Below are 144,179 nucleotides of genomic sequence, written 5' to 3'. Positions count from 1 at the left end.
AAACCACGCAGCACAAAGCAAATGGAGCTGACACTAAATAAGTTCATAAATAAAGGAAATGTGCTTAATTAAAATTTCATCAATATAATTACTTTGTAAATAGAAGAGTAACATTAATATGTTTCTTAGAATGTTACATTATCAGAATGACTTCCACTTTAGTTTTGGTACGTAGTTACATAGTGGGGTTTTGTGTGTGGTGTTTTTTGGTTTGGTGTTTTGTTTTTTTTTTTGTTGTTGTTGGTTTGGTGTTTTCTTTGTTTTTAAGAAAAAAGGGAAGGGGGGAAAAAAATAAAAAAGGAAGGACCTATTTCCTCAAACACTGGTGTGGGAAAAAAAAACCCCAATATTTTGCCAGTCAGAAACAGTGTGAAAGGAAGGCATTTGTAATCTAACAATGCAGCTCACATTGCAACATGTTGCCATTTGTGGGTATACTACCAGCTCCTTTACAGAACTATCATCTTCAGCGTTACGGAACTCTTTTGCCAGGTACTGCTGCACCTCCACAATTACAAGTAAACCCAACCAAACTTGTCTGGATGGGTCCTGAAAATTATATAACTGCCTCTGTTACGAACCTCATTTTAGATGCTCTTCCCTCATCAAAAGTTTTCTTTGAAGCTGAAGTTTATTATGGAGTTCCTATCCAAAGGAGATTTGAATACAAAAAAATAGATAAGGTAGTCAGAATTCTTATTTTAATTGAAAATGAAGAATTTTTTTAGTTAAATTCTGCTGATTATTTACAAAAGTATATTAAAATGGCATTACATTATTACTGTAAAATAATTCATGCAAAGGACTGCTCTCTGTCCTTGGAGGAATGCTGCAAAATGCACAAGCTCTCCAGATAACCTAGAAGAACTTGTAAGCTGTACTGCTACATAACACTAGGTCCAGGGGGGGAGGGGGCAGGGGGAATTATGAGCATAATTAGGAAAATCTTTACATTCCAAGAACATAACTGTTTCTTTACTAGAGTCTGCAAATAATTAGCTACACAGAATAAAGGTCAATAGCAGAGTATATAGAAATACACATATACAATATGCTCAAATATGTTCAAGTTACTAAAGAAAAATATTTATCCAATAAATACCACATTGGTAATAAAATCTGGATCAATAAACTACTAATATAATAATGATTAATTATAACAAAAATCCATAACAGGTTAGTTGGGAATAAAAATTAAATTAAGGAAAACTTAATAACTAAATTAAGGAAAACTACTAATACAAGTATTATTATTGTAAGTAATAACAATATCTTTGTGTTAGTTCAAAGACTGCCAGACAAGACTTTTAGATACAAATTTCTTAAATGTTGACTCTCTATATACCAGAAACCTCTGTGTCCCTTACAAGTCCCCATCAATATTTTTTAATTGTGCTACAGAGGTCAGTCAGCCTTCTGACCTGTATGCCACTAGAAGCCTAAATCCTCTCTTCCATCGTGGAGGAACTCCCCAGTATTCGCCGGTTGCAAAGTCAGTCTTTCAGACTATTTTCTGAGATTAAACACATTGCCTATGATAACATCAAGGGACAGTATTTTCAGTGATGTAATAATGGATAATAACCAGTCAATTCTGGTACCCTCTGCTCTATATGTACAGAACTAAAAATCTTAGGGAAATTACCTACCACTTGTTCTCTAATATAGAACAAATCTCCATCCTGTTGATAAAAAGCAAGATGCCTCCCCCTTCTTCCCCCCCAAAAAAAAGCTTAGCTTTTGGGCTACAGAACACTTGTATATCACTTGAGTGGCTTATTGGGAACAAAGTCAGACTACATGAAGAACTTTTAACTGTTTTGCAAAGCTAATGAATTTGTTTGCTAAATTTACCTTTCCCTTCAATCTCAGGCTAGTGGACACAAAGGATAGAGTTGAGAACACAGGATAACTCTCTTCTGCAACAGGACTCAGAAGGCCTTAAAAACCATGACCATTAAGGTGTCAAAGCAGCTCCTATGCAGCAATAGTATACAAAGCTGGGCAATTCTGATTCTGAGAATTGCAGTTACCTACCTTGAAGTGGCTTTGCTCTTCCATGAAGTGAGGTTTTCCATTAAGGATTTTTAAGGAAAAAGAAATTTCAGACAGCTTTTTTTCAGAGTACTCATAAACCTAGCCACAAAGTCACATACAATAGATCTTTATACCATGTGAACATTAAGTAACAACCAACTTGTTTTATAGGGAATCTTGGAAGACCACTGGCTGATGAAAACATTGTGCGCACAGTAATTGAATTTTTGACTTACTTGCATCTTAAAGGTTCGTGAATACCTTTGTAATCTTTCACTTTCTGGTGTGAAATTTACCGGGAAGATAGGACTATCCCTGAATGTACAGGTCTGCTGCGTATTTGAATGTGCAAGACTTTGAACAGCATCTCTGGTGGGGGGAGGAAATGTCAATTCCCTTTTAGTGCACTTAGGAATAGGCCTGATTTAGAGAGTGCAGGTAGTCCTGCCAAACTGCAGGTCAATGAATATCCAACATATCAGGGTTCTAATACGATTCCAATTCTCTGGGCACTGTGAAAATAATAACAGCTACTAATAAAACTGTATGGACCCAGCTTTTAGCAGAGTTGAAAACAAACTAAATACAGTCTGATTACATGGGAGTTAGTATAAAACAATTCACTAATAAATTAAATAAGACCTCAGTTTAATGCCAAGAACAATTGGTTGAAATTCTGACAAAAGAAATACATCTCCCTTTCTGCATGTATTCTACAATAAAGTCACATTATAAAATTACAACAACACTAAGCTGAATATTGGCAAACAACTCAAAATGCTGCTAGTAAAAACTCTGTGGAGTCTCAAAATTGTGACAAGAGTTGTAAAATTGAGCTTACAGCTGATTCTATAAGAATGGTAACTTTATTATAGCATTAGGTGAAGAAGAAGTCTGGCTGCTTCTGAGTTTTCATTAGTTTTGCTTTTTAAAAAAACCCCCACAATTCTGAGCTTTTAAAAACCTCTTCAGCCCTTCTAAAATGTCTACAAAATGTTCAAAACCATAATATATACTTGCAAAGAAAACAACAGGAAGGAAAAAAGTTATCTTTACTGCAAATGTTTCAGGAATTCTCTGTCTCAGAAAGCAGACAATTCAATAAATCTGTAACTTCTATATTCTTACCTTTGTATACAACAAATTATAAGCAATTTTGTGGTAATTGTATGCTGTGGAAGAGTAACAAAGAACTGTGTGTTACACAGTTGTGTATTTTAATTTTATTATTAAATGAGACTTTCAAGAGATCTGTTCATTTTCTGCGTATCTAGGAAACAAAATTCTAGACTTCTTTGGCATCATTTTCTAAATTATTTGCATCCACCCAAGTGAAATAATTCTCACTACTAAAAATATCAACCCAGTGTTTATTGAATCAACTTTGCATTTGAAGCAAAAACTCTTCATGGTTAATGCTAAGGGCCTGAGATAATTCAAATATATATTTAAAGTAGATTATTAGCATGTATATTTGCTGTGGACAAAGTAGTATCTTGTTTGTTGTGCGACTGTGAGGAAGAAGGAGCCCTAAACACTCCTTTACCCTGCTATGTGAGCCTAGGAAGTATAACCAATAACTGGACACAACAGAAAGGATGTGAAACATGTTGAGATCAAGCATGAACTCTCTGATGAGTAGGCTAAGAGCTGCTAAATTGGGCAAGAAAATAAAATGCATCTCATAGAAATACAAATTACTTGTTCCCTGGGATAAATGAGCAAAAAAGGCTGTAACTCTAAGTAACAATTCCTTGTTTAGGATAGTGATGACAAACAGCTGTTTTTATTCAGAAAAGAAGGTATTATCTGTCCTCACAAAAAAAAGAATCTCCAGATCATATAAAATGGCTTTTCCCTGAGATAGTATTCCCAGGTTTCAGAAGAATGTTATCATATTCTCTCTTAACAATATTTATTGGCAAGACCTAGTACAAACTCTTACACAAAATCAGAACTGTAGATTTAGGAGGTGAAAAATACACTTAATACGGTAGAGACACTTTTAACATTTTTGCTGAAATGAAGCTTTACTACATTAAATATATTGGTTTAGATATGTTGCTTTGGGGGGAGCTGAAAAACTCCCACTCAAGGGATTCAGATTCAGGGAATGGTTATTCAGATTAGACAAACATTTTGATATGCAAGATAAAGTGAATATTTTAACTGCTAAGAAGTATCTTGGCGATAACTAAAAGTGGTGTTCAGCTCTTTCTCTTGAAAACTGCTCCCTCCAGCTTTAAAGGCTTCCCATATAGAGCAGGTTGTAGGATGGCAGCCATAACTGGATAACATTAAAACTTTTGAGATGCTGGGATCCAGCAATATCAATTGACATAATAAAATTGATATAATTTCATTGTCATTCTGTCACTGCTGTTTCTTAAAATGTGAAATTATAGCAGGAAGATATTATTAATATTCAAAAGAAAAACCCAACAGTTTATAAATTAATATGAAAAGTTCAAGGATTTGACTCTTACAGTTGAGAGAAAACTATAAAAATGAATACTACTGAAATTTGATTTCATTATTATTTGCTAAGATTAATACGCATACTTACATATGTGTTAATTCTCTCTCTCTTTTTTTTTTTTTTCTTTTTTCCTTTTTGCAGAGGTGGGAGCACTTGACAAACTACCTTCACCAGAGGAAACAAACCAGTCTTGAAGAAGAATGCATTTTTATTTTGTTGTAGTGTAGATTTAGATTGAATTCTCAACAAAAGATCCAAATGAGTTGAAGATGAGAAGTATTGTTTGCATTTATCTGATAAATGGTAAACAGCATTCTTCCCTCTGGATTTTTTGTTTGTTTGTTTGGGGGTTTTTTGTCTGCTTTTTTTTTTTTCCTCTCCTGTGATGTTATAGTGTAAAATTTTGCCTTGGTAAAATTTTTCTGTAGGTAAATGATAAAATAAAAATAAAGAGCAACTACATTGTTTCATTTTTAAAATTAAATACATACCAGTACACAATACATCATATGCAAAGCCCAGGTTAAATTGTAAGGTTACACTGCATTTATACTCTGCAAAATTACATTAAATTAAAACATAAATACTACATATTGGGAACCTTAGCTAACTGAGAAAAAGAACAGTGACTTCAACCTGCTGCCATACAGAGTCTTTTTATGTCACAGATCTGTCTGAACTTCAACGCTTCATGGAAGCCTTACTTCCTGTTCATATTTTCGTAGACATGAAATAAACTCACGTTCATTTTAAATTTTGTATTATTTGCCTGTAATACACCAGCCCATTGACCAAAGCATACCTTCATGCAATGCAAATTTAATTGTTCTGTACAGGTAATAGGTTTACACAAATCCTATGTGTAGGATTCCTATTCCTATGTTGTCAAGAATACTGGATCTGTATTCTTTAATGAAGAAAATTTCCTGTCCACTCCAAGATGAAAAAAAAAAATTATTTTATGAGATGCTTTAGTCCGAGTCCAGCAAAGTACTTGAATACATGCTTAATCCCTATGAAAGAGCTTTGATGTACTGGGACCAGAATGCTAGGCCCATACACAATAAATGTCATATCAAGAATGAGGAAAGGTTTGAGAAGATAGAGAGTCTTAGAAAGATTTTTTGCATTCAGATGACTTTCACTCTGCATACTGCAATGAAATATCATCCTTGCAAAATGCTGCTGTACACTAGAGTGCACAGACTGGCAGAAATTTTGCAGAACATTATTACATGAGCTGTTTTTCACTTTTAGCATAGCAGAATACATTTTAGATGCCAAGCCACTAGTGTCTAATTAGAACGCACATGGTTATCTCACCTTGTCAATCAGCCTGTGCTCTTCCTCTGATAATCCCTCAGCCTCTGATCTGATGTTTGATGTTCACTTTCCAAAGTGTACAAAGTACACTTTTTATCAGATCCAAGGAGTTTCTGAGCAAGCTCTTCAGACAATGTTTTACTGTTGGTTTTTTTTTGAAAGAGTAATAAAAAAGTATACACTGCTAGTATACATGCTGCTAGTTCAACGTTATTCGGTAAATTTATGGATTTCCAAAAACGTGAAAAAAGAGTAGAGTAAAATTTGACTTCTGTATATTAGTGTAGTTCAGTAATTCCGAACTCTCATTTTCACCAGTAATGTCCACGTTTCCCGTCATAAACTTGAAGCAGAGCTCACTAAAATCAAGAGGCATTCTTTTCATTGTCTTCCATAACTTGGTTCATTGACTGCTAAGAACCGGTATCCATTTGCAGAACTCAATAACAAGCCATCTTTCTATGGCAAAGCAGCTGAATCTATGATCAAATAAAAAGAACACAATCTTAGCATTTGAAATAGGATAAGAAATTTAGTTTAAAATTAGAAAACAGTTATTACTTAAATCAAATTAGCATACTGTCAGCTCGTTAAAGTTGGAATGGTCTTGTTAGTATGTTTATTTGAAATTCTGAAATTTGAGATTGTTTGAAATACTGAAAGACTCATAGGATCAAGTTCCTTGGAAGATTTACATCACTGTCTAAGTGGGGAGGCCCACAAATTTTTACTCATTGTGCTGCACTGCATGTATTGCATACATATGCAATGTATTATATTGCAATGTATTATGCATGTATTATAAAAACCACAAAGGATAATTATAATCTAATTACCAAAAGCAGTCCACATACTTTCACTTAATAATTACTGCATTCAAACACATACTGGTAATATTCCAAAATACAGAGAGAGGTAAAATTTTCAGACTGTTTCTTCACCCTCTACAGCTCTTATCTTTGCAAAAACAAAGGGGCAAAAAACAATAAAGGGGCATTTTTCTGGATCAATTTCAGTAACATTATTATTTTATTAAGATTCTTATTTTATTTAAGGCATGTCTTACGTCACTACACCTCAGACCTAAATTCTGCAAATATTTGGAATGACATCTCCATAATCAGCCTCTCAGACAAACACCTGATAAAAGATGGCCCTTAAACCATAATTTGAAAGCGATTAGTTTCAACAGGGCAGAGACAATAAAAAGATGTGACAAGTTTCAGTAGAAAAAAAAAATCCCTAACCATTTCCTCTTCATTTCATTTATCTGCTCATTTGCATACATTGTATCCCACTTTTGTGTAGGATTAAACACATATCTGCGCTAAAGACAAAAACCAAAGTCTAAAAAAATGAGTAAAACTTTGTTGTAATGTTTGCCAGTGATATGAAATTACCCAGCATGCAAATTTAACTCTGACAATGAACAGAAGGCTTGCATGATGGACAATAAAATGGCAGATGAAACTAAATGCTGATGCAAGCAAAGTAATATACGCAGAGAAAAACAACTCTAATTTTGCATGCACATAATGATGGTCTAAATTATCTCCCAAAAAATAGCTTAGACTCATTGTACATGGTCCTCTAAAAAAAGTCATTTTAAACCTCAGAAGCAGTTAGAAAGGCAAATAGAATGTTAGGAATTATAATGAAAGTAACCAAAACCAAACCAGAAAACATCATTATGCCATCATTCCCAACTTCGACACCAGCTGCAGTTCTGGTGAGCTCATGGCAAAAAAAAGCACTGTAGAACCAAAAAAGCTATAGAGAAAAGTGGTGAATATGTTCAGCAACAGGGAACAACTTTTATACCAGAGAGATTAAATAGATTGTGACTTTAGCTAGAGAAAGAAACTAGTAAGGAGAGAGGTGACAGAGTCTTAAGTGTCATGGTAAAAGTGCTTAGCGAATTCTCTACTTCTTGTAACAGGATTTAATGATTACCTGATAAAATGATCAAGTGACATTTTTAATCCCCACCCCCAGAAAAAGGAGTCCTTTTCCATACATCTCATGATGAAATTGTGGCACTGACAGGCACAGGACATTGTGGAGGCCCTAGGTTCTGAAAGGAAACAGTTATATTCACAGAAGAAAAGTCCTTCAAAGTCCAAATGAAACCACTACCTCAAAAAGTCTAATTAAATTGTTTCTTAGAACACATTACAGACATGTGTGCAGAGAGCTATAAAACAACCCTTAGCACCTGATCTATAATTCAGGGATTAATTAAACAGGGCTTCTTCATCTGCACAGCATCTGATGCCAGCTTACAAAAGAAACTTGGAAATTACACATTTTTGGCTAAAAATTCTGCAGAAATGATTACTACCTATATCCAAAGAGGTATAATTTTATACAGTGCTTCACCTGTCAGGTAGTCTCACTTGTTTAAATGCAGATCAGTTCAGCATAAAAGAGGGAATTTCTGGTGGCACAGCTGACATAAAACAGTCTATTCAGATTAGAAAGTCATTAGGCAGCTGACAGGATACATGTATTTTCCCACCTGTCTACTCATGTAAAGGTCAGACTGCAAAATTAGCATGGAAAAATTAGATAGGACGCAGAATACTGAGGACGTTTGAGGGGGCTTGATACTGGGGTTGACATAATTCTGCTTTCAAGTTTAATGTTACCATAGTTAAAACCAAACTACAGCTCTTTTTGCCTGACTAGTGCACTAACTTCCTAAGATAACAGAGAAGCTTGGTGTGAGTTAGTTTACAGAAGATTCTGACAATTTTTTTTGCCTTTCAAAACAAGATGAGGAGCTATGATATGAGATAGTATGTAAAGCACACATTAATAACTCACAGAAAAAGCAATGGAAGTATTTTCATGATTTCAGAATACATGATACAAAAAAGCAACCAGTTAGAAATGGACACCAGGAAATACTTTGTAATTTGTCCAGGATATAAATTGCCTTAGGCGATTTCTAAGGCAGATATGAGGATTAAAAGAAAATTTAGAGCTGAGTGTTATAAGTAGAACAAATGATTTTTCACCAATTAACAAAGTACATTAACAGAGTGCAGTACTTCTGTCACTACTTTGTGTTCTATTATTTATTTTTCAATAAATGCAAATAATAATTCTGATAATTTTGTGAGGACTGAGCATGACATGGACCAACCATAGAAAACTGCAACTCACAGATTGCCCTACTACTCAGATTCAGTAGTTGGGTATACAAATGTCAGTTGCTAAGATTTTTAATACCTCAAAGCATAGGGTATTTGTGAATTCATGTGCAACACTCAGCACCTCCGAGAAACAAACTTTGAAAAGCCAGAGTTGAGCTGCAGATGAGAATTATTTTATCTCCTTACTTGTAAAGCACTACATTATTCCCAAATACTTCATCAAATTCCCTTAGATTCAACTCGTGTATGTTCCGTCATCTGTGCTATTTCTAGTTGAATTGATCTCCACAGATTTTCCACTAATTAAATACATATAAATCATACAGCCTTTCTGAGTGCTGGGAGACATGAGTCTCATATTGAATGTCTGTCTGAGAGGAAATTCTAAAATACCAAAATACAATCTATCCCAAATCAGGATAAAATGTTACCATTCCATTTGCAATTTTTTTCCCCCTTTGGTACAGTTTCTAATATAAAAGTTGACTATTTATCACTTACAAACACTTAAATAATTAATTCAGAATGGATTGCTTTTATAATTTCCCCTCCAGAATGTTTATGAGGTCATATGTTTCCCTGAAATGATTCTATTTCATTAAAAATCATTCTATCAGAAAATAATTGATCTGATTTATGAACATTATGGCTATTTTTTACATTTATCAATATTAAAGGTGGTATTTCTTGACAAGATTTAAAACTGAGGCTCTGATCATTTATGTCAATATAAGGTCCTATTTGTAGAACGAGTATCCTTTGCTTATTATTTATACAGAGGTCAGTGTAGGGGAATCACACCTTGCTTCCCTAAGCTCTTTCTGCAATTTCATAGCTTTGTCCAATTCTTCTTGAAGTCCTCTAAAAGATAGTAAATTCAGGAATCATTAGCTTTCTGGTGGTTTTCACATCTACTGTTCTCTGCAGCTATTAAAACCCTACTCAAAACGGTCTTCAAAGATTTGTGTGAGAATTTTATGCATCTCCGCTGCAAATCAGTGTTTGGGGACACTATTCTATTGGGTAACTTCTTTTAGGACTCTTCACAGGAGCTTTAGGCACTTGAACTAAAGAGGGCAGTTCTGCTAAGTGAAGATCTGAATCACCTTCTGCTCTCTGCTAGCCAGAGAGTGAGCCCTGGCTCTGAATCCAGAGTAACCTTTTAAATTAGGCATTTTGGTTTGCTTCTTCAAGTGAAGCAGAATGAATCCAGGCCCTAAGACTCAGATAACCAGTAGGAGCAGACAGGAAAAATAACCATGTTTTTACAGCTAAAAGTGTTACATTTTTGCACCACTTTTCAAAACACAATTTTGCAAATTGTGCCTGCTTGGCTTTCATGCTGGTCACCTACTTAGTCACTGTTTAAAAATACAGCTTTTCAAAGACAACATATGAGGGCCAAATCCTGACTTATGAAACTCAGTATAGTGGTACTGATGACCTTGAAAGTAAGTTTATTTATATCAGTTAAGATCTGACCTTATCCAGTGGAGCAACATTATAAAAAAAACGCATTTTAATAGAACTCAAATCTTATGCTGATGTGGTGGTGCATTTCCCCCCCCTTCTCCTTGGCCACTTGTTGATCTCAGAAATTTCCATGAAACCTCGGCCTTGGTGTACTGAGTCCGGCGGTTGAGGGCTCTTTGACTTCAAGCCACTCTCCATCATATACCAGCAGTCCTGGTTAACAGGGGAGGTCCCGGATGACCGGAGGCTCATCTACAAGATGGGCCAAAAGGAGAATCCAGGGAACTACAGGCCAGTGAGCCTGACCTCGGTGCCAGGGAAGATTATGGAGCGGTTCGTTTTGAGGGCACTCACAAGCCATGTGCAGGTCAACCGGGGGATCAGGCCCAGCCAGCACGGGTTCATGGAAGGCAGGTCCTGCTTGACCAACCTGATCTCCTTCTATGACCAGATGACCTGCTAGTGGATGAGGGAAAGGCTGTGGATGTGGTCTACTTGGACTTCAGTAAAGCCTTTGACATTGTCTCCCACAGCATTCTCCTAGAGAAGCTAGCGGCTCACGGTTTAGACAGGTGCACTCTTCGCTGGGTAAAAAACTGGCTGGACGGCCGAGCCCAGAGAGTTGTGGTGAAGGGAGTTAAATCCAGTTGGCAGCCGGTCACGAGCGGTGTTTCCCAGGGCTCAGTGCTGGGGCCGGTCCTGTTCAATATCTTTATCAACGATCTGGACGAGGGGATTGAGTGCTCCCTCAGTCAGTTTGCAGATGGGTGGGAGTGTTGATCTGCTGGAGGGTAGGAAGGCTCTGCAGAGGGACCTGGACAGGCTGGATCGATGGGCCGAGGCCAATGTATGAGGTTCAACAGGGCCAAGTGCCGGGTCCTGCACTTGGGCCACAACAACCCCAGGCAACGCTGCAGGCTTGGGGAAGAGCGGCTGGAAAGCTGCCCGGAGGAAAAGGACCTGGGGGTGCTGGTCGACAGTGGCTGAACATGAGCCGGCAGTGTGCCCAGGTGGCCAAGGAGGCCAAGGGCATCCTGGCCTGTATCAGAACTAGTGTGGCCAGCAGGAGCAGGGAGGTGGTCGTGCCCCTGTACTGGGCACTGGTGAGGCCGCACCTCGAATCCTGTGTTCAGTTCTGGGCCCCTCACGACAAGAAGGACATGGAGGTGCTGGAGCATGTCCAGAGAAGGGCAACGAAGCTGGTGAAGGGCCTGGAGCACAAGTCTGATGAGGAGCTGCTGAGGGAGCTGGGGGTGTTCAGCCTGGAGAAGAGGAGGCTGAGGGGAGACCTCATTGCGCTCTACAACTACCTGAAAGGAGGTTGTAGCGAGGTGGGGGTCGGTCTCTTCTCCCAAGTAACAGCGATAGGACGAGAGGAAATGGCCTCAAGTTGCACCAAGGGAGGTTTAGATTGGACATGAGGAGAAATTTCTTTACTGAAGAGTGGTCAGGCCTTGGAACAGGCTGCCCAGGGAAGTGGTGGAGTCCCCATCCCTGGAAGTATTTAAAAGATGTGTAGATGAGGCGCTTAGGGACATGGTGTAGTGGGCATGGGGGTGTTGGGTTGACGGTTGGACTCGATGATCTTAAAGGTCTTTTCCAACCTTAATGATTCTATGATTCTATGACTATCAGAAACTCTGCATAGCTGAGGCTGGGAACATCCTCCTACTGCTTGGCCCAGGTGTCCAGTAGAACAACACCGAAACCTTGAGAATTTTTTAGTAATCACCACCTGGGACTGTGGCCAGGATGGAAATTTATGGATGACTAAAGCCAATCATCTTGCGAACCTATAAATGGTGGTCCTAAGTGAGAGCCTTTCAGCTCTCCTGGACCGCAGCGGGCTGCACCCAGCATCTCCCTCTGAGTGGGACGCTCCTCAGAGCTCACGACCTCTCTGGTCTGCAATATTCAGAGGACCGTTGACAAAAGCTGACGACGGGACCCAGGCTGAATCCCTTCACTCCTTGACACTCAACCCTCACCCTCACTCATGAGAGAAATGCTGAGACATTTCACGTGAATATTTCTTCACTGAACTCGAGGGGAATTTTTAACAGGTATACCTTTTGTACATTTATCTATATATATTTCTGTCTGTGTGTGTGAAATAATAGTAAGCATAATCTGTAATTAAGTCGTGATTGTAGTAGACTCTACTAACACTTACTTTGTAAATATTAAATTAGTTAATGATTAAGTGCTGCTAAAACTGTGAATGAACCCTAGACTGCTGCTAAACACATATAGTCCCTAGGATATAAACCCTTAGACATAAGGGTTTTTTAATATGTTTCATCTGTGTAGTAAGTAATAGAGTGAACCTTGCCATTGAACTCTGTTAAGTTTCACCTTTATAAATCTCTATTAAAATCACTTTCTGCTAATACCTTTGATGGTGATTGTTCGGGCAGTCTCTAAGCCACTCATTCACGACAGCTGAGTATAATTTCAGAAATAAAAGCTATAGTCACCCTCATTCCACAAACAATACTCCTCCTTCCCACCTGCTGCAAAGTACATTGTTCATTAAATCCTTCTGTCACTTTGGGCCTTCAGAACCATCTACTGATTCTAGCCATTAAAGAAATGATACTGTGTCTGTGTATTATTTAGAAACATCCCCACATCTGTGAAATCTTAATTAATTTTATGTAGTTCAAACTATATAACTTCTTTTTTCAAAATATTTATGTTTTTCTCTGCCTTTTGGTCCATTTTTGTTTGAACTCCTTTTTCAGTGCACATTATAGACAGTATTTTATCTCTCACCGCAGCCCTCAAACATCTGTTTCTAAAACTCAGTTTGATTAAACATAATAGTTTTGTTGTGTTAATCGTTATTTTGGTAATTCTTCTCCCCACTCTAGCTATCTATTAGCTTAAAACACAGTAATTACCAATAATTCATATTTGTGGCAGTGTTGACAAGCCAGATATTCTTGGCTGGGTAAAGGAAAACATTTTTTCCTTCTATGATCTCTAGTGGCTATTACGCATGTGCGTTATTCTTTGCCTCAGCCAGATAGAAAGGATGCTTTCCTTTGTGGGGAAAAAAAATTTTAAAAAATCCTTTCACCATACTACCTTTTGTGAATTCACAGTGGAATCACATCTGTGGTCAAACCTGAGATACATTTTTCAGAAGAATCAAAGCAAAAAAGAATTCTAATCCCCTATTTTCAAAAGTGATTTAAGGACAGGTTTTTTGGAGGCCTTAATTTATTTTGAGATGCAGAAACACACTTGACTGGATTTATGGGAGCATGCAAGGAAGTCAGGTGTTGAACTACCCACAAGATTTGAAATTTTGATTATTTATATGCAGTCTGAACCATTATTAAAGCAAGAACTTGTGTGCACTTATAAATCCAACTTGATACTAATCTGAATCTTAGGATGCCAAAATACATTCAAAAACCTGATCCTTTATAGGTGAAAGCCTGGAGAACACTACTAACTTGTGCTAGCAAAAGCTGGTCTTTGTTACTATTGTTATATATATATCTAAGCACAAATGTGATGTTAGCCAGCAAATAAAATGATCTCACCAACATCTCAAGGCCAAAAAACTGCTAGCAAAATGTCAAGGTAAATACATTAGCAATGTTGTAATTACAAGCTCTGGGCCCATATGTAACATGGGCCATATCTTTTGCTTACACAACACAGAACGCCCTGCACTGGCAAATACCGTCAGTCGAGTGTGCATATGCTATGACAGTGCCTGAGTCTCCGCAGCTGAAACCTGACCGAGGCTTGGCCGGCTGGAGTTTATGACACAGACATCACCTAAGTTTCCTCTGAAAGATTATAAGACTTTGGCACCATAATGCTTAAAATTTTGCTGGAAATTGGGACTTGCATCTCCTTGTGAAAACTGTACCCTTATGCTATGCAATCTGGGAAAAATTTTTGCAGAACCTCCAATTCAGTTTAGAATTAATAATACTAAAATCACATAAAAACTTAAAACTATGGCTTGCAGCAGGAAAGACCTTTCTTTAGAAGAAGGAAAAAATAAATATAGAAGTGAACACTGAATATACATTCATGTTCTGACAAAAGCCAGAAAGCCCTGTATACAGAACCTTATATATATGAACTGCTATCACGGCACTTCCCTTCTCCCTAGTGCCACTTCCCAGCAAAATCACAATCAGAGGGGACATGTACCATATTTTCCTGGGATCATTTTCTGTTCAGTTGTGCCAGCCCTGAAGCAATATTAACAATTATGTTTCTCATTCAGCCATGAGTTGTTCACATCTCAATAGCATTGCACTGTACAGAGCTTTAAAAGTTTCAACGGCTGCACATTTTTTGTTGACTTCCTAAGTTTGGAAATATTAATGGTAAAAGAGCTTGGTAGAATAGAATTATAGAATCATAGAATATCTTGAGTTGGAAGGGATCCATAAGGATCATCACGTCCACCTCCCTGCTCCTCACAGGACTAAGTAAACCTAAACCATATGACTAAGAGCATCGTCCAGATGCTCATTGAACTCTGACAGGCTTGGTGCCCTGACACTTCCCTGGGGAGCCTGTTCCAGTGATTGACCACCCTCTCAGTGAAGAACCTTTTCCTAATGTCCAATCTGAACTTCCCCTGATGCAGCTTCACTCCATTTTCTCGTGTCACCAGAGAGGAGATCAGCCTCCTCCTCCTCCGCTGCCCCTCTTGAGGAAGTTGTAGACTGGGATGAGGTCACCCCTCAGCCTTCTCTTCTCTAAGCTGAACAAACCAAGTGACCTCAGCCACTCCTCATAAGTCTTGCCCTCTGCAGGGCTGCTCTCCAGCCTCTTGTGCCCCAGTTTGTATGTATAACGAGGATTACCCTGTCCCCCGGCACTTGCTCTTGTTAAGTTTCATACGGTTAGTGATTGCTCAGCTCTCTAGTCTAGCCAGATCTCTCTACCCTTGAGGGAGTCCACAGCACATCCTAATTTAGTATCACCAGCCAACTTACTTAATGTACACTCAAGTCCTGTGTCCAGATCCTTTATAGAAACATTAAAGAGCACTGGCCCCAAAATTGAGCCCTGGGGAGCCCCACTGGTGACTGGCTGCCAGCCTGATGTAACCCCGTTTATTATAAATCTTTGATCCTGACCTGTCAGCCAGTTGTTCACCCAACATATTATGGGCTTGTCTAGCTGTATGCTGGCCATTTTGTCCAGAAGGATGCTGTGAGAGCATCAAAAGCTTTGCTAAAATCCAAAAAAACCCACAGCTACTGGTTTCCCTTGGTCACCACTAGATGGGTGTCCTTGTCATAAAATGAAACTAAGTTAGTTTAAATAGGACTTTCCCCTCATGAACCTGTGTTGGCTGTGACCAACGACTACATTGTCTCTCAATTATTTTTCAATAACTCCTGGAATGATTGTGTTCATAATTTTACCACTGAATTGAGACTGACAGGCCTGTAATTACCAGGGTCTTCCTTCTTACCCTTCCTGAAAATTGGGACAACATTTGCCAGCTTCCAGTTGACTGGGACCTCTCCAGGTTCCCAAGACCATTGAAAAATAGTGGAGAGAGGTCCCACGATAACATCGGCCAGCTCTTTCAGTACCCTGGGATGAATCCCACTGGGCCCCATAGACTTATGTGCCTCCATCTGGAGCAGCAAGTCTCAAAGAAGTGCCGAGTTGGCTGGGAGTTTATCCCCGCCCGACACAGTCTTCCGACACAGGGTTCCGTGGATCCCAGGGCCATTCATCAGTGTTAAGGGCAGAGGTGAAGAAGGCATTGAACATCTCTGCTTTGTCTATTTCCCTATTTGTGAGGTGACCAACCTCATCAAGTAACAGACCGATGTTATCATCTCTGATCCTCCTCCTTTTGCTGTTAACGTATTTTAAAAAGCCCTTTTTGTTGTCCTTCACAGTACTGGCCAGCTTGAACTCTAATCATGCTTTGGCTGCACAAATTTTCTCCCTGCAGAGGCAAACAGCATCTCTGTAGTCCTCCTGTGTCACCTGTCCTTGCTTCCAATGTCCGTACCCTTTCCTTTTCCACCTAAGTTCTAGAAGAAGAACCCTGCTCAGCCAAGCAGGCCTTTGGCCCCGCTTGCTTGGTAGCTTACTGCTGCTGAGCTAGAATGCCAAAGGCTGGAATGGTACCAACTGAAATAATTTGTTGATTTCTGGGAAACAACATGGATTTATACCAGTTGAAAAGCCAGTCTTAAGAGGTAATGTAAGAGCAGACGTTTGTTCAAACAATTGTTAAGCAGGATGACTTCATGTTGCTACCTGGATTATTTGTCTCTTTTGGGCTTTATTCTCAACAGAGGCAAGCTGCTATAGCTGACATTGGAAGCTACACTGTGCTGCAAGGATTTTGGGAATCAACAGCAGTAGGTGGCCATGCCTGTGGTTTCTGGATATTTTTTTCAGTGACAAAGCTACATATAGTCTTTAAACTGCAATATTTGGAAGTAAGTGTATATCAGCAGGGACTTAATTTTGTGCTGACCTTGGGGCTGACAATCTTTTTTTAAGTGAGCAAAGGAGAAATCTTGAAGATTGATGCTGGTATTGGAGAGAGATACATAGTGCAGCTACTGAAGTTGTGTAAAGAGATTATTTCTATGACTCTACACAAGCAAGAAGATGGTTTCTGGTAACATTTTCTGGTAGTTTTGGTAGTTGTAGCTTTATTAATCTGTATAAGAAAAAAGACAGAAGAAATCTATGGAGATATTCTAGAAAAATTTTTTTTTATTCAGAAGCCAGTTCTTACATGACAAGAAATTATTCTGCCATCATATCCTTTCCTAACGTAAATAAATAAACAATTAAGCCAACCAATCTACCATGGAAATGCCAGGAATTCCTCACAGATGGACTTCTTTTCCCACTTGCAAGTCCAATAATTCTTCAGCTCGTAAAGTTGCTGGGCAGGAAAGAAATGCAAGAGGTCATTTAAATTATTCTCTAGTTCAAAGCAAGATCAGCTGCTCATAAACCATACCTGAAGACTGCTTGCTTTTAAGACCTCCAGTGTTAAAGTCTCCACAGTCCCTCCAACAAACTAATCAGTGAGTGCTTCGCTGTCCTTTACTATTAGAAAGCATTTCCTGATACAGAACTGAAATTTTCTTTCTGCCTTTTCTACCAAGCACTTATTTTATTGACCACGGACATGGGAATAATTTCTCCCTTTGCTGTTACTAAACCAGTATGTTTCAACACAGTTACTATACCCTCTCTCACAACCCTTTTGGATTCTTTTCCTAAAGGTGAACAACCACAACTTGCTAAACTTTGAGGGAAACATGGTAAGGGTTTCCAGAAGAAAAGGTTCAAGTGTTTGCAGGATCAAGGTTTATAGCTTTTTTTTTTCTTTTAAAGAAATGGTTTTGATTTTAAAATAATACGCAGAACATGTTAAGGTTGTTTGTTCTTAATGTTTTAGTTCTCTAAGTTTTGTGCATCCAGGTGAAAGCAAAGGACAACTATAAAGCAGAGAAGGCTGGCAATTTAGAAGACTGCAGTATAGGCAAGTCCTGTTCTTCTGAGTGTAATAATAGATGGCCTAAATGGCCACAAGGTGGTAATAGTGCTCTACATGAAAAAGCGCAAGCGTGTTTAACAGAACAGGTTTAAATCAATACAAACGTCTGATTTACCTAGAATTGTAATTACAAAGAAGAGTAGAAACGAGGAAGTGAAAACAACTAATGAAACACTGTGTGCTGGCTAACAGAGAGAAATGCAGCGGCTAAGTGATACATACCTACTGTAAATTGTTATTAAAAAAATGTTCTTGTATTAGCATGACAAAAATTAACAACATCATTGGAGTAAAGTCAGGTAATAAAACCCACAAGAGTCTTGTGCAGTGGTTGTCTGGATGCTTTACCAATGTTTTAGTGAGAAATAATGGGGAACGAACACTCCTAAGTTTTATACTATGAATAGGGAAGGTTACAGTATAGTGCTCTCTTTGGAAAACAATCTTGTCAAGAAGTAATAGGGCAGCTTCTGAAGTATATCTTTCTGTTAGTGCAAATCTCACATTGCAAATAAGCTTTCTTGTAAATCTGCCATCAAGTGACTACAGAGAATATTTCCTTTATCTTAGTTATTTGAGGGAGCTATTATTTGGTGCTCGTTAGAGCATCAGCTTAAATACAGAAGAAGAAACTACATAGAGAAAATAAAAAATATTCCTTTTCTGAATTTGAGTAGAATCACCCTATGTGACTGTGATCGTTATTAATGTTGAGATGGTTGCAACAGCCTGGAGCTGTAAATGCCAATATCACTTTGAAGGTAATTGCCCGTTTAGAGGTTGGCTCCTTTGAAAGGTCAGTGTAAAATCTTACATGTGGAGCTTTGGGGGGTCGCTGTCACAGATGTTATGAGGGAAAAATAACTGCTCAGGGATATGCAACTCCCACGACTGTGCTGAAGCAAAATTTCAACAGAGAAATTCCAACACTGAAAATGTATTTGTATTTCATTAAAAAAAAAAAAAGTGTAGTACATGGCAGAGAGCAGTCACAACCCTCCAAAGTGATCAGTGAGCATTGCCTGGGAAGGAAAGTGAAAACATGCAGCTGCTTTCGTGTTTCTCATGACTTGGCCAGCTACATGCAACCAAATCTTATTTAGAGCCAAACAGCATCCTATAAACTACTGTGCCAACTCATCTGAACAGCTCTGAGGGCCCTCTCTTTCTGAAAACATTGTGAGCACAGCCAACAATCCCAGGCTGCATCTGAACAGGACAGTCTATCAGCAGCAGAATGTGGGTTTGGTGATTTGGATGAGATAGAGAACCTCTGGATTTAGGTATAACTTTTTATGACATATCTTTGGCACTTTTTCTCTGGATTCTGTGCTTACTGTTCTCCACACTGAGGATTCCCAGATTTACTTTTGTGGACTAACAACACAGACTGACAAAAGTTCAAAGCTGAGCGTTTGAAATAAAAGGCTTCAGTTTCAGGGACCCAGTTTGCACATATCACACTCTGGCAACCACTGATCTGCAAGAAGATTTGAGGGTGGGGATAGACTTCAAAAGGGAATTATTATAGCAATGGCCAAAGCATACTGAGCTCAATAAAATAAAACAAGAACGTGGTTTTTGCAGGTACGAAAACCAGGCACGTCTGCAAGAGAGGATATCCCAGTATGGACAGACTTGACTTGTATTGCTCTGGAGTGTTACGAGTTCAGGAGCAGGACTGATGAAATGAGATAGGACAGATGTGATGTCCCTGTAGACTCCCACACTGCAGTTCTGTCCCAACTGAACCTAGCATTACTTTCCTATCTGCACAAAGTGCTTCCAACTCATTATCTAGGAAAAAGGAGGGATGAAAGAATTTGATCTCTAAAAGTGCCTTTAAATCCTTTCTCAAAAATTAGTTACATATAACAGTAACATGACACTTGTAACTGTAAACAAGATAGTCACAGTGTGAACGCCACTTTGGGTATGATAGGTAATTGTACTTAAAAAGGAATTATGAGCTTTGAAAATGAAGACACAGAAATAATACGGGCCACTGTATGATTAACTTAAATAGCTAATGAAAATAAGCAGAAAATGTGCAGCTGCCAACCTGAAATTTCATTCAAGCTATGGATCATTGATCACTTAAGTGCAAATCTAGACCTAAATTTACCCACTAGCCAGAAGCAGAAACTGCTGTTTGACTTAGAGCTTAACAACCCTTTCTCTATTACCCCACTGATTGCCGTGGGCTATTTGATGTCTGTAAAACAAGTTAGGACTACTCATTGAATGTAAAGAATCATAGCCACTACTGTCATAAATAGGTCTCAGAAAAGGCAATCTCAGCACAGAATCCAACAAAGAAGTGGGGATTAAGAGGTCCTGTCTGACTCTAACAGATGATCCTGCAGGTCCCATTTGTGAATGTGGAAGCTGCGTGATTGCAGTCAGTGCCAGGAAATTATAGGGCGAACATGCCAGGCTTTAGCATTTGTGTTTAAGTCCGACCTTTTCTGGCTGTGTCTCGAGGTGTTATAAATCCTCTAATTTAGTGATTAAGACATGATGTGACTGTAGGATTCAGACAGCACACAGGTCATAACTAAACAGAGTGAAGAGACAAAGGCCATCCTGTCTGATTACTCACTACAGCCTAATGCCTTACGGACATACTGGTGTCTCTGAGTTACCTAACCTGGAACAAGTACACTCCACTTTGAGAGGCCTCAAACCTGAAATGCAGGGTATCAGACCTTGGTCATCCAAAAACCTGATGGACATAAAGGAGGCAAAGGCTTCTGAAGAGTCATTTTTCTGTGCTTCAAATCACACAAGGGTACTGACCCCCAAAGCTGTGGGGGAAGAGTGGAGTGAATGACAATCAGACATTCATCAAGAGCAAATTAAGCCAATCACAATCAGAGTTACTGGTAAAAGAGACAGACAGGGTTAGGTACTACTGTGATTTTTTACCTGTAAGAAAAGAACCATCTAGAACAAACACTGTTCCTGACTAAGATTTCATCCGAGTTGCTAGTGCAACTCATCTAAAGAAAAGATAAATTAATTAATTGTCATTGAGATCATTAACACAGAGTTACTTTCTCTCATCTGAGGGAGAACCAACCCGTCAGTTTTACGCCTGCTATACTTACCTATCCTAGCAAGGTAACACTAAGGTAATACTTCGATGCGCTGCTGCTGCTTATGTCACCCACCAAGTGAAAGGACAAAGGAAAGCAAAGCCTGAACAGTCATTTCATTCTGAAAAAATAGGCACTCTTTGGAATTGTATTGCCATATCTTGAGGGAACACCAGTTTTCCAAATCTTTGGGATGTTACCATTAGTTTTGTTGTCTCTAGAGTTCTGTTTAAAATTCTGGGTCTTGAAGTCATATGACAATGTGAGGATTTCATCTTCTGATAATACAAAATGCTAAACTTGTGTAATCTTAGTGGTCACAAGAAAAAAAAAGCATACTTTCCATGCTCAAAAACACTGGGAAAAAATCCAATATATGTATTTTTTTATTTTAAGGCAAGTGTATTAATTTAAAGAGTCATAAATTTGGATACTTGGGTTTGGAGACAGCCCAGGAATCCCAGGAATAAGTCAATTGTCTGATCATTCAGATAAATCAGCAGAAACATGTTTCTAAAACTGTGTATGGCTGTGGACTCCATAGAACATATTGGTGTTAAGGCTGCATGGAAAAAAAAGAATTTCCAGGGGATGGAGGTGTGTTGTATTCATGCAGGATAAAGGCTATGACACATGCAAAGTGACACTTCATTTCTAATCATGCAGCTTAGCAATTATTATGTGGGAAAACACTTTTATTATTAAGTTTCACTGACTATAAGCTGATACTTGAAAAACAGTATTGCAATTTAAAATTTATTTCAGATCAATGGAAGCAATCATGTGGGAATTTGGATCTGTAATTCTCCTCCCATTCCACTCAAACACTGCTAGCCACACAGACTTTATAGCATATAGTGTTCTACATAGGTTCTGTGTGAAACAAAAGGAAAATTATTAATTTAAATTTTACCAGAGTGAATCATCCATCACTTCCAAGTGACTTTCTCCGCTGACCTGTAAAGTCAAGGCACTATTTGCACAATTAGAGATTACCTCAACTAAAAGTATCAGAATCAGGCCTTTCATCCTTGACCAAATGAAGTAGAATGATTGCATCAATTGTCTGTGATAATTAGATGATTGAATCATGTGAGTAATAGTTCACTCATCTAGCTATATCTAATTCATGGTTAATGAATGCTCTTCACACACTCTTCACCATAAGGACTCAACTCATAAATCACTCCCTATTCATGTGGGAGTTCACTTCAGTCTCCAGAAACAGACTATGTAATGATGTGATTTTGATGCTTGTCATCTCTTCAGAAGGTAGCAGGTCAGTGGAAAAAAAAAAAATAATCACACTATCTTGCCCCACAGCAATTTCCTTTTGTATTGGTACAAAGAGATTCTCACTTAAGCATACAACAGGAGAGCAGCTAGTCCACTTTTTCACAAGGCTTTCTTTTTTTTCCCTCTTCTCCTTAAAAAGAGCTCACACATGCTGCTTCTTTTCAATCATATTTTTCTCATTCTGTAACTTCGTTGTTTCTCTTCTCCTGACCCCATTGACCCATTTAAAGATATTAGTTTTAACCACTCTAAGGTTTACAATACTTCTTCCTGTAAAAGAGGTAATAATGCAGCGGCCTTTAAGCAGTTGAACAGGGAGAAACTAGATTACTTATGGGGTACCCAACACTTGGATTTGAACTCCATGACTGATTCTCAGAACAGCAGCCTGTAGTTCTCACCAGAGCCAGTTGCAGCAAGAATAAACAGCTTTTAGATAGGTCAAGGCAGAGTGAGACATTAGTACTGGGCAATGACCATGCAGAATTGCACAGCAAAGTTAAAGGATTTAATTTCAGGGATGGTAGAAAACACAAACCTCTTGGCCCACCAAGTTTGCTATTGTTGGCAACCAGTTTATATAAACTTTTTCCCACATAGCAAAGTATCAGATGCTTGTTAATAACATGGATTTTTTCCTAGCATATAGAGACACTGTCAGGGTAGGTAAAATCTTCAGTCTTGTCATGTTTATTCAAAACTATTTACTTTCCAACAGCTCTGTGACAGCGCAAGGGCAGGCTAAGCCTCAGGGGAAACCAATTGGGAGCTGAGGGTGACAGGAAGGCAGGCAGAGGCAGTGTCCACACTGAAAAGGGCACAGTCTCACAGTACCTGAGCAAGAAGGGCAGAGCAGGTACAGTGATGGTAACCAGGTTCCGCCAAGTTGCCAGACAACGTCAGAGCAATGAAGCAGGTCTGAGATCAAGCCAGGAAGTCAAGATCATGCGTCAAAGTCAGGGTCTGTATCAGCCAGGCACAGGAATGGCTCACAAACAGATTAGGCAAGGACCGTGTATCAGAGCCTCAGCTGAAAAGCTACTTCTGAGCAAAGAGTATCTGCACCATATTTAAGCTGCCAAACAGCCAAATCCACAGGAGGGGTTGGGGGTGTGCACTCTCACCCTGACACTCTGAATGGGTCTTGACCTCCTGTTGTGCTACAGATTTGCTGCACTATACAGGGAAGTACTGTACAGAGATATCTGTTACTCGCAGTGAATTGGCCCTGCTTCTCAGCCCAAGGATTTCAACATGCTAAGGAACAATAAGTAGAATCAGCTATGCCCCCAGGAATCAGTGCTGTACACAGATGAATGCAGAACCTAAATGGATAGAGCTGCCTACATATTATTCCTCACTTTGGCTATACATACTCAAGATGTATAGCCATGGAAAAGGTTAAATCAAACAACAGCTCTGCAGAGTTCATTCAAGATGTGACATTTCTGAGAGAGATTAAAGGGGATGTAGGTGCCTTCAGCTCTTTCCTTATAAAAGCATATGCTGAATAGGCAAATGCCACATCTTTCTTCTGCACAGTGAATACATTTGGTATTGTGTTACATTATGCCATTAGAGTTCTTATTGTCCTGAATGGTCATCACAATACAGATGTTCTGAAATAGCTAGTTCACAGAAACCAAACTAAAAAGTTACATCTTCCTTTGTCATAACTCATTTGATGTTCCTTTTGTATTCATCATAGAAAGATAATCAAAATCCTTTCAATCCAGCATTAAGAGTATCAAAAGAAGACTAAACTCAACAAGGCAGAAAAGAATTTATGAGTGGCTACCAGGGAAAAACCTGCCAATTCCCTTTAACAATTAGGCTAGTATTAGTGCATGGGATGGATGTGGATGGGATTAAATTTTTAATAAACAATCAAAGCTATGACTGAAATGACATTACAGGAGCTTGCTTGGGCAAATTGTTACAGATCGCTACAGTTTGCTTAGGAAAAGATAGGAAAGAAAAAAAAGGAGGAGTTTTTGGATTGTTTGTAACCACAGTGTATATCTATTCCATCCTGAAACTCAGAAGAAGGTGAGTGGAAAATCTCTTTAAAAGATGCACAGGAAGATAAAAGGAGCAGTGATATAACAGGATACCTATTCAAAAACTCTTGCTCAGGGAGAAGCGGCATTCTGCAGTACCACACTGTGGTGGGTTGACCTTGGCTGGCTACCAGGTGCCCACCAAGCTGCTCTATCCTTCCCCCTTTTCATAGGGCAGGGGGAGAAAAACAGGACGAAAAGCTTGTGGGTGGAGATAAAGACAGGGACATCCCTTACCAATTACCATCACAGGCAAAACAGACTTGATTTAGGGAAATTAATTTAATTTATTGACAGTTAATCAGAGTAGGATAATAAGAAATAAGAACAAATCTAAAACCACCTTCCCCCCACCCTTCCCTTCTTCCCAGACTTTACTTCACTCTCAATTCTTCTACCTCATCCTCCTACCAGCAGTGCAGGTGGATGGGGAGTGGGGGTTGTGGACAGTTCATAATGCTTTGTCTCTGCTGCTCCTTCCTCCTCACACTCTTCAGCATAGGGCTTTTACATGGGTGCAGTCCTTCAGGAATGGACTGCTCCACCAAGGGTCCCCCATGGAGTCACAGTTCCTGCCAGGAGCCTGCTCCAGCATGGGCTCTCCACAGGATGCAGCTTTCTTCAGGGCACAGCTACCTGCTCTGGAGTGGGGTCCTCCATGGGCTGCAAGGTGGATATGTGCTCCACCATGGACCTCCATGGGCTGCAGGGGACAACCTGCATCACCATAGTCTTCACCATGGGCTGCAGGGGAATCTCTGCTCCAGCACCTGGAGCACCTCCTCCTTCTCCTTCTTCACTGACTTCGGTGTCTGCAGGATTGTTTCTCTCAATTTTCTCACTCCTCTCTCCCAACTGCTGTTGTGCAGCATTTTTTACCTTTTCTTAAATATGTTATCACAGTACATTAAGTAAGTTTGCTGATGATACTAATTTAGGAGGAGCTGTGGACTCCTTCAAGGGTAGAGAGGCCTTAAAGAGGCATCTGGATAGACTAGAGAGCTGGGCAATCATGAACCATATGAATTTTAACAAGAGCAAGTGCTGGATTCTGCATCTGGGATGTGGTAATCCTGGTTATACGTACAAACTGGGGGACGAGAGCCTGGAAAGCAGCCCTGCAGAAAGAGATCTGGGGGTTGGGTCAATAGCAAGTTGAATATGAGTCAACAGTGTGCCCTGACAGCCAAAAGGGCCAACCGTGTCCTGGGTGCATCAAGCACAGCATAGCTAGCCAGTCAAGGGAGGTGATTGTCCCACTCTGCACTCCCACCTCGAGCACTGTGTGCAGTTTTGGGTGCCTCAATATAAGAAGGACATCAAACTAGTAGAGTGTGTCCAGAGGAGGGTGACGAAGATGGTGAAAGATCTCAAGGGCAAGACTTACGAGGAGTGGCTGACGTCACTTCGTTTGTTCAGCTTAGAGAAGAGAAGGCTGAGGGGTGACCTCATCCCAGTCTACAACTTCCTCAAGAGGGGCAGCAGAGGAAGAGGTGCTGATCTCCTCTTTCTGGTGACGAGTAATAGGACACGAAGAAATGGAATGAAGCTGCATCACGGGGAAGTTCAGATTGGACATTAGGAAAAGGTTCTTCACTGAGAGGGTGGTCAATCACTGGAACAGGCTCCCCAGGGAAGTGGTCAGGGCACCAAGCCTGTCAGAGTTCAATGAGCATCTGGATGACGCTCTTAGTCATATGGTTTAGGTTTACTTAGTCCTGTGAGGAGCAGGGAGGTGGACTTGATGATCCTTATGGATCCCTTCCAACTCAAAACATTCTATGATTCCATGATTCTAGAAGTGCCACCAATGTCTCTGATTGCCTCAGCTTTGGCCAGTGGCAGGTCTGTCTTGGAGCTGGCTGGAAATGGCTCTGTCTGACATGGGGGTATCTTCTGGTGTCTTCTTACAGAAGCCACCTCTGCAGCCCACCCCTGCCCCCAAAAAAACTTGCCATGAAAACCCAATACACACACTGAAGCATTTAAAGAATTGAACACTATAGCAGTGAGGCCTTTACCTGTCCATACATGGGAAAACAAGCATGACAATCCATCAGACAGCTAGAGTGCACTGAGGACATCTTTAATTTCAAAAGGGGGGAAAAATGATTTGAGGAGCAGATGGTTTAGATTTGTACAGCTGGAGAGGAACTGTTAGAATGTAATAAGGGTAAAAACAATCAGAGAGTTCACTCTTCTGATGAAAGGAAGCCAAAGACCAAGCAGAACAGTGTAGTTACTCACGAATATTATCTAAGGCAAAAAGGGCATAAAGTAGCAAGCAAGCAGCATTAAATATTCAAGGGCAAATTAGCTCAAGATAAGGTAAAGTTATTCATTCAGTGAAAGACCATTCTTGCTATTTCAGTAGTTCCTTAAGTGCCCAAAATTTTAAAAAGAATTGTTCAAGAAGCGAGGAAAAGGCCATGTAATTCAAGTGAAGTACAGATAAATAACACCAGCATTTACAGCTGCAGTGAAAAAGAGTTCACAACTAGCAAAAACCACAAGAGCCAAAACCAGAAAGTACTTCTTTGTTTACAGAGAAGGACAAAGAAGAGTATAGTCCATGGCTAAATGGAAGAGACAGCTACTGCAGAGTGAACCAAAACCTTCCAGGATTTGGCAGCCTAGAAATAAAAAAAAAAAAAAAAAGATTTATTGCCAATCCTAATCAAAAGTTATTGTTGAGAGAACACACAGAGTTACTTTTTTTTATCATTTTCTCCACAACCATGAAAGTTAAAAGCTTACTTTAAAAATACATATCAAAAGATTTTCCCCAATCATATGTTTCCAGTAGACAGGACTTCAAGAGAAATTATGAAAGCTGGCAAAACCAATACCGTTTGCAGATCAGATCAAAACTGAGGCCAGTGAAAAACTTACTGAATTCAATGGGGTCTGAGTCTGGACAGGATGAAGAGCAAATCTGATTTTGCCTAGCTTTGGTTCAACATTTAGCAAAGCAGAACAAAGCAGAACATGGACAGTTGAAGTATTTCATTGATTTGAGAAAGCTACTTGAGTTAATAGAGAATAAAAATCTCCATAGCTGTAAATTGACTGTAGTTTTAATGATCCAACTCACAGTAGATTTATGCAAAATATCTTCCTGTGTTTCTGGTTATCACATCACCTTATAACACAAGTAACAGCTGCTTCCAAACTGACATTATTTCTCTCTTAAGAAAGAGCTGAGTGCTTGACAAGCCACCTGTAAATCTTCATTTTATCACCCATAATACAGGAAAGACTTGTCAGAGGCCAGACTTCATCTCTTCAAGGACTGGTTCATGAAATGTCATCTCAGGTGTGTTCAATAAAGAAAGAACTGCTCAGCAGCCACAATTACCTTCTACACAATAGAACTGGGGTAGTCTGTTTATATTTATTGTCTATACCCCAACTCCTGGAACTCTGTAAATCATTCTAGTTAGTTAATATGAACCAAAGTTTTCCTCAGGGATATGACTTTTCTCTTACAGATTTTCTGAATTCATATTGCCACTAAGCCATAAAGCTATTAGATCTTTTCAAATGAAATCATTGGTTTGAAGTGGTAAATAGTTGTAAAACTCTACACATTTGTCTTGGAACAGTGGATAATAACTCTCTGAGACTGTAATTAAACACACTTAATAAATAAAGTAATTTGGTTAAAGCCTAAAAAGTACTGCAATCATTTGTACACAAAAATAACATCAGCTACAATTTGTTAAAATATTACCAGTTTGAGAACGAAAGAACACATGTATTGATACATTTAGTCTTTGAACAAATACAGATTTGAAGATAAGACTCCCCTGCCTCACCACAAGAAATTATATTTAAATCGGGTTTCTGCTGCATAGGGATGCATCTGCCTGTGTTTTCTGAACCTGGAGAATAGATGAGGAAGCCAGGAAAAGAAGAGGAACAGACAGCTAGCTCAACTCTACATTACAAGAGAGTCTCTTTGCAGGGGTTCAAGAACACTGTTGGTTGCTAAACACAAACTCTGGGGTAGTTGTCTGAGTTCTAGCCAGATCACGTGGACACAAAAGCCACTGACCCAGCTGCAGAGTAGGGGCACAGAGTAGGAGCTACTGAAGCTTTTGGGTTGTCACATCTCTGCATGCAACTGCAGTGGAACTCTACTTGCTGAACATGCTCACTTCACCTCTCTCTCCCTCCTTGTCCTGAATAATGGGATCCAATACAGGCGAAAGGCAGCTCTGAGCAGAGAAACGCCTAAATACCATGCACACTGAGACTTCACGTAATTTCTCTATCTGTATGTAGTCCCAAACACAGTGAATCTCTAAGTTCACTGGTTGATGAGCCACTGCTTGATAACACAGCTTCTGAGATCCTCGGGCTCTATTTCAGCATTGGTTTCCACAAGGTATAAAACTGTGGAAGTTAAAATTTAGAGCAAAAATTGGCCTGTTTCCCCTTTCAGGCCTTTCCTAAATTCCATTTAACTACAACAGGAAATTTCAACAGAGAAAAGAAACACAAAATCAGATTCTATCAGCTTCTTCATCTTATAATAAAAACAGGTCTTCAAACCATTCCAGTACCACAAAAAGTTAAAAAGAGGGAACTGAAACTTACATCCATTGGGAAGCCCTTTGTAAGATCAGAAAAGTAAGAAGTGGCCTTCCTTCAAATGCGGCATAGGCAATGGTGTTTAAGAGCTGGAGAACTGGAGAGAAAAACATGTTCATGCAATCATAACCAAATCTCATTCTTTCAGGCTGTGCTTCTAAATATACCGAACAGCAAAGCAGGAATCTTGGAAATACTATAACTTCCTTGTCCCTTAATTTTATTTTACTCTGGACAAAATATTTTGCTATAATCCATAGCTTCATTTTCATATATGGGTGTATAAAAAAGCAACCTTTCTTTTGTGGTTGAAACATTTTAATTTTGGAGAGTTCTTTAAGAATAAGATACTAAATAACTTTTTGCTTTTTTTTCATCTCATCATTAGTAAATCTGGAAATCATAACAATACCAGTACTGAAACGAAGAAGTCTCCGAAAAACTCTCTAAGACTCAATTTACAGTTTTAGAAAGCAGGTATTCTTTATTGCAGCGCTGGATGCACAGGGGATCGCTCCACCTAGTGTGTGTGCCAAATCACTTAACCATAGGGGTTAAATGCAAATAGAGTATACATATTCATTACATTTCTGAGAAATAATCTAAATATTCATATTATTTCCCAGAATTCATTAACATACGCAAATGTCCCGGACGCATGCGCCCTTGTGCTCTTTGGTGGTCTTTCGGGGTCCTCTGGTGGTCGTCGATAGTCTTCATCACGGTGCCTTCTGGTTGAACTCAGTCTTCATGCATGCTCCATCTGTCCCTTGGCTTGGTTTACATGTTTTTTGCTTGTAACAAGCTAGCTTATTCCAGTATACCTTCCCTATCAACCCTACAAGGTTAGCTTCTCCATCTAATTAACGTAAAGTACAAAGTTTCAAGGCTCTTTTATCTATTGAATGTCCGGCCTATCTATTCATGAAGGATTCCTAACCCATCTACATCATTCGAACCAAGAAATCTCACGTCTCTTCGCTGTTCCTTTCCTTCCTTATAAGGTTGTTCTGTTTCCGTGGTTACTGCTCACTGGAGCCTAACAAGGCTTTCAAGATACACAATTTATCTACGTACCTACAAACACAACACCTGTTAGTTACCTAACTTTTAAACAACAAATCTTAACAAATTATATCCACTACATCAATTTGAGACTCATGATATTACTCGTTATCACTACAATTATCATTATTGATCCTATGTGATCAACGGGGCCACTTTTAACAGGAACAAGCTACTTTCCTAATGAATCCTGCCATTATAATAGTCACTTAAATGTATACAGTCATTGCTTTTGCAATCAAATTATCAAAGGCCTGATTCAAAGGAATATCAAAAAAGTGAAATAAGAATGTATTTTTATATAACAAGCCAGGGAGCAATGTAAACATAAATAATGGCTGCAATGAATACATTGAAGAATACTTGAAAGTAAAATAAAATCTTTACAGATACAAGAATGCTAGACACTGCATAACTTATAAAAACTGAAAATAAGAATGTGACAGAAAAATGCACACGTAATAAACGGAGTCAGTTAAGAAAGGAGACTTTTTTTTCTAAATATTCTTGTTTGTTGTAGTAGAAGACAGGACTGAAGATGAAGATTACATGTATGCACCACCTACTGAGAATGCTTGACTTTTAGTCAACTTCTGTGTTGCGGTTTTTTTCTTTCAGGTACAGGTTGTTTCCAGATCTCCTGGGGCCAACTATCATTAACTACCCTGATATAAAAAAGCCTGACACATAACTTTCTACCTTTAATCACAAAAGAAGGTAAATACTTTATACCTAATTCTCACAAACTAATCTCCACGCAAACATTGTTGCCAGTAAGACAGATGGCTGGAAAGGACCACGACCAACTGAACTGAGATTTGTACATTTTATGATCTTCAGATACTTTAGCTCTTTACAGGTGAAAGGGTTGCAAAGCAAATCTTTGACAGTATTTGTATCATAGAAGGGAGTGACACCAGACATGATAGAATGGTAAGATTACAGTGTATGCATGCAGCTGATGATCATGATGACTGCTCCTTTTTGCTAACTGCATCAGGAAAAAAAAAATAGAATTATTGTTATTTTCTTTCAGGAAACTAAAACTGCTGTGCTTTGTGCCTGTGCCATCTTCATGGTTTTTCTTATCGTTGAAACCAAGTGTGCTCCAAAGGTAAACATTGTGTTAGAAATGTCTTTATCATATGAGAGGGTTCATTTCTGGTGAAATAATACCTGCTTTCTTTCTGTAACTTGCAGACTAAAGAGAAGCTGGGACCCACAATCAATGCTATACCTCAAAGGACGCTGCAAGTTATATTCAAAAACTTATCCTGTGAACAATGAAGATATATGCTTATTTGGGCTAAGACATTAAAAAACATTAATAGATATTTAAACTATCACAGAAATTCAATCATGTTAAAATTTTTTATGATATAACAGCTGTGCTAAATGAAGTTATGCAAATCAATATATTCTATTAGGAAAATTCTTGTAAGCATATTTATATTATGTATAAATTGTTTTTAGCAGAATTTTTTTTATGTTTATGCCATAATACTTTATTCAGATACATATTTATTTTACATGTGGCTCTCATGGAGAAACTGTCCAGCAGTATTTGCAGAATTACAGGATTCTTAATTCATGTGGTAGTTCGATGCCACATGGCTAAAAGATACCTCTTATCTTATATTTCTGCTTGTATTCAAGCTTTCAAAAATAAACAAACATAATGACCTGTCCTTCTACCTGCAAACTGAACTATGCATTTTATTGCAGGGTTTTAAACTCCAGTTCCAATGATTTTTCAGGCTAGCTAGTAAATATGTGGCATACTTTTTGCTGATACTTAAGGAATCTACATGGTATGCAATCATCTTATTATATTGAATAACTGAAAAAAGACAAGCACCTGTGAATAATGATTGAGTGGAATGAGAAGTTTGCTTCTGTTTGACAACAGAATGTCACTGAGTAGGCAGCCCCTCTACAAACATCTTTGAAAACAAGACATTTGAATTAATAAGGTACTTAAAGAACAGAGAATAGTACACCTGCTCAGTATCTTCAGACATTATTCAGGTGGCATTTGCTCTAGAGATTGTGGACTACATCTGACCTACTCTTGACTTTAAGGATTTATGTGCAATATCTCAGGAACAATTTAAAAGAGTGATTGATGACCCAGGAGTCATTGCTATAATACTATATGCCTTCTGGTATCTGATTTCTGAAGTCAGCCTTGCCTAAGAAGTTTTATTCTAGATTGAGACATTACTAGAATGATCTTGGAGGGGTTCAACTTGAAATCAAAATATTTTGGAGGTGCATAGACAATAGGCCTGAGATGAATTTAACCAGTCACAGGATTATTCTTCAAAGTAGGATAATCTTTGGCTAGCATAGAGATGTCATTAATGCCATATTCCAGTTGCCTCTCTCTCATTGGAACAGTGAAAGGCAAGATGAGTAGCAAATGATTCTTCCAGTTATTCCAGGTGTCAGAATACCTTTATGGAATTGCAGCAAATTATATCTTCTCCGTGCTTTTGAATCTGTGCTGGCAGAAAACTAGTGCAGGCCAACAGCAGGTAGTCTATAATCAAAGAAATAAGGAGAAGGATTTAAAACTACTTTTGCTTTCCTAGTCCATCTAGTTTGCATTAGATTTGCAGCTGAACCCCAGCATTGGGCCCACTGAAACAAAACAGTGAAGGCCCTAATGTAAAACCTTGTCACGCTGACATCTTGGATAAAAAGGACCATGCTTGAAGAAGTACAACCAGCAGTATTAGCACTACTACAAAACATATTTCTGTTAGGGTTCTAAATTTACCAAGCATACCACATTGATATTCTTTCAGAGTTTGCTATTACTTCAGTAACTTTTTTTCATGTTCCTCTGAAAAGTTTTCATATAGACTTGAAATTGTAAGTAGGGATCAGCAGTTAAAAAAACAGAAAAACCAAGGAGAATGTTGTTGCGATATTAAAAAAAAAAAAAAAAAATTCTGTAAGCTAAGTGTGTGTTAGTGCTTCAAAAATTGCGAAGAATTAAAGATTTCAGATGCAAGCCAACAATCTTACCTGCATCTTTTCCTGCCATCTAAGATCATGGGATATTTCTGAAGAACCATACCTTTTTTCTACAATCAAATAGCACCAGTAAATGGGCTATATTTACATATTAGTGTACAAACATTGATTATACAAGAGAACCCATTTGGCCACAAGTTTTGCTTCTCTTTACAAGCCTGATGATAATGAATTACTTCTCTATCGTCATAAAATAGCCATATGACAAAAGAAATCATATGCTCACTACCTTCCTCCAAAGAACCTGCAGCTTAGGATTTATATAAAGCTTATATAAATCTTACCTTGCATGAGATTATATAAACTGCAGACTTTCCTCTCATATATGCTTTCTAGCCAAAGAATCACATGTTTTCACACCTCTACCTGTAAACAGCTCATCGTGCCTCCCCTACAAGGAACTATGTCACGTATTCACAAAATTAAACCAACTCAGAGGAATGAAATCACAGCTAAAGCACCTGACCACTCATAGCTAGGTACCATAATCATGTGATTCCTTTCCCAACCTACATTAGTCATAAGATAAACTCATACAAATAGTTACCTTGACCTCATCTCCATTCTAAATACTGTCTGCAAACCAAGACTCTTCTCCAAAACACACCAGACAAAGAAGTGATGTGAACTATCATACATTGAAGATGAAAAGGAGCTGCCAATAATTGTGGTGGATCCTGTAATTGTTGCTCGTTTTATGATTTTGGGATATATATTCTGAGTTGTTCAATGTATCTCTACTGTACATATACAACTGAGGGTGGCACCTCAAGAGCAAGAAACTCCAAAACATAAGATAGACATCTTCTAGTTCTAATCACACCAAACCATGGAACTGACTTCAAGCTCCCAGAACTGATTTTTCAGAGTTCTCATGTTCTTCCCTATCTGTATCTATACTTTTATAGCCACTGTACAGAATGTGAACATGTTTGAAAACTACAGGATATCCTGACTTGGCTGAGTATATTATACAGAGAAACTGAAATGTGTGAGGTTTTATATGAAATATCCTCCTTTGACCTGTGCTATGCGCTTTTCACCCTCCAAAAGGTCCACATACATGGCTTAAGTAATTCCATCACATAGCCTAGTAAGGGTGTTATTTAACCATATTTCTGAGATGGCAGAGTTCAGGCAGGGCTGGAATTCATCTTCCCTAAGTTTAGCTAAATAGAAGTCAGTTATTTAGTCTAAGCCACTTGTCCAATTTTCCTCTCCAGGCAGAGGAAAAGAAGCACCTCCAGAGGATGCTGTATCCCATCCTAAGATGAGATCAAACCATCAATGAAGAGAGAGAGAGAGAGAGAGAAATATGTCCAGGAATCAGTTAATTGTCTTTGGAGGCCTCTCTATCTTGTTCTCCTTCTTCATTGATGGTGGAAAGAGCCTGTGCAACTAGTTTAATGTAAATGTCTAACTGTAGATATGTCTAAAGTCAGGCAGACTGAATCTCAATCTACGAGCACAAAAAGCTGTACAGGACTACAGTATCTTTTGTCCCACAGTGATAAGCAGAACCCAGGGGCCATGTAATTTCTTCGTTGAAAACATTACACGAGGAATTTGAACTTATTATTTAATCTAATTGCCTGGGCAATGCAAATCTCAACTCAGGGTGTCCTGGTTTCGGCTGGGATAGAGTTAAATTTCTTCCTAATGCTGTCTTTTGGATTTAGTATGAGAAGAATGTTGATAACACACTGATGTTTTTAGTTGTTGCTAAGTTCCCTGCTAGTCAAGGACACTCGGCTTCCATGCTCTGGAAGAGGCTGGGAGGGAGCATAGCCAGGACAGCTGGCCCACCTAGCCAACAGGGTATTCCATATCATGTGACGTCATGTTCAGTATATGAATGATAGGCGTGATCCAGGAAGTAGCGATCGCTACTTGATTATCGGTCAATGCGGGTGGTGAGCAACTGCATTGAGCATCACTCAGTTTGTATATTTTATCATTATCATTATTATTATTATTTTCCCTTTTCTATTCTAAGCTGTCTTTATCTCAACCCACGAGTTTTTCTCACTCTTACTCTTCCGATTCTCTCCCCGACCCACTGCAGGGGGGAGTGAGCAAGCAGCTGCGTGGTGTTTGGCTGCCTGCTGGGTTAAACCATGACACAGGGTTACTGCAATAACCTTCAGGTTAGCTGAGCAACGGCCAGAGCCCTGCCTTTTAAAGTCAGCGTTCATTCTGTAGCAAGCAGCTGCACAATTATTCCTCTGCCCAGATCCAGTTTCCCTCTTATACACACAGTACACTAATATCTGTTGCCTTAAACTGGATGCCATGTTGATGGAATGGTTTTGCTGAATTGTTTGTTTCTCTCTCTCATTTTTACCAGATGGCAGGAGATATGCCTCTGACAATGATGGACTGTATTACAAGCTTAATATGGAGGACTTCATATGGAGTAGTAATTTCTAAAGAAAAAATATACATAATTTACCAGAATACTAGCTACAGATAAGTATCTGTTGCTCTTTATCATATTAAAAACAAAATCCTTTTTTGCTAGTGTAAGTAAGCTCTAACTCCACGGGATTATTTACACTACAGAGGATCCATTCCTTGGTTTGGTACACCAACTGAAATCTAAGGGAAAACAGATGGAGGCCAGGATTTTTCAAAGTAGTCAAAATTACTCTGTCTCTGCTGCCTGTGACAATTTGAATTCTCTAAAAGCAGAATTCACTAAGCACACAGCACAGCTTTCCCTCCAAAACCAGTGGAATTCTAAGAATTCAATTATTTCTTGGAAGAAAAAAACACATCAGAATTTTGGTGATCTTTCTGTATATCTGGAGTTGAGAAATGCCAGCAGCAGTTTAGTGCATTTCCCACACCCAAAAGAACTGTGACTGCAACAGGATCACAGCAGGGAAAGGAGCAGCTCTGACAAGAGAAGGGTGCCATGAAGTAGTGCAAGTACCACATACAGACAGCATGAGATGATGCCAGGTGGCAGAAAGAAAGAGCAATTTCAGTGTTATGGCAAATAGAATTTCTTCAGTGCTTATGACACTACAATCCCTCTCTGTGAGTACAAAGCAGAGTTACACTGTTGGGAAGTGGCTGTTTGGAGATACAGTGCCACTGTCTCACAATGCAACAGCACAATCTGAAGATTCCACTTTTTCTGGAGTGGGGCCGCACAGATTACATTCCCCCTATTTTAATGGAGGCAAAAATGAATTTGGAGTAGTCCTAAGAAAGAGACCTGTGAGTCTTCAGCATAATCCCTAGTTCTTCAGTTGCTTCTGAGAAACATCAGAAATTGGCAGCATTATGAGATCAGTTTGCAGACTGGGTCAACAGTTTAGGGAAAACATTCTTGTACAAGAAAGGTGATTAAGCACATACATAGTAGAGATGGACTTTAAATATATGCTCCAGAAACTTCCTAGAATAGTTCCTGTAGAAGTAATCATTAGCAGAAGATTAATGGCAGAAACTAAACTTTAAATGGGAAAATAAAGGATGTTCACAACGCCAGTTCAGCCCGCCCTAGAAAATGAACACTTAGTTTTGGTTTCATTGACTTAGCCCATAGGGATGCTGCTGAAAGGTTGAAAGAAAATTGACCAAAGTAATGGAAAAGCAGTTCTCTCGCATGGGCAACCTCTCCCTTACACTTGGGTTGCTGTTGTGGAAAGAAAGGGCCACAGTTCAGTTGGGCCTAGGCAGAACATTCAAGGTTAAGCTTTCAACTCGTAGTATGGGATTAGCTAAGTACACCCTTTCAAGGCTGGATCAGCGAAAACAATATTCCAGGCTTGTAAGATACACAGATATACATCTGCAGGAGCTGCTGTACAGATGTCAGATCCAAATCCAACACCTGCATATGTCAGAGAAAAGATCTTGTCCTCAGTGCAGCTAGAATAGGTTATGAAAATTAATCAATTAATAAGCTTGGTAATAAGATACCAAGCACTGCTTTCTGCAGAATGTCCAGAGAATACATACATTTTTGGTTTTTTCTTTAACTTTAGGCTGAGTTCAACACCAATGGACTTTCTGAACATCAAAAGAAGATTTACAGCCCAAAACACAGCCATCAGCTGCTTTAAATTAAAAAATTCCTGCTGTTTGCTGCAAACATCTCCTCGTGCCGAAAAACAATAATAAAAAAAATGTTAACTGAACGTAACTACTCTAAATGTCACAGTGTAAGTCTCTTTAAAGACCAGAAAGTGTTAAATCAGCTTGTTCCAAGATGAATCTTCATTTTATCTCATTAAATTTACACCTGAAAGTTATGAAAGCTAAAGGCTTACTAATATGGCTCATCTTTTTTTTTTTCCTTACTTTAGACACAGGAGACAATGTAATTCCCCTTATAATTTTCATAATTGTCTGTGGGAAGCAGCAGTATTGAAAACATCAGACAAATATTTCTTTGCTGTCCTCAAAGAGCTTCTTTCCAAAACCTGTCATATGTGATGCTACAATATTCATTCAACTCCACGAATTATATTCAGCTTCTTTCTGTGCCTGGGCCTATCACTCTCACATGCTAGGTTGCTAAAGAGAATGCGGTGTCTCCACATAGACACAGTCTTTGTGATTCTCACAACACAGAAGATGCCAAATATCTTCTACAACACAACACGTGCAAGTGATCACATTATCTTTAAAAAGAAGTTAAACAATATAGTGTGTCTACCTCTCATTCAGGTAATTGCCAGAAACATTAATAAGCAGATACATGTCTCACCTGTTACTATTTCATATATTTTAATTCAATTAAACTTACAGTGTTTGCTTTCTTCTCCAACTTTGCTACAACAGAGCTCAGAAATCTGAACAGATATTTAATGGATGTTGTCACTGCCAATTTCATGAACCTTCCTAAAAAATATGCTGGATTCTTGCATAAGATCTAGAAAAAATAACAGCATCTCACAAGCAAGCTGCTTCTGATCTTTTCTGTGCAAATGTTAAATTTTGTTAATTACCCACTGAAAAGCTGCCTCAGCTGCTCACCCATCATACAGACACAGGACAGCTGCCACATTCACTTCCATAAAACAGATCAAATTATTTATATTGCTATGATCTGGCAAACAGTTGTGCTCTGTGTTTGGGTATGAAGATGATGTAAGTTTCAAAAAGTGACCTGAGCTCTGCTCTCTGTGACATCTTACCATTTCTCTACTGCAGCGCTGACACTAGTTTACAATGTTCTTTAATCACCTCTGTTTGGTTTAGTTTTTAATTTACCATGATGGGATTTTGATGGAATTTCTGCCATTGAAGAGTCCCAGTCCTACTCCAAGGGTCCTAGGCACAATGGTAACATGAAAACCAGGTGCCCTAGTCTAAGTCTAATATATTATAATTGTAATAAATTGTGATAATTTTCACCATCTCTGCATAATTTATAGTTGAAAGAATCATCTAGCGTAGATGATCGCATAGCCTGCTGTTGCTTCCTGATAAATACCAAATAGTGCCTTGGCTCTCAGTTCTGCATTCAGTGAAGTTTGTTGCCACTTTTGCCATACACCTGTTCTATCTTCTGTGCTCTAGCAGAGCAGGAAAAATTACTGGACTTGATTTTTCACTATTTCTTTTAGCAGAGCTAAAGGAAATAGTGAATGACACTGCACAAATACAACATTTTATCTCTAAAAGACACAGAGCTATGTGTGGGTGAGATGTAAAGGCACAAAGCAGGGTATAGGCAAGTCCATGTATAAGGCCTTTCATAACTGACTGAAGTCAAGGGAAAGACTTCTATTGATTTCACAGACTAGTCAATCCTGTCCCTTCATCAGAAAGGAAAATCTTTCCTTGTTGCCTGTCCCAGTACTATAATGCAGAAAAGAACATATTCAAGATGGCCTATTTGGCTATGAAAATCCCACTAGCAGCTCCAATTGCAAGGACACCTCCCAAGGAAGAAACGTTTTCAACACTCCATATCTCTTTTTCCAATAAAGAACACAGCTATTACATGTGCTTATATCCACTTGGAGCAAAGAAAAGGGATTTTTACGTTGTAAAACCAAAGAAAGAGATTCTACAAGACGGATTCTCAGGAAAACAGTGTAGACCTCCAAAAAAATAATTTCTTAAATGAAGCAAAAATGTTAAAACGTAGAAGTGACAAAAAAAAGATGAACGCCTACTCATTTCTACTGAAGTAAAAAAAAAAAGTGATGTGTGTATACACACATATTCACCTCCAGTGAAGAAGTCCATTCTGTATTCATCTGTCTATCTCAAATTTTCTCAGTAATTAGTAAGTGCATAATGAGAAAAGTGCAAAACTGGATTTCTCATGGTCACTCTGTGAAGCCACACACAGTCTGATACTTACGGCTCTAAACTGAAAAGTTGCTTGAAACTTCAAAACTTCCCAGTCTGAAAAAATAGATCTCATAACATTTGTTTTCACTTACTTCCCATATACTTCCCATTTACACCAGTGAGCTAGACCTTGCTCTCTACAGGGAGATTTTCTCTTGCTGCATTAGTACAATAGTCCCAATTTTGATGTGTGCTATTACTTAAACACTACTGTGATTGGAACAAACAATAGAAATGATCAATAACACAAACTTACTCCCAGAGACAGAGGAGCAGTACTGCATTCCACTTGATTAAAAACAAAAAAACAAACCAACCAACCAGATAAACTTAAATACTAATGTTTTTGTTGCTATTCTTCTAATTTTTCAAATAGTAGTGCCTAACCAAGCTCTATTAACAATTCAGATATGATTACTAGACTCTGACAATGTACCACTTATACTTTTTCCATAATTATATCTGCACTAGCATTGACAGCTTCCAAAGCATGGCAGACCTGCAGCAATCTCTGACAATTATTACTACTGTTATTATACTCACTGCATTCAGAATGTGTCGTGAGGACTGCCTGTACTGCTTTTGACAGTATGTACATCTTAATCGGCTTCTGAACAAGACACAAGAGAAAAGGTATGCAACGAAATGAGGCTGGATTAATTATATGAAAATGTGAAAAAAACCTGTAAATTTGGACAGTTTCCTACTGAAGTTGCTTTCCATTCCAGTCCCGTTGGTATGTGACAGAAAAATACAGAATTTTCTTCCATAATTTCTCTTCTTGCAAAAAAGATGTTTTTAAAGTTATTACTCTGATCCCACAAGATTTCTCATTTCTAGACATTTTAAAGGAGCCACTTCATTCACCATAAATATTATTAATAAATGGCAACTATACAGAACATTTGCTAAGATCCTTGCACCAAAGGAATTTAGCTTAACCTGATGACTTTCTCATATTCTGCTACGTTAATTGAATGATCCATACTCAGTTGCTGGGCTTTATCTTTGTAATCAAAGAAATTTGGAGCACCATGTTATTCAGTTTTGTATATCATATATTGCAAGAAATATTCCACAAGTGAACATTTCTTTTCTACACCAGGGCCATCAGCTTGCACTCAGCAATTCAAACATGGCACGTTAATGCAACAGAAAGTAAAACCTGCAAGGAGTACTCACATCATCCAACACACTTTCATCAGCCCACACCCAAACAGAAACTGCCACTCTCAAACAATCTAGTGGCACCCTCTGTCTACAAATTTTGACACTGCATAATATCTGTGATTGGCTTTTCAGTATCCCTTCTAGACTATTTAGGATTGAATTACTTAGCTAAGTTTACAGGGAATGGCCTGTCTGTTCTTCCTCAGCTGTTATATTAAACATCTAATATTGTATTAAAGAAAATGTGAAATGTCAGGTTTCCCTCAAAGACACAAAGAAAGGTGAAAATTAAAACACAAATTAAATTCTATAGCATGCAGACTAATTAGAAGCTGACCCTAGTATTCAGGAGGTTTTCCATATGAACAAATTAATACATATTTACTTCAGTATAAAAATAAATCCATACCAGCTTCTCTGGACAATCCAGTTCAAAGAAAAATGCACCTTTTTCATAATAAATATACTTCGAAGACAGACATCTACTACTTTCAAAGTACAGAATACAAATGTATTTCACGTATTTCAAATACATTTCCTCCATACTTGTTAAGGAACCTAAATCAAAAGATCATTTTTCCCCCTTTATGGACTAGGAATTTGTAGCTTCAAACTATGATTTTGTTTCCATGCTCCTTTCAGATATGAAAACTTCTCCTACGCCACATCAATAATATAATTATACCTTAATGTTTCTCTTGTTACAAAGAATTGAAGCATTACATTGCCTTTTACCAGCTTCCTTGCTAGGACAGAATACAGAGGGATGTGTTTCTAGTTACAGTAATTACCTTAATTTTGTAGGAGCGTAAGATTGCTGTGTAATCGGCTATTACTAATGCAATTACTCTGAAGAAATGGCTCACAAAGAGATGTGTCGGGGTGCTTCTACATCAGCACAGATTGAAGTAATTTAATAATGAGTCACATTTGGTCTCTGAAGTGGGTAATACTGAATGGCAAATATCCGCACCATAATGAAGATTTATGAAAGCATTATTTTGGGGTATGCTTATAGGTGAGCTACTGGGTTTTGCAAATTCACTATACACCTCTTCTTTTTCCAAACATACTAGCAGTATTTCTGTAATTTATGTTATAGTAGAGGCCCCAGCTGGGATCAGGGCCCCGTTCTGTTAGGTACCTGCCCAGGATCTGATATTCCTTATTCTTTCTAAAGGCCTAACTCAGAGCTTACGGGAGTAAACGGAGAGACTTTGGATAGGTTATGGACTGAGCCCTAAATAACTGGCAGACTAAAGGAAAACAAGGGGGAGAGAGGGGCCTGTCATGCCGCTTCCAAGAGTCCTAATTCAAGAAGGTCCTTGACAACATGCTTGACTTTATTATTCAGTATTCACTCAAACATTTTCCTGAATCAAGGCCATGGAAATTCAGTGAATCTCTCAAGACCAGCCAGGAAGCATGTAGCAGAGCTAAGAATTGAACTCAGGTCTTTAAAGTCCCTCTTTAGCGTCTTAGCCACAAACCACATCATTTCTGTAAACAGAGCTCTGTGATGTGTAATTAATTAGTAAATTTGTTAACTATTAGCACCTCTCAAAAGGCCTGTCTGACATAGCTTAACTAGTTATTTACTATGATTGTAAAAAAGAACTATAATGAATAAGCAACATAAAGTATGCCACAGCAGGTTGCCACACTGCAACAGTTGGAATGAAGACCGTTTGTGTACAGTTGCCCATGCACTCTGTTAATTGATCACAAGTAGCTCTACAGACTGAGCTGACTTACCATTGCTTTACTCCAGAAGCAGAAATACAGACATGCCCAAAGTACCAAACATACATAGAACTGTCACTACAACAGGTATAGTCATTCTTTTTTTGTCTCTTTTTTTTTTATTCCTGCAACTGGAAAATGTAAACGAAAATCACCTGAACACAGGGATTAAATGAAACTAGAGTTTTATCATCCAATAAGAAATGACTGTCAGTGCAGTAAATAGAATGCAATGAATATAATAATTTTATATCAGTACAAAATTCATCACTTTCAGTAATACTCACTAATTGTTAAGGTATGCATACAGAAGGCCAGACCTGCCCAGGGTTAATCCAACAGGGTGTGAGAAGTTGCCAGATACTGCAGACAATGGAAGGGGAAAAATAATCTAGCCAAACTTAACCTGGACTAAATTAATAGGACAGTAACAGGAGAAATTTCTAGTTATAAAATACTGAAAAGGGAGTATCTGGAACTCCCTTTGGGTGAAGACTGAAAAGATAGTGAACAGGCACGTGTTGACTTACTGGGGTCACTGACAAAGGCTGAAACTATCAAGCAAGGATGCACTCCCCCACTCCCCAAACAAAAAAACAAAACCAAACCCCAAACCCTAATAAAGCTGAGAACAATGGTAAAAGTGTAAAATGAAGACAAGCTGTTTATCTGAGAGGGAGAAAAAAGAGATATCTGTTTTATAGGTCTCTTTTAAACAGGGGAATTTAATATCTCTAGGAAGGTGAACACACACTGCCTGCATTTTGCGTCAGCATCTGTTAGTGTTCAGTACTTAGGGGTTCTAAGAATGACATACCAAGGAGAAGAATTATTTTTCTGGGTGCCATAGGTGACTGGCAAAAGCCCTGAAGTATAAGATTCATGCAAGGGAAATATGGTATAATCTACTGTCCCTCCTTTCAAAATCCCTTGAATATGCCAATATATAGACACTCAAAGCCTTGTACCACAGACATAATTTATTGTCTCCAGGAAATCTGTTTTAATTATGCAACCTTTGAAGTTCCATTTTTAAATAGTTCAGGTTCCTGGCTCACACTATCCTATCTGGAAGACCATTTCAGAACCTTATTCTTTGAATGATTAGGAAAACTTACTTTCCATTCCAAATTTAAGTGATATGTATCCTTTATCTTTAACAGCTTCTATCCCTCTTCGATATTTATCCCCGAATTTATTTATAAAGAGGAATCATATCTCCTCTCAGCCTTTACTTGCCCAGACTAAATCAAACTCCTTTGTTCTCTCCACCTAGAGACAGATATTTCATTCTCTCATTTTGTCCCAGGAGCCTTTCTGAGAACTGCATCTGTTCCAAATTAAGTTTATCTTTCTTGAGCACAGATGACCAGAACTGTACACAGTATTCCAAATGAAGATTTAGCAGCATTTTATAAAATAATACAAACATTTTCCTCTCTCTACTAAAAATATCTTTTCTAATTCTCCCTAGAACAGTATTAATCTTTTTCATAGCTGTATGAAATGAATGAATACTAGTAGCTTAGAGTCACCTTTTGATTAACCATAAAATTCACATCTTCCTTTTTTCCTCCCCTTGCCTAAAAATGATGCAAAGCAAATATAGAATTAGATTTTCTTACACCTTGCTACTTTGCTCCAACTGACATTCTTTCCAAGGTGTGTCTCTCATATCTCCATTTTCTCCTTTCATGTTCTTCTGCATCCTGCTCTCTATTAAAATTGGGGCTCTTTGGACATTTACCCATTTCTTCTTCTGTCCACATAGGTCAGCTTCTCAAATGGACCAAGTAGTCTAAAAAGAGACAGGGTCTCCTGTCAGAATGTGTTACAATTTTTTTAATCTGTAGATTGAAAGGGACATATTTAATCCCTAAGAGCCTCAAGAACAGTTGACTAAATTTGATGACACCTGCCCTAATCAAACAGGGACAAACTCCAAACCTAACTAATAGGGAAGGCATCAGATAGCAACTTAAAATATTTATGTAAAGATCTCATGGAGTGGATTGTATTGTGTTTCGCTTCTCTCATCCAATATATATATATATGAGAAATTCAGTTCCCCACGTAATTTTTATTCTGTACTAATCCATATCTCTACATAATATCTCACATACCACATTACAACATCCTTCAGCTGAACTGCATGGTTATAAGCCAAGAGATACCTGTTACAAGTGTCTGAACTTCTGAATTTCAGAGACCTCTCTGAAATAATTTTACTGTGCTGAGCCCTGGTCTCTGCACTGAAGATCTTGACAACAGTTTACCACGCCTTTAGAGTACTGTCTGATATACCCGTAGGTAAAAAATGAAATAGAAAAAAGACATTTGATGAGAATGTTTGCTTTAAGTAACTTTTCAATTGTACCCATCAAAATAATCTCTATCCTTACCTATTACTAAAAAATTAATATTTCTTATTATTTTCAGAGGAGGCTAACACATTGCCAGTTTCAAAAAGGTCTTTGTGTTTATCTGCAAGGTTAAAATGTAAGTGGAATTATGTAAAAGTAAATGGAATTATGAATCCATGGGCTTGCTTGTTTTTTAATTCCTGCTTGTTTCCTCAGAAACATGAATATTGTATCTTTCTGATATGTCATAATTTCATATTCAGAAATTGAACAAATTATAAAATAATGTAAAAAGAAAAGAAGTTCCATTACCAAGAACAGCACAATAGCTGCTATAAAGAGAGCTATCCATGCTTCATCTCTTAGCTAGCCTTTTCCTTTTTATTTATTTATTTGCTAGGGCCAGGGTTTCTTTTGCTAGACAAAGCAGCAGTGACTGAAGGCAATTCTGCTTAGTTCTCCTTGTTCACGTAAAGCCATTTGAAGAAGTTCCATTCATTAGTGTCTAATTTCCAAGACCCTTGTATGAAGCAGAAAGGCAAATTATCAACTTACTTGAAAAGCTGTTTTCCCCCTAATATAGTACCCATATGTTCTGATTCTATTCAGATAAAGATTCTCTTCTCAATCTTTTCTGTACAGCTATCAACCCCTCAACCTACTCAGGACTAGATTTCTGGTGCCCTTTTCCCCAAGACAGATTTCAACTTTGTTATGAAACCAAACCTTTCTTTAGTACAAAAGGGCTACACTTAGTTAAGAAAACTGATACATACTTCCTACCTGACTGTTTCAGGAAGAAATCTGTGGCTGTGTCAATGTTGTTCTCAAATAATTTCACCACTGACTGCAAAAAGCATTATTTTTAAGAGCACAAAGCTCGTTTTAGCTTTCTTTATTGAATATATAAACCTCTCTGACCGAGTTTTTCAGTTTGTTAACAATTACAGAAGTTGCTTCTGCTAGGCTTGCCTATTACATTAGATATTATCAACTACTGCTTTGTATTTATTTTTTGTTTTCAGAATATAATTACAATCCTAGTCAAAATTTATGCAGAAAATGCAGAAACCTTTCCTCAAGGCTTCTTAGCTGGCACCCTGTAGTGGTGCATTCCTATCCCCCTTCTTTTCCTTTCCTGGGTGAAAGTCTTAGCATTATATATATCACGTTTATCAGAGATGAGAGCCTAGGGATGTTGCTTAAAGTTGTAGCTCATGTCTTCTTCATTCATTTCCCTTACCATGCTATTCGTATCTCTGCTCTGTAGTCCTACCCTTTACTTTTGGTGGTAGAATTTTCTTATCTTTCCCACTCTAATTCCATTTTAATTCTCTGTATTATTTCTTCTAAATTTTCCCCATGATTTTTTCCTCTTTCTTTATTATTTTCCAACCTCTTGACTAGTCAAAATCTTACGATTTTTCTTCCTAATCGTTTTTTACTCATTTAAGCTCAGCTCTCTTTTGGGCTTAATAACTTGCCATTTTATATTATGGCATTGTCTCCTGCTGTGTGTATTCAAATTACGATGTATCTGAAGATGAGACTGTATTACATTAAATTCAGTTTTTCAAGGATTCTAACAGTTCCTCTTACAATTTATCTTTTTTCTACTTCTCCCAATAATTTTTAATTTTGTTTTGCATTCTATTCCTAATTGTTATTTTTAATCCATACTTACATCACTAGTCGTAACCCTAGTTTCTTGTTTACTAGTGTTAATCCTACTGCACCTCACCTCCACTGGAAATTTTAGTGAGTTGATTTCTGAGACTTGATACAGGCTGGTTTCTTCTTTTCTTCATGCTTTCCTTCCTTATGGAGTATCTATTGACTCTACAGCCCTTGTGTGCTCTTCTGATTTATGACCTCATAGTGACTCTATCTGGGGATACCTTTTAAGATGATGCCTTTAGGTAGGTATTAGTTCCAAAACCAAGAAAAATCATCTTAGGAATTGAAGGGCCCAGGAAGGGGTGAACGTACAGATGGTACCGTACCACTTATGGACATTTTGAGAATCCATTTTCTCCCGTGACCTTCAGCAATCTCCAGCAGCAGTTGTTAAAAACAAAGATATAAAATGCAATCCATTCACATATCAACTACCCCTAATAAAAAAGCCCTCCCTCTTATTAAACAAAATTTTAAAATAGCATGCAGTCTCACCTGCTGTCCTGGCAAGAATTTTTCATGAAACAACATAACACGAAGAATATCTTTATTCTTTTAAGAATAAATGCCAAAAATATTTAAGCATATATTACTAACTTAGCATAAAATGTCTAAAACCAAAGAGCATTAATTTTTATATAATCTGTCAATGCATTTAGACAACAATTTTTAAATTTTTTCTTTTTTCAAGAAACAAGGCAGCAAATAGCTTACTTCTGTTAGAGAAAATAAAATCTACTATTACCTCAACAGTGAGAATGAGAAGAGGAAGAAATGTCACAGAGAAAATGTCCACATAAGAAAAATGAATAATGGAATTGTTTCACAATTCATAAAATAACCATCTAAGATAGCAAATTCTTACTCAGTTTTTACTGCATCTCCACTCACATAAACACCCAATAAAGTTATTTTAAGTTAAACTTACTTTTAATAAGGTCTAGGTAAAGACTGAAAAATCGGCTCAGAAAGCCCTAAGTACAGAGAAAATCTGTTTTAGTAGAAAATATGATAAGCTACAGTATTAAGTTACTCGCAAAAATGCTGGATGTGGTGCTGTTTCACTTACACCAGCATAATTCAGAAAGAATTCAGCTGAAGTCAATGAAATTATTCCTATGAAAGATCAAAGTAAGATCATTACGTAGAAAAATTGTGGAGACTATGGCAACATATCAATATTAATACTTATTGGCCTTATAATACATTGAACATCATTCAACTTTCAGTCCTTGCATGTAGGATCTGGGATAAACATCTCCCAAATTCCTCCATGATCATCCGCTCAGCTAGACAGACAGAGTAACCTCTTTTTTCTGCCTCTTCAGCTTGCACCAGGAGACAAGCACATATTGTTTTCACTTCTTCCGAAGATATACATACAGCTGGTTGCCTGACAGGGGAAAAGAAACTAGTATGAAATATCTCCATTTTAAATACACATACAAAAAAAAGACAAACTGCAAAACTCAGTTAAGAGTTGGAATGCACAGAGCTGAATCAGAGTAGCTGCACTGTTACTGTAAGATACATCCTTGTAGGAATTTCACTGTCCTACACTGACTAGCTTCTGCTTCTAACAGATTGCTTCTGAGTTCTTCTAATTTATCACATGGAAGACTGTGTTCACACTACATAATTAATCTATGCAAATGCTGCCCAACAGGTGCAGGCAGAGAAAGCCTCTTCCTCCATCTGCATGCAATAGTCAGATCCTGCCTCATGTACAAGGAAATGTGTTAAAAAGGCTTAGTCAGGGTCTAGGAGGTACTAAATGTAAATTCAGTCTACTGCTGTTAAAGGAAACAGCAACAAGCCCCTCAAGGATTCCCTGAATGGCACCTTAGCAGCCTTGCTTTGAATAAACTCTTGAAATTACCAGTCATTAACATCATAACTCATTTTACTATATTAATAACATAACTCATCCTACTGTGCAATTCAAGCAAAGGCATAACTTAGCACCATCTACCCCAACAGCAGAAATTATTAATATATTTTAAAAATAGGTCATCAGAAAGTATTTTAAAAACGGAATTAAGATAAGAATTTCAAGGTAATGGTTGATGCAAAGAAGCAAAGAAAATGATGTATGCAAACTGAAAATTTTAGAGCCTGGAGTAAAGCTCCCTAAAATCAATTAAGAGGTAGTTTAATTAATTTTAGTTGTTATTAACAGGTGTTTCTATTTATTAGGCAAATGACTATACACCAACCAAAAATAGAGATTAGGCTACAACTATGTTAGAAAGCATAACAACATCAGGATAGTACGGCCGCCTTAGAATATTTTACAAACCAAACTGCCAACACAAATAAAATTGACAGGAGGTGGACCAAAGGAAGAAGAAATGGGAAAGAAGCAGTGATATAAACATGCTTATCAATTGAATATCACAAACATATTAATTACAGAATTTTCTCAATACTTCTTTGGTCAAGATGTTGTTAGAAATCAATGCTTGAACATAGAAAAATTTAAGAACAGAGAAACTGAAGGAAAAACATAAAGTAGCTAAGGAGGAAAAAAAGTTGAGAGAATGAAGTATGTGATCAATACACAAATAACTGCTGTTTTGTAAGCAGAACTAACACATATATCCCTGAACTCCGTATACTATATTCTTAAAAGATAGTTATAGCCTCTCCTTTAGATATTTTTTTTATTTATAGAAACAAGATGGCAAATGCTTTGTGAAGTGATTCCTTGTATATAAGCCATCTGTCATTTTAGTCACTATTTCTTAGATAATTATGATAATGGTTACACAAAAAGTTAATGAAGTCAGAGCAATGGATTATGCATTGCTATTCCCAAATATTCACCTGTCTGTCTTCAATTTTGGTAACATTTTGAATGTTGATGTTAAAACTGGGCTATTTCCTTCATTATTTCCAATGTCCATGTAGTCTAGCATATTCAACTGTTTTTTTTCATCTGGACTTTCTTCATAATTTTTGCAACCAATGCATTTGCAAATAGAGGAACACATAATTTTAGCCTGACAAATACAGAATACTTAGAATAAAAATTGTTGTTGTGGTTTAACCCCAGCCAGCAACTAAGCACCACACAGCCGCTCGCTCACTCCCCCCCGGAGAATTGGAAGTGAGAAAACTCATGGGTTGAGATAAAGACAGTTTAACAGGTAAAGCAAAAGCCACGCATGCAAGCAAAGCAAAACAAGGAATTCATTCACTACTTCCAATCAGCAGGCAGGTGTTCAGCCATCTCCATCATCAGCAGGGCTCCAATCACACGTAATGGTTACTTGGGAAGACAAACACCATCTCTCCAAACATCCCCCCTTTCCTTCTTCTTCCCCCGGCTTTATATGCTAAGCATGATGTCATATGGTATCCCTTTGGTCAGTAGGGGTCAGCTGTGCCAGCTGTGTCCCCTCCCAACTTCTTGCGCACCCCCAGCCTACTCGCTGGTGGGGTGGGGTGAGAAGCAGAAAAGGCCTTGACTCTGTGTAAGCACTGCTCAGCAATAACGAAAACATCTCTGTATTATCAACACTATTTTCTGCACAAATCCAAAACATAGTCCCATACTAGCTACTATGAAGAAAATTAACTCTATCCCAGCCAAAACCAGCACAATTGTATAAATCTTAACTTAAACATACATTCGAGCAAACAATGGAGCTATACCACGAGGGACTTATTCTAGATGTGCTGGTCTTGGATACTCCCAGAGCAAGACCATCAGTATCAATACAAGCAAGCAAGACAGGTTTTTTTCCACAGATTCTCTGTGGACATTGATGTTCTGTGCATGGACAAATCACTCCTCCCCTCAATTTGTGGATAAATTTGCAAGATAACCAAAATACCACGGATGCAAAGAAACTACCAGGATTAGCAGAAAACCATTTCTCATTTCTTCTGGAGTGAGGCATTGGCTGAGAGCTCCTGATACCAAAAATTTTAGCTGATCGACTTTAGCCAGATTCAGTTCTTTAAAGACATGACAAGAAAGAGACCATGCCTCCTTTGTTCAAAAAGTTTTATGATGAAAAATGCACAGAAAGATGAGAAGTGATTATTTTTAGCAACTACTAGTTACAGAATATAGTCAATGTTAAGGTAGTAACTGATGAGAGGAAAGTTCACCTGACTCACCTCAAAGCACTCACAATAATTCTTGAGGCATCCTGAGCGCTTGCAATTACATCCTTTGTTATGGTGAGGTTTAATTTCTCCTAGTTTCCTTTTCCCAATCTTTGGTAAGAAAGCTTCTGGGTTTCTATCAAGACAGGCCTAAACCAAAAATTGCTACATTATGAGAAATTCAAAGAAATGTTTTTAAACACCTGAATGACTGTGATCCAATGTTTAACACAGAAGTTCTTACTTTGCACTCTCATTATTGGTGGTATGAAGCCCATGGATAAAAGAGTCTTCCATGGCATGTGAGAGCAGGAATTCAAAGATTCCAGAACAATAAGCCAACTTTGCTCTACCATGGGAAGCAACTTCCTTGGTTTTATGGAATAACCTAAATGACCCATCTACTGTTCTCTTGGGGCTGGTTTTCTTTCACTGCTGACACTACTTTCACCAGAAATAAAAAGTTCTCAGTGAAGAAAGAACCCTTGCAAACACAGTAACATACGTCTCAGAAGTTTTAAACATATCTTGTTTTATTAATGGCCCAATACAAAGACACTGAAATCAGCATTGGATTGGAACAGCAGGTTTTAATTAGGTCCCAAGACCTCGCAATGCCATGGGCTACTAAAAGGCAGGTTTAAAAGGTTATATGCCCTTTATGTACAAGATTGATGGATGGCACAGGTATGCTTTTGTCAGTGACAAACAAGATCTATTATGCTCTACGAGATGCTATCCACAGCAGTGAATGGAGTGCTTAGACACCAACAACCCCATCAGCTGAACTACAGACGAGCATCTGATTTGAAAACTAGTTGTTGCATATCGACAGCAAGAACTGCTGTGGCTTTGACTGGTTGGATGTGGCAAAGCTCTAACTCTAATTAGATCAACATCTTGTACAATCCCGAAATGATGTGAATGATATAAAAAGAGTTCTGGAGAGTTGCATACAAGAAGCACAAAGCCATTAATATATCCTTAAAGAATCAGCAGTAGAGTAAGACTTTTCATTATCACTTCAAAACTTACAAAACATAACATATGTATTAGATTAAATTATTGCCCAGTTTGTGCAGTTTGATATACACACAAAAATTAGCCCACATATTATTCTTTATTCCACTAATAAAATCAGTCTCCAAATGTAGAATTAACCTGCTTCTCACTACTGCAGCGTTCAGTGTCACTGCTAGGAGAGCCAACTTTGCATTGCTGCGTGGGTCAAACAGAAAGACTAATACAGACCTGTCAATGAGAATAATAATTTGGATAGTAATAATTTGTCTTCCTTTAACTACTGTCTGACTTTGGCATACAATAAATTTTCCTTCAAGTGAAAAAATTTTCTGAAATTAAATTTGGGTTTGAATACTTCCTTCCAAGAATAAAAATTATCATTCAGTTAACACATCACTAGTTTTAACCCAAAATGTCAGAAGTTCTATAAAAGGAAGGAAAGAAATCCCTAAATTTCTTTATGTAAGAATAATACAGAGGCAACATTTAGCTTTATTTAGGTTACAAATAACATATTTCAAATACTGTAACTAGTGGAAAAAACAATACTGCTATATTTTTCATACATGAAGCTGATACCAATGTGTACCGTACTTTTTTTCCTTTTTGTTTTACCTTAATGGCTTTAAATCGCTCAGTTTCATGAAGTTGATTGTTGTAACAATTATTGCAGTTGCAGTTGTTGCAAAAATCACCATTGGCAAAGCAATCGCAATATCTATGATTAACATGTAAAATAACATAAGAAATGAAAAGATTAACTGGTTTAAGTGTAAATTTTTAAATATAAATTCTACTTCTGGACAGAATGTTCAGTTTCTACTCATGAAAAATATTCCTTCCTCTGTAATTTAATCATATGCAAACGTAGACAAAGAGCGTCTCTCTCTCTTCCAATTTTACATTTTGTAAAATACACCCAGTCCATCAATGAACTAAACTTTAATTATCATGTATACATCTCTGTGCACATTATTTATCTATGAGAGCATCAGCAAGACAGAGAAATTATATTTTAATATACAGCAATTACATTCTACATAGGATTTTCCAGATATGCTCTGAACAACTCTTCTAGCTCCTCTTTTTACTTTTCATACTTTGGATTATATACAGTCATCTACACCTCTGCACCAAATTCTGCGCTTGTGTGACACTAGTTTACATCAACTGTGGATCTTTCTAACTCAGTATCAGATGAGTAATTTTTGACACATATGTACTGTTCATTTTAAAGCACACATTTCTTGTATGTTTGCCCTCTCATCTATACACTGTTATTAGCATTTATTAAACGTTGATAAACTATTACTTACAATTTAAGGCACTGAGATTTTGTGCAGTTACATGGTTTCTTAGACTTTGTAACCCCTGAACCAAAAGGTAAGCTACACAGGTTGAAAAAAGAAAAAAAATTAGAAAAAATATACAAATACAACTACAATGAAAACTAATTATTCTATAGTTTCGAAACAATAAATACTGATTTTATTTTTTTACACCAATATTGGTGCTATTAACAAGTGTGACCTCACAGAGTGTGTGAGAAAAAGAGAATAAGCAAGCTACAATCTCTCTCTATCCACCAGCTGTCATTACTTGGGACAGGTCTGCCCTTTGGTCATACAGCCTGGTAATGGTTGTGCAACTGCAAAGCTCTCTCACCTTTCACAATGGGGTTGCATCTGTCTCTTATTTAAAAATGATCTGCAATTAAATAGTATTAAAAGAATTCCATTAGTGTTAGAAATACAGGCTAAGCATACGCTAATTAGATTTGAAAACATATCAATTAACTTAGAAAATTAAATGTTTCTCAGGCAAATGGACAGCACAATTGCACTGATTCCAAGAAAACCTGAAACCACGCTACATAGTCTTGACTGCCAGCAACTGGCATCATGACTACCAAGATATATACACAAAGCATTCTTACAGAACTGCATTTTTGTTTACAAGAGAGAAGCAGCTATGCAACATGAAAATGTCTCGGAGTCATTGCCAATTTAAAATTCAAAAGTCATCGTGGATGTAAGATGTTTCACGCATCTTACCCCTCTGAGGTAATTTTCACTGGCCCGTGCAGATTTGATTCTAGATGGAATGTGGCAGTGCTAGCTACTGGTTGTAAGGGTCCATTTTCAAACTGTTCAAGATAAAATGCACATATTCTGTTTATGTTAACTTTTTAAAAAAGACTCTTGTAAGTTAACAGAGAAAAAGTAACACAAAGAAAATGCTCCAGGGATAATGTGATTGCCAAGGTTACTGATAAAAACTCATAGAAGTAAAGACCATGAAAACAGCATGCATCTCCTCTTGGAAACCATTCAGTATGTTAGGAATCCCATTTATCCCGATGCAAAGAACCAAAAACAGCTCTCAGCGCTGCAGTGTTGGCACACTATTTTCAATTTACTGATAATTCTAGGTTCAGTTGCTTTTAATTCCAGTAGTCGATTGAAACTGACTAGTGACCTGATGATTTACATTATGTTCAGCTGCAGTATGACATCTAATTGGTTGAAGGCTAAGCAAAATTTAAAAAAAAGAATCATCTCACAGGCCAAGAAATACACTGCGGATCTGTTGTCTCTTCAGACATATGATTAATAAGGGCCTGGTTATGGAGGGAGACAAGGGGAGAACAATTAGGATTATGCTGGTATTACCGGTAATGGAGGGACAGTGAATAATTGTAAATCACTGGTATTTTAATAGGCGATTAATCTCGCTCACCATAAAGAAGAGGAAAATTAATATATTTAAAGCAAGAGAAGAAATCTAGGAAATAACTAATTTGGGATAAAGTTAAAGAAGAATTACAAGCCTGTCTACATCACTGCTCCAGAATGTTTAGGCACCATATTGCAGATATACTGCCTTTAGAGATGCACGACTCCCTAGGTCATTGTTCCATCTGACCCTTGGGTTTTTTCTTTTACAATAGTGGCTGCTATCCACAAACCATTTCCTGTGTTTGTACCAACATCACATATTCACTTCACACAAATGAAAAGTTAACAATTAAAAATTTGCAGTTATTTTTGCTACCACTTCTGTTGGAAGTAACACATGAGAAGCCAAACATCTGCAAGGATTTTCAGTCTTCTGTTCAATGTTCATCAACAACAACAAAAAAAAATCGACAAAAATTATAGATTTGATGACTGTTAAATCCTAATCAAGAGAAAAGAGTGTAAAAAATCCTACTGGAAGAAAATATTCCCCTTCTTCTGGTAAAAGTCAATGTGCTTTCCTTCACCCCAAGAGAGTCTTAAAATTGTTCTCAGAAATAACATTATATAATACCAAATTCAAGGTTTCAAGGCTGGAATAATTTTATTTTTCTTATGGAAAACTTTATTTTTAATTCTGGTATTACTTCTAGAAATTGTTGAAATCAGAAACCTTTATATGCAGAAAGTATACTGAGTGCAGAACTAATCTGTCCAAATCAGCTAAACTGTCTTTAGAAAATGCATACAATTGTTACTTCCTAACATAGACTTAAAAATCCATTTTAAGAAAAGGAAAAAGAGTGTACATTGTACTTAACAAGTTTAAAGGATAAAGCTTCCTTACCTCTTGTTCGTTCAGAACCAGTTCACCTGGGACAGGCAAAAACTGCCCCAGTACAGCTGTTACAGAGTTGTCCACATCTGAAAAGAAGACATTTACCTGAAGACAGCAGAACTACTCAAAGCATATAAAGTTTCACTTATGCATAAATATTTTTTGAATTAAGGATACAGGCAAATTGGTATCTTCAACTTCTTTTGTTAATAAAAAAAATTACCTGAGGCTGTCTGTCCTGTGTTAGCACTTTCTCCTACAATTTAGTTTTGAATCCAAACTTACCCTACAATAAATAGTGTCAATGAAGGACCTAGAAGTTTTCTCTCCAGAAATGTTTTTCTCATTGCAAAAAAACCAAGAATAAAAACCTGACCACACAAAGATACCCCTGATAGAAGAACCCACCACCAATTTGCTAGCTGGGAATTTGAGAATAGGATGTTTTTACTCTATGACATCCAGTACATTTTAATTCAAATGCCATAGACTTAAAATACTTCGACAAAATAAGAAAAATATCAGAAACAATTAAATATATATTTATATTTAATAAATATATCCTGAGTTCTTATTTTACAAATTTCTAGAGTTCTGAGAGAGCATCTAGAACAGAGGTCTTTAGCTTATTAAAAAAAATTACTAAAGACGCTTGGAGAAAACCATATATGTAAGAGTAAGTCTTTGTGAAGGTCCTGGTGAAGAACTGCATGTGAGTACATGAGCATCTTAGCCTATGCAGAAAAAAGCAAACATCAGTCATAGTAAGATTACAAGATGAATCTTATACCTGTACTTACTTCCTTCCCATTTAAAGAAAGAAAAAAAGAAAAGGAAGCCAAAGGACAGCTTAACTGAAAAGTTGAAGAGATTAGTCCCTAGAAACTTTTAGGTATAATTTCTGGACCTAATTCTTTTACTTGCTGTGAAGATGAGTAAAACAGAAGAAAGCTCAAGCAAATAAAAACTAAAAAACATACGCCAGCGCACTCCTCAGCTTTTTCTTCCCTAACATTAGAGCAAATGAGTAAGAGTTTGAATTTTATAAAGGAACATGACCTTTAATTTGAATGTGACTGCTCTACTCTTCTGATGGCTTCTGACAAATATGAGTAAACAGGCTCCATACCTGGAGCATCTGCTGAGAGATGCTTACACTCGGCACCTATTGATATTGAGAGCAGTATCTGTGCTTCTCTGGTGCCTAATATTAAAAGGCTTTGTTTTCACTTTGCCATCAAAATGCACCACTGTAATAAAATTATAATAATAAATAATGAAATAAACCATGTTAATAATGAGGAAGCTATATTTAGGTAAAGAAATATTTATTTAAATTAAACTACACTCAAATACTTTGTTCCTGCTCAGATGAAAATGTGTTACTCCATCTAAATAGCATTAACTTTAGGACCTCAGAAACCACGTTCTTTAAAAACTGATGGCATTTCAAGTTCACATAATTGCGTAAATATTAGTGAGACGTTCTGAATCCCAAGGCTGGAGTATAGTCATAGCTCACAATACGGCTCTTCATTTATAGAGAAAGAGTGACACTTGGTGGCAAGTTAGGGTAAATGCAAATGTATGCAGGTGCTTATGCTAAATGCGTTTTATATGGAAAGTAATCTTTACATTAAAAAAATTTCAATAAATCCAACACATCAGTTACATCATTCTTCTTACACTGAAGTGCCTAGAAATTTTTCAGTTATAAAATACAGTAAAATAATAACTGGTGATAGCTACATTAGCTTTGGCTCATCTCCTACTGTTGCTGCTTAAGAACAAACACATGCAGTTGCACATTAACAATCTATGATATACTATCTGACAGGCTAGAGATAATTTTCATTTTTATTGTACCTGATTGAAGATAATTATGTTGGTCGTGATACTCGGGAATTAGATGAACTGGTTTTAGTTCTTGTGTGCCACAACTGTTTATACAGACTATTTGAGTACCTCCTTCCAACTGGCAGATAACCTGGAATGAATAACTGATGATTAGCTTTCATCTGAGAAACTGTAATTCTAAGCATATAGATATAAAGGTTTTCATAAGAGTACCACCTGTCTTATAAAGCTTCATAAGCACAGACTGGAATCTCTCAAACAAATGGATCATTATGCATTAAGATGTTTGCTTTTTGACCCTTAATTTTAATTTCTTTTTGGAAGCAGCTATTGAGATCTAAGACTGTAGCTCTTCAACCTAGGTGATATGGATTCCTGGTTCTCTAAATTGCTCCATGGGGCTTTGCAGAGCATATTCTAGCTATTTACTACTGTGCTGGCTTCAGATTCAGTTCCCTAACCAGAACAGGCCATTGTAATTGTTCATGTTTAATTTCATTTATTTAGCTGTGATTTTAAATCAAGACTTTTCCTTCCGATGAAGTTACCTTCACATTGGTGTTTTTTTTGTTTCCAGCTGTTAAATAGAAAATAATATGTTTTTTATACATATTGTTTTATATATATATTTAAAGTAGCACTACAAGTAGATAAAATTTAGACTGTGAGTCCAAGGAAGGAACTGCCTTATTATTCTTGACACAGCACTTACTAAATGGGACTTCTTGATGCTAGCATGGTACAAATAAGTTAATTTTCTCTAGCGTATAATTTTGCTATCAATTACAGGATATAATTACCACAGGGTTGGAATCATTTCTGTGTGAACATCTGGATTCTTCCACTACACTGTGCAATGCTAATAACTTGCAGCCAGACTCGTCAACATTTGAACTCTGAAAAATTGCTGTGTGTTGGTGATTCTCGATAATATTACTAACTGCCTCTCTCACTTCAGCCTGAAATATAGAGTTTTAAATCTTAACAGACATGCTTTAAAACCTACTTTAAATTCCAAGCAAATACAATAAATTTAAAAATTTATCTGCATAAATCATATATTTTAAAGCAAACATTGTATTCAAATGTAATACTGAGAAGAGTTAATTTACTTGTCAATGGCAGAATGATTTTTGCTTATATTTCAAGTAAGAATATTCCTGAAGAATAACAATGAACAGTAACATACTTCACAGTAACAATGGCGTTCGGTGTCTCCAACATCATGAAGCATCAACTGATTTCTAAACTGCCTTGGAGAAGTTAGGCAATAGTCACAGCAAATTATGCTAAACAAGAATTAATCTTGACTGGGGATCATTGGGAGTTAGTCTAAGTAAGAAGTAGTCATCTGAGACTGGACTGCAAATTCAGTTATACCTATAAATCAGATTGTTCCAAAATGAACTTTTGTTATGATGATCAACTATTGTGTGTCATGGTATTCCATCATAGATGTGGTGCCACTTGCATTTGTTGAAAACCAATTTATCACCTATCTTGCCAATCCATTACAGTCACACCTCCTTGCCCCTCTTAGTACACACTTTAAAACACTGCATTGGACAACCTTGAAAAACCTGGCTATAAAATTCCAGTAATTTTCAGAGATCTCCCTTTCATGAAATACCTGAATTTCTATAGTTTGTCTTGCATGTATCTAGGAAATTATATTTGAAAAATTCAAGCATTTTAAGAGAATAATTAAGTTGCAAAGAACATCTTTCCATAGGCAGGGAATGCTAATGTTAAAGCCAGATTTTCATCCTCAGCCTCAGGTCTGTTCCTTTATATACACTGCACATGTGATAAAGGCTCAAACACTATTCAGCTGCCCAAGGGTATTTGGCGGAGTCTGGCTAGGCAGTTTGTGTTCAGGTGGCCTTAGGAGAAGCCCCCTCCCTAACTGGCCTGAACTGGAACCAGAATGTGCAAGTGGCAAACAGGAGCCAACCAGACTTGAGCCAATAGGAACGGAAACAGGTGAAAAATCCAGATGCTATTCTTCCTTCCTCCACAATGTAGCAGTGTAGGAAATCTACAGAACAACATTTTTCTTTCCCTTTCTTTTGTGAACAGATCAGATAGGACAGTGTTTGAAAAAAACTTTTACCCTCTGTCACTTAGAATAAATCCCATTTTAGACATTCAACACTTGGACAGATTCTGCCAATAATAAAATCTTGCATGCATACTTACTATTTCATCATAGACAGAAGCACTAGTCCGAGGTAAGCCACAGATATCACTGGAAGATTCTAGTACGTAAAATAAAGCATGTTTTGTTTACAAAAAGATCAGTGTTTTACACCAAGAACTCCTTTACAGCATCAATAAAAGAGATTTTGATGTCACTACAGCATTACATTCTTGTGAAAGAAATATTTAATATTCTTTTGTAAACAGACTTGCTGGGAAAAACAGACTTCAGTTTGGGTCTTTTTGATGTCTTTAAAAGGTTTATTGTGCCCATTTGGTAAAATCCATTTAGCTTCAGGATAAACTACCTTTTAAGATCAAATCTAGCAGTTAGTTTAACCCTAAGCAGGACTGTAAATAGGTTATGGGCAGAACGCATCAAACAACTGCTCACAAGCTTACTGTCAGCAGCAGCATCAGTGCAAACCACCTAACTTTCATAACCAGTGGTCAAACTTCAAAATTAAATAAAAAGGTTGTTCAACTCAATAAAAAAAAAAAGGTACTGCAAGAAGGAATATCTTCTTCACAGTCCCCTGAAAGAATGGGGAGGTGGTATGAGAGGAAGGGAAAATCAAAAGTAAGACTGGACTACGTGGTTGAAGCAACATGAACGTACATGAACGAACAGTGGTCCATTCTCCTTTCAAACATCCTTAGTTATATTAACATTATCAGAAAAGGCTTATACTGCAATTTGCGAAATCCAGAAATTAATTTATTTAGCTATTTCAACCCTTCCCTAAGCTTATAAAAGGAGAAGAAAAAAAAAAAAATCCCCCTCAATCACTTGCGGCACATACCATTCAAGCAACTGATCAAGTTTTGTACTGCATAGTACTGGTTTGGATTCCTTTAAATTGATCATAACAAATACATTTATTCTCACCTGCAGCTGGAGGTATGAATGATCTGAACACCTGAAGAAAAGAATGTTTTATTTGTAACTATTTTATGCATTAAATGATTCATTTTTAAAAAAATCAAATGAATAAACAAAAAAATGACTTAAAGTGACCTTGAAAATTGGAAGTTATTTACATTTTCATGACATAATTAAGCTCATAAATGCTGCAGCCTATTCAGCATTCATCTTTATATACCTTGAATATTATTTCTGCTTTCTTTGCTCAACATATAGTTATGGTTCAGATCTAATGCATTTACAACTATAATAGCATCATATTTAATACCTACATTTGTATTTTCAAAAACAAACCAAATGAAGAGAAAATAGAACACAGACAGAAACCAGCTATTTTCTAGTTTCAAATTAGAATTGAGATAGTTCGAACTAGACAATTTGCTCTCTATCTATGTATGCTGTGCTTCCTCTTAATATAGACAGCACTTTAGGAGGGTAAGCAAGCAGTGTAGAAACAACCAATCAGTTTTCTTTATTTCAATAAAATTATTTATAACCTGACTAGAATTTTGTTCTAATACCTTCAAGAAACAGGGCAGATTAAGGAAACATGAAGATTTAGTGTGATAAACTGTAAGGATACTAGGAAGAGAGCTGGTCAGAAAAATTTTTTCTAAATCTCTTTTTTAACTCCTTGTACAGAGACTAACAAATTTTCATTATCTTCAACTTGACTTTGAAGAAAGCAACCGTTATGCCTTGATCACATCTTTATTTTCTAGAGGCTTTCACCAGTCTTTTGAATCTCATTAACGGTTCAAAAGATTGAAGGTCTTGATTATTAAAGAACTACTGATAATATTGAGCATGTGTGTAAACAACCTTCCAAGCCAGGGATACTTTTAAACTACAACCATAACTTGAAATCAGAACGAAAACCAAAACACATAAGGTAACTGTCACGGTAGACCTCAAGCATCCCAGGATGAAATGCCGCTGGGAAACACACTGGGCTGGGTAGTGTCAGCAATGATTTCTGTGATGGGAGGTTTCCTGCACAGACAGCCCCATAGCTGCCACCTGGCTTCAGCCTGGCACCTCGGTGGGATACTGCAAGGGAAAATCAGACCTCATTTTCAACCAAGTGATTTTTGTGAGTTTTGGGGGTTTTGTTAAATGCTTTTGATTTTTTAATCTGAGAACAGCACTGTTTGTCAAAATATTTACATGGAAAAAATGTCAACTGGTATGCTTAATTATTTCAGGATAGCTTCTCAGAGGAAACCTCAGTGCCCCTCTAGAAGCAGCCACAGTGCAAACTTAAAATTTGGAGATTTCTTCAGATGATATTCTACAGCCATAAACAAAGATGCAAGGACACAACAAGTATTCTACATATGAATAGCCTGCATTAAGCAGATGGATTTGATCCTGTGAGCATCACAAGAAGTTTTATGCTGTGTACCTTTCTAGATAGTAGTTGATCCAACATAGAAAATGTCACTTCAGACTATACAGGAAAACTGCCAAACGTGGCAAGCAATGGGAACACCCTCTCTCTTACAAAACTACTTTCCCCATGGAGATTAACAATACAGGCTACAGTTTACTGCTGCAAATAAATTGCTTTTTAACTCATTTGGACTATAAATTTTAAGATGAGAAGTGTGTCACCTGTGGAACTAAAGAACAAAAGTCAATATCCTATTTGTACTTTGTACAATGATGTAATAGTTGCTAATACAGATGGCAATATATAAAACCAAAGTGGGTATATTTGTGCCATAGTAAGATTTTTTTAATGAGCAAAATAACTACCCAGCCATTTAAAAATATGGCTCTTAACACGGACAAAAAAGAACAGCAGTCAGAACCATATGTTCACACTGCATGCTATTTCTGGCAATATAAAACAGAAATTTATTTCTGTATTTACTACTAAGTTTGTTCTAGTATAAAATTTATGACATAACTTCAAACATTATGTGGATCCCATATAAGTTTTAATGTGGCAATTCCCCACATTTAAGTCACAAATAAGTATGAATATATAAAAATTCCTATTTCACTTAATCTTACTGGTATCATTCTGACATTTTGATTGACTGTTCCTTCTGGAGAGAAAATGCTTGAAGTTGAAACACTGCAGTGTTTATGTCGCATCGCTACAGAAGAAAGTAAGTGGACACCATTTGAAGGCAGATAAGGTGAATGAGTATGTTCAGCTTCTTCTGGAAGATTTAATTCCTTGTATTTTTCAAGATCTTCATCATCACAGCTGTTGTTTCCATGCGGATGTACTTCAACTTTTACTATTGTATTTTGATTTTCAAGTGGATACTTGAAGTGATCTGACAAAGTCTCTCCGACATTTACAGTGCATAGATGATTGTCTTGACTAGACAGCAATCCTTCTTCAATGGGATTATTAATTACTGCAGTTTCCAGATTAAAGTTTTCAGAACTAACAGGACTATTTTGACTAAATAGTTCAGTTACAAGTCCACTGTCTGTTACTGATCTTATATCAAGCAATATCTGATTCTCCATAGTCATGGACAGACTGTCAACTGGTTCATATTTATTTTTTTCGTTGAAGATAATTAAATTTTCTATTTCAGTATTCTTCTGAATAGTTTTTCTATCTAGGAGTGAATGAAATAGTCTTAACCAAACAACATGTATATATAATACTGAAGATTAACCCAATTAACATGTAACTGTAAAACTTAAAAACGTAATGCGTTGTTGGGGTTCTGAACCTAGCATTCAGAAAATACAGGCCACCATGCCAACACAAACAAGCTGCTTTTACCATAAGAACACATTCCTCATAACTTTTAAACACATTAACAGCATTCAGACTTCAATAAGAATTTTGCTACTTGGCTTTAGTAGTCAAAAAAAATCAAACAAATTTGACATAGTACACTTAGCCAGCTATAATTACACTGGTTTAAGTTTGTGTCAGTATCACATTAAGACCAAACCTTACCTGTACTCTCCACATCGCTATTGCCACTTACAGACAACGCAAGCCAAAGCACCTCTACCCAGAGCATCACAAGGCCACCATTAAAAAGACATAGGCCAGGACCTACCTGCACTATCATCACTACTATTTCTGGATTTAGACTAAGGCAATATGGGGAGGGTCAAACTACCCATGTCCCCCTGGCTGGACTGGGACACGGCAGCCCTCTGAAGGCTCAAGTCTCTCTGACCCATACGCATCCACCACTACCAGCTCTGGGACATCGCGGGCGGGGCGGGCTAGGGAGACCAGCCCTGCCCAGAAGCTCCAGCTGCCCTCCCCCTCACCACTACGCTGCCTTCCAGGGCGGAAGGGAAAGGGACGGGCCCCACCTCCACCCTGGGCCCTCCGCAGCGGGCAGGTCTCTGCCCCTTCCCCCAAGGAAGTCACCTTCCCCCACAGCCGGCGCCCGCTCTTCAGTCAGCGGGGGGGGACGACCGCGCGCCAGGCCGTTAAGGGAGGCTGGGCATGCGCCGGAGAGCCGCTTCCAGCCTGCGCCGCCCCCCGCCCCGCCCGCGCGGGCGTCTCGCACTCCGCAGGGGCAGCGGCGGGCACGGCCTACGGGTCGGGTTCGGGGGTTTGGTGGAGTTTTTGTAGGCTTTGTATTTAAAGCATAATTTCCCTTGGAGATTATCTCGCATTACAAGGAGTCAAAGATTAACCAGGACCCTGAGTTACTCTTACTGAGTAAGAGATTATTTGGTGTAATTCATGCAGGAGAGTGCTACTCAGCACTGGTAAGGCCACACCTGGAGTACCGTGTCCGGTTCTGGGCTCCCCAGTACGAGAGAGACATGGACATACTGGTGAGGGTCCAACAAAGGCCCAGGAAGATTAAGGCACTGGAGCATCTCTCCTATGAGGAAAGGCTGAGAGAGCTGGGCCCGTTTAGCCTAGAGATATAAAGTGGAAGGGAGGGTGCAAAGAAGATGGAGCCAGGCTCTTTTCCGTGGTGCCCAGTGACAGGACAAGAGGCAATGGGCATAAACTGAAACACCAGAACATCAGGAAACACTTTTTCACTGTGTGGGTGACCGAGCATTGGCACAGGTTGCCCAGGGAGGTTGTGGAGTCTCCACCCTTGGAGATACTCAAAAAGCCATCTGGACATGGTCCTGGGCAACCACCTGGTTGGACCAGATGACGTCCAGAGGTCCCTTCCAACCTCAACCGTTCTGTGATTCTGTGAAATAGCCAGCTTCCAGCTTCTGCTCTTAGAGCCCTTTCTACAACTCACTATGTAAATCTTGGAATTGTCACCCCGGTACCATAAAGATTTCATTGTTTAGAAAACACTTCAAACCCACCAGACCACTACCTATGGCCATTTAAGATAAAAGATGGTTTCCTTGAAAGCAGAAATTGAAACGGAACTTTTCATTTTATATGTTAAAGTCTTCATTTTTAGGAAATCTTGTGTTAAAAAAAAAAAACCCACAGCAACTGAAAACATCCAAAACAATTTCAAGCTACCTTTCATCCATAAGGTGCCATACAATTAATCCAAGAAGAAACTGGAATCAATTTTTCCTTATGCTTTCAGTTACAAACTTCCACCCCACCAGCCTCAGATCTGCATGAAAGTTAGGGAAAAACAGAACAAAACAAAACAAAGAAACCCCATGCTTTCTCCTCCCCTCTCAAAGGTTTCATCTACGAGCTAAGTTTTTTATTCTAGTACTTTCCAACAGGAGTTCATTAATCTCAGCCAGAGCTGGTTAATCCCATGCATCATGTACAACTACAGCAACATTTTCTGAGTTGCATCTTATACTTGCCACTTGCCATCCTTAAAAACAGGCAAAGGGAAAAGGGGAAAAAAAACCAAAAAATAATTCAGTATTTTCTGTGCCTAGAAAGTTTCCATACAGCATTTCTGCTCAGATTGAACGTATCAATTTATAACTTCAGTATCCAGCCTTGGTGGGAGATGTTTGAAATACAACCAGGAACTAACAGTATCTAAGAGATGAAGTCTGAAATTCAAATCACTGTGTTCTTTCATGTAGCGAAGGCTGCAACATCCAGAAAAGCAACAAGCTAAACAATGTGAAAATGGTCTATCACAAAAAATTATTTGGTGGGTTTTGTGGGTTTTTTTTTTTTGCTGTGGTTGTTTGGCGTTTTTTTTTTTTTTTTTAATTAAACAGCAATTCAAAAAACAGCACGTGAACCTTTAAAGGGTAAAAAAATCCTCTTCGACTGTCTCAAAGTAGTCCCCAGTTTTAATGCAATTTCAAAGGAGTTTTCAGGTACTGGAAACCTTCAGATAAAGCAAATAACATTTTAACAATGTTAACTTTCTGTGCCTGAACTAGTTCCCCACTGCCTTACCATTCATATTCTATACATTATTCACTGTAAAGATCAAAACCAGTGCTATCCACTAGCTTGCAGAGAGACTGTTTCACAGAAAACATTCCAGCAGTTATTTGGATCTCATAAAAAAAGCTCATTTAAAGACCTATGTTGTTTCTTCTTTCTACTGAACCTGAAAAAGAAAAACTGTTCTTTACACATTCCCTATTACTAGCAAGACATGTATAAATCACTGCTACAATAAACTGAATAGTCTGCTACTACTATTCCTAACTGGATTTAATAGCAATGATTTCACAAGTCCAGAAACAGCAGCAAGGGAGCTGGGAAGAAGATACAAAAGATATTAAACATTGTACCAAGTAGTGGTAATTGTGAAATTTTATTTTATTTTTTGAAGTCACAGAAGAGGGTAGAAAATAGAGACAAAGTGTTGGATGTAAATAACCAACCATAGATGTAGAGAAATTGAACAAGATAAAACCCTCTAGCTTAAATTAATATATTTTATACGAGAAAACAATTGGTAAAAAGGCTGAATTAGAATCATGATTTTCAAGGTCAGGCACACACTTCCTTAGTACCACAAAAAACCCAACCGTTAAAAGAATATTTAGTTTGGAATGGTGTTAATCCTGGACAATGGTAGCCTCTAAACGCACTTAACACTCTCCTCATTCTGGCATGAAATAGCTGAAAAAAGAAATTTGGAAAATGTACATTTGAGGTATTCTACCAATTCCACACTGCTATTTAATAAACAGGTCAATTTATTATCATCCAACCTTTTACCACCTACTCAATCCTAACTTTGAGCTCTTAAATCACTAATTGCGAATAAGCAATTCAAGGTTTTAGTAACAAATTAGTAGTTTTTCTGGAATATGAACATTTTACTTTATCATAAAGTACACTGTACTAGAAGATTCATTCAAATCTAGGTTATTTCAATTACATTCCTATGGCTTTTGAGCAAAAAAGCAAGCAGTTTTACTGTATGTACACAATATTGAACATCAAGATTTAAATTAATTATCTATTAATAACCTACATTCATGGTGGATTTTTAAGATTTACATCCAAAAAGCATATTTTATTTACATGCTGTTGACATTTTAAAGAAAATGAAATAAAATCTTATCTGTTTAGGAATTATGATCTATCTCAAATTAAAAAGATACATTTAACACCACAAAAATGTTTAAAACATTTACAATAAAAAACAGCTTTCTATGCCAATTATACTTACTCTCTAAGAATGTAAAATTGCATTGATAACTACACTAACTACAATTAGACTTGAAACATTTAAAACCTGAGAGTCAAATCTAAACTTTTTTTTTTAAAGAAAATCCTACAAGCTAATATGCCCTAATGTTAATTTAAGCAGAGTCAGAAAAAAAAACCCAAAACAAACAGTGCATTATTTCTGCAGCTCCAAAAGAACAGATCACTCCAAAATTGTTGCAGTAGTTTGATAAGTGCCAGGCCTGCCAGCTGCAGTAAGGCTTATTTCAAAGTGTCCTTTCCCACACACTGTACACCTAATCAAATAATGAGTGTCTTTGGCCAATTCCTCTGAGGGTTCCTACATTTACGTAAGCATGCATTTGCTTAAGTATGCATCTGGGATCTGTGAGGTTTCCCACCTCAAACATACATATACAGGTGTTTTAATAGCCAGACCAGAGTAAAAAAAAAACCATGAAGAGGCATAGAAAGTTAGAAATACTGGCCAGAAAACTTTCAAAGTCTAATGAGAAGTTTTGTGTCAACCCCAAAAGCCTTTTGAAATCAGCATAGCTCTGGAGCCGCATTCACTGTATTACTAAACACCATGTACCTTACATAAAAAAAAAAAAATAATGTTGCACTAACAGGTACATTTTACTGCACTGCAGCATGTAAAAAGTAACCACACCTACAAAGCCTGGGGAAGAGAAGCATCGCGCACAAAGTTACTCCATTTTTTAGTAGCCACTTTATTTCTGCACTTGGAAACATAATGCTCCTTTTTGAATGAAATAGCTTTCCCGTCCCTCCGTGTATCCTTCAGAAACTGTGCTTGACCAAGAGCGTCTCCCAGGAGGGGTTTGAGAAGGCCAGGATTTTCCCATTCTGGAGCTATTTTCCATGGCTTTGATAGTTTGCCCTTCTCATGCAGATGGTTGGCAATGTAGTAGTGGTCCTTCTAGGCTGAAAGCAGGCAAACTGCAACTGATCAGCCTCTACAGGCAGCCTTGCTTCGTAGCCTATCCAACAGGTTGCATTATCTAAATTGACATTCCCTGGGACCCAGAAACTCTTATCTCACATGACCACCAATATCATTCCCCAAATTAAACAGGAGTATCTCTAGCTCTGAAACAAAGTTACTCCTGCATTTCATAGGGACTGATCTTTGCCATTTAAGATGGGAGCATTTCACTAGAGCTTTAAACCTAACTGCACCACGTGGCAACATATTCAAGTCTACTTATGCCACATCAACCTAACATAATTTGAAAACTAGGTCTGCATTACTTCACCTCCTTCACCAGCAAGGCAATGTAAAACCAACTCCCAGCATAAGCTTTTTTCCCTGGGTTTAGGATCTTTCTTCTTCTAAGGCACTTCCATGAACAAGCACACAAATCCATTTATTTATACGAAATAAAATCAACAATGTGGCAAACATACTTGTAAGTAATAAGAAAAATGTGATACCTGCTAATTAGGTGACGCATTTTACTACCCAATGTAGTACTACCCAATGTTTTGGGTTTTTTTCCCAAAAACCAAAAAATGTCTACAATTTGGTGTGTTATGGTGGGTTATATCAGGGATGTTTTTTATGTTTTACAGAAATCACCTTTAAAAAAAAAAACAAAACACCACAAACAAAAACAACCGATGAAGGTAAACAGACACAAGTTTTGTCATTCATTGACATAAAGCAGCAGATATACTGAAGAACATTCTGCTATTAACACATAGCAAATCAAACTTTTTCTAGCATTTGAGTTTAAGACGGTGTGTTTTATCCCTTTGATTCTGGAATATAAGTAGACTAATTTTAAGTAAAAAAGAAAAAGCAAGTGTATACAAATTAAGAGAAAACTGCAGGAGTTAGAATATACATGACTTCATGCAATGATACTGTACTTCATCCCTAGAAACATACAAGATTTCAAAAGTCATCCTTTGTGGAAATAAACTCTTCCAAACTACTGAAAAAAATAATGAAACATTCGATACACTGCTAAGGTTTTCATAGGTGATCGAGATGTTGACTCAGTTTCTTCGCCAGCTACTGTTTGACAAACCTTGCTCTTGTTCACTGTTCAGAAGAGTTCTCATCCCAACAACAGGAGATTGCTTGGCACCAATAAGGCAAATCACTTGGTACAGTTTTTACTAAGGTTAAATAAACCCATGATGTCAACCATTGCTTTTTGGATGTTTTTTCCAAAACGATGAGAATCCTTTAAAAACAAACAAACAAAAAACAAAACCAAAGACTTGTACTGTCGATCAACAGTTATCTTTCAGGCAAAAGAAGGAACCTTTTAACATTTTGTTATTTTGGAGCTTATGGAATTAGGGCATGTATTTTACCATAAAATGGGGAATTTAAACCACAAAAATTTTAATGCTATACAAATTAATCCAGGTTTATGCTATTACGGACTAATGAGTTCTTCATTATGCATTTACTTTCCTGCAGACAGAACTGAGATCATCTCCTTTTGAAATCAGATGTATGTATAGCTTTCTGTTACTTTAAAATCGCTGGGGTTTGGTATTGTTTTTTTATACAAGATTTTGCAAAAGCTAATTTTCAGAAAACAAAGAATGTTCAGAAAGTGCATGATTAATGACCTAGAAGTACTGAAAGAGCAGAAGAACATTTTGTATTTGAGTTCCTATCAGAATCCTGAATCGTTTGCCATTGAAAAATTACATAATGTATTGAAAATTAAAATCACAATTATCTAAGTGTAAACAAACTGTGAACTTGTTCTGTTTATTCTAAATGTCAAATGAATGGTACAAGGAAAAAATTAAGATTACAAATATAAATTATTAGCTACATTACAGGATCTACTACAAAGACCCTACTAATATCAAGGCACATGGAACGCTGCCTTTTCTGTATGGACCTTTGACTTGACTAATAAGTAAAAAAATACAGAGAAATTCGAAGTACAAGCTAACAGGCATCTGAAGAACAATTTGAACTATAAAAAAACAAAGTTGTATTTCCTAATCTTTAATGATTAACCAAAGGCACCAAGATCTCTCGGACAAGTTAAGGTCAGAAGAGGAAAACTAGTTCAGCTATGTAATCTTGAACAAACTCAGCATGTTTATTAAAGTCATAAAAATCTAAAGGGGAAGGATGAATTGAAGCTCACTCAAAGCAGACCTCCGCAACAGCAGAATATTGAATAGATGACATCTACTACATTCTAATAATGGGCGTTATTCTAATAAATTTTTGATTAATCATGTTTCTCAAGCACAGATTACAACTTACAGGACAGCTTCTTTCAGTATTATTTAAACCAAGAAGATTTAAAGAATAGGGAGCATACATTTTATTCTGTCTTCACAACTGCAACCACAGACAAATCAAAGCAAAACTGTAATAACAAAAAACAGGAGACACCCATCTTACTGTTTATGGGGCAGATATGAGTCATTTTACATGAATTCCAGGGAACTACACAAGTGTAAAGATGACCTTGGGCCACATGCTTTCTTTATGCTTGAAAGCATAAGTGAAATAGAATATGGTTTCCTTGGTTCATAAAATTATTAAATTTATAGAATTTAGTAATAGACAAAACTCCCCCTCCCAACAAAACAGCATATGTTGAGAAAGAAAAAAAAAAAAGACATTATAACTCCATGTTGGAAGTCCTATTACATTTTTTTAGATAATGAGTAGAACAGTTTTATAAGCAGATATCAGAACAGATTTATTAAACCATAGGAAAGGACTGACCCTTACCGTCTCAGAACAAGATATTTTGCTGGAGACATGGAAATGGATGGAATTTTCATCCAAGATAATATAAGAAACACCATAACCATCATCAGCCACCTAGGGGAAGAAAGAAGAGAAAAACAAGTTCTAAACCTTTTCTTTTTCCTTCCATTCCTAAATTACTTTATACATAAGTACACAATTCTTACTGTGCATTTTTTAAAATCAGTTGCAATTTCTCCTCAAGCAAAAATTAAGCTTCCACATTTAATGCATCATTTCTGAAGATTGATTCCACTTAAAGAAACAGTTCTAGTCTCATCTGAAATGCACGGAATTAACATTTTCTAAATATATGTCTGTAATATTTCCCAGCTTTAATATTTTGAAATAGAATACTTATTCAAAGACCTTCTCCTACCAAGTCTGGTCCTAAGCAGCTATACAGCTTCAGTGCTTAAGTAGAAAGGAATAAAATAGTTCAGTTGTATACCTAAACATCCTGTTTCATGGGATCACTCTGCAGATGTAAACAAATAGAGTATATAAATACAGAGTATACAAGCCTTGTATTATGAAAACTTGCCCAAAGGCAAAGTCTTCCAACTCTAAAGCAAACATACGATTCTGAACACCCGTACCATGAGCAGAGCTCTGGTCCGATTTCACCATTAGCAGCATTAACTGTCCCAAGTTTCAGTCTGATGTTATATTTAAAGTATGCCTAGTAAACACAGGCTATCCCGCTGCCACCCTTTTTCCTCTCTTTTCTAACTCAAAGAATCACAACCTTCAGACTCTTTGCTGTCACTGCTGCTAAGCAGCCTGATAGTCTCGTCTCCATTAGTGCTACAGGGCTATATTCTACAGAACGCTTGGAAAAAAAAAAACCCACACCAAAACCAACAAACAGCGGACACACACGGAGAGCCTGATGTATTGAATCTCTGGGCTACTTCAGCAAACCAAAGCACAGTTTTTATAAGGATACAAGAAATGATGAAGGGAAACGTAAGCACTGTTATTTGGAAAGGCAGACAACTAAAGGAATGAAGAAATAGTATGAAGGAAGCGGTTAATGTAGCATCAGCAAAAACAAAGGCAAAAGAAGTGTTAGAAATTCCTGCAGCCAAAAACCTATTTTATTGCCAGACCACACCTTTTTGGGGATTCTAAATACCGACTTTATAATCTGCTGGAGCAAGCCTGTTTCTCATGAATGAGCAGTATTGCAACAACTAGGCTTCCTTGATACTGCTATTTAAACTCATTCCAACTTGAAGAACTACTGAAAACTGTATCAGAAACATGAATAAATAAATTTTTAAAAACCCACAAAAAACAACTTCCAGCTTGACAAACAAGCCAAAATACACTCTACTTGTTATCCTAATTTCTGTGTGGCAAAGAGTAGTCTTGTGATCTCTCTCATTGTTCTTTCAATAGAAACGCTTTTTAAAAACAGACTAATTTAGTCTATAGCCCCGTAAAGTCTGCTTAACAGATCTTGTTAACAACAATATCATCATCAATGGCCATATTCAAAACCTGGTAAAATACTACAGCAAGTCAGAAGCTTGTAAAATCTCTAACAATATACTAGTTTCTTGAAAGTCTACAGAAGCTGTAGAACATGGTTTTATTCTTGACTTGGCCACTATTCACACTTAGGAGGGCAAGGAGAACAATGGGAGTAGCTTAATTTGGAGGAAAGCATGAACATATTTTTTAATTAATCAGAAATATAAATAACAAGTCAAGTATAATTACTTTTACAAATCTCAATCTTAAAATCTAGTTTAAGTAATAAGGCATTTGTCACTGTAATAATAGCCTGATGTACAGAAGCTTTGGGCATAGGTAATGTGATAAAAGCCCCACTTTATCAGATCTCTCTGCCATGGAGCCCTGTACCACATTTGATAACTGTGTATTTCTTTAAGAATAATCCATTCTTGTAGTGGGATATGAGAAAAAGGTGATGCAGATTTTTCTGAGCACATCCACATCATACGAAAGCATTAAACATATGCATTTAAAAGCACCTTTGATGTGCAACGTTAAGGTATTACAGATCTGAAATTTTTAGACTGGCATATTCAAAATAAAACTTGTATTTAGCGAACATACCGGTCCAAATCCTCCACCACAGGATAACATCTCAGGGTTCTTCTTTAGATCGATGTGTTGCTGTGGTGTCTGACTCGTTGACAGCCTCCAAGGCTCTGACAAAACCTTTATTAGATATGAAAGAGATGCAAACAAGTATAACGCACTATTTAAGAACATGCAACTTTCTCAAAAATTAGTCAAGATAAGTTAGAAAGCACTCAAATAAAGCAACATTAAGGATAACGTTCCTCTTTCAATGGAATGAACAATTAAGAAGGTTAAAATAAACAGCTAAACTTGTCCTGATATGAAACCATTAACATATGATGTCGTGATGTCAATTCCTTAAAGACAATAAAAGTTCCTTCAATAGAAATGCTATTTCAAAACACATTATTTACCAGGTCTATAGCCTGGTAAACTCTGCATAACAGGTCTTGTTAACAAGATCATTAATGGCCATATTCAAATCCTGGTAAGATACTACATCAAGTTAGAAGCTTGTAAAATCTCTACCAATACACATGTATCTTGAAAGTCTGCAGAAGCTGTAGAACGTAGTTTTATTCTTGACTCAGCCACTACTCACATTTAGGAAGGCAAGCAGACAAATGTGAGTAGCTTAATTTGGAGGCAAGCCGGAACACATTTTTTAATTAATCAGAAAACATGAACAAGTGCAATGTAATTACTTTTATAAAACCCAACCTTAAAATCTAGTTTAAGTAATAAAGTATTTGTCATGGTAATAAACAGTGACATTAATGTTGTGCATTTAAAAAAAAAAAAAAATTGCAATATGGAGCTCCTTTAACTCACAGTAATGTAAAAGAAAGTAATTTTATCACAGATAAAGAACATTCTTGAGAGAAAACACACAGCCTCTGTTGTGCTGCCTTGAAAATATGTAAAAAACACAGGCAACCAATATTTTTTTTTGTAACACTGACTATATCTTTCTTGCAATCCTTAATAGCATACATGATACTACAAAGCTCACAGAAAGCATTACTATAGGTCTATTAATAAGTGTATACATAAAGCAAAATGAAACTAACTTGTAATCTACCAACAGATGTTAAGCAACGCTAGCTAAACTCATACCTTTTTTCTTAGGAAAACCAGAGTTCTACAAGTATATAAGCAGATACCACAAAACACTAACTAAATAAAGGATTATTTACTACAATTAATAGTGATCAATAAAAGGCACTTACTTCCTTAAGAAAAGGAGAATCTACAGCAAGGTACTTGGACACGACATAAAGGCAGAACAGATGGCGGTCAATGCCAGCACCAGTCATGGCAAGACGATATAAGTGCTGATGTTTGGCAGCAGCAAGCCGCAAGGACTTAAGCTTATTTTCATTCTAACAATGAAAAAAAGATGGAAAAAAATCAGTTAAGTGAACTGGGTTGAGGATGGAGGTGCAGAAACTAAGTTACAGCAATGGCTCTCAAGCCTAGAGCACTTAAGGGTCAAGTACAAGACAATGCATGCAACTAAGTATTCTCTGGCTTTTCAACCTCATGTATTTAATTTCAGGTATTAACAAGTGTCAACTATTACCTACTGTAAACAGTGCATAATGAAAACAAATTTGTATTTTAAGTGGGATCTAACCTCAGAATCAAACAAACATGATGACAACTCAATTTTACTACATTATTGTATATTTAGTTTCTAGACACACTGGTCTTAAAAAGTTACAGAAGAGCAAATCTCAACATGATTTAAGAAAACCTGGAACTGCAACAGCCTTTTTAAAAGGCAAACTGACAACACAGAAGGTATTGGAGTCCATGAATGCTGGTCATTTTTTAAAAGCCTTCTCTTAAGAGCTCGGGAGCAGGCAATTCCAAAGTGTCAGAAGTCAAGCAAGCGGGGCCAAAGGCCTGCTTGGCTGAGCAGGGTTCTTCTTCTAGAACTTAGGTGGAAAAGGAAAGGGTACGGACATTGGAAGCAAGGACAGGTGACACAGGAGGACTACAGAGATGCTGTTTGCCACTGCAGGGAGAAAATTTGTGCGGCCAAAGCATGATTAGAGGTCAAGCTGGCCAGTACTGTGAAGGACAACAAAAAGGGCTTTTTAAAATACGTTAACAGCAAAAGGAGGAGGATCAGAGATGATAACATCGGTCTGTTACTTGATGAGGTTGGTCACCTCACAAATAGGGAAATAGACAAAGCAGAGATGTTCAATGCCTTCTTCACCTCTGCCCTTAACACTGATGAATGGCCCTGGGATCCACGGAACCCTGTGTCGGAAGACTGTGTCGGGCGGGGATAAACTCCCAGCCAACTCGGCACTTCTTTGAGACTTGCTGCTCCAGATGGAGGCACATAAGTCTATGGGGCCCAGTGGGATTCATCCCAGGGTACTGAAAGAGCTGGCCGATGTTATCGTGGGACCTCTCTCCACTATTTTTCAATAGTCTTGGGAACCTGGAGAGGTCCCAGTCAACTGGAACCTGGCAAATGTTGTCCCAATTTTCAGGAAGGGTAAGAAGGAAGACCCTGGTAATTACAGGCCTGTCAGTCTCAATTCAGTGGTAAAATTATGAACACAATCATTCCAGGAGTTATTGAAAAATAATTGAGAGACAATGTAGTCGTTGGTCACAGCCAACACAGGTTCATGAGGGGAAAGTCCTGTTTAAACTAACTTAGTTTCATTTTATGACAAGGACACCCATCTAGTGGTGACCAAGGGAAACCAGTAGCTGTGGGTTTTTTTGGATTTTAGCAAAGCTTTGGATGCTCTCACAGCATCCTTCTGGACAAAATGACCAGCATACAGCTAGACAAGCCCATAATATGTTGGGTGAACAATTGGCTGACAGGTCAGGATCAAAGAGTTGAGGTGACCTCATCCCAGTCTACAACTTCCTCAAGAAGGGCAGCGGAGGAGGAGGTGCTGATCTCCTCTTTCTGGTGACGAGTAATAGGACACGAGGAAATGGAATGAAGCTGTATCACGGGAAGTCCAGATTGGACATAAAGGTTCTTCACTGAGAGGGTGGTCAATCACTGGAACAGGCTCCCCAGGGAAGTGTCAGGGCACCAAGCCTGTCAGAGTTCAACGAGCATCTGGACGATGCCATAGTCATATGGTTTAGGTTTAGATAGTCCTGCGAGGAGCAGGGAGGTGGACTCAAATGATCCTCATGGGTCCCTTCCAACTCAAGATATTCTGTGAACACTGTATGAATATTGCAAAGGCTGAAAAAAAGTGTCTGTTAAAAATACTTCGATAGCTATTCTGTTAAGATTTTATAATGTGGAATGCGACACACTGAGTATATGGCAACCTGTCACTCCTTATCTCCAGCATCACTGCATTTTACACCACTTATTTGGGACACAGTTTCTCATTCTCCAGCATAAGAAACTAATAAATCACTTGTATCATGCTAAGCATGCCTACCATTGGCATTCAGGAGTAAAGCTTTGTGGATAGTCCATGGAGGATATAAGTGCTCAGGAAAAATTCTAAGGAAAAACCCAGAGAAAAGTAGAAGCAAGCACTAAAGTCAGACAACTCTTTTTAAAATGATATATAAATGCATGTAATACAATCTTCATAACACAAAAAACCTAAGAATTGCATTATGAAGGCAGGATTCCTCTGCTCTGTGGCTGATCATTCCAGAGGGAGGGCAGTAATGAATCAACAAGTCTGAAAAAGAATCATGTTTGTAGTAACCATTAAAAAAAAAAAGGTGAGCAGAATGAAGTCTGCTATATATATGATCTTGCCATTTATGGGGCTGCCTTATTCCTTTAACAAAAATGCAGATGTTAACTGTAGAGATGTAATAACAGTTAATTCTGACATGAGGACTATGTTAAACTTACTTTCTATACACAGGGTAGTTGTACCATAGCTGTGCCATATAGTTATGTATGACATGTTGACATGGCTGGATTTCCAGACTTGCACTGGTCTGATCACAGCTCCCAGCACAGCATACTGAGAAATCATAGGGGATTTTACCTACATAAAACTTCCAGAAAGAGGAGGAAGAAAAAAGTTTCTGTCTTTCTCTGCGCATCTATTTTCTTGCAGTAACATTTATTCACAGAATCATGGGGCTAGAAACAACCTCAACTGTTCATCTGCTTAGAGTTCTCTGCCCTAAGATCTGGTCAACCAAAACTTTCCTGAAGGACCATTATGTAACTTACTTTTTCAGATTTTCAAAGTGAAAAAACAACCTCCCCAAGTAATCGGTTTCAGGGTTCTCACTATTTCCCTCCTTACTCATTATCCTTACTAGCAGAAAATGTTTCCCTAATGTGTTTCTTTCTGAAATTTAGGTCCATTACTTCTTGGGGCAGAGAACAAATTTTTGCCATCATCTCTGCATCAGCCTTTTTATCCTCTTGAGTACAACCCAGCTCCCTACCTCTTTCACAGTGTTCTCTCTTCTTTAGAATAGGCAAGAATAATTAAGTTCAAACTCTCCTCACAAATCCTCTTCAGAGGTTTCTAACCATCCTTCTTGCTCTCCTTTAGACTCTCTCCAATCCATCCATACCTCAAGTGTCATGTCCAAAACTGGACACACTACCCCAGCTAATGCTGTACTAGAAAAAATGTGCAGAGACAAAAGACTAAAAATAAAGGATAAGATTAACTGAAGTGAGGCCTCCACTTTTCCCAATGGCATAGCAGTGAATGTGCTATGTAAGTGTTCAGTTACTGATTATTATAGTCCTATATCTTTTTCGTTAGAACTTCTACCCATGCAGCTGTTATTCAGGCCTGGATGCAATACATTGAGTACATTCCTATTTAACAAAATCCTCTTTTTCAGGCCAAATTTTTATTGACTCTGAAGAAATGGAAATCCTCTTCAGCTTAGCAAAACCTGCAAATGTAATGATTTATTTCATCAACTGTATCTGTGAAAACTGTGACTAGCAGTGGATTAAAAAACAGACAGCCCTCAAGATGACCGTCCTCCACCCTTCCATTTTGACAGCAAATGTTTTAACCAGTATTGCCCAAGTTTTCCCCTAGACCATGCTTCCTTTGTTTGCTAATCAGAACATCACAAGAAAGATTAAAAAGCCTGCTGAAATTAACATATAAGAGCAACTACTTATTTCCTGTTAATAATACTTGCTTCCCTATCAGAAAGGAAAGCCTAACTGGTATGAGATTACTTGTTTTACAAATTTATGTTTGAGTTTTACAAGTCACAAAAATTTCACAAGTCATCTCAGTTTTCTGGAGTTCAGGAACTGTAAGAAATGGCATATCTGGCTAAGTTACTGCCATTCTCTTTTGGTATAGCCTTGAATTTCTGCCATATTGACAGAAAATGTGGACAGTTACCTTATGCTGCACTTCCTTCCTAAAAAACAAAGGCATCACTAAGTGTTTAAAAACTATTTGGGAACTTATACAGATATCTAGTGATAACTCATGTGCCTTATGGATTGTATAAGGCAACAACACCGTGAACTTACACTTTCAGTTGGGTCTTCCATGGTTCGAACAAAATTACATGATTCAACAGTACACGAACGAACAGTTTCAGTCCTGCCTTCTCTGAACAAGCGTGTCATAGAGGCTTCATATGTTAAAGAAAATTTTCCCATGTCCTTGAAAATGGAAAAATAAGAACTTAAAGGTATAGCCAGACTTAGCCACTCTTTTTTAATCAACAGTTCAAGGTAAGCACACAGGATATGAATCACTCCACAAAATTAAACTCAACACTAAGTTTTTAGTAGCCCACCATTAGCAGTCTTACCTAAAGATAATGAAGGCAAAAATAAGATTAGTAGCGGGATTTGATAAACGCTAATAGAACAACCAAACTAGCAAGGACTACCCTCTGTGTTTTATATTCAATCTTATTCCATTTATAACAGAAGCTGATTTAAAGGCTATCAAAAACCTATCTGAAAGTTCAGTGGCTTCCTAATTAACACAGCTGTGGTAAGTAATCAAGAAAACTGTAATATCCTTGAAAGTATTTTCAGTTAAAAATTTAATAGCATGGAGATGCACAAGCAGTGCAGTATTACTCTAAAGTACTTTACACAGTCACATGTTTTAATCACAAACATGCTATACCCAACTTAATGAGATTCTATAAGCCAGAAACAGTCTGTTCTTCTTACCCGATAGTGAGCAAGCTGCAGGGCAAGTTGCACAAAGGCATCAGGGCTGGTTTTTGCTTTCTTTATTAGTCCCTTCCCAAAAGCATCAAAGCAAAATGAATGGAAGTCCACATCATCTGCCAGAGCTATGGCAGTGCTCAGAGACCTCTCAATCACTTCTTGACACTAAAATAAATAAATAAATAAATAAATAAATATATGCACATATGTGCATATGCACACATTCGATGGCATTTGAGAGAACTGCTGAAAAAGTGCAAGTATTTTTAATTGATAAATAAGAAATGCTGCCGTTATGCATGCCAGAAACATCATTATCTAAATAATCTCCCTTTGGAGAAGGAGGAGAAGATATCTTTGCCAGAAAGTTAAAATTCAAAAAGCTAATAAAAAATAAGTTTTAAGCCAATACACATCTGGAGTCCAAAAATTACACTTTAAAAAACCACCAGCATTAAGACTGTTCAGATCACTAAAACACAAAAGAATGATCCACAAAGATAGAATGGCAATAGTTGTGTGGTTTCCAATCTGCCACACATGCTTAATTAAACACATCACCAACCATTACCTTTTTATTCAAAATTAAAATCCAAATAGGTGATGGCAGTTTGTCTTGAACTCAGGCAAAAAAATCAAACCTTATTAGTCATTAGACAGAATTTTGAACACAAAAAAGATAGCTAATCTCAAGGAACTATTACACAAGAGTATTTTTTGTGACAATAATAATGAAACCATAGCAACTTAAACTTCATTTTAATACAGTTACTACTTAAAATAGGTGGCCACTTATTTTTGACATGTTGCCAACCAACAAAGTTTCTAGTAAGAAGTTGGCATTTCCTAGCCAGAATTTCTGAAGAGTGATGTTAAAAACCCCTGATATCTTTTTAGGTAAACTGAGTAATGTCCACACATGAAATACACATCTTACAGGACTCAAAGGAATTTAAAGCTGATTTATAGGGTTATCAGTAATTACTTAAATGATTTGTCTGCTCAGAAAAAGAGGAGCTTGGTCCTCAAACCACTAGCTGTTCTGTACTTACCTCTTCTGGAATTTCCCACTGTAGTTTGGTAGGAATAGGAATATTTTGATTGGTATCTCCTTTGCAATGCCCATCTTCTGAATAGCCCAGTTCAAGATACTCAGTTGCCATTGCATTCTGCAAAGAACGATACTTCTTCAGAATTGCAACACACTACATATTGCTGTGGAACTAGGATTTCATTGTGAAATCAATATAACCCATTTTCAGTACATAGTGAAATACAATATACAATCCATTTCTAAATACTGAAAACAGCTGCAAGTGAAGCCCTCTGTTTTACGTCCTGTTTTAAAGCATTTTCACTTTTGTTCTGAGTGGGAAGAATACCAGATATGCATAAACACCTATTCAATTACACTGGTGCATTTTGTTAAATGCTACTGAATTAATCAAAATGTTTCAATTAAAAACCCACCTCCAACTTACTAGTAGTAAAAAAAAAAGTCAGTCTTAAGAGTCTTAGACTTCACAACCTTTGTTCAATTTAGATTCTAGAGAATTTCTGCAAGTTTGTTATCTGTCAAAACTTGTCCATCAAGAAACAGTTTATTTTAGAGTAAGTGCATATCCCTGCAAGAATTTAATCATTTTTAAGATTTGCATCCCACTCAAAATTGCAGTTTATTTTGTACGTGCACTAGACCTCTTGGGTGGGGAAGTAGAATGTTTCCAAGATAAATAATACAACTTGAACAACAGACAAAAAAGGCTTTGTCTTGCAAGACTTCAAACAACATCCTCAGTGTAATAAAATAAATTAAAAAACCCCAGTATTATCAATAGATTTGAATCTGCTCAATATAGAAAGAAAAAGCTTGACAAAAATTTATTGCATGTTCTACGTAAGTATTTCTAATATTTTCTTTTAATTTAATTTTCTCACTTAGTGGTCAGAACATGCCAACTATGAAAAAAAGCTTAATTCATTCTATTCTAAAAATAAACAATCTATAACAAGCTAGCAACAGGTAACTTTTTAGGGAACAAAATCCTACTTAGTTTATTTTAGCAGTTTATCTTAGCAGAAAATGAACCACCTAATAGTAAGTACAGAGATTAAGAACTAAAGCATATAACATCATTCATTAAAAGAAAACAAAGTAACTTTTCCATTGAGCTAGTCTAAACTACACTGTCACATCAATCTCAAATCAGTTTGGCCTTCTTTCTTCTCTGGTTAGAGAATGCAATGAGGATTTTTTTGTTCTTACACACATGGAAATGCTTATATAATAAACCCAGGAAATTACTTGGGGCACCAGTCACACCTGAGACCCGTTTGCACAAATCCATAATGAAATCAGAATTAGCTCAAGTTTATGAAATAGTTTTGAGTGACTGAGTCATGTAACTGCTTATGGGTTTAAGCTTCAGAAAGAAAAAGAAAAAAATCAAATTGGATCTCAAGTAATAAACTAAGCTCATGATGAACAAATCTGACAAAAAGTGCATTTATTCCATTCATTGCAAATAAATGCAAGAGATAATTTAAACAGCATATCAATCTGCAGCTTATCAAACAATGGCTTAGAGGAAAAGTTAAATTCTGTACTATTTCTTTAAATTTTGAAAGTAAGTATGGGATTTTTATAGCACAAGAAAGCTTAAGTGCTTCAGGAGCATGTATATGTATATATGCAAAATACAATGCCATATCAAAGAGGCAACAATCTATTGATTTAGAATATTATAAACAAGTTAGATTGGGAGGTGTATGACTTTTCTGTGAAGACATCTATGCTCCTTAAAATGCAATAAAGACCTTTAATTTAAAGGACAGCAACCTCTTCTTTTAAGTAAGGTGGGGGTTTTTTAAATCCTACAGTCGCTGTAGATACAGGCCCATAATCACTCACCAGCAACATGAATGCAAGGGATTAAAAGGAACTGCTGATCTTCAGGGCTGTTGCATGACCATACACATTATCTTCTGCATTAACTTTTTGTACTAAACACCTACCTCCCAGAGGTGTCCAACAATAGGAGCATCTGCCCAAGAGTGCTCTGCATTCAGACCCGTTCTGCCATTTTTGAATACTATAAGAGTGAATGTTTTATCAAACCACCTACAAAAGAAATTAAAATTTCCTTATGGTTTTGTACATTTCAAAAGCATTTTTATACTGTACCTTCATCTCTCTCAAATATTCACATTCAAATGCACTAGTTCTTGGCTTTTTCTTTTTAAATAATAGTTTGTTTAAATAAATAGACATAAATTTGAACCTCATGAAGTCCAACAAGGCCAAATGCAAGGTCCTGTGCCTGGGTCAGAGCAATCCCCAGTATCAATAGACTGGGGGATGAATGGATTGAGCAGCCCTGCAGAGGACTTAGGGTACTGGTGGATGAAAAATTGGACATGAGCCGGCAATGTGTGCTTGCAGCCCAGAAATCCAATCATATCCTGGGACGTACAAGCAGCAGAATGGCCGGCAGGTCAAGGGGAGGTGATTCTCACCCTCCACTCTGCTCTTATAAGACCCCACCTGAAATACTGCATCCAGCTCTGGGGTTGCCAGTACAAGACACAGACCTGTTAGAGCGGGTCCAGGGGATGGCAATGAAAACGGGCAAGAGGGCTGGAACACCTCTCGCATGAAGAAAGGCTGAGAGTTGGGGTTTTTCAGTCTGGAGAAGAGAAGGCTCTGGGACACCTTCTTGCGGCCTTTCAATATATAGAGGGCTTATAAGAAAGACTGGGAAATACTTTTTACCAGGGCTCGTAGTAACAGGACAAGGCGCAATCATTATAAACTGAAAGAGGGTAGATTTAGATTCATCATAAGGGAGAAATTTTTTTTACGATGAGGGTGGTGAGACACTGGGACAGGTTTCCCAGAGAAGTTGTGGATGGCCCATCACTGGAAGTGTTCAAAGTTAGGATGGACAGGGTTTTGAGCAATCTGATATAGTGAAAGATGTCCCTGCCCATGGCAAGGTCAGTGGACTAGATGATCTTTGAAGGTCCTTTCCAACCCAAACCATTCTGTGAGTCTACGAAATTTATCAGCTAATTCATATGTATTAGCCACATGAATTAGTGAAATTCTAAAAAAGACAAGGCATTTTCTAGAGAGTCAATACTTTACCTGTCGTAACATCTGCCATGTATTAAGGATTTTGCATATGCATCCAGTGACCTCACTGGATCTTCTTTCCTGTACCCTTGCTCGATGTCATCTAATGTCACAAAAAATGCTGCTTTTTCAACAGCATCTAAGGACTGTTTATTCTTTCCACGGCAAAAATAAGCCTGTCGAGCTTTAGCCCATGGTACTCTGCAAAAAGAATTTGGTTTATAGCCAGATTACGTGAATTTGTCAATGTTTTATCAGCCTTAAAGTCACTATGAGACATTCCTCCTACTTTTATCAAATTTGAAGCAACCACTTTCATTGCATTTAAACCATATCAGCAGTAAAAAGCTCTGAAAATACACGTACAATGCAATCCTAAGAACCAATTCAACATATCATCACGTGTGAAGCTTAATCCTCAACATTTCTGCGGCATGCAATACGTATAGCATAGATCATCTATGTTTATATGAAACAAAAGAAAGTATCTATTAAATGGAAGAAATTAATGATAATAATGAAAACAATCAACAGATATTAATATCCATTGTTGTAACGCCTAAATCTAAGAGTCTGGACAATTGTCAATAAAAAGTTCCATGGTAAATGCCTGAAATAGATCTGAAATTAAAGAAGTCCTGAACAATGTAATTTCTGTATGGTTGCACCATGTTTATTTATAAATTTATGCGGTTTTTCCAATGAAAAAATATTTCAGTTTGTTTTAAAGCAGAAAGTGAGAAAAAGGAAGGACTCCTAGTAAGAAATTATATTAAAATTCACAGCTCTTTCTCTCCCTTGTCCAGAAACAACTAGACAGATTGAACTAAGTTTGCCACCTTGAATTAAATGATCTTGCACCTAGAACCAACTGAGTACATACTGCTTTATTTTGTAAGTGCAAGTCATGAATATGGAGTAACAGTTACTGAATTCACATTCTCAATCTTAATTTTTCAGATGTTCTTTAAAATGCCAGTGAACCCCAGAGTAGATATAAAACTCAAGTAGTTCAATATGTGTAATACTGTAAAGCTTCCAACTACCACTCTTACTATAAGCACAATTAAACCAAACTTCTGCAGCTAAGTACAGGTAATCTGTATACAGGGTTGCCATTGCAAAATTACTTTTAACTCCACGTAGTTACAGATGACTGAAGAGCTGTTACATGTTAGTGATATACAAAATCAGTGATCAAGGTATAATTAACTGACTGCAGACTATTTTAAAATTCCAAAGGCAATTTTCATTTCGTATGTTATGCAACTATTTCTAAATATTACAATTAATTTAAAAAATAATAACCACCATACCTATCTCCTGCAGTAAGAGCTGCAAGTTTCTCTTCACCAGCCTGAGGCTCTGAATCATCATCAAGAATTCTTTGCATTTGCTGTTCAATTTCTCGGGGTTTCAACAGTCTACCATCATGGTACAGCCACACTTTGAAGTAACGCCCCTTATGATATACAACAATGTGTTTGCTGTCTTTCACGTGCTGGAGAGTATCTAGAATTGCAATTGCTTATGTGAAAACAAAGCTGAAGTCTCAAAACACTAATGCACTAAATAACATCAAAAGACTACTGCATGCACTCCCAGTTAGCCACAGCTTATTTATTTCAACAAAGTAATAAATAGCGTGGCATAAACCCCTCCCCCATGTTATTTCAGCACAAAGATTCCTGCATGAAACAGTCAAATACCCAGATTTGATAATCGTTTGCATATATAGCACCACCAGTTTCCACACTGGAGGCCAATATAAACAACTAAATCTGTATTTCTGTATCTGAAAAGTGAGTACTAGGAGCATAGTCTGATTAAGCAGTCAGCAAAAGAACACACTAGATGAGTCTGAAGAAAGGTACTTTTAAATCACCTGCATTCAAGTGCTAGACAACTCATGGTACAATCTGTGGCGAGTCTTAAGAGAGCCCCTATTTAGTACCATAAGCTTTTGTTCATGTTTATCCTGGCAGATGCAGGGTGAATACTCCATCTATGGCCAAAAAGTGTAGTGTTATGGAAGTCAGTGAAGCAGAAACCTAGGCCACAAATTTTTCCTTGCTTTATTATTCATACGGCTTAATTGGGATAAGCCTGAACTTAGTCATGAAGGCATTGTATCAAACCACAGCTGAAGGTTTCTACAGCAGCCAGGAAAAGCCCTCAATTGATGAAAACTGTTAACTGAATTCCTTCACTACCCCAAAGAACTGTTATATTCCTATGAATCTGAAAAGGCCCATTACTGAGATAGTGAAGAAAGATGTCAAAAACGAGGGCTGAGCCTAAAAGTCATGATTCTGAGAGATCTGAGGAAAGAGTTCTATACTTTAGCTGCTCTCAGCTATCCATGAAGTTTTGGTAGGTATGCAGTTTTATGCTAATCGTGCCTTTGGCTCTCCACTTTGCATTTCTTGCCAAAGACAGGATGCCTGTGGTAAAAATGCTGGAATTGGCAAAAGCATCACTCCAACTGTCAAGTACATTAATACAATGGGTTGTGAATTGAGAAGAAACCCCACATAGGGGGAAAACAAGCAGCAAAGCAATCAGCTAGTGAGGTTAACTTTTTCTACAATCCCAACCTGAGTCGGGATACCCCAAGTATTTGTCTCATGTACATGATGTGTCCGTACAAACAAGACAACCTCTTGAGTGTAAAAAGCAAGAGTGAGATCATTAATCATCTACATCAACAACTGACTTCACAACTGTTGTTGAGCCCTGGCAATTACCTTTCAGATACCTTACTTATGGGCCTAAATACAGGTTTATGCGCCCGGACTACAGATTTGTTGTAATACGAAAAAATCCTTTCCTTTTTCTTGCCAGTCCAAGAAGTCATTTATGTACATCTGAAGATGCATGTAACATGCTGCATGGGTTTCCTATTTAAAAAATGGGAATGGAAACACATAAAGGCTCTTCCCTGCTTAAAAGAAGTGGTTCATTCCATAGTGTGTTTTCTTAAAATACATGAAAACTAAACAACTACTCAAGTGACAGGGTACAATGTTCACTAAGATTTTACCATCAAATAGCATAAAGACATGCCACAGAATTTTTTCTTTCTTTTTTTTTTTTTAATATGCTGCTCCTTTAGGAACTGTAACATACATAAAATACTTAAAATATAATTGAAATCAGGGGGCAAGAAATCAAGCTACTCATAAGAATCTGGGAAAAATGTCTTTATAACTCACTTATCTACATACAGAAAGACAAAAGTTATTTTTCCTTTAGAAAAATAGAAACAATGAAAAACTGAAAAAGTAAAATAGGAAATGTGAAGTGCTTAGGAGGAAAATAAGGTAATTTTATGATGCTGATTGTATGTTAATTCGAAAGACTTTAAGCAGGAGAAACTGAGGAGAACCATTAAGATATACAGGATGTATTTTAATGAGGTCTTATAGTTAGAATGGGCCAATTCTACACTTTTGTGCAAAACTCATTTTAGACTTAGAGAACACTAAATCCAAAGCTAAATGCAAACAGTTCATACCTTTTATTTTACTGAGGACAGGGAAGGGGCAAGGGTAGCACTTTCCGTACTTGAAGTATTCTAAATAACAATAGCTACAGTTGTCTAATAGATATTTTTAAACTTGCTCGTCTACTTAAGGTACTAGTTCATGATCAGGGAGTAATCACATCAGGGATACGCTTTTCTCTATTTTGCAGATAAAGGAAGCTGAGGCATAGCTGGGAAATAATTCCTCAATAATCCACCAAAGGCCAGCAGCAGAACTGAGAGTAAAATCCTTATCTGACACATGCACCTACCGCTTTATCTACTAGCCAATGCCACTTCCCCCCCTTACCTAACTACATACAGTACAGCAAATGTCAGACCTCCAGCAGGGAAGAGTGGGCACATCCCTGCATCTGTTTAGAAACTCTTGGTTTTTTTATTCTGTAGTTGAGCGGGACTAACACGCTCAAAGGCAGCTTGAAACATAAGAGTGAGTTACACATCTCTAAGTAAGTTAAAAAACCATATCCTATCTTCAAGTGACAGCCTATCTGTACATTCCCAAAGGAGGTGACTAACCAATAACCCCTTGCATTCCAAATTCCTAGTGATTGTCCTCTGCACGAATCATGACTGTCGGGATAACTCTGCAAAATGCTGTATTTCATTTTGATGCTGCCACAATGATGCAGTGTTGGATAAACATGTGAAGTCAGTTCTGAGAGGCTCTTCAGCATATAACCAGATCAGAGAAACCTAGATATAGCTTAAGCTTTTGTAGAAAGCACAACAGAAATCTCCATTCAAATCTGCTGTGAAATTATTAGTTTGCTTCTCAAAGAACAAGAAAACGGAGAGCAACATTTTCTTCCACCTGTTGACTACAAATGTTAGTATTTCTAGATGTAAATCTGCCTCCTTTTACAGTGACGCAACTCAGGAAAAAAAACCAACAACAAAAAAGCCACTTTAATATTAAGATCATAAAAACCAGCTTGAGCCTGGAAAATTTAGGATAAGCTGATGGAGATCTTTGGAGGCTACCTTGGGGAGAAACACCATATGGAGAAGAATCAGCCTCAAGATCTTGGATGATGTATTGACCATCAAAAAAATACATTTTTATGTTGAGATACAACAACAAACAATTTATCAAAGGTTTGTCAATGACTGCAGTAAAATGCTTTTATGTATATAGGCAGTGTTAATGAATGCATGCAATGAAAGCATATGTACGCCTACAGTGAGAAAGTGTATATGAACTGTCAGTTAAAATTTTTTTTTTTTGACTGAGCTAACATGATTGCTTGTGATCATGTAAACATATCCTTAGTCTCCCACAATAAGCAGAAGTTGCAGGAACAGACTCAGGTGAAAAATGACCCTGCTGTAAGTCAACAGGTACACCCCTCTATTCAATGTTAAAATGTGAAACTTAGTTACTCGTAGCTTAGGACAATCAGACCATTGCTGGGAGTTATGGCAGGGCAGGAACTAACAAAACCCAGAGTATATATTTTCTTAATGTGTTACAAAAAGTTTTGGACACAGTCCTTATTACAGGTGATTTCATGTAGCTGATGTCTTACAGTGCATACAAAAGGTCAAGGTAACAGTGGCCTTGAAAACCTTGACAGGACTAAGACTGTACCTGCCTCTAAACCAGGTAATCAACTAGTGTTGAACGTTAGTTCACATTGAGAAGAACACATTGGGGTGTTGTTGTGAATCATAAGCTGAAAAGAAAAAGGGAAAGTAAGCAAGCAAAAGATTTTTAAATGGTTGAGATAAAAGAACACAACTTTTACAAAGATAAAAACATGGATATCAAAGGATCCTGAAAAAGTAAAATAGAGAAAAGTAAAGGTATTTATAAATTAAAAACACAGGGCAGACAACAGTTTCTTGAAGTTAGTTTTTAATTTAAGTAAAGGAAGAGGAAAAAACAAAAATCTGAAGAAGTATCAAAATCACCCTAAAAGGAAAAACAACTATGCACTCTATAGCAATTCATTACTTCCTGAGTATCGGAACACAGTATTGGTGTGTCCTTGTGTCTGTCAGATCCTTATCTGGAAAAAAAGGATTTTAGCAGAAAATACTCCAAAAACTGAATTCCGTTAAGATGTTTATTCTCCTTGGCTGGCCGTGCTTACCTGATTCCTCTCCTGGGATACGGGAGGTATTAAACATCCGTTCCCACTGAGCTGAGCAGAGTGGAACAGTAGATCCCATCAGAAGAATCTGTGCCGCAAATGTACATTAAAATGTAATTTTGCATATACAATTAGCAAATTAAAAAGGAAAGAAAAAATAGGATCTGGTTAAAGACAGGCTGTAGAACAGCAAGATTTATAACACATCAGCTCAGGTTTGGTTCCCGCCCCCCTCCATTCATTGTCTTTCCTTGAACAATATGTGGAAGATTCCACTGACATTCCAATAGCTATGTTTTTTTCCCTCCTACCAAAAGCTCACCCTTCAGGAGGGATTACTGAAGCTAGCTAGCATCTGAAATCCAAAGAGCTCTCAATGGATGGCCCAGACGCAAAACTTACACATGCAGCATGCATTACCCCTTAATTTCTTCTTTTAAAGCAATTTCTGGCTGTGTAGGAACAAAAGTTCACATTTCTCAAATTTGTAGTTAGATACAACTAATCACATCCCTGCCATGACCTTCAACAAAACTACTTAATTATTTCCACAGTATTTGTTCACTACAACACACAGCCACTGCACAGAACAGAAATTCAGAATGGGATTCACCTTGCCTATTCACCTTTGCTACCTAGAAATTAGTGCAACACAGGATTTTATCATCATCTATACTTAGGCTGCCACTGGCCCACTCTTGGCCTCAAGGCCCAGTCCTTTGTCCCAACCACCCCTTGTGCTCAGCCTACATGATACCACAGCCTTTACAGACTTCAGGGGCTCAAAAGTACCATTACATGCTTAGCACATACCAATAACATTCGTTATACAGAATACTTAACATATGCAAGTACAAGCCTCTATTTGTCTTTTGGGCAAATAATAGTTAATTTCAAATACTGCAATTAGTTGGCATGACAGAATCCTGTATTTTTGATAGTTGGTAGTTTCTGCCCATGTGCAATTCAAGTAATAACCAAGATGTTTGGGACCACAAATTTAGTTACATCTTACGTGTAGTTCTGACAATAAGACATTCCTCTCCTCTCCCATTCTGAAAACTGATCAACTTCTTACAGACTGTGCTGGAAAAAGATCAAAAGCATTTAAACTGATAAACATACTGGTTTGATTTCTTGTCTGTCCAGTTTTTTCCGATAGAGCATGATGGCATGGATAACATTACCAGCTCTAGCTGCCTGCAGGGTTGTGGGAGATAAATAAAGGAAGTCCTGTAAAGTACATAAGAATCATAAGTTAATGATTACCAGACTACATTTAAAAAAAAATACCGATAGTACTTCTCAACCACGTTCTTGAATTTTATTCTGGTCGATATAGAAAAGGCTTTGAAACATATGAAATGCATTAGTGCAGTGAGTTGATGTCTTGAAACTTAAATTTCTTCAACAGTGACAATCTCCTTAAACAGCATCAGTCCTAAAACATACATGATAGCTGTTAATCGTCCCCGTAGAAAAGACGATGCTACGTAAAACTTGAATCCAAGACTACCATATTTCCTCTTCTTGCTTTTAATTTTGGGGTCTTTTACAATTTTACGCCCCGCACTGACATTTGCGAATATGAGTGCACACCTTGTTGAACTGTGTTACCCATGAAGTTTTACATGGAGCTTTTGAAAGATTGCTTGTTGCAGTAAGCACAGAACTGTGTAAGTCATTACAGTATGAGTTTGCCTAAGTGGCAGATGCGCTAAGTTTATTATTAAGATAGCACTGTACTTGGAGACATTGGCTGCAGGTTATACTAGAAGAAAGAAAAACAAAGGTCACATACTCAGTGGCAATGGATTTCTAAACAGAAAGATATCATGAAATAAGATACCTGGCAGAAATTTTACAGTGCTTCTTTGACACATAACGTGTTTATAGTATTTACCTACCATTGCAAAATAGTTACTATTAACCATAATTGGTCCACGTCCCCTAAGGTAGATATATTCTTCCCACCAATCACTAACCTGTAGCAGGAAGGAAAACAAAAGCATTAAAATCTCAGAATTTCCACAGATTGCGTCTTCTATGTTAATGACTCCACAACACAACATTCCATACAGAAGCAGGAAGGAAACTTAGCTTGCCCCCCTACTTAAAGACAAACAAAAAACCTAGTTTGTGTTAAACTTTAGGGAAAAGAGCAAAAAAGGGGCAAGAGAATTAAATTAAATTCAGCTGTAGCTCTCTAATAAGCTGCTGAAGACGTCACCATCTTCAGCTAATATTTAAAATGTATCAGATCTCCTGAATGTTTTGCAGCCTTTTCCAGGACACTGTAGCTCAGCTTAGGCTACTGGGTACAGCTAGATGTTAGATAATATGTGAGGAAGGAATTATATTACAGTTCTCACTATGATGTTGGGGTTTGGGTTTTCTTTTTGGTAAACAAAAAACGAAAATTTATTGTTACAATTCTTTATTTCTCTTCCATATGCTTTAGCTGCTCTATATAAAAAAGTCGTTTGAAATCAATCTTCTAAACTACCTGGGTAGCCACCCCATTGTCGAGTTATCAAGCTTAACAAGCAAATAAACAGCCTCAAAAGCAATCGTAACAGCAAAAGCTAAATCTGCTCCAGAATAACAACCACAAACGAGGATTCATTCTTTCAAGTTCCATTCACCACACTGTTTCTTTATCAAATCACACAACTTATTTCTGTGCAAATCAGGTAGTTTCTGATGCACTTTACAAAAATATTAGGCAGTTTCAATTACCTTATTTTACATTTAAGAAAGAATGAAAGTTTAGCCAAAAAAGGCAACAGGGAACAAATTAAGTTATGTCATTTGAACGATTGAGCCTCCTATTTATCTACTCACATAGTTTGTGGCCCACCAGGATTTTAGCTTCAAATACCACTGAAGCCTTGGTCCCAAATTAAATGCAAAATCTTTGGCAAGACCCTCCATTCTTCTGAACTCTTCATCATCCATAAGTGGCCGAACTGATTCCAGATACTAGAATACAGGAAAAGAATCAGCATCAGTATAGTAACTAATATGTAGCTTCTTGCCATTCCTACACAAAGCATTTGAACAATAGACAAAGATCATCCAGACTCAATTCATAAGGTTGCAATTACTGTGTTGTTAAAATAAGAGTATACACTCTTTTAAACATCTGCCTGCAAACTACAAAAATGAGATCTTTTTCCAGACATTTGTCAGCAAATCACAAGTGGAAGAGGTTACTGTTCTAAAGATATATTTTCCACTCAAAAGGGGAAGACATAGTGCTGCTTCAGTATCAGGCAGAGATTTTTTTCATCTCTAAAAATCAAACCTTCAGTTTCTGTAACATACTGTCCTGCTACATTTTGCTACAAGGTTTTGTGTCATAAAACACACATTGATATGTTCAAGCTGTGGAAGATAACAAAACCAGTATGTTTCAAAAGCCCTCGAAATCACAGTTTGTTGCATAGTCTTACATCAACAGACATCACATCATCCAATATGAATTATGCCAGCTTCAAATTGTCACCAGTTTCAGTAGTTTGTCATAGCCTTTATTTTAATTCCTATGCAAAGGTTTTAATCCATTACACCATATTAATACCACCATGCAATACTTTTATAAGACATGGCAAAAAAACCCACAAGGGCATCTAAATATGGATTCAATGTTACTGAAGAAAATGAATTAATGAATGCACACCCTATTGATTGTGTCTTTAACAGCTGGAACTGGCAATCGTGGTAAAGATGCCTGGAAACTGTATAACATGGGTTTACGTCTTGAGAAGAGTTTTACAAGTGCCTGAAGAAAAACAAAAACAAAACACACACATCAAATTATTAGGTTCAACAAAAGAAAAATGACAGAGTAATAAAGTGTAATGTAACTCATAGTTCTTTTCAGTGGTAAATTATACAGTAGTAAATTTAGCAAACTATTATATTTATCACCGATTCATAAATAAAAGAGGCACTGACATAAACTAACTTCCTCAAGGTTAAACAACACGTCAGTGGAAGAGACAGACAGTCATAGACATTCCTGACTTCCCAGACAATCTTCTGGTCATTAGGCAGTATTGTTGTCTATGAACATCTTGAGATCAAGGCACACCTTGATCTCAAGATAAAATAAAGACAGAGCACTTACTTAACACTTCCTTTCTTTATACATTTCCCTCTGTAAAGATTAAAAAAAAGCAAGTCTACCAGTTGATCTTTAACTATATAGTAGATACTACAAAAATATCTATATTGTGCTTCAAAATGGGAATCATTATCAAGCCCATCACTCAGCTAAGGATTCTAGATAACTATAGCCACCTTTAAAAATAATAATTATGCTTTCAAATCATGGTTTAGTATTTTCCAAAGTTATAGCTCAACATCAATAATAGTATTGATGTTACACGGAGTTTCTTCAAGCATGAGTCTATTTCAGGGAGTCTACTGCATGATTTAAATATACCAAATTATGCAAGCATGCCAGTGTTATACTCAGTGCTTGTGTTACAAAAAAAAACAACAACGAAACAAAAAAGCCAGAGATGACAGTTCCCATCTTAGCTTCAGATATTACAGCATCTCCTGTTTTCTACGGGAGACTGAAGACAGAAGCAGCATTTCTGTCTACGACTACTTCTCAGCTGTGACACGCACTAGGCTGAAAGTCTAGACCATGCAACTTCTAGGCTACACATGAGAGGATTTTGACATTATGACCCTACTTCCGCATGAAAGTAAGGTCAAGTATTACACCAACAATCCAGTGGAACTTTTATCGTCAAAGGCCAATCTTGGTCCAATATACTATACCATATATTGTATATAGGCCAATAGACTAAAGACAGAAGAAAACAGAGGATGTCATTTCACTACTAAATTCCTAGAACTTCTCCCTTCTACTCCTTCCCCAACTCTCTCAATTTCCTTGGTGAGCACAGCTAGAGGAGGTTGTTTTAGGCAGCACAAAACTATTAAGAATTGCAGAGTATTACCCCAGCAAACATCTCCCTTGCAAATGGATCTGCATCAGAGAGTTGTCAGATGTACATGGATGAACCACAGTGATCAGCCCACTGAAATCTAGTTGTGTTTCATGACAAGATAAATTTGAAGCCAGGTGAGAAAAAAAGCTCAGCTTTTCATAAGAAAAAAATCTAATTCTGGGGACAATTTTATTCCAGAACCCTTAAGTCTGGAAAGGCTGAAATTATCTTCAGACAGAGAGTACCTGCTCAACTACAAAAACAGCAAACACATTTCATGGTATTTATCCCTTAAGTAAACTTGTAGTAGAGAATTTATAACAGTTTGAGACCATTAAATTGATCTGACAGACAGGCATACTTAATTATATCTCTAATTTCATATGCAAACACAGCAAATAATCTCATTCTAGCATGCGCTGCATGTGTTCGCAGATTATTTTTTTTTTTAACTTATTTTTTAAAACTGCAACTAATACTTGGATTTCTCCCCTTATGCTAGTACAGGAAATCTGACTTTAGAAGATGAAATATGTTCATTAAAAGTGCCACCAAACTTCCAACCAGCCTGAAAATCACTTTGTAGTGATTGAAATCAGAGCTCAGGTTTTTGATCTGCATGACTATTTGAACAGAAGACAGTATATTCACGATAGCATTTTTCATGCTGTTAATCACCATGAAAAACAGTTAAGAAAAAAAAACACAACAGGAAAACCCCTCCAGAAAATTACACAATATTAAAGGATAATAAAAATCTAGAAAGCTAAGGTAGTTGGTACTGTTTTACTAGGGAAACCAGTCTTCTCTTTTGTTGGGACTAGCTAAAGAAAGAATAAGTTACTAAAATAGAGCTTCATATTCAGTATAGATGAGACACTGTTGGGCATACACTTTACAGTGTCCTGTATTTTAAAACATATATAATACACAACAAAATACATATGCAACATATAATAGACAAAAATTTATAAATATAATACGCGACAAAGCATGGTAAGTAGCATTACAGTTCATACCATTTAAGGTTGATAAGGCAATATTAACAGCTTTAAAATATCTATCTGGTAGGGCATGCTGAAAACGGAGATAGCTACAGCTTCAAGCAATTGACAGAAAGCCTTACCATTCAGAGCCTGTACTGTACAAATTCGAGTCATGAGGCTCCTGATACCGCTTCCAGGAGAAACTATCAATTAGAAATTTCATTTGTAACAGATGAACATTAAATTCTATTTTAGTGTACCATTCTGGATACCTGTTCTTGAACACCTCTCATAATAAATCATGACATGTTGTTAGTCTAATACACATCAGTTAATTTTTGAGGCTGCAGAGACTAATTTTATCGTAGTAAGGCACTTAAGTTATTTCTATAACAATACTGGCAAAAGTGAGTTGAAACAACCGAGTCCAAGTAACAAAAACCCACTTTATCTCTTCGAGCACCTACATGTACATTTCTTCACTTTATACCTATCATATCCTTTAAGAATCCTTTCCCAAAGCACCACAATAACCAACAGGAGCCAGAACACTCTCATTTTATCCTTATATCAAAACTGCATAACAAGCTACCTACCTTACGCTTTCTCTCCAACTCATTTTGGAGGCATACCACTAAATCAATTGAAAGGACATTCAATATTATTTTCTTCAAGCGTAAGATTAATTTTAGAATAGACGACTAGAAATCCTAACATTTCAACAAAGAATTAGGGTAGCACTTTCTGAGGAGAACAAGATTTTTTGGTGCTGCAGTCCAAGTTCTTTAAGCCGTACTTGCACATAGAGAAAAAGTAGGTATTTGAGTCGCACAGTCCCAAAGCCTTCTGGCAAATTTAGAAGTTATTCTTGAAGTGTTTACTCTTCCTTCTACAAGGCCATGCTGAATAGTTTAATTATAGCATCAAAAGGATGACAATAATTAGTAGAAATATCTACCTAACAGCCTCCTGTCCCACGACACAGAAAACATAAGCAAGAAAAACCTACAAAGTTTTCTCTTTTAGGGCTTTGAATACAGATCAGGTAGAAGTTAAGATGAAACAGGAAGACAATATATCCTTACCATCCAAAACTTGGTGCCTGCAGAAAGTTTGCCATGTTCAGCGAACATCCAACCATGATAGGAAAGCAGCATTTTTAGAGAGTAGCGCATTGTTACAATAAGGGCAACCCAAAGCCCTGTGCCAAAAAGTATTCCACTCACGATGTTCTGCGTTTGGTTTGACATATAGCCGCTATTTAAAACAAAAGCCAGCATGTGCCAGTTAATGTCAGTTTAAGTTCTAAAGGGAACCTAATATTGCAAACCTAAGTCTAACGGTACTACAGACGGGCATTACACAAGCTTCATGCCTGGTTAGCCCTTTTTCATAAACTCCTTTCCAAACACCCTCTCATGCAGCAAGATCAAAGGCCACAGCAGTTGCCAAATGTGCTTCCCAAGTATACTCAGAAAACAATGTAGTAATACTTGTACAAACACCTACCTATTCCATACCCTCATAATCTGTTACTCTGTCACAAACGTTCTGTTCAAAAATTGATACACTTCAACAGGATTAGCTTTAAGAGTAGCTACAAATAAAACTGATTTCCTTTAGAGGAACAGTAACTTTTCAGTCTACTTACGTTGTATCAAGTGTTCGGTTGATTTTAGCTATGATTCCTAAAGAAGGATCAATTTTGGCATACATTGTTGACATCACACCCACAACTACAATAAGCCAGCTAGATGGGCTAGCAGGATAAACGCCAGTGATAATTCCATTCTGGAAAGAAAAGCCTTCACATAATTTTTTCATACCAAAGTGGTTGACTTCATATTACCATGGAAAGAAACAAAAATCAATACATTTAAGTCATTCAGTTTTAAACAAGAAGTTAAGATTATCCAACATTTTGTTATGTATGCTTAACTCAGGAGAAGGGAATGGATTTAGGTAAGTTTGATTGCTACAGAAAATTGTCACAATGATATCAAGAATTAAAGGAACTTTTAAGTTCTTTTGTAGACAACACTGATCCTGCTGCAAGTCTTACTAAAAATAGTGAAATTAGCAAACAAGTTTGGAACAAATGACACTTCAACAATTCCCACTTACACTGAGTTAGGCCTCTCTAAATGAATACAAAAATATTCTACTGAGCAAGACACTGAAAACTGGAATCAAGTTTTTTTTATATCATTTAAACAATCCTTCTCATAGCTTTATAAAAAGATTTTAAGGCTACTGTTAAAAACATGTTTTTGAAAGAGATGTTGAAGATAGCCTGTAGCTTATCTAGTTTGCTACTAGTAAAATAGATACTTACCATTTATGATCCTATGAATAAAACAATAAATTCACAACAATCTCTATCAAATACCTCATCAGAAACATTACTACTTAGCATAACTTGTGCAAGACAGATGTTCAGGTAACTTTTTGAAAACAGCAAACATTCTCCTTAATTTGAAAATTTAATTTTGGCAAAGAACACACAAAATCAAGAGTGTAGTCTTGTACCTCTAAGTGATATGACACTAAAAATCACAACTAGTTATATTTCTGACTTATGCTAAAAGATTACATAATTACATGATGTATTATGAAGAGAATGAAGTAAATTAAAGCTACTGTTAATTTCTACATCTGCTTCATCTTGCTTCCATAGAATAAATCAAAAATATGTACCCTTTCAGTCTTGTACAGCACCACCCAGTGCTACTTTCCTCAGTATCCCTTGTCTTAACTAAAACCCACACAAGTCTTTCACAATAAGCAACTTCATTAGCCATAAAGGCAAAAAAATTAAGTTTTGCCTAAACAAAATTCAATAAATCTATAAAACATTGAATAAAACTCAAGTTTCGTGGACTTGACTAATTTAAAAATACCTTGAATCTGATGAACTTTTTCTTCCATGAATGGACACCAGATAGGTAAATTTGTCTCAGTGCCTCATGGCTCATTCGCAGGTCAATTCCATCTGGAGTTACTGTAAATTGAAAAGCTACTGCTTGATGAGCTTCTGCCATTTTCAGAGAGAGCTCTGTCAAAAAGCAAAGTTAAAAAATTATTTCCTTTTTGTTCAAAGGAACTAGGACCTAGTCCATTTCTAGCAAGATATCTTCTACGCAGTAATTTTTGGAAATATTTCAAAGTATGACAAATTTACATACACTACTTGCCTCTTCCTTACAGGCTATGCTTGCACTTCAGTCCGAGAGTCCAGTATGTTAATTAAGGTACCTCTTCTAACCACAACAGCTGAAAATGGAAGCAAAACACTCTCATGTAACTTAGGCCTTTTGGCGGGATTGCAGCAAGCTGAATGTCGTGCATACATGCAATATATAAAAATTCAGAGCAGAGCAGAAAACTAAAGCCATAATATTTAGAAAAAGCGTATCGCAGGTACATAGCGTCTCACTCTGTAATGACAAAGGAGATTCAGAAAATGTTTTTTTCATCATTTTGAAACAAAAGGTATTTAAAGTCTTCACCTCAGCTAGCAAAACAAAGCTGCTTCTGGCCATATCTTCCTCCGAAATTTTTTTCACATCTTAATTTCAAGCTGATTAGTCACAGCAGTAAGACACTACAGCCCCTGTAGCTCTGAGTTCTGACTGGCAAATAAGTGCAAAATCAAAACTATGCAGAGTTGAGGAAACCAAGTCACAACTGTCAGAAAAATGACCTTCACATAAACAAATGTGAAATTAAGAGGAAATTTAATTGAACTGCAGCTCAGTTTAACTACCCAAACAAATATCAACAACGGTGCCAATATATGCAAAAGACCATCATAATGGGCAGGCATAACAGGCTCAAATAAAAACCATTGGAAGTTAAAACAGAAATGTAACTGTGATTCTGTTTACATATTTATGTCTCAACTCTGTCTGAGGATACAGCCAATTTGAATTGAACTGTATGCTCTTATTTATCAGCTCATCTTTATAGCTTTTTTCTTTCTGTAACCAGCATTTCTACGTAAATATCCTGGAAGTTACCCCTACTAATCATTCATTCAGAGTAATGTTGTCTAAGCACTTACAATCAGAACATAGATTTTTGCAGACAGGCTCTACGTATAACACTGAAATGGTCCAAACTACATATTCCTGAGGAGACCATTGTCATTCCGAAGTCTTTTGTCCACATTCACTTATTAGCTTACCAAAACTTCTGTGCATAATCCTAAAAACAACATCCTCTTAGAAGTATGGCAAAAAGGTAGAGGAATCCATAATCCCATCTGTAGGTCAGGATTCAAGGGCAAGTTTTAATTTCACATTTTTACTTGTACAAAACACATAATTTTCAATACCAAGTGTTTTAACGTGGCACTGGCATTCCTATTTAAGCAAAATCAGAAGAAAGTACAACTACTTCATGCCTTTTGAATCCTAAAGGCTGAAATCTACATTTCTCTTGCAAACCTGAAGCTTAGACTTTGTAATTAAACTTAAATTCTGGTAGACGTTCACCCCTGTTGAACAGCATGTGAGGTCTAACCAGTGCAGTTTAGCTGGGCACTTCAAAAGTTTATTATGTCTGTAGTGATGCTCCTCTAGTCTGTAAACATTCTACTATGTCAGAGTCATGTGCAGCATAAAGAAGGGGTGCAAAGGTATATGAGTAGACAACTAGGGAATGCAAGCACTAGGAATGCTGCTGTAATAGTAGGCTTAGGAAATAAATACACAATATAGGAAGAGAAGGAGCATTAGGCAGAGATGAACACAGTAAGTGCTGTTGCGCAGCATCTACTCAGGTTGCTGACCCATAGGTAGTGACTGTTCGCAATATTTAAAATGCCTATCCCTAGACCAGCCTGCAATGATCAACCGCTGCAATACAACTACTACTACAGTGGCTGAAGGCAATTCACAGATCTCCCAAATCCATCAGCCACTGCTCAAGTTTTAGAGGCAGAGTCCTTGGTGAATCAGGCTTCTGGGTTTCCAGAAGGGTAGCTAAAGCTCACAGTGTCGTACAGATAATACGCAATTTGATCTATACATGTACAGTGTCTGATCAGGACAACAAAGAAACCAAATCAGTGTCAAAACCTTTAAGACAAGCCCTGTATGCCCTACTAACAACTGCAATTTGTAGTACTTAATGACTCTGTCACTAACAACTGCTTATTCATAGGGGCCTTGCTGTAGACAAGTATCAGGAAGTCAAAGTCAGCTGTCCATTCATTCATTTAAATTGTGCATCACCAGTTCCGACATTGAGACCAAAACTTCAAGAGAGCAATAAAACAGAGACAGGCAGCAGTAATACATGGTATACCCTGGACTCAACAGGGTTTGCAAAAGGGGAGAGCAAAAGTTAAAGTTAAAATATTCTCAAAGTTAAGAATTCGACATATGTTTAGCAGTACCATTAAGACTGCGACGAAAAAAAACAAACCACAACAAAAACAACCATATCCTCATACGGAGAATCAGGTACCTGGATTTGTCTCAAGAAGGGCCAACAGATTCTCCAGTTCACTCATGGAACTTTGTATTCTGAATGCCAGTGTCTTAAGTACCTCATCAACTAGTTTCTATTACCCTTCAACTCCCCTGTGACTTCTCAGCTTGGGAATTTGTAACTATCCTCCTCTCTGTTTCTGAAGAGAAAGAATTTCAGGAACCATTCCCTTTTTAGGCACATGCATTCCTACTGCACAAGGCAGAAAAATTATAAATAGCATTAATCATAAACAGTCAAACCGATATTTTAATGAAGTTTTAACTTAGCATGATCATAAAATTAAATAAGCTTCAATAAGGAAAATATTCCTTATTCCCAAATGAAGAAATATTCATCCAGCAAGAATTAATCCTGATCAAGTAAACAAGCCCTGAAAGCAAAGACAAGTCTAGTTCTAGGACTGTATTACTTGACCCCAAGATGTGAAACAATCAAACGGCTTGTTTCTTTTCATATCCTTTTCATTTACTTCAGAAAACTGTAAGCCTTTAAGAGTGTTCTGAATTACGATGGCTGAACACTGAAGACTTCCTGAAGTCCCTTTCTTTGAACACTTATTTTCCTCCTTAAAGGCCAATTTAATCATAAGCTGCTGTACACTTCCCCTCCTTTGCATTCCTCTGCTGTCACGTGCTTGCTAGCAAAGTAGGTAAAAGGGCACAGGCTAGAGGAGCATGCGTGAGACTTGCCAATGTTAGTAAGGCAGCACCCACATCAATCTAACTAACTAACACTGAAACAATAACTTTCTTCTAACTTCAGGCATTTTGGTCAGCAAAATACAGCACATACTAATTAACCTCATTCCCAACAGAGAGCCATAAACAAGAGCTTTTGACTTTCTTAGCAGTTTGGCCAAGTCTCACTTAAAGGCGAAAAAAAGAGCAAAATAATTTCTAAAAGTAATCTGAAATGGCTACTTTCATTCCTTTCATTGAGTGTTCTCTCATAATATTAACATACCTTAAAAAACACACTTGCCCCTTAAAACTTGGTTGCTTTTTTTTTTCTTTTGCTTTTAATTAAAGGAGAAAGATGCCTGTGCTTTGCTCTTTTCTGGTTTTACTTCAATTCAAACATGTTGTAACAGCTGCAGATGCTTCTCCTCTTCCCTTTTCATACCTCTGCTTGAGCCAATCAAAACTTACCACAATTTTTTTTCCATTGTTATAAACAAGTACTGCTAGGTTGGATATCACTTTTAAGTCAAGAAAACACACAGCACACTAGAAGGCCTAAGCCCTGATAGACCTGGTGGTCTGAAAAACTATGCTGCTATGCCTACTATGCATAAAGCCTCCCCAGACTGCTATTTTTGCAGTTTCAGGATATTTACGCTATGAAGACCAAGGTTTAACTCACAGACTGCTCACAGACCTTATGATTTCAGGTCGCAGACACTGAACAGTCAACTCTGTATTAGGGCTTACATGTTCCTACAGCCATGGAAGGAGATGAGGGCCTCAGCTCTGGAAAATCTGAAGCTAAAAGAGATCCCATGTGCAGGATGATTCCATTTAGTCAGGCATGCAAGAAGTCACTTGTGGTTGGTAATGTCTCTCTGAAGCACATAACACAGAACACAATGTCTAAAAGACAGTGAAAGAATTACCATGTGCATCTTAAAAAGCACCAAGCCATGATACAAAAGTTAAATGTATTACAGTACATTGCACAAAACAAGGTATGAATTCCTCAAGCAGTTACTTCTGGAAATGCTAAAAGCGCTAAAAAAAGTAAAGTCACCACCTCTACCTCACAAAAAGCAACTCCGCTGCTTTAAGGGGATATCAATGTCACCTTTTATTTCAGAACTCAGCCACTTGATTCCCATACATTGCTTGGCTCATGTAATCCATTTTTTCCCCATTTCCTATTCCTCTTGGAATAGAGAAAACCCTGCCATTTCTCCTTGGCAGAAGTCCAAACATCCACTGGAAAGAGACGTATCATTTAAATGTAGTTTGCACATCTATAGCTCCTTTTCCTGCAAAGGAAGCAAGTTAACAAATGCAGAGGAAACTGGAGAGAAGTCTTATTCACATGACCGAGAATAGCTAAAACCTTGGTGAAAGACTTAGTTCTATGACTGTCACTTGCAAGTTACCTCAACAATTTAGTTTGAGGTGCTCCTCACAGATTTTTTACATCTATTTATAGATCAGCTTTTATATACAGGGCATACACCTGTTAGTAACCAAACTAAGCTCACAAAACAATTCTCTCCAATTATTCTACTCTGATGATCAAAGGTTGACAGTTTTCTTGGAAAAGTAGTGATTGCTGCATACAGTTTCTCCAAGAACACTGCTACATACCACCCCACACAGGTTTCACCCCAGCCATACTGTCAGATCCCTCAAGTAGACATCTTTGGTACCCAAACCAGGCTGTTCATAGATGGTGTGCAAACTTGCAGCATTACATGTCCCTGTGCTAAGAGCTAGAACATGCTGCATCTTGAAGTATAACGGCAGTTCTGAATTCGGAAGCACCTGGAAGCCCTCCTAACTTCATACAGACGCAAGGTACCACCAATAAAGCAGTAAGAAGCATCTTATCACATAGGTAGCGTCTTCTGACTCCTGCCAAGTTCCTTCTAGCAAGCTTAAAAGTAAAAAAAAAAAAAAAACCAAACCAAACCAACAAAAAAACCCACGCAAAACCAAAACCACACCCAACCAGAAACCTGACCTTGAAGAAGTATTCGCTCCTTTCTTAAAATAAACTTACAACTTCAAAATTTAGCTTAGCGCTCAGGTTTCAAACAGGAATAGAGACTGGTGAGGAGAAGAGTGTGATACTAAATCACTTACAATTACATTTTTCAGGGAAGTTTTCAAGTTGGGAAGTGGAGAGAGATATCAGTTGAAAGTACATTAAACCCAATTTTAGTTAGGAAACAGACTTAGAACTATATTAAGATTTGCATTTAAAGCTAGACACCTTGAACTCAGATGGAACTGAACTGAACTCTTGGGAAACCAAGCAAGTGCCGCAATGTCTTTGTCTTTGTCCCCAAAACAGTTTATTTCAAAGAGAAAAGGGGCTGGGGGGAATTCCATTTCTATCAACATGCAAAGCAGTAAGAGTTACTGTTTGAATGTTACAAGCAGCCGTACAGGAAAAAAATTCTGGAGCTCTCACAAGTTCTCTTAAAAGACTTAAAACTCTGAAACTTGTTTAAATATTGAAAACATCGAAGAAGTTTTATCCAGTATTTTATTGCCCACACATCAGATCTCTTTTCAGGAGATGAGCTTGCTAGAGCTTTTGGAAGAAAAGAGACACCCAAAAAGTTTCATTTGTATGTTCATTTGTTAACATATTTTGACACTTTGGGATAGATCACTGAATTCTAAGAGTCTGAGGAATGACTTAATGAAACCAGAGCCAGTATTAAAACACTACAACACCTGCACTGTGTTTGTGCTGAGACATTTGATCAAGTATTTTCTCTCACCTGTTTAAGCTATTACCATAGAAATTTGCATTTTCTACTCTCCTAGAAAGCCAAAACTATGAATGCATTGTTTTATACAAATCAATGAATAATTGTTTATGCTCAAATCTGTTGATTTTATACCATACTAAACTAAAAGCAAAAGAATTCCAAACACTGAGACGTCTGTCCAAATCTCTTCATGCATTATTCCAAATTTCTCTTCAGATTTCTGTTATTGATGCTCCTGTCAGTCCAAGCCTTCAGTATCACATACACAAAGTAATTCAGACTACCTTATGGCAGCTGACTTTGCCTAGATAGTGTGCTTGCAATGAAATGATATGTAATGAAGCACAACAAAGCCAATGCCAACATCCTAAAGTTTACTTCCACGCTTTGCCACCAACTACAGTTTACTGGCAAGATTGATCTATATAGCCATCCCAGACGTGGATGCAATCTACAGATAATCAAGGTTGCTTGAGTTTTTTGGTTTTGTTGAAAAAGACTCATGCAAACAAGCTTCTCCAAACCAAAAAGTGTATCAAATACTTACATCAAGCAGTAGGATCTCTTCTTACACAAATGTAAAAGGTTAGAGTCTTCCAAAAAAAATTTTATAAGTGTAGCTGTCTTTGTAACATTCATCAAGTGTGTCTTCACCTGTCTGAATTCTGCAGAGGTTCTGAAGTCTATCAATTTGACACCCTTCCAGATGTTTGATGCAAAAGTAGTAGCTGTCAAACCTATTTAAAAGGTTGAAGACAGAAAAAAAAAACGCTGCAGACTGACTGGCTGGAAAGCAACTTTGCAGCAAGTTGCATACAAGCCAGTAAGGTGCTCTTGCAGCAAAGGCAGCTAACAGAATCCTGGGATGCACTAGGAGTGTTGCCACCAGGTTGAGGGAGGTGACTCTTCCCTTCTACTCAGTGCCGGTGAGGCCGCATCTCGAATACTGTGACCAGTTCTGGGCTCCCCAGTAAAAGAGAGAAATGAAACTGCTGGAGAGAGTCCAGTGAAGAGCCACTAAGAGGATTAAGGGCCTGAAGCATCAATCCTATTTTTTAATACAGTTTTAACTGTATACCTAGCAGAGATGGTTTATGAAATTTAATATAGGAGTTTTTATAATAAATCTGCTTCAAAAAATAAACTTACTTTAAAACACTAAGGCCTGAACAAGAAATCCTGTGCTTCAATTGCTTTAAATGAACAGCATACCATGGAAGTCAAACTGGTAGTAGCAGTCAAACATTTAAAAAGAGCAAGTTTTCTGCAACTGATGAAAATGTACTATTAGTTTGTAGAATAAAAGAAGCTGGATTTTGCAGTAGAATTTTTACAGAGCTTTTTGTATGAATTTTTCAGACAATGATTCATCTGAATTTTTCAACATTATTGCAATAACTTTGCCCTCACTAAAAAGCACCAGTGTGTCATTATACAAGGTTTTTAAATGTATGTTGGTATTTTAAACACCACTACGTTGTCCAATGAGAGTCTGCCAGTCTTAAGATAGGAGATAGATTCTGGAGCTGACCTTAAGTGCCATGTATACTGCAGTGATACAGTGGGAAACAGTACAAACTCCTAATAAAAAATAAGACCTTGGAATTTAATGTTACATGTATATACCTATCTAGAGGAAACATTGACTGTTCCTATCAGATTAAGAAAGCCTGTATTATCAATAATAAAACCGATGCGACTTCAATAAAGTGTTTTCACGGAGTTTGCTATAAATGCAAGTTTCAGACACTAAAGTATACTCTGTACAGCAGCATCCAGCACTGACTCAGTAACTCAAGGTCCCATCCTCTCTTATGTGCGTGACTGCCTCCCCACCGCTATCTGACATAAATACTGAATCTAGTATTCGGGCAGAATTTTGGTAACCCAGACAATGCCAAAATGATGCCAAAAATGCTTTTACTCATGTGCATCTGGTGCTCCTTTGATGCATAGCTGAACAAAGTTAAAACTAAAGCTAAAGAAAAAGCATTCAGTTTAACAGAAATCCTAAAAAGATCAAAGTTGTCTAGAGTTTTATGCCTTTGAAAGGAAATTCAGGTATTGATCTATAAAATCTTCAATAAACAGTATAAAATATACAGCTCAAACATTTAAACATATGACCAAAAAGACTGTCTGGTCTCCCTTGTGTCTTGTTCCTTGGTCATTCTACTAGTTAATGCCACTTTCTTGCAGTGTATACTACACTTCTGCAAAAAGGTAACAAGATATCAAAGCCTCAGAAAGAGTAGAGAGCTGATTCATAGTTCATGTGATATTCTGCAAGGTGCTGACTTCTGAACTTACTATAAAGATTAACCAGACACTGTTATTCACTTGAGAATTTCTATTCCAAATAGCTTTCTTGTATACTAACCTTCAATAATATCTAATCATGCTTCAGCATATAAAAAGACACTGATACTTGCTGCTCTCAAGTTTTACCAATACCTTACAATGATTAATCATATTCTACAGACACAATATTAAGACAAATCTGAGAGGAGTGAAGCCAAATAATTCCTGTGCACTAAATAGTCATGTGGATTAAATTCACTCAACAGGGCTTCTCAGATGAACCTAATTACTATGGCATAGAAATAAAACAGAAACCAAAGAATCGCTCTCCTTTAAAACTTGAATTAACATAGCATTCAATCAATTATCATTTGCTCTGACAAAAACAAAGTTAAACTGACAGGTTCTCTCATGCCACTTTAGTCGTGACTGACACACGCTAAAACCAGTTTAAGCCTCCTAAAAGCTGAATCTGTTGTTTATGCGGCAGTTCTCTCTCACAGGGTCCCCAAAGTAAACTGACTATGCCATGACTGAAGTGGCTTAAGTCACTTGGAAAGAGACAGTAGCCTCTCCTCCAACGGCCATCGTTTGACATGTAAATTTCAAGTTCTCATCTTTGGTTATTGCTAATTATTGGCTCCAATCCTTCCCACCCTCACCTACAGCAGACAACTGTGGTCCCTTAGAATTGCAAATGTCTTAAATGATTTCTCACATCTGAAAAATGAACAAATTTTGTGGTTCAAGCCAAGATGGAGAACTGAATACATGTATTTGCCCACGTACAGCAACACTGGGACCTACTGCAAACCTCACCCACAGCAGACAGTTTGAAATTGGAACAGCTAAGGAGTTTGCATTAACTTGCTGTCCCACTAACAAACCTATCGGTTTGTGTCCTGTCCTCAGCAACTTTCCAAGATTACCTATGGGTGAATATCAGCTACCCTCTGCAGGCACCTCCTTTGGAATCTTGGGCCGATTTCTTTATCCCCTTTCTACGTGGTAAACTGGAGCAACAGGCATAGATGGAAGGGAAGAGATAATAACAAACAGACCAATGAATGAAACTTAAACATACCTGAACAGCTGTCTTCCTTAAAAGCGGACTTGAGATCTATTTGTCACACAGAAATCTTCTATCTCGCAAACTCACTGCGGCTAGGATCTTGAATAGGTTAGGACACACCGAGAGGCAGATTCATTCCAATGCTGCTAGCTCCTAATAGACCTTACACTGCAGCAATGGCAAACAGTCAACTGTAACTCTGAAATAGAAAGTCAAGAAAAACAGTTTGAGCTTTGATTCACACAGAGCTTTCAACCGCTCAAAGGGAATGGATCAGACTGGAACCATTTTAGAAAAACTGATGGCAATGGAGAGAATAGTCACAAAGAGCAGTTCTGAAACACTGTTTTCCATTACACTGGATGAAAGTATTACCTGGATCGATCTGTCTTCATTTAACAGGTCTGAGATGGTGAGGAACTGTGGAGTGAAAGAAAGTTCATCTGCTATCCACTCAGTCATTTCTGAGGGCTCAAACTAGTGATCGCTAGCTAGTGCGATAAGGAAGGTGATCTCAGGGGCTGGACTCCAACGTTAGTTTCAGCTTTCAGTTTAAGTGTTTGCCTGCAGGCTTTCAACTCCCGTTACAGTCAACACAGATGCCATCAAGATTTCTTGGAGAGATGTTCACAGAACAGACTGTTTTCACTGGCACTTCCAGGAGAAAAGCCACAGATAGTAAGTTGCCTTCTCACCTGATCAAACTGGAGACAGTCAGGCAAAGAAGTACAGGAGACTGGCAATAGCAGACAATGTGTTAATTACTAGGCTAACACTAAGGAATATTAATCCCTACAGTTTCTGGATCATATGGCCTCTCTCCTCTTCCCAAATAGCATACTCCTGTAAAAGATTGTTCCAAATGTACACTTCAACCAAAAAAAAAAAAAATCCCCAAAACACTGACATGCTCCACAACTGTAATCAAAACAGAAACTTTTACAACTGTCTATTATTTACAGTTTTTCCCCCCTATACAGAGTAGGACATACTATACTGTAACTAGACTTTTTAGATTATTCTAGTCTTTATTGCAATACATGTTATGTTGTACACATCCCAGCAAGCTACCTCCTCTGACCTTCTAGAAATTCAGAATAATCTTGCTGAGTAAGAAAAAAGCATACAAAACTAAACCACTGCACAGTTACCATATGATGCAGAAACCTCCCCTATCGCACAAAAACTAGGCTCTAGGATCTGGGTATTTCTTTTTAATACTGCTATAGGAGGCATGCCTAGGCATTTAGGTTATACGAGTTTTATCCCTTCTCTCTCCCTTTGCACTAATAAGCTTTTACGCTCATGCAGTAAAGAAGAATTATTATCTTCTCTACAACAACAAATATTTCTGGAATGACAGGACTTTTTTGAGACATGCAAGATGTCATATTTTAGGACTTTGGAGGTCCTGGAAGATGGACAACAATGTCTGGTGACCAAAGGCAAACTGAATGGATTGCTCTCACAGTAGTTCAATGATCATTTACTGTACAAGGTTGAAAGACCTGAACAAGGTCTTTCAGCCTGTATAAGGTTGAAAGACTGAAGAACCAGTTCCAAACATTTTACAAATATTTAATTTGACCATTCAAATTAAAGTTAATCCAGACTTGGAAGAAGAGGGATGCTTTTCAGTCATTTAGATCTTGTTTTTCTGAACATGTGGTGTTCAGGACTATGATACAGCATGATGCAGGACAAAGACAATGGTTTTGGAATATTAAAAAAATACACAGTTTGGGGGTTGTTTGGATTTTTTGTTTGTTTGTTTGGGAGTTTTTTTGTGGGTTTTTGTTTGTTTGTTTGTCTTTTTAATATAAGCATTCACTTAAATAGCCTTCTACCCAAAGTTTTCCAAAACCAGTCATGCTCGGGATTCAACATCCCAACTATCCCTGCATGCAGCAAACAGCTACATCCTCCCTGCCAAGGGCACATCTAACCGCCGATCGCCCCAGAACTTGTATTTGTTGTTATCTGTACCGAGCGTGCGCTGCCCCATCCCCTCTCTCCCCGAATTCCACCCCACAGCGCGGGGGGTTGGCGGGTCAGCTCCAGCTCCGCGGGGAGACTCTGCGGGGCGCGCCCCCTCCCCCAGGCGCTGCTCGGCGCCCCGCCCCGGGCCTGCTCACGTGACCACTCCCGAGAAGTGGGTGAAAGGTCGCGCCGCCGCAGCGCCGCGCAGGCCAACAACAGCCAGGCCTGCGGCGGGGGCAGCCCCGCCCCGGGCTGCCGGCACCCCCGACCTCTCCAGCCTTTTCTGCGCGGGCCGTGAAGGCGCTGCCAACGCCAAACAAAAGTTTCCAAAGAGAAGGACCGCAAGCAATGAAAGACGCAAAGTCCATCTCAAAGCTAGGAGAAAAAAAGCGGTGTACTTAGTTTGTGCAACTTAACAGTTTCTATTCTGGTGCTTGGTGCTAAAAAGCCTCATTTGTTTGATGTTATAGTTTTCTTTAACCAAGAATAATGTTTTCTTCCTGGAAGAGGCTCTTGAATCAAGGCTGAAACACCCCAAAATTTTAAAGAGCCCTCAGATCAACTTACCTTTTAAACCAAGTCACAGCTATGACAGAGCCCGATATCTGTATAATCATGCAAAGTTACGTTTCCTAAACTAATAGAGATCCACATTGTACTTACCTACAACATCACCTGCGCTATTATAAACTGGTAGTTACTAGTTTATATAGTATATCGATATGCTCACAACAGGAAAAGAACCTGCTAATTACCGCTGAAGACTACAATACTTTTATATAACGTCCGTTCGCAGTGATCAGAAAACACATAAAAGAGCTTGTAGATCTGGGAACTGAAGAGGTCAGACACTCGGGAAAACACAACTGTTTAAGGAAAGGAGAATAAAGGCATTAGATCTTCCCCCATTCTCAGTGCTACACTCCTACAAACATGTGATAAGGAAGCAAGTAGTTTTCTGTACAGTAATCTCCTCTAGATTGCAGTTTCAATAGATTGTCCTCTAAGTGCTGACAAACTGCCAGAGAAGAGGAAGAATGAGGTATTTGTCTTGATCCTGGTTTGCACTTTGCTCTTTCCAAAAAAGGTGCTTCCTGTTACAGTTCCATCAACACTAGTATAGATCTGTTGTAACTGGGTTATAAATGAAGTCATATTCTAGGTTGATTTTTCCATTTAAACCAGAAAACATAGCGCAAAATATGAAAGTTGTGCAAAAATGAGGCAAGAAAATGGAGTTTCGAGGTGCTGCAAAAATCTTAATCTACCTTTTGCAACAAGTCTAATTAGCATTCTCATCCTGTAAACCTGCCATACCATGAACAAAAGATAACATTTTCTTCCTGGGTGCATCTCAAAAGCAATTTGCAGTGACTACGGTTTTTATAGGTTACACAGCCTGCAATCGCATGAGCCTATAGACTAGTCTCTCGCTCACACGCACACTTAAAAACCCACCGATACCAAGGCGCGTGCACACAGAGCTGAAACTCGTCCTGGTAATGGGTCAAAGCAGCTCCGCTAACCCGTGAAGCTGCGGGTCACCAACGTCGTCTTGGTTTACGCGGCGTAGATTTAGTGAATCTCTCCGTGTAACTCTGCTCCCTGCCCCTGGCTCCCCCTGCCCCCATCCCCTCCCCTCCTCCGCTCCCTTACCTGCGGCAGTAACGCACTAACCCTCAAGCCAGGGGAAAAGGCGGGCAGGGACACCCCTCCCGCGCCCGCCGGCACCGCCGGGGAGCAGCCCCGCTCCCACCACCCTCACAAGGATAAGCCCCGCTTAGGAAGCAGCACCCAGCACACTCGCACATTTACCACAGACCTTCGTGCTCGCCCTAATGAAAATAATAATTAGGCTAAAACCAGACCAACCGAGCCCGTCCGCCTGACTCCAGCCTCCTCCTCCCTCAGCCCCAACGCGGACGGCGGTGCGCTGCCGGCGCGTCCCGGCTGGCGGGGGGGAAGGGGGAGGGGTAGAGCGGCAGTCCGCAGTGAATCAGCCGGACGCAGAGGAACACGGCCCGCCGCTGCCCCCTATCCCGTTCCCCTGGGACCGCCGGAGCCCACCGCCTGCAGGCGGCAGAGCTAAGCCGAGCAGCGCCGGGAAAGCCTACGCCCCACACCTGCCCGGGGCCCGCTGCCCGCCTCCCACTCACCTGCTGAGAGAATGGCGGTTACCGGCGCTCAGGCGGGGCAGGCTGAGCCAGGCTGGAGCGAGCGGCAGCACGAGCGAGAAACGAGTGAGACGCCGGCCGCTCCCTCACACACCCTACGAGAGCCGGGCTTGCCGCCCGCTCCCCCATTGGCTGCCGGCGGCAGAGGGGGCGGGTCCGGGACAGGGCAGGGGAGGAGGTACAGGGCGCGGCCCGTGTGGGCGGAGCGGAGGCGGGGAGGGAGGTGGGCACTGATAGGCGGGGGAGGGGCGGGGCGGGGCGGGGCGGGGCGGGTTGGGCTGTGTGATTGGCGGGGAGCCCAGGCCAGGGCCAAAGGGAGGGCCTGCGGGGCCTGAGGTGGAAGTCGGGGCGGGGAGGGGGCCTGAGGTTGCGGCCGGGCTAGCTCGCGGAGGCGTCGCGAAACGCAGTCTCCGTGGTCTCACAGCCGTCCCGCGGAAGGAAGCTCCAGGGATTGCGAGGAGCGGCGCCGGGGATGCACCTTGGGAAAGCACTGCGCGTGGGGGGCCTGTTTGGGGTGCAGCCACGGAGCCAAGATGGCTTCCCTGCGAAGGCCCAGCCAGCCCACTCTGCTCCAGCAAATGCTGGGATTTGAAGGAAATAAGTACACTTAATACATCTCAGCAAAAGTAATGACATTCTTTTAAAAATGCAAAATCATGAAAGTAATTCAAATGGAAACGTGTCAGCCTCAGGGCAGAATGGCACTCCGTTTGGAATGAGTACCTTTTAAATTTGTAATGGGCTGGTCGCTTTCAAGAGCTCAGAGCTTGAATTATTTGATGCTGTGTTCGATTTCAGTGTGATAACAGCAGGAAGACTGCGCTGTCCCAAAAGGAGGTCATGGCCTGCCAGATGGCAGTGGTGTCAGTATGAAGTCTCTTCTTTGAACTAGTACGAGTTGGGATTCATACATTTTTCCCTTGTGGGCAGACCCACCCAGCCTGCTGCAATTTCCAGGATGTGGCTGAAGGCTCCAAAGCACACAAACATATGACCAAATCCAGAAGCATGGACACTACAGACTAAGCCTTACCCTTAAGATCATGCAATGTCAATGAAAAAAAAAAACCCACTTCTGGTCAGAATTTTCCTTTCTAGTGTTCTGTGCCTAATGACGGAATTTTAAGGTGTTATTCTTTCAGAAGGAAACAGAAGAAAGCAAGGGGAGGAGGAGAAAAAGAAGAGGGATTTAGATTAATTAATGTTAGCAGGGGGAGAACGAAAACAAAAGAATAAATCACTACAAACCCAGCTACACCCCCAGATTCAGCAGCATTCATATCTACATATTTTTAGCCATAGCAGATAGGAATGTAATTTGGACAGGTAATTAACAGCTTAAAAAGAAAAAAATCATCTGTATGTTTTTCATTATGCACAAAGGCAACCTAAAATGTCTTCTTAGGTCTTTTTTTTTATCTTCCAAGTGGCTTTTACTTTTTAAATATTAAAAAAATAAACCAAATCTGCTTTCGCTCATTCTACCATTTTCATCTATGCAGTAATCAGGAGGGAGTCAGTCAGCTGGGAACAGATGCTGGTGTTAATTACTTTGTTCTCCAAATAATTGTGCAAGCTGTCATGAATTACTTTAACGTAACTCTAAGCCCCCTGCAGATAACCTTAGTAAAGACATACATAAGGCTGCATGATTGCAACTTAGCCAAACCTGACTTGGCTCTGTTTAGCTGGCGAATATAAACCTTACAGATAATCCTATGACTAGTTCCCTGTGGTCCTGACACTGACACCTAGGTCAGGCTCTATTCACCCATTAACCCACAAGAAGCAAGCTAGATACTTCAGTAAGACCGTCCTAATTGGGACATTGTGCATCTTTTATTGTGGCAACTGCTGAAGTGCTCTATCTCCTCTGCTAACCATGTTTCTTCAGCTAAGGGCGTAAGGTGATTCTGCCTCTCATGGCTGCAACTATAGTCATCTGCAGGCCTGCAGTGTGGCCTGTGTTTCTGTAGCAACCTTTCACTGCTCAGCAAAGCTAAGTCAATTTTTCCCCCATAATTGACATATTTTTATTTTCTAAAAAATTATGAGTATCTTCAGCACAGACCACATGTGCTTGGTGCTGTAAGACCTCCCTAGTAATTAATTCTTATCCTTGTAATCCAAAGAAATCAAAATAATAAATGAGAGGTCACATTTATCTGTGCCTCAGCAGACTGAAATAATTTCAGCTTACCACAATGGATATGTAGCTCTTGAATTAAATACATTTGATTATCTTACCCCAGCCCTTCAAGACTTCCTGGCTTCTGTACATGCAACATGGCTTCTTTATAGCAGCTTTTCTTATCCAGTATACCTACTTTTCATTGTTTTTACTTTTGTCTATTTTTTCACAGATTTTAATTACGGCAAAGCACTATACCTTAAATGCGGATCTGGTCTGGAAACCTAGCTGTCTCCAGTGTGATTTTGTGTTGTTCTATTTTGGTATTTTTTTTTAAATTAATTCAGTTTCTCAAGTTGCTCAGGTCAAGCAGTTTTAATATAGACAAACAATTCTCTTTGTTGTCTTGAAACAGAATTATTCTGCTTATTGGAATTGATTTATTCAAGACCTTCAGAGCACAAATGTATTGGGTGCAGTTTCAGTTGCTTGAGCAGGTATTTTCCCAGTTTGCTTGCTAGTCAAAACACTGCAGTTTCATTTTAAACAGGACCAAGACCATTTGTTTTTTTCCTTCATGTTATCTTCCAGGATATCTGAAAATGAAGGTTTCCGCTTCATAGTTAGGATGTAAGTACAGGTAAGTCAGCGTCCCACAACAACTTGCCACTGATAACCTGAGTGGCAAAACAAATCAGTAGTTAAGTGAACAGAACAGCTCCAAAATGTAACTTTTTGTAGATAGGTAAGTGTATGCATGTTTGTATGCCAGGGAGCCGAGGGTGAGAGCAAAGCAGGCAGGGCAGGGCCTTCCCTGACGAGGGCACCTTCCCATGGCAAGGTGAGCAGGACAGGTCCTGTGACAGCAAACGGGGTCGGCCAGATCATTAGACACATCTTCAGTGATGAGGCAAGTCCAAGGTTGACAAACTGGAAAACCGAGCCAGGATTAGGGTCCGGATCAACAGGGAGCATGGCCAGGTGCAAGGCAGGAGGGCACTGAGGATGAGAGCCTCAGCTGAAATGCTACTCCCAAGCAAAGTGGGGAGCCCCACTGGGGCCTTGCAGTGCAGCTTCCCCCAACAGCTCATTTCAAGGCCAGACACCCGCACCCTGTAGCTAAGCAGGCCCAGAGGTCTGGCAGCCAAAAGCCCAGGAGGGGTGGAGGGAGAGTATCCTCAGGGCCCTGACAGGTACACACAAACACGTATGCAGACTCACAAAATAACCACATTTACCTTTCTGTGAGATGATGCAGGAAAAGTGAAGGTCCTTACAAAATGCAAGGTCCAAAAGGGTATAGGATTTTTTGTCAAGAACGAAATATTGCAAAACTGTGTAGTGCACATTACTGACCAGTGAAAATCACTGAGTGATTTCACATACCACAAATAATGCCCGTGCCTTGCCACATCCTCCTTTTCTTACATGTTCCAGACCAAGCCCTTATTGCTATGAGTAAAGCATCTCAGCCACTGTTGCTATACTGAGTAACACCAAGCTCTGTCAGCACAGTAATGTCTCAGACTTTCATCTGGCTTGATCTTTGTCCATTCTTAAATACTTTCTCATGAAGATACAGTAGCAATTCAACAGATATTTAAACAGAACAGAGTGAGTTGCCTGTCTTGCCCTGCTTTTTTTTGATCAGATAAAATGGATACTACTAACCTCACTTGACTGAGTTGTGAACAGGGTTATCAGCCTATCCTGTAGCAGTTAGATTTCCTCTTTGTTGGGATGCATCGCTCCTGAGCTTGGAGGAGGTGATCCTTGAATATTAACCAGCTTTCTTGGGCCCCTCTTCCCTCCAGGGCTTTGTCCCATCGCAGCTTACCAAACAGATCCCTGAAGAGGCCAAAGTCTGCTCTCCTGAAGTCCAGGGTAGTGAGCTTGCTGTGCGCCCTCCTCAGTGCCCTAAGGATCTTGAACTCCACCATTTCATGGTCACTGCAGCCAAGGCTGCCCTTGAACTTCACATGCTCCACCAGCCCCTCCTTGTCAGTGAGAACAAGGTCCAGCATAGCACCTCTCCTCATTGGCTCCTCTACCACTTGGAGAAGGAAGTTATCATCAACGCGTTCCAGGAACCTCCCAGATTGCTTATGCCCTGCCGTGTTGTCCCTCCAACAGATATTGGGGTGGTTGAAGTCCCCCATGAGGACCAGGGCTTGTGACCATGAGGCTGCTCCTGCCTATAGAGGGCCTCATCCACTTGGTCTTCCTGGTCAGGTGGCCTGTAGCAGACCTCCACCGTAATGTCACCTGTCCCTGCCCTCCCTTTGATCCTGACCCATAAGTTCTCAGTCGGCTCCTCATCCATCCCCAGGCAGAGCTCCATGCACTCCAGCTGGTCATTGACATAGAGGGTGACACCCCCTCCTCATCTCCCCTGCCTGTCCTTCCTAAAGAACCTGTAACCCTCCTTCCCAACACTCCAATCATGGGAGCCGTCCCACCACGTCTCCGTGATGCCAGTAAGGTTGTAGCCTTGCAGGCGTGTGCACGTCTCTAACTCCTCTTGTTTGTTCCCCATGCTACATGTGTTTGTGTAGAGGCATTTAAGTTGGGCCCCCGATGAAGCTGTCTTACTGGCTGGGGTTTCTTTGTGCTGCTTTCAGGCGCTCTCCTGCTGACCTGTGACCCTTCTCCAGGCTCTGGGCATCTATTGCTGGCACTGGCATCAAACTGGTAGGAGTGGGATGGATTGAGGTTCCCCTCCCCCGACAACTTTAGTTCAAAGTCCTCTTCACCAGCTTGGCAAGCCTATGACCAAAAATGCTCTTCCCCTTCTCTGACAGATGAACCCCATCAGCCCCCAGTAGACCAGGTTTCTCAAAGCGAGTCCCATGGTCTAAGTAGCCGAACCCCTGGCTATCACACCTGTCCTGTAACCATTTGTTGACTCGCCAGGTTCAACTGGCCCTTTCAAACCCCTTCCTTTTGACCAGCAGAATTGATGAAAAAACCACCTGTGCTCTAGAGTCCTTTACTGCCGCTCCCAGAGCTCTGTAATCCTTGATACTCCTCAGACTGCTCCTGCTGTATCACTGGTGCCCACGTGAAACAGCAGCAGCAGATAATAGTCAGTGGACTGTATGAGGCTTGGTAGCCTCTTGGTGACATCCCTGATACAAGCACGGTGAATGTTGTAACCTAATAGTGGTTGTGTTTGTGACACTCCCTAAACTCTGCAAAATTTTGAGAAAGAAGACTCTGGCTTGCAAATACACACCGTTGCTTCTAGCAAAGAGTAGAGGTTTATTTAGAGATTATTTGGAATGTTATTTAGAGGTTGGTTTGTTCAGATTAAAGGACCTGGCAGCTACTTTTGGGAAGACACTGTTATGTCCACTTGTAAAATATTTAAAATAATCCCCTGTCACTCAGAAAATCTGTCACTCAGACTAACAGTCGCTCACAAATTGCTGGCATAGTTTTCCTTAACGTAGTTTCAAATGCAAGGCGTAACTAAAGGGGTTTGTACTGCAGATTTTTTTGCTCATTGGGCAACAGATACTGTATGTACTATTTCCTACTGCAATCTACTGGATGAAAGCAGAACTGTTTGTTTGCTACCCACATAGGTCTGCAAGGACAATGGTATTAACTATTTGTGACTGTTTGTTTGATTCCTAGTATACCAATTATGTGCCTTACAGTAATTCTCAGGCTGTGTCCCGAGATTGAAGGAGATTGAACTGCTCTTTAGAGACCAAGCCTAAAACGAAGGAAGTGAGTTCAGTTCCTTGCTCCTCTACTTTAGGGACAAAGCATATCAGCTGAGTTCCTCAATGGTATTCATAGTTCAAGATAAGTAGAGCACATGGGAAGGCCATGCACAATCCGATCTGTGCAGGTGGAGTGTAAGGAGGAGAATCTTCCCTTTATTTCACATGATTTTCCCATTTTAGACAGAATGAAAAATGCACAGGATAAGACGACATGCCTCCAGCTGAGTGGATTAAAAGATTCTCCTTCCAATTTCTTCATAGTTTTTGAACAAATAAAATAAACCCCCAAAGCATCATGACACTCACTAGGACTGCTGTCAGTTACGTAGTGTTGCTGTGTCAGTGTAGTCTTTTCCCTTCAAATGCCAGCAGTTCATCCATAGGTGACTGAAGCACATCCACACTTCATTATGGCATTTTCCTTATTAATTGTCATGCTCACTCAGATGTGCTTTCTTTAGTGATGGGTACAGCTGTGTGAGGACATGTTCTTCCACTCTGCCTAGTGCTTTGTGATTTTCTTGCTCTACATTTCAGAATACCTCCCAGAAAATAAGGAAATTTGGATCAGACCAACCCTACCCCCATCAAGCTTCTCTTGGCATCTAATATCAGTGCCAGAGCTATTTCCAAACTAAGCCAGATAAAGTATCCAGTACTGAACACTATAGTCACAGCAATCAAACTAAGATCCACAGTGCTACTCTTTACAAAGACTGTTCCCCAACCACTGTTTCAGGAAAGAAAAGGATATTCTAACTACACAAAGTCCTGAAAAAGGGCTCATTTTCATTATAATGTTCATGCCAAAGTAGAAAACTGTCTGTTGCTCTCTTATTGCACCAGTAGATTTCCATAAACAGGCTGCAATATGAGCTCAATTCCATAGACTTTGTTTCAGATGTATAATGCATAACCAAGGCCCTGTAGATTTGCAGCGTATGCAAGTCTCATCCTCAGTCAAAGCTGAGTGCACACATAAGATTAAAAACTACCTTTGTACCTTTTCTATTGAATTTTCTTATCTTTCTATATCTGCAGCCATAATAAAGCATAATTTATTTGCAATGTGTTTCCTTTAACTTCTATAGTACCACCAACTCAAGCGAAGCAGAGTGCTGAGTGGGTAAGAAGAGGGGAAAACTCTCAAGAGATTGGAGCAGGACATGAGAAAGAAAGTGCAAGGCAGCTTGGGCATGGACAATGTTCACACTGGAAGAAATGCAGTTTAAAATCTCCCTGAATAGTTATACTGCACATCCAGGTGTCTGGTGCAGCTCCTCACCTGCAGCAGTGGTGTATAGGCTGCTGCTGGGGGCAGGTCCAGCGTGACATGATGCTCTATGTGCCATGACTGTTGGGCCTCAGCACCCTCCTCACCCGATCACCTTCCTTGTCAGATACTCTGGTACGCTTGTGTGCTTGTTGTGGCAGCAAATATCACAGCTCTTTTGTGGATTCGTGGTGCTAACTCTTGGATAAAGATATTTTAGTTCCTCACTCTGCCTATATGAGTTCTGTTGCAGGATTCTGGCATTCACTTTCCTCCCTTTCAGGTCTTTTTGTGCCCTGTTGCCTTTGCCGGCCCTGATGACACTTTGAATCTTCTTGCATCCTTACTGGGAAGAGAGGAAACGTGCATTTAAAAGGCAAGCAAACACTGCCATAACCTCTCAAGTGGTCTCTAGGAACGTTGCGGGGGGGGCGGAGGGAGGGCAGCACAGCTGTCAAAGCAGCGCCAGATACTCACAAATAGTACCTAAAATGGGCAGTACCCACAGTTATGCTAAGATTCCATAACTGCCTAAGACAGCTATGAAGCAGTGGGAACATTCTGATACCAGCCCTGGTTCTCCAAGAGTGAAGCAGCATAGTGTGAAGAACTAGTTATCAGACTGTCCAATAAGTCTGCTTTAAATACAGTGTTACAACAGGTGGGTCCCAACTATAATGCTCAAAGCTGTAGCTGCAAAACCAGGACCTTTGTTAATGCTCGTAAGTGTTTAAATTAGAAGCCCAAATCTTCCATTCGTCTGCCATAGAATCTCTGACATCAAGCAAGAGATTTTTTTTTTGCCTTTTTTTCCCCATCAGAAACTGACACCAACACCAACAAAGTCAATGGCTAATTTTTACCCCTAAGGCCTTACTAGAGAGGAAAATTTTTTAAAGGCTGGAGAATTACCAGGTTCAAAACTTAGTCTGGGGGTTGTTTTATTCTACAGTCTTCTGTTCTGCTGTTTGTATTTATTATCCTCCCTGCATGAGGAAGCCCCTTCCAGAACAAACAATTTGTCATGTCGGTCTTTCTTCCTCACTTAATTGGCAAAATGTATTGCCTTTATAATTTTATAATTTAATATTTCCTGAGCACATTGATGTATCTACATATATAAAAGCAAAGCAAGTTTGGAAAAAGTGGTTTACACTTGGTGCAAGAGGCAAAGTTTGTGGTACTCTTCACCTAAATATAAGCAGGTGAAAGGTCGGCTCTGTGGGTAAAGAGCTAAGAAAAGCACCATAATATTTTTCAGGTTCTGGAGAAATGGAAGTATTTAGTCATGTTTAACATCCTCATGTTTATCAAACCATCCTAATGAGTAAGCAAAATTGTTACAGAAAGCAAAATATTTGACTAACCTATTTACCGACATTAACTTCAGCTCCTATCAAGATGGGCAGCAGAAAGTAAACCAAGCAGCGCGCAAGTACTTTTGTGCTGTTTGGCTGATTCTTTGAAGTGATGTAAGCATCCAGTGGACTTTGTCCATATTTGTGACTGAATAGTTCAATTCAGTGTAATTCTGCTCAGGTTTGTGGTTGTACACTAAGCACAAATTCTACCCATACGTGTCTAAAACACATGTCGAAACCATATAAAGAGTTGAGAACAGGTAAAGAAAGGTGACTGGAAGCACAGATCATCAACGTTTCACAAACAAGTTTTCCAGGACCTAAAGAAATATAATATATATTACTCTGTAGGCTATTTACTAAGCTGTAGGCAGGTCAGCTTCCTAGGTAAGCCATATCTGCCAGGGTGCTTTTCAAAATACTGTCAGCCAGGGAATGACTATTGCAAAGCCCCATGTTCTGCCTGCTGGAGCTTTACACTCTGTGAGAATAGGTCTAGTTTGCATTTGTGCCTGGGAAACTAATGAATTTAAGAATCGCACAGGTGACCTCCTGGATGAGTAGAATACCACCACACATAAATATGTTCCTGTGGTTTAATGAAGGAACAGAAGGATCAAGGGGAAAATGGCTAAAATAAGAAAACCATCAGTATGTGGAATTATTAAAAGCATATAGGCATGAGAAGTCTCAGTGTTCTTATATATGACAATATGGAAGAAATTGAATTGGTCAGAGAAGGGACTGAAATTGCACCGCTCCTTCAAAGACTATACTTTTCTGAATGATTTCAAATGAAGAATAGTGGAGAAAAGCAATATTGTGAAACATCACAGAATGCAAGGAAAGACTGCTTTCTACCAAAGTCCATGAAAATAGTAGAACAGTGTTTCTCAGGATATCTTAATGCAGGCCTAATGTTTGTAGCAAGTGTTAATGATTCTGTCAGTGACTGATTTTAAGTGGCTTTTCTATTTGAATCATGAACTTGATGCACACAGTTTTTGGTTTTAGAAACAAATACATGAAAATGACTTTGTAGAAAGAATACATGTGGGAAAATTACATGCTCTAGAATGTAATGCCTTTTTTAAAAGGCCATAAAAATAGGTCCCTAATAAATGTTCCTATTTTCATGAATCCTTTAATCTGATTCAGGATTTCAAAGTGATCCTCACTTGGAAAATTTGGTGAGGTACTGCACTGTCTCACATTAGGTCCTTAGTGTGCAAATATGAGCTGCATATGTTATTGAACAAGCACTTTGTGCAATATGTTCAGAACCTGAGGGAAAAAAATACTTCCTTCAGTAGAAAATAGGGCTTACTGCCCTCATGTGGCTACTGCTAAAAAAAGAAAAGGCCTTGGAAAATTTACGTTTCGGGATTTAATCCAACATAACTACTAGGAACAGGCACTCACAAAGCATAGTCTGCACATTTTTCTCATTGTGAAACTTTCTCTTCTTGCCTTTGAAGCGGCTGTGACTTGTCATACCCCAGCACTTGACTAGATGACCCAGCGATCTTATATTGTCCGACTATTTCTGGGCTCTTCTAAATCTGAGGAGGTATTTTAGCTCTTCTGTTTGGAGACAAGAAGGAAATTATGGATTCTTTTTTTCATCCCGCAATTTTTGTAACTGATCGTTTGTTATTTCATAATTTTCTCAAGAGCATAGGATTACTTGCATGGAGGTCAATGTTCTTCTTAAAAACCCAGCATGAAATGTGTTCAAATAGTTTTTGATTATTGCATTTGAGAAATCAGCTAAATGCAGAGTTATTCTGTGTCGTGGTTTAACCTGGCAGGCAGCCAAATACCACGCAGCCGCTCGCTCACTCCCCCCACCCGCAGCGGGACGGGGAGAGAATCGAAAGGGTAAGAGTGAGAAAAACTCGTGGGTTGAGATAAAGACAGTTTAATAGAACAGAAAAGGGAAAATAATAATGATAATGATAGAATATACAAAATGAGTGATGCACAATGCAATTGCTCACCACCCGCGCTGACGGATAACTAAGTAGCGATCGCTACTTCCTGGAACACGCCTACCATTCATATACTGAGCATAACGTCACATGGTATGGAATACCCTGTTGGCCAGCTGGGCCGGCTGTCCTGGCTGTGCTCCCTCCTAACACTTGTTTTGTTTTGTTTTGTTTTGTTTTGTTTTTCTTGAGCTGAATGTCCTTGACTAACAGGGTACTTAGCAACAACTGAAAACATCAGTGTGTTATCAACATTCTCCTCATACTAAATCCAAAACACAGCATTAGGAAGAAATTTAACTCTATCCCAGCCAAAACCAGGACACTCTGCTCTCATACTTTTTCAGAGGGTACTTCTATTAAGCCCCTTTGAAAGTTTAAGGGTTTTTTTGTTGTTCGCCTTTATCTTCATAAAAACTCCCACACGTTGCAGGCTCCTCACAGATATCTGCAGTTCTCACTCCTCTCATGGGATTTGAACTGGACATGACTTCCAAAGAGAAAAGTGGACAGTTTTTCTGGGCTTCCTGTGAAAGTGTGCAAAATGCATGAATATCGATGCAAATATGTTTCAGCTGTTTGGGGATGAGCTAACGTCACTCATCCCCTTTCATTGCTAGCTTTCGTAGAGGGGCTCCTGGCTGAGTCCATCACTACTTTTCAGCAGATACAATAATAATGCAACACAGATGAGCTTGCACAATCTCTGTTTTTTTCACAGGTGCATACCTTCATAATCCTCTTCTAATACCTGGTGATTACACTGATAACATTATGAGCCCTATGAGCTCATGATTGACCTTCCCACATTGTACCTGCAGTGTCCAAGTGGAAATGTCACCCTCTAATTAATTAGATGCCAGCATTGCATAGAGGGCCATTACCCACCAAAGATGTCCTTGCCAGGAGTTTTGTGTGTATGATGCTGTCAGTTATCCACACTCCTCACCTCAACCAGGCATGTTAAGTAATGCATATGGCATGTGCAGGTGCACGAGGTATGCATACAGCAGTATATGTGTAGGGTAAATATCAGGTATATGACCTGACTTTAATGGGAAAATTTAGGCATGTTCTCCATTCCTGCGCCTCCCTCCCAGACATTCTTGCTGCAGTCAAGAGACAGTGGAGACTTTTGAGTCTGCCTTTAAAAACAAATGGTGGGGACAAATAGAGGGAAAGAGTCTTTCTCAAACAGCCTGTCCTTTCAAAAGAAGGCCACAGGTGCAAAAACACTTGGCACCCTTGCCCAAAATGGACTCTTGAATTGGGCAAGATATATGGTTTCAGGTTTAGCAACTTATTTATTTCTCTGTCTGCAAATACTGGTGCTAGGACACTATCACCCACTCTGGTGTTTACACTCCAGCCTGCTGACAAACAAGATGGACAAGTGGCTCAATCACATCTTGTTCGGCAGAATCCCACCAAATACCAATGAGACATGGTGGAAGTGGTTTAACAACTGCTCAAGTTGTTCACACAAGTCAAAAGAAAAAGAAAACCAAGCAGCATGCTTGGTTGGTAAAGTTACTAGAGAAAGCATCACTGCTGGTGCATCAGCTCTCAGGGGCTCTCCAGGGTGGCACAGGTTTTTCACATGGTCCCAGACCCTAGTCTGCACTGGTTAAGCAGGCCACTGATGGTTTCATGTACATGGGGAGTTTGTGATTTCTGCCATAGAAGGAGAAAGCACAGTTTATTCAGGAGGCTAAAGTAGGAAGCCTGATAATAAAAAGAAGGGCATGTAAAACTAAGGTGTTGTTTTTTAGGCCCAGGCACCCAGCTTAATGAAAAGCTTCCATCATCCAGGCAGTTGCCCCAACTAAATCTGCCATCAAGACAGAGCTCGTCTTACCTCATGGTGGCTCTCTGTTACTGAGTTCACGAAGTCTGATCCCAGGTCCCTCTGTGAGCAGTGGCAACATATTCTTTTCCAGGCAGCTGGAGCATGGCCCACAGGCATTGCCATCACTCTCAAGGGCTATGAAAGGAGCCCACAACACTATCTTACACTTACATAATTCTTAAACACCTAAAATTAAGTGAGATGGATTCCTCCACAAATAAGTTGGTCCACTGAGTTTATTTATGGCCAAATACTGCCTGTCAGCTCCCACTGATGACCACAGTATTGTACAGTTAGCACTATTTCTTTCAATGTGAGTGAAGTGTTAGGCTGTGGGAGTTAAAGCTACAAACCTCATCCTCTGACTATAATCTGTGTTGTATCTATATAGCAACAGAAACAATGAAACATTTAATTTGAAAAGGAAGTGATACAAAATATTAACTTCAAAATATTTTACCTTAATGAAGCAAGAAAGTTGCAGTGACTCATTTTAGCTTCATTAAAATGACAGTGCTTCCCAAGAAACTTTGATGGAGTCTTCTTTGAAATCCAGCCCAATTCACTTATTTCTCTTGGCTACAGTCACGGTGTGGCAATGTCTGGGAGCCTAGGGTGAACTTCTCACATGACACGCTCTGTGAAAGAAAGATTTACACCCACACTGCAAGACTGCTAATTTAGCCTGCTGAGATCCTGGCTCTGACAGCTGATTGCCTTGACTATTCAAAGTAGCTCATTCAAGCCCATCAATGCTCTTCTAGGCTACAACTTGTAGTGCACACACAGCCTAAAGAATCTGCAGCATTTCAGTAAAATTACTAGTTGTACTTACTGTACCTGCATCCTGGTTACATTTAAATAAACATAGTCCTGTCTGATGTTTGGGGCAGGCCCTTACCATTTGTAATGATGGATTCTTACCAAGAACAGAACCAAAGTCAGTTGCAGATCCTCCCTCTTCCCAAGAGAGGTCACTACAGTGAGATGTTGAGTCCCTGGCTCCAGTCCAGCAAACCACTTAAACCATGTGCATTCTGTGACAGTGTTCATGTGCTTAAAGATGAAACTTCATTTTGATGGCTGCTGGAGAGGACACCAAGTCCTTAACATACTGTGCAATGTGTACACCAAGCACAGCATTCATACAAAATACTATGTTTGAACTTCCCACTTTTAAGATTTTCAGGCCTTCCAGCTAAATGACAGTGCTGAACTTTATCAATGCTCAAACAACTACATTAAGCAGTGATTTTTTTAATGTTAAAGTCTGCTTTTAGGTTTTGCAGTCTAGATTGTACCACAACCACAGAGAATGGGACGTGGGGTTCAACTTCCAAGACCACCAACCCCACTAACAGGAGTGACAAATAAGACAGAAAGAGTCAAAGAATGTGTATTTTTGGTGCATGTCTGGTATTTGAAATACCCTTCTCTGCTAGATGCCACCACCAGTTGATTTTCAGAAATTATTTTCACAAAAATACATGTTTTTAAGATATGGAGATAAGAAGTAACACAGTATGAGGTACAGAACAAGTTGCTGTGAGACATGCAGACTCAGCACCAAAGGCACAAAGTTGTGCAAGAATCTCCTGTAACTGATGACTTATTAAACTAAGGTGTGCTTATGGACTACAGGGGTTAGTTATCTACTTCCTGGAAGTACTTAAGTGTTCCCAGAAATATTTTGTTCACTTTAACTGAACAACGTTGGCTATAACACAGAAAAATACCACAGGTTAAAGACAAAACCTGGCAAGCTTTAAAAAGGGGGAGAGCAAGACTGGCATGTGAAGCAAACCACTGGAGCCAGCTCTTGTGGCAGTCTCAAACTGTTGTGATTTATTTGCTGCATGCCTGGCATGTCTTCACAAGCAACCCAAGCTCTTGGTGCTTTCTATTCAACAACCTTGTCCTAGGAAATGCTGAGTGAGGATCCTGGGTCATACCAGTGAGGATGCCAGTGAGAAAGGCACTCAGAGGCCCTGGGGTGCACAGAAAGTCACTCAGAGAAGCACAGAAAGAGGTCCATGGGGTGCAAAGAAGGGCACTCAGAGGCCCCGGGGCTGCCCAGAATGGCACTCAGAGGCTGCTGGGAAGCAAAGAATGGCACTGGGAGATCCCTGACATGCACCAGAAGGCAGTTAGAGGCCCAGAAGTCTCACTGAGATGCACACAGTGGCCCCTGGGGCACACAGAAAAGCCCAAGAAGGCTCATGGTTCTAACTGAAAGGCATTTGGAGGCCCTGCAGCCACAAAGCAAGTGACAACAAGGGCTGACACATGAACAGAAAGGTCCTTGGAGACTGCCTGGAGCACAAAGAAAGGCACTTGGAAGCCTCAGGGATGCACCAAAACTCAAAGGTCCCTGGGGTCCACAGAAAAGCATATCATGGCACCTGGGCAACACGGAAAGGCACAGGGAGCCATGGAGGTCTCACTGGAAGGTACTAGGATGTCTCTGGGCCACATAGAAAGGCACTTGGAGGCCCCATGGGCACAACAAAAGGCATCCAGATGACCCTCGGCTGCACAGATTGCCCTCTGAGGCCCCTGGGACACACAGAAAGGCACTCGGAGATTCCTGGCATGAACAAAAAGGTGCTCAGAGATCCCTGACATGAAAAAAAAAGGTGCTTGGAGGCCCCGGGATTGCACAGAAAGGCACTCAGATGCTCCAGGTCAACACAGAAAGGCATTCCGAGAGTCCAGGGCCACACAGAAATGCTCTGTGAGAGCCCTGTGTTACACAGAAAGGCAATTGGAGGCCTTACAGCTGCACACAAAGGCACAAGGAATCCCCCAAGGCCAACCAGAAAAACACATGGAGACCCTGGCATGCACAGAAAGGCCCAAGGAAGCCCATGGGTCTCACCAAGAGACCCATGTGGTTCTGGATCATCTGAGTGCCTTCCTGTTTGAACCAAGGGCCTCTGTGAGTTTTTCTATTAGATGCAGGGTCCTCTGAGTTCCTTTCTGTATTGCCCAGAGACCTCCAAGTGCCTTTCTGTGCAATCCAGGGGCCCCCATGTGATTTTCTGTCTCCCAGGTCCCTCTTTATCCCATCTGTTAGAGACAGGGGCCTCTCAGTGCCTTTCTGTTTGACCAAGGGGCCTCTGAATGCTTTTCTATGGAACCTTTTAGTGTCTTTGTCCCGAGGGGTCCTTGCATTGCCTTTCTGTGCACCCCAGAGGCCTCCGAGTGCCTTTTAGTTGAACCCAGGGAGCCTCTGGATGCCTTTGTGTTTAGCCCATGTGCTTCTGTGTGCATTTCTGTGCTGCCTAGGGGCCTCCAAGTGCTTTTCTGTGCAGATCCTTAGCTCTGATTGCTTCTGCATGTAGACCTTTTCAGTCTGTTCTCAGGGCCTCTGGGTGCCCTTCATGCTGTCTGGGGGCCTCTGAGTGACTTGATGTATGCAACAGGGGCCTCAGAGCTTTTTCATTTGGAGTGCCTTTCTGTGCACCCCAGGGACTTCCAAGTGTGTTGGGTGCAACATAGGCCTCTGAATGCCTTTCTGTTCTACCTGGGGAGCTCCAAGGACTTATGTTCTCATGCATTCCAAGGTCTCCTACTGCCTTACTGTACAACCCATGGGCCTCCAATAGGAAATGACATTTTGGACGATGGATAGTGGAGAGCAGAAAAAGTTGAAATGAGTTGCAGGGCGGCCTTGCGCGCACTTGTGGGAACTGGTCACACAGTGTCTATACCGGGTGACCCCCCCGCCAGTGCTTTGGGAATCTGAGAAGGAGTTACCCAAGTGCCTCACCCCTGAGGATATTAAGCAATGTTTAGAGAAGCAAGGAGTAGGATGAAACAGAGGGCAATGAGATTGAAGTAGTATCTGATTATTTTTAACTTGCCTCCAGCAACAGGGGGAGACCCTAGAAAGTGGATGAAAGAAAACAGGGGAATTATAAGCATGACTGGAAAATCTGAAGACCCAATTACGCTTGGGTAAATTGGGTACTATGTGGAGTAGTAAGGCAACTTAGAATGATAAAAGAGGCTATATGTCCCTCGAAGCAATGTTAAAAGGATGCGGAACAGGTGGTGTTCTCCTCTACCCTCCCAGTCAGAGGAAGGGGTTTAGGAAGGAGGAGACAAATCAAACAGAAGACAAATGCCTGGTTGCGTGACTGGTGCTGTGCTCAAGGTTTTGGCTTCTGTGATCATGGATCTACCTTTGAGAAAACAGGTCTGTTGGGAGCTGATGGGATTCACCTAACCAAGTGGGGCAAGAGGGACTTTGCCAACAAGCTGGCCAGAATTCTACAGAGAGCTTTAAAATAGATTTAGTGGGAGAAGGGGGTGGAGTTTTGAGCAACAGAGACGAGACAGGGGCTGCTGATGTATCAGGAACCAACAGGGAAACACCTTTGAAATGCCTCAGAGGAATTAGGACATGTTCCTCTAAAAAGGTGACAAGGTCGATATCCCACCTGAAGTCCTCTATACCAATGCACGCAGCATGGGCAAAAAACAGGAGGAGCTGGAAGCCACTGTGCAGCTAGAAAGCTGCAATCTAATTGCTATCACTGAAATGTGGTGGGATGAATCACATGACTAGAGCGCTGCAATCAGCAGCTATAAACTGTTCAGAAGGTACAGGGAAGGAAGGAGGAATGGGGAGTGTTGCCCTTTGTGTAAAAGAATGGATTGACTGCACAGAGCTGTCTTTGAAAACCAGAGGTTAATAGATTGGGAGCTTATGGGTAAAAATTAGGGACCAAGCCATCAAAGGAAACCTCATGGTTGGTGTTTACTACAGACTGCCTGATCGAGGGGAGCCTGTTGACAAAGCATTCTTACATCAATTACAGGAAGCATCACGTTCGCAGGCTCTGATCCTGCTGAGGGACTTCAGTCACCCTGACATCTGCTGGAAAAGCAGCACAGCAAGCTGTAAGCAGTCCAGAAGACTCTTGGAGTGCGTTGAGGCTAATTCCTCATCCCGGTGATAGACACCCCGACCAGAGGAGAAGCGTTACTAGACCTGTTGCTTACCAACATGGATGAACTAGTTAGAAATGTCAAGATTGGTGGCAGCCTGGGGTGCAGTGATCATGCCCTGGTGGAATTCACAATCTTGAGGGCTACAGGCCAGGTGAAGAGTCGAGTCAGCACCCTGAATTTTAGGAGAGCAAACTTTCAGTTATTTGAGGAATTAGTGGATGGGACCACCCCCTGCCCCGGGAAACTGCCTTCAGGGATAAAGGTGCTGAACAGAGCTGGCAGCTATTTAAGGACATTTTTCTTAGAGTGCAAGAGCTCTTGATTCCGACATATAAGAAATCAGGCAAGGAAGGCAGGAGACCAGCATGGCTCAGGAAGGACCTCTGGTCACAACTGCACAACTAAAGTATAAGAGGGACACGTACAAGCAGTAGAACCAGGGACATGTATCCCAGGATGCTGCCTGGATGTGTAGGCATGGGATCAGGAAAGCTAAGGCACAGTTGGTGCTGCATTTGGCAAGGGATGTGAAAAATAATTATGATGGCTTCTACAGGTACGTTGGCCAGAGAAGGAAGATTAAAGAAAGTAAATAAGAGATGAATCCCAGGGTTCTGAGGGAATTGGCTGCTCTAGTTGCTAAGCCACTCTCAATTATATTTGAAAAGTCATGGCAGTCAGATGAAGTCCCCAGTGAGTGGAAAAAGGGAAACACCCTTTTTAGAAAGACTAAAAGAGCTCACACTCATTTTTTAGAAAGACTAAAAAGAAGGACCCTGGGAACAGCTGACCAGTCAGCCTCACCTCCATGCCCAGCAAGATCATGGAACAGATCCTCTTGGAAGACATGTCGAAATATATGGAAGACGGGGAGGTGATTAAAGAGAGACAATAGTGTTTCACCAAGGGCATATCATGTCTGACTAATACAGTGGCCTTCTACGATGGAGTGACTGTATCAGTGAACACGGAAAGAACTATGGATGTCATCTATCTGGACTTGTGTAAGGCCCCTGACAAAATGCTTTCCTCTAAATTGGAGTGAGAGAGAGATGGGTTTGATGGATGGATTGTTAGATCGCTAAGGAATCAACTGGCTGGCTGCATCCAAAGCGTTACAGTCAATGGCTCAATGTCCAAGTGGACACCGGTAAAGAGCCTCCAAGTGCCTTTCTGGGGAATGTAGGACCACCTTTCAGTGCAGCTCAGAGGAAGCCCCAGGTGCTTTTCAGTACAGTCAAAGGGCTGCCGAGTGCCATTCTGTGCTACCCAGGGTCCTCCAAGTGTCCTCTGGAAGAGTTCTGCATCCTCCAGGTGCCTTTTTGTGCATTCTGGAGGCCTGTCAGTACTGTCAAAGCACTGCTGAGTCTCTTTCCCTGAATTTCAGCATCCTCTGAGAGCCTTTTTGTACAGTCCAGTTTCTCCGGGTGCCTATTGGGACAGTGCAGGGTCACACATGTAGCCAGCAGCCTCTGAATGAATTTTGCTGTGTCAAAGGCTCTTCAATTGCTCTTTGGTGGCTTTGCCGAACTGCGAGTGCCATCTTGTACTGCTGGGGTCCTCAAGTGTCCTCCAGAGCAGCTCTGCAATCTCTAGGTACCTTTCGGGTGCTCCAGGGGCCTTGGAGTCCTTGTTGGTACCAACAAAGTGCCCCAGAGTGCCTTCCAGTGCAATGCAGGCCCCTCTGCATGACTTTCAGTGTAGCCTGTGGCCTCTGAGTGCTTTTCTCTCCAATTCAGCAGCCTCTAAATGCATTTCAGTGCAGTCCAGGGTCCAATGGTAGCTTTGTCACATGCAATCTCCTAAGTGCATTTCACTGGTGTCAGTGGGCCATCGATTACTTTCTGGGTGCCATTCTTTGCTGTCTATTTTCCTCCTGGTGCCTTTGTGTTCTATACAGACTCCTCTGAGTGGCTTCTGGATCTGTTTGGCGTCCTCCAAATGCCTTCTTGTGAGAACTGGGGATCATGCCAGTGCTTTTTGGTGAAGTCCAAGGCCACTGAGTGCCATTGCATGCTGTCTAGGGTACTCCGAGTGTCCTCCAGGACGGTTCAGCTTCCTCTATGTACCTGGGACATCCAGGTGCCTACGGTACTTGTCAGGGCACTCATGGTGATACTCGTTGCTGTTAGTGGGAAAAGTAACAGCCCAAGAGAGACCAAGTGCCCTTTGAGGGAAAGTAGAGCATCCAAGTACCCTTCAGGGCATTCCAGCTTCCCTGAGTGCCATTCAGTAAAGCATTGTCTTGAGAGCATGTCATTGATGCCAAGCAACCCTTCCACCATTCAATGTTACCTGCAAAAATCTAAGTGCGTTTCTTTCCCTTCCAAGAACCTCAGCGTGCCCTTTTCTCCAGCTGACTGAATGCCCATCCCTAAACCTTATCATATACCTAGCCCTAACAGTAACCTCCAGTGGTCTATGATGGCTGTCTGACGTCCACCATGGTCCTCCGAGTGCCTTTTGGTGTGTTCAGGCAAAACCCTGAGAAATCTAAAGGGTGGGACAGGCATCTGTGTACATTTTGCTGCTGTGCAAGATTGGAAGAGGGCTTTCAGCTGTGCTCCAGGTGCCTCCGAGTGCCTTTGGTGAATGCAGGCACCTCCAATGCCAATCCATAATGCTAACCTGGGTGGGGGGCGGGGGGTGGATTAGGTGAGGGTGAGACTTAGTGGTAGAGCAAACTCAGAGCCTCAGTGTTGGTGGAGCTGCCAAGGAAAACTGAGAGCAAGAAAAAGCTTTCAGTTTTGCCTCCTTCTGTGTAGGAACCCTTGGTGGAGATTTGCTCTTTTGGACCTGGGCTCTGGCTAGAGCAAGGCAGTAGGTGAGGGAGACCATTAGGTGTCAGAACAAACACAGAGCACCAGTGTTGGTGTGGCTGTGATGGGCTTCCCAGGGGAAGGTGAGAGTTACAAACAGCTTTGGCCATGGCCCCCTCTGCATAGGAACCTTCACTGGAGATTTTCTCTTTTGGACCTGAGCTCTGGCTAGAGCGATGCAGTAGGTGAGGGAGATCCTTAGGAGGCAGCAGAAGCACAGAACCCCCGTGTTGGTGTAGGGGTTTGCCAAAGTAAGGTGAAAGCCAGCAACAGCTTTCAGTTCAGGCTACTTCTGTGTGGGAGCACTAGCTGGCAGCTGTCCCTTTTCTTGCTGGACTCTGGTGATGACCAGGTGTTAGAGCAAAGGCAGAGCCTTGCTTTTGGTAGGGCTATGAAGGGGCTGCCAAGGGAAGGTGAACAGTTTTTTGGTCCTGGCCGTTCGGTGGCTAGGCAAGCGCAGAGCTCCAGTGTTGGTGGGGCTTAGAAAAGGCTGCATAGGAAAGGTGAGGGCCAGCAACAGATTTCCATCCTGGCACCTGCCTTGTGGGAGCAGTCTCCATATGTTTTCAATTTTTAAGCTGGGCTCCAGTTATCATGAAAGCTAATGTCGGGACCGTTAGGTGGTTAGTCAACAAGGTTTAGGATTAACACCGTCCCTTTGCATTTGTTCTCACACCTAACATCAACCTATCCCTTACTGTCATGAGAGCCCAGCTCCAAAATGGCCATCCACCAGATGAGGCTCCAACACAAAAGTAACCAGGACTGAAAGCTGTTGCTTGCCCTCACCTTCCCTTGCAGCCCTTTCACAGCCCCACCACCTATGAGGCTCTGCACTTGCTCTAATCCTAACACTAAATCTTGTTAAAGTCTAAGCTCAAGAATGGACACCCACCACCTTAAGCTCCAATACAGAAGTGGCCAGGGGTGACAACTGCTTGTCACCCTCGCCTCCCTTGGCAGCTCCTTCTCAGCCTGACCAACATGGAGGGTCTGCACTTCCTTTACAATCTAAACATCATTATCGCCAGAGCTCAGCTCCAAAACAGGTACAAACCACCTCACGCTCCCACACACAAGTGGCCAGGACTGAAACTTGTTTGGCATCTCTTTGGCATCTCTTTCACAGACACACCAACATCGGGGCTCTGCGCTTCCTCTACCCTATATCTCTTACACTCGCCGGAGCCCAGGTTCTAAATGGAAAACCACGGCCTCGGGCTCCCACACAGAAGTGGCCAAGAGTGAAAGCTGTTGCTGGCCCTCACTTTCCCTTGGTAGCCCCTACACAGCCCAAACAACACCAGGGCTCTGCGCTTCCTGTAATCCTAACTCTAAATGTTGCTAGAGTCCAAGCCCAAAATGGACACCCACCACCTTAAGCCTGATTCAGCAGTGGCCAGGGGTGAAGCTTGTTTGAGGTCCTCACCTTCCCGTGACAGCCCCTTCACAGCCCTGCCAGCACTGGGGCTCTGCACTTGCCTAGCCACCTAATGACCCTAACACTATCTTTCTCACTCTCACCAGAGCCCAGTTCCAAAATTGAAAACATTCAGCAACTGCTCCCACATGGAAGGTGCGAGCACTGAAAGCTGTTGCTGGCCCTTACCTTCCCTTGGCAGCTCTCAGCAACACTCAAAGTTTCTCCTCGACAGTGTCCTGCTGTGAAGAGCTGATTTGAAGCACCTTGCAGTTCTCCCCTCTCGTTCTCTGTAATACTCACGTCTACTACTCGGCTCCATCAGGTTTAAATTTCTTTACATTGATGCTACGCTTTGCAACTGTTCCTACTTGATTCTTCACAAATTTGAAAATTCCCTGTTCAGGTCTCTCTACTTTCTTCTCCCCCCTGTCGCGCAGACCATATTTGACTGCAGGGCCTGCAAAGTCTGTGTCTCCTCCCCGTGGCGAGGAAAATATGGACATGAAAAAGAAATAGATAGTGATTCTGAAAAGACCCCTTTCTTTGTGCTCATTTTCACATTCAGTTGCCTGTTGCGGGTTCTTAAATGACATGAGTTACTCTGAGTCTTAGCAATCCCTTGTCGGCATCCCTGTGCTCAGGAGGTGCATCAGAAACTGTTTGGGTATTGCTTGTGTCAGACAAGTAACCGTAGCCCTTTCTGAAAAATAGCTCATGGGTGAGTTAGTTCCTAGGCTGTAACAGAAGGGCTTCTGTTTGCATCTGCAAGAACTCAGGAGCAAACCCTGCTGAAAGAAACCCTCAGAAGAGAAGAGAAGAACAGATCAGTAGAGTTATGCTGCTTTATCGCAGATGATGTCACACCTCCTGGCATGGTGACTCTGAGTAAGGGTACTCACAGGGTGATTTCTAACCTTTCCCAGTGCTCACCCCCAGAGAGCCATCAGCCCTGAGGGAAGGGCAGCACCCCCTCCTTCTTTGTGCACCATACCACCAGGATTTTGCACGCTACATAACCGCCTGCGCAAACAGAAGTGGCCGATAGTCGACTTCTTCAAGGAAGCTGGTGTGGGCATGAGGAAGATTCCAGGAGCAGACTTCATTCAAGTCTTCAAAGGGGTATGTAGGGAGCAGAACGGGAGTGAACTGCTGCTACTGCTCTATGTCCTTGTGTGCAAACCTAGGGTGGTTCCAGTGGAGGAAATGGTGACAGTTCAGCAAGGGACACTTTCTCTTGTCTTACCCTCAGAGGATGACTCCCACAGTCTGGAAAGCTGGATGGGAAAGGGAGGGCAAAGATGCGAGAAGTGGGATGTCATCTAGAGAGGTTTGTGGGACTGAGGGTACCTGTTGCCTCATGGTCTCCGAAGAGAGTCACTGCTCAGTACTGGGGCTGCCTGGATCCTGCTGCAGACACTGAACTGGCATCATATTTCCCAGTGTTGATACTCAACCTTTCCCCACAAGTCTCGTATGTATTCCCATTGCACTGCCTTTCTGCGCATATCTGTGCAGTACTCCTCACGCTGAGCCTCCTTTCCCACAGGACACAGCAGTACGGAGCTGTGAGGAGCATGCTCAGGTCTATGAGGGTTTGGCAGTGGAGGTGTTAACTGATACTCTATCCAAGCCAAAATAAGCCTTCTCAAAACCCGGGGTAGGGCTGGGAAGTTTGGCATGTTAACAGCCGAGAGGTTTGCAGAAGGCAGCGAAAGCCCAGTAAAGCCCAGTAAAGTTGTTAATGCTTAAACCTCACCAGGTTTTCTTTGTGCTGTGCTTCCCTGCAGAACACCAGCAAATCTCATCCCACCTACCTCTGGGGCAAGCCTTGATGTTTTTGTGATCACACTGCTGTTTTCTGTATTGGTTCCCAGAGCAAAGTTCCCATAAGAGAAAAGCATCAGGAGGACGTGGTAATCTTGATGGTTTCCTTGAAACAGGGGAATTTTACAAGCAGTGGAGATCTGACTGAAGGTCAAAACCAGTGGCTGAAGATGAGAAAAGGACAATGCAGAATAGGTGAGGGGAGCACAGTGTGCTGGGAGAGCATCTCTGTATCCTCATTGAAGGGAGATGCCAGAGTAGACGCAGAATATGGCTCCCTGAGACCACATAGCAGCCTAAAGCAGAGGGGCCAGCAGGGGACTGCTGGGGAAGAGCTTGAGAAGCCAGGGGATGTTCAATACTGCAGTGAGCCCAATGGCAGGAGAGAGGTTATTCAGTGGGTTCGGCTCAAAATCTGAAACCTGAGGTGTAACGTCCTGTACTGTATTTTGGTGGTTAGTATTCACCATCCAGCTGATCAAAACCAGACCCTTTCTCCAGCTGTTGGCAGCAGCTGGAAAACAGAGGTTCAGAAGACCTTGCTTTTTAAAATCTAAGCAGACCAGAAGGCTTGTCATGGTACCTGTCATGGTAAGTCTTTAACTACAGTTTTCACATCTTTGAGAGAAGAGGCATTTGGCTGCCAGTTTGTAGTACTGACTGTTTTGCAGATTAAACATACTCTGTAAACATGGAAGAGAACTGGGCATGGACAAGCAAACACTTCAGGCAACTGCAAAGTAGAGATGGGGCATCTGTAATATTTCTGTCAGGATCAAAAGCTAAAGGATGTTTCCATTCAAAGAGCCGAGTCTGTTGGGAGCTCCAGTCTCTAAAATTCCAAACCCCGTGTGTTAAACAGTGATCAGCCCTGATGTTTCTTTTTGCTACTCTCTAACACAGTTTCTCTGGGCTTTTCCTTTGGTTGGTTTTTAATCTCTGGTAGGTGTATAAGCCCAGTTCCATCAAACCCCTTGCAAACCTGCTACTTGCCCAGCTTCTGCCAAGCCAAAGGGATGAAGCCTCATGCTCGTACCAAGCCCAAAGCAACATTAAACCACTGAGAAGTTTCCCCAGTCATTCCTGAGCAGTTGTCTAAATTGCAATGAGATGGAAAAGCCTGGAAAACAATTCATCAGCAGGCGGTGATGGAAAAAGGTACAGCGTATATGGCACCTGGGATTAAGTGATATGCTCAGTTTCGTGTCTGGATCAGTACTGTGCTTGCACATTGACTAAACCCCAGTTCAGAGCAGAAATTCTTGTTACTAATTGTGGGTGCCAGAGTGCTGTTGCTGCTCTCTCCTCCTCGGTGCATTAATTCAATCTTTTGCGTATATGCAGGGCCTTGATAATGCTACTGGGTGGGCACCATGTGAATGGCAGGTTTTCTGCATATTTGTGACTGATCTTTCTTGTTTCTTTCAAACAGGAAAATCTTGTTATGTACTCCCCAGGAACTAAAGAAATGCAAAGAGCTAACGAAGAAAGGTGCCAATCAAGGAGGGAGTGTAGGTTAGTTCTGGTTTTACATTTTCTTGTCTGTGTTGTAGCCAAAAGCCTTGTCTTAAACAATTGAAAGGGGATGAACTACTGGGTCTACACAATTCTGTATTGCTATGGACTTTACCAGCTATAGTCATGGACTCTGGGCCTGTCCTGTAGTGAGGTCAAAGCAGGTATTTAAAAAAAGTGTGCTTTTCCAAAATGCTTACAAGATTGAAAACAACAGATGGCTGTGGGCAGGTGGGAATACACAGAAATGGGCAGTGTCACTCAGAATGAGGAACGGTGATGTGGGTACAGCCATAGAGTGACAGTTTTCATGGCCTTGAGCAGCACAGCAAGGATTTTCAGGCAGCAAGGCCAGCTGCCAGGGGTGTGTGAACAGCTGCTCCTGAGCATGGAGATGGTCATGGGAGAAGACAGTGCTATTCCTGTTGGTGTGTGTAGCAGGTGACAGCCGGTGGAAGCTGCTCTCAGGGCCTGTAATTAGGAGCTGTCGTCATGGTACTCGGTGAGAAATAACATGAGGGAGGAGGCTGACTCATGAAGGCCATATTAACTGTATGTGTGAAGAGACGAAACAACTTCAGGGTGTTAAGGAAACTGTTGGTTGTGATTAAGGTAGTGAGTGAGATGATCCTTGTAGGAGATTTCTGAGTGGATCAGAATGGGCCAAGACTATATGTAAGGACAGAAGAGGTCGTGGCAGTAGTTGAGCTGATCAGAACTCGAGTAGGAGATGATTTGGGCAATATGTGGCGAAGTCAGCATCTTGTACATATTGCGCAGACTGCGTAAGGCCTGACTGCTGGTGAGGAAAGGAGTGTTGGAGTGCCAAGGAATGGGGATGGAGGTGATCACAGACTCATTTCTCAGATTGCTGTGGGCTGTCTGTATACCCCATGTAACTCATCTTGCATTCAGAAGGAAGTGCCACCCTTTTGGTGAAAAGGGGGGGGGAGAAAAAAAAGGTAATCTGTGGCAGAGCTAGAACTTGGAGTGAGATTACCATGCTTAGCGTTAACCATTCTAGAGTATTAAAAACATTTCCTTCAAACACTTTCCCAAAATAAGAAGGCATGACTTTCTTAAATAACTGTTTTCCTAGGAGCTGCATCTGAACTAAGCCAGATGAGAGAGTCTTGCCTGCTGTTAGTCGCTGAGGCTGATGATAGGTCACCCAGTAGTTTTGGCAAGGGCAGAAAAAGATAGATACGTATGCTACTCTGTGCTGATTGCAATTTGTGGAATGTGTCATGCATAAGCTGGTCTTCAGGTTTTGCAGGTTGTAGGTTTGGCAGGATAAAATATGTTATTAACATGACAGTAATAACAAAACCTGGTGTGATGGGTTGAGAATCAGAAGGGTAAAAGTGAGAAAGAAACTCATGTGTTGAGATAAAAACAGTTTAAAAATAATTTTTTAAAAAAAATTTTAAGAAAAAGAAAAACAACAGAGAGAGAAAAATAAAACCCAAGAAAAACAAGCAATGCAATTGAAAACAATTACTCACCACCAACAGACCGATGCTCAGCCAGTCCTGGAGCAGTAGCCCCCGCTGCCACCCTCCCCCCAGTTTTATTGCTGAGCACGACATCATATGGTATGGGATATCCCTTTGGTCAGTTGGGATCAGCTGTCCCAGCTGTGTCCCCTCTCAACTTTCTGTGCACCCCCAGCCTCCTCGCTGGAGATGTCAGGAGCAGAAAAGGTCATGACACCGTGCAAGCACTGCTCAGCACTAACTAAAACATCCCTGTGTTATCAACACCGTTTTCAGCACAAATCCAAAACATAGCCCCATACAAACCAGTATGAAGAAATGTAACTATCCCAGCCAAAACTAAGACAGAAAGGCATTTTGGATTTCATATAATTTGCAAGAGTGCTTGAACAGTTTAATGTTATGTTGAGGTATGGTAGTTATAATGTTATCAGAAGAAAGCGAAGACAAAGAAGATGACGGCAAAGATACTCAAAAGCGTTATAATCTTTGACAGCAGAAACATGCAATTTACATTTTTCCTTCAATGTATTGTTCTTTGCAAAGATTTACAGACAACATTTTCCTATTTCCATATCAGAATTAATGATTTTAATGTAAAACTCTCCACTGAAATGTAAAAAAAAATGGTTGATGTATCCTGGAAAGAAGTGTAATGACATAGACTGGATAGTTTTACTCTTGTAGTTTACAGTTCTCCTTAAAATGCAGGTGTGTGTTTTTTCACTTGCGCTATGCAGTGATTAAAAAAAAAATGTGATATGTCTCACCCACCTCTAATTTCAGAAGAAGTTTCAGGGGCAGTTTTTGTGTTTGGTTTTTTTTTTGACAGCGCTATGCAGTGATTAAAAAAAAAAATATAATATGTCTCACCCACCTCTAACTTCAGAAGTTTCAGGGGCGGTTTTTGTGTTTGGTTTTTTTTTTGACAGCCCCTGCAGTCAAATACGGCTCTGTATGTGGGGCAGGGTGGAGAAGAAAGTAGAGAGACCTGAACAGGGAATTTTCAAAATTGCGAATCAAGTAGGAATAGTAGCAAAGTGTAGCATCAATTTACAGAAATTTAAATGTGATAGAGTCGAGTAGTAGAAATGAGTATAACAGAGAACAAGAGGGGAGAACTGCAGGGTGCTTCAGATCAACTCCTCCCAGCAGGACACTGCCCAGGAGTAACTTTGAGTGTTTCTGAGAGGTGTCAAGGGAAGGTGAGGGCCAGCAACAGCTTTCAGTTCCGGTTACGTCTGTGCTGGAGCCCCATGTGGTGGGTGGCCGTTTCGGAGCTGGGCTCTGATGACTGTAAGGGATAGGTTGATGTTGGGTGGGAGAACAAACGCAGAGGGCCAGCGTTGGTGGGGCTGAGAATGGGCTGTCAAGGGAAGGTGAGGACCTCAACCAGTTTTTACCCTTGGTCACTTTGTATCGAAGCTTAAGATGGTGGGTGACTGTTTTGGGCTTGGACTCCGGCAAGGTTTAGGGTTAGGAATAGAGCAAGCACAGAGTGACAGTGTTGTGGGGCCTGTTAATGGACTGCCAAAGGAAGGTGAAGGCCAGCAACAGCTTTCACTCTTGGCCACTTCTGTGTGGGAGCCCAGGGTAGTGGGTTTTTTCCGTTTAGAAGCTGGGCTCAGCTAGTGTAAGAGTGCAGAACCCTTGGTGTTGGTGGCATTGTGAAGGAGATGCCAAGGGAAGGGGAGGGCGAATAACAGCTTTCACTCCTGGACAATTCTGTATTGGAGGTTAAGGTGATGGGTGTCCATTTTGAGTTTGGACCTAAAACCCTAACCCTAAACCAACCCTTACCTTAATCCTTACCCTAAACCTCACCCTAAACCTAAGCCTAACACCAACTGTAAACCCTAACCATAACCCTAACCCCAAACCCTAATCCTGAATCCTAGCCCTAAACCCTAATCCTAACCCTAATCTGGGTTCTCAGTTCTGGATGCTTGGTGCTGGGCATGTCCATGTTCTACTGCTGGATGCTGAGTAATAGACACTGGGGTTTCTGGGTGCTGGGTGCTGGACATGTCCAGGTGCTGGGCGCTGGATGCTTGGTGCTGGGCGCTGGATGCTTGGTGCTGGGCACTGGGGGTGCTGGGTGCTGGGCATGTCTGGGTGCTGGGTGCTGGGCGCTGTGGTTGCTCAGGTGCTGAGCACTGGAGGTGCTGGGTATGTCCGGTTGCTGAGCGCTGGGAGTGTAACAGCTTTCACTCATAGCCATATTTGTGTTAGATTTCTAGCTGATGTTTTGCCCTTGGGTTCTGGGCTCCGGCAAGAATGAGTGTTACCTGGTAGAGCAAGCGCAGCGAGTGGTTTTCTTGGGGCTGTGAAGGGAAGGTGAGGGCCCCAGCAACAGCTTAGCCACATCCATGAGCCCGAGGCAGTGGTTTTCCGTTTAGAACCTGGGCTCCAGCGAGTGTAAGAGCATAGAGGGATGAAGAAGCGCAGAGGCCCGATGTTGGTTTGTCTGTGAAGGAGTTACCAAAGGGAGGTGAAAGCCACAAACAAGTTTCAGTCCTGGCCACTTGTACGTGGGAGCCTGAGGTGGTTTGTACCTGTTTTGGAGCTGAGCTCTGGCGATAATGACGTTTAGATTGTAAAGCAAGTGCAGAGCTGTTGCGAATGGGTGGTTTAGAGGCTGCTCAAAGAATCACTGTTGGAGGTATCAGCAGAAAGAGATTTTAATAGAAATTTATGAAAGGGCGACTTAGAATTCGATGGCAAGGTTCACTCTATCACTTACTAAACAGATAAAGCATACAATGGAAAAGAGCATGGGAAGCTGAAAAGTCCTTGACTATGTAAACACTACTTAGCAACAACTAAAACATCAGTGTGTTATCAACCTTATTCTCATACTAAATCCAAAACACAGCACTATACCACTTACTAGCCAGAAAATTAACTCTATTCCAGCCAAAACCAGGGTATCGTGTTAGAATTGAGTTGGAATGATTTGTACGGAGGCTGAGGATGAAAAGGTTAAGGGAGACCCTCCCATTGAGTCATGAGGTTCAGAGAAGACCTGGCTGGATCCAATCTTAGTCTCAGACTTGGACAATGTTTTTTGTCTAATGCCAAAAGGGTAAGGAGACCCTCCCGTTGAGTCACAGAATTCAGAGTAAACCCAGCTAGATCTACCCCTAGTCCCAGACTTGGTCAACAGTATATGTCTAAGGGATTATATGTGTTTAGCAGTAGTCCCGATTTTAAGATAGATCATAAGATTTAAGCAGACTATATTTGCTAGTGGGTATTTCCATCAATTCACACACACGCACACAGATACAAAGATAAATAAATATACAAAGATATACCTGTTAAAAATCCCCCTTGAGTTCAGTGAAATACTCACGTAAAATGTCTTGGCATTCCTCAACGGGAGAAGGGTTGAGCCTCGAGGAGTATTGCAGCCCAGGTCCCATGCCACCTGGCGATGGTGCTCCAAATATCGCAAACTTGAGAGTTTGCAAACTCTGAGGAGTGTTCATCTCAGAGGGAGATTCTGGGTGCAGCCTGCTGTGGTCCAGGAGAGCTCAAAGGGTCTCACTTGGGACCACTGTTTGTAGGGTTGCCAGATGATTTACTTCAGTCATCTGTCAAAACTCTCAAGGTTTCAGTAAAAATAGTATCATTCCACTTGAGCTACGATTCAGATTAAGGGTATCAGGGGATAACCATTATGCCCGCTCTCATCCTCCACTTGGGCCAGGCAGCGGGGGTTTCTCATACAATCGGTACATTCCCCAACCTCAGCTATGCAAGAGTTCCTGATACAGTAAAGGGATGCTTCACCACCTGACTCGTTACACCAAGGCCAAGGTTTAACGGGAGTTTCTGAGATCGCAGAGCGGCCCAGGAAGGACGGGGGGATGTACCACCACAAAAGCCTTCACGTTGGTTGGGCTGTGAAGGAGCTGCCGAGAAGGTGAGGGCCACAAGCAGTTTTCACTCCTGGCCACAACTGTATCAGAGCTTATGATGGAGAGTGTCCATTTTGGGCTTGGACTCTAGAAAGGTTTAGGGTTATGATTAGAACAAGCGCAGAGCCCTGGTGTTGGCTGGGACTGCCAAGGGAAGGTGAGGGCCAGCAACAGCTTTCACTCTTGGTCACTTGTCTGTGGTAGTGGTTTTTCCATTTAGAAGCTGGGCTCAGCTAGTGTAAGAGTGCAGAACCCCCGGTGTTGGTGGCATTGTGAAGGGGATGCCAAGGGAAGGGGAAGGCCAGTAAGAGCTTGCACTCCTGGCCACTGCTGTATCAGAGTTTAAAGTGCTGAGTGTCCATTTTGAGCTTGGAACTAAAACCCTAACCCAACCCTAACACAAAAACCTAAATCTAACCCTAAACCTACCTCTAACTCTAACTTCTAACCCTAACACTAAACCCAACCCTAAGCTGTAAACACTATCGCCTAACCCCAATCCCTAACAATGTCCCCTAACATTAACCCTATGCCTGAACCCTAACCCAGCCCAAACCCTAACACCTAAACCTAAGCCTAACGCTAAGCCCTAACCCTAACCCCTTACACGAACCCTAAGCCTAACTCTAAACCCTGACCCTAACGGTATGGGTGCTGGGGTTGCTGGGTGCTGGTCATGTCTGGGTGCTGGGCATATTGGGGTGCTGGGCGCTGGGGGTTGCTGGCTGCTGGGCATGTCCGGGTGCTGTGTGGTGGGTGCTGAGGGTGCTGTGTGTTGGTCTCTGGGTGTGCCATGTCCCAGGCATGTCCGCGTGCTGGGTGCTGGGCTCTGGGGTTGCTGGGGCTGGGCATATCCTGGTGCTGGGCATGTCCGAGTGCTGATGCTGGGTAGTGGGCATGTCTGGGTTCTGGGAATGTCGAGGTGCTGGGTTCTGGGCACTGGTGGTTCTAGGCGCTGAGTGCTGGGCATGTGTGGGTGCTGGGTTCTAAGCACTGGGTTTGCTGGGTGCTGGGCATATCCGGCTGCTGGGGTTGCTGGGTGCTGGGCATCTTCCGGTGCTGGGCATGTGCGAGTTGCAGGGTACTGGGTGCTGGGCGCTGGGGGTGCTGGTGCTGGTGGAGCTATGTCCTGGGCACGTCTGGGTGCTGGGCGTGTTCAGGTGTGGGGTACTGGGCACTGGGGTTGCTAGGTGCTGGGAGCGTTCAGGTTCTGTGGGTGGTGGGTGCTGCATACAGGGGGTTCTGGGTGCTCAGGTGCTGGAGGTGGCTGTGTGTGGGGTGCTTGAGTTGCTGGGTGCTGGGGGTGGATTGGTGTGGGGTTGGGACGTGCCCAGGTGCTGGATGCTGGGCATGTCCATGTGCTGGGCATGTCCAGGTGCTGGGTGCTGGATTCTGGGCACTGTCTGCTGGGCACTGGCTACTGGGTACTGGCACTGCTGTGTGCTGCACATGTCCCAGTGCTGGGCATGTCTGGGTGCAGGGTGGTGGGCGATGGGCATTTCCCAGTGCTGGGCATGAAAGGGTGCTGGGGGCTTGGGGTGCTGGGCATGCCTGGCTGCTGGGCATGTCTGGGTGTTGGGTGCTGGGCACTGGAGGTGCTGGGTGTGTCCAGGTGCTGAGCATGTCCGGGTGCAGTGTGGTGGGCACTGGGGTTGCTGTGCGTTGGTTTCTGGGGGTGCCATGTGCTGGGCATGTCCCGGTGCTGGGCGCTGGGGTTGGTGGGTGCTGGGCATGTCCTGGTGCTGGTCATGTATGGGTGCTGGGGGCTGGCCACTGGGTGTGCTAGATGCTAAGGGTGCTCAGCATGTCCATGTTCTGCCTGCTGGATGCTGGGTCCTGAGTGCTGGGCAGTGGGGGGCTGCGTGCTGGGCAAAGCCAGGTCCTGGGCATGTCCAGGTGCTAAGCACTGGGCATGCTGGGTTCTGGGCATGTCTGGGTGCTGGGCACTGGGACTGCTGGGCGCAGGGCTCTGGGGGACCTGGGTGCTGGGCATGTCCGGGTGCAGGGCACAGGGGCTGCTGGGTGCAGACCTCTGAGGGAGCTGGGTGCTGGGCATGTTGAAGTGCTGGCTGCTGGCCACTGGGTGTGGTAGGCGCTTGGAGTGCTGGATGCTCAGGTGGTGAGTGGTGGGGTTGCTGGAGGTGGCTGGGTGGGGGGTGATGGGGGTGCCCAGGTGCTCAGTGCGTGGGGTGGCTGGGAGTGGGTTGCTGCGTGCTGGGGGTGCTGGGCACTGGGGTTGCTGAGTGCTGGGCAAGTCCTGGTGGTGAGTGTTGGCGGTGAGTGTTCTGGGTTGTGCGCATGTGCGGGAGTTAGTGCTGGGCCCTGGGGGTGCTGGGCACTGGGGTTTCTTGGTGCTGGGTGGAGGATATGATGGGTGCAGTGCGCTAGCGTTCAGAGTACTCTGTCCTGGGGGTTCTGGGTGCTGAGCATATCTGGGTACGGGGTGCTGGGTGCTGGGCACTGGGGGTGCTGCATTCTTGGCACGTCTGTCTGCTGTGTGCTGGGCCTTGGTTGTGCTGGGTATGTGTGGGTGCTCAGTGTTGGGCAGTGTGGGTGCTGTGTGGTGGGCCCTGGGCATGTCCGGGTGCTGGGTGCTGGGCACTGGGATTGCTGGGTGCTGGCAGGTGCGTACACACATACCCAGTAAAAGCAGGGCCCAGCACACAGCACGAACATGCCAAGAATCCAGCACCCCCAGAGCACAGCACCCAACAACCCCAGCGCACGCACCCAGCACCAGATATGCCCAGCACTGCATATGCCCAACACCCAGCACCCATTACCTCCAGCACGTAGCATCCAGCGCAAAGACATACCCCGCACTCAGTTATGCATAGTACCCAGCAATACCAGGGCCCAGCACCCCCAGTACCTAGCACCCAGCACCCCCACCACCCAACACCCACCACCTGGACATGCCCAGCACACAGCAACCCCACAGCCCCACACCGCCAGTGCCCAGTACCCAGCACACAGGCATGCCCAGCACCCAAACATGCCCAGCGCCCAACACACCAGTGCCC

At 39.9% G+C, this 144,179-nt stretch overlaps 2 protein-coding genes across 21 annotated transcripts in view; one reads left to right on the top strand and one right to left on the bottom strand.

Moving 5' to 3' along the window:
- The window catches only part of LOC142087953 (galanin peptides), an 8,853-nt gene extending 3,806 nt beyond the window's left edge, over positions 1-5,047 (top strand). The window contains exons 5-6 of the mRNA XM_075162753.1: positions 2,209-2,286; positions 4,658-5,047. Coding sequence (XP_075018854.1) covers positions 2,209-2,286; positions 4,658-4,710 — 131 coding nt within the window. The 3' untranslated portion in view covers positions 4,711-5,047. The remainder of the gene's footprint in view (positions 1-2,208; positions 2,287-4,657) is intronic.
- A 41,915-nt stretch (positions 5,048-46,962) lies between these two features.
- CPT1A (carnitine palmitoyltransferase 1A) lies at positions 46,963-110,989 on the bottom strand. 20 transcript variants are annotated; one of them, XM_075162879.1, is made up of 26 exons: positions 110,841-110,989; positions 106,717-106,903; positions 103,986-104,068; positions 101,255-101,466; positions 97,573-97,651; positions 97,279-97,433; positions 96,030-96,169; positions 95,464-95,635; positions 92,105-92,206; positions 91,267-91,404; positions 90,330-90,407; positions 89,548-89,655; positions 88,423-88,510; positions 84,096-84,291; positions 82,792-82,980; positions 81,660-81,765; positions 79,697-79,813; positions 78,645-78,809; positions 77,985-78,119; positions 73,723-73,875; positions 72,524-72,628; positions 70,418-70,510; positions 53,626-53,717; positions 52,187-52,289; positions 50,561-50,698; positions 46,963-47,825 (listed from the first exon to the last, which is right to left on the bottom strand). In XM_075162879.1, the coding sequence occupies exons 6-26, from the start codon at positions 97,417-97,419 to the stop codon at positions 47,757-47,759; spliced, it is 2,628 nt and encodes an 875-aa protein (XP_075018980.1). In that variant the 5' UTR covers positions 97,420-97,433; positions 97,573-97,651; positions 101,255-101,466; positions 103,986-104,068; positions 106,717-106,903; positions 110,841-110,989; the 3' UTR covers positions 46,963-47,756. The 20 variants fall into 20 exon arrangements, with proteins under 20 accessions (XP_075018980.1, XP_075018967.1, XP_075018962.1 ...); XM_075162866.1 differs by lacking the exons at positions 46,963-47,825; positions 50,561-50,698; positions 52,187-52,289; positions 53,626-53,717 and adding exons at positions 65,785-68,885; positions 109,458-109,550 and having other exon boundaries at positions 110,841-110,976; XM_075162861.1 differs by lacking the exons at positions 46,963-47,825; positions 50,561-50,698; positions 52,187-52,289; positions 53,626-53,717 and adding an exon at positions 65,785-68,885 and having other exon boundaries at positions 97,564-97,651.
- Between the last annotated feature and the right edge of the window lie 33,190 nt (positions 110,990-144,179).

Source organism: Calonectris borealis, chromosome 14 (genome assembly GCF_964195595.1).
Source record: "Calonectris borealis chromosome 14, bCalBor7.hap1.2, whole genome shotgun sequence".
Taxonomy (NCBI): Eukaryota; Metazoa; Chordata; class Aves; order Procellariiformes; family Procellariidae; genus Calonectris; species Calonectris borealis.
Note: the sequence above shows the minus strand (reverse complement) of the source record. Positions and strands in the feature narration are given on the sequence as shown.

Bases quoted from the DNA above. Each gene is read 5' to 3' on its own strand.
- CPT1A (XM_075162879.1), bottom strand. From the start codon at position 97,419: ATGGCAGAAGCTCATCAAGCAGTAGCTTTTCAATTTACAGTAACTCCA. The intron at 90,408-91,266 runs GTGAGTAGATAA...TTCCTGCTACAG, and splicing joins CCTGGTGGGCCACAAACTAT to GTTAGTGATTGGTGGGAAGA. The intron at 73,876-77,984 runs GTAAGTTCACGG...TTTCATTGTTAG, and splicing joins TGGAAGACCCAACTGAAAGT to AATGAAAATAAGCTTAAGTC.